The sequence below is a fragment of the Ahaetulla prasina genome, chromosome 2 (assembly GCF_028640845.1).
Source record: "Ahaetulla prasina isolate Xishuangbanna chromosome 2, ASM2864084v1, whole genome shotgun sequence".
Taxonomy (NCBI): Eukaryota; Metazoa; Chordata; class Lepidosauria; order Squamata; family Colubridae; genus Ahaetulla; species Ahaetulla prasina.
This window is the reverse complement of record NC_080540.1, coordinates 65700548-65805726: the sequence shown is the minus strand read 5'-3', so window position 1 is coordinate 65805726 and position 105179 is coordinate 65700548. Positions and strand designations below refer to the sequence as shown.

The window sequence follows — 105179 nt, the reverse complement described above, 5'->3', positions numbered from 1 at the left end:
GCAGAGAAGAGCAACAAAGATGATTAGGGAACTGGAGGTTAAAACATATGAAGAATGGTTGCTGTAATTGGGTATATCTAGTTTAATGAATACGACTCGGGTTAGGGGTTCAACCTATTCTCCGGGGCACCTGAGGGCAGGACAAGAAGCAATGGATGGAAACTAATCAAAGGACAGAAGCAACCTAGAACATTATAAAACTGACAATAACTTGATGGCACATAATCTGTCAATGGCTACATACAATATCAATTATCAGGAGCAGCATGATTGTGACTGCCAGTTCCTAAGAACTGCAACAGAAAAAATGTTGTCCTCAGGTCATGTTTATGAAGATCCCATGAACCTGTGGCTAACCTTTATAGTAAAAGTGTGTTACTCTCTATGTATCCCTACACACATAACCATTATAAGATAGTTCTATAAGGTATAAAGAACCCAACAACTGTGGCTTGAAAACCATACTTCAAAGCTTAGGGTTATGCAGGAAACTGAATCATAGCTTAGTGTGATATGTGGGCCGGACAGAAACAAGATTTAGTCACTTTCAGTAGACTTATTTACATTTCATTGATTTTATTTAATTTACACTAAACACAAACATGGATCCACACCAAGATTCTTATTGAGATAAACTCTCATTAGCATTTCAGCCATGTTTAGAAACAGGAGGGTCAGAATCTCTTTTTAGAACTTACCTGTTTTGTAAGAACCAATCCTAAAATACAAATATATACTTTAAAAATGGGGACACCAAGAAAAGAGTTGTAAAAGGTTCTGCTGTGTTATCTATCCATCTATCCTTACAGATGATATTCCAGAGGATGGAGCTTCTGTGATGTAGCCTGTTTTCTGTTTGTGTTGAATGTATGAAATTTTTAGATCTTTTCCCCTTGGGGGCCAAACTTATATGATACTCAGTTTATGATTTTATTAAATTTTGTTGATCTCCCAGTATTATGCATTTAATATGTCCATATAAAATATTATCATAGTTGTTCAGAGAGCAGACAAACGTACATAGAAATGTTGTAATTGCTTTATATGTTAGTCTTATTTCTCTTATTTAAAAACCAAGTAAATATAGTAATATTTGCTACTGAATTTTGCAGCTCTCAAAATTTACATCAAATTTCTATTTAAGCCAATAAACTGTAGTGGTTAAAATGTCAGACAGCCTTGGGACAAGAGCCCTTATAACTAAAGAAGACTTTGTATCAGTTATTATTAGATTATCACATCTTCCTTATTTTTCTCTTCTTTAGGCTCTATTTAAAAACACAGAATACAAATCTATCTAAAGATAAACAACTTGTAAATTGTTTTTGATTTCAGTAAAAGATTTCTTTTCAGATCTGTCCGTCTGCATCTTTCTTGTAACATATGTAGATTCTTGTAATATATAAAGAATGGAACATACTTTATAAATTAGCATGTTCTTCAACGAAGTGATATAATTAAAAAAAAGAAAATAGCCAGAATTTCTTCCTTCTCCTTTATTGATATTGCCAATGTAACTACCTTTACGCAGATAGATTGCTTTCCTATACAACATGCACTCTTTTTTGGGAATTAACATTGCCCCCTAAACCTCCTAAAATTATCAAAATGACACCAGAGTTGTTGCTTAATTTCCACAGTTTCCTTTTAAGAATTTCCATTAAGTTCTTTGCTGCAGGTCTGTGTAAAGGTTACTTGGCAAGAGTTCATGCATATGACAATAAAATGGAGACCATCCACCACTAAAAGGAAATGCACATAAAAACATAATACAGTACTTTGACATTCAAATAAATACCCACACAGAGATGTAATTTTAAATGTAATCATACCACTTATAAGTCAATACTGTAACCAAAAGGATGAAAACTTAAGTCCCCACCTTCTAGAACATTTTTTTCAGCAAACAGAAAGCTTTTTCCCATGACATGATTATAATTTCAATTCTTTTAAAAATTATTTTATATAAAAAGAAAAACTGATTTCTGCTCCTCGCAAGGTTACCAAATTTAATTATTCAAAGTTAGCCTCAACAAATAGTACTGCAGGGACAACTTGTTGATGCACATCTCAGTTTCTGTTTCCTGAAATCACAAATGAATTAGATAAAACATGCAAGAGAAAAATATTAAATATCTTGCTTTTCTTCTTCACATTTGCAAACAACACTATGGTTAACTGGATCCATCACCACACAAAGCTAGCAGAACTCCCAAAACATCCTCTGTACTGCAATTACAAATGGATTAATACACCTTGCTTTTTTTTGTTCAATAATATTACTTTTGGTTTGCAAAGTATATTTGTGTTTTGTTTACTTTTTTTCTTCTATACCCCTGAATTTGCATGATGAAGTATCATTGACTAACAGAATTTTTTACAATTTGAGCATATGTAGTAGATCTACTCTACAGTAGGCCTACTCATTAATAAATGTGCGAAGGGGTGGTTATATTGCCCTTATTGCTCCACTTGATAACTAGCTTTCAAAACCATGGTTCTTTATTTCTTGGACGGACTAAGCTAGTTTAGGGATCTCCCTTAAAAATTATGAAAGGCACTACTGGCAATAATTAAATGGAAAAAAAAGGCGCTGAAGTTGAACACCCTAGCAGTCACAACTTCAGACGTTATCTTTCTAAAATGTAACACAATTTGGCACAATAAAACAAAGTAGTAACAAAAACAATTCCAATTTGGAATTTAAGTGATATCGTTGTATAAAATTCTGTTAACCAATCATACACCATAAGGTTTTCCTAAAACCCAGACATTCTGGAATTTATAGGTAACACTAATATTTATTTTCAAGTGCCTATAACTGTTTTCACCAGAGCAAAGTCAAGTTTTCTTCTTGTTACATTGAACTATTCCTAAGAATAATAATACAATATGAAAAAACCCCAGAATTTGAATACCCTGGATTTCTTAATTAACATGGCAGTTAAAAATCAGTAATTGAAAACATATAAAGCTTAATATTTTATATTTTTAAAAAAAGATGCTGATATACAGCAAGTAGCAGAAGTCCTAGTTTGTATTGAAGCTCCTTTCTAAATACAGGGTATAACAATACAATATAGTATAAAACTCTGCCACAAATGGATGAGGAAAGATCAAGCAGAAGCTCCAAATAGACAGACTATTAGCATAAGTCACTAGATTTTTTCCCCCATTAATATAAACTCTTCTACAAAAAAAAGAATAAAAAGATATTAAAGTAAATATCAAAATAGTAAAAGTGCACATGTTTAAACAATCAACTGCTTTTTTTAAAAAAAAGTTCTATAATGAAATTAAAAAACACAGTTTGAATATTTCTTATGAGCATAATAAGCTACCATGGCAATTATTACATTATGAAGTATGTTTCTTCAGCATTTGTAAGTTTTCTTCCTGCAGCAGCACTTCAAAGATAAAGCTTTCTTTTTTTTTTGTTTCCAGACATAACATGCCAAAATAAAATAAAACAAAATAAAATAAAATAAAAAAGGCTAAATGAGAACAGAGGTTGCATATTGAAAAGAACATATTTTGAATGGGGATGGGGGGGGGAGTAGAGAATTCATTAAGAGTAGTTTCCATTCTTTGTGCAACAGGCAACCATAACTTCTAAGCATAACGACACAGGCTAAGATATGAAGTTGTATTGTTGTAATGGCCTTCTTCAGGAACTACTCTACAGCTGGAAGGTGGAAAGTAAAAAAAAGAAAGAAAAAAGCAAAAACATTAGAATTTTTTTTTAAAGTTTCACTGTCCAATTTAAAAAAGGAAACATATAAAGATATAGACAAGAATGTGCTGCAGGACATTTATACACATTAATTAGTTGAGATGCATGTGTTAGTCTTTTAAAAGCCAATGTAGCTCATGGGTGCTTTTTCAAACACCGAAGTTAATATTTTAATGTGTCACCTGTTAGCCAAAGCTGTGCAGGAAGAAAAGTTTCTTACAACTCCTGAAGCCAAGTTGCTCAAGCGTAAATAAAAATGGCAAATTCACAAGAGAATTGATCAGTGAAGCTGCTGCCTCTTCACAAGCATGCAGGTGAGTCAGTATATCATGCCAGCCAATACAGTGAGCAGTAAAATCACTCAGAAGAGAAGTCCCACTTCCAGAGGTAGGTGATGGCTTAGTAAGTTTTCCACGTTGTATTTCAACCCAATAAAAGCAAAAGGAAACATTGGATGCATCAAGTTAATTTTGAAAAATTTAAACCAAGTAAGTACAAGCCCCTCTCAAAGCTTAGACATAAGAGCAAATCATAGCTGTTTTTCCCCCCAAGTCTGTTTCTAAAAATTGAATGTACAACTAAACAAATATAAGGATGCAGCTGGGCTGCCATTCTCTAAGCAGCGCTTCCCAAACTTGTATAAATTACCCAAAGTTGGGTAAAAGATTTTTTTTTTTGGTAGTGACATACAAACCCATTACCCAATCACAAAAGGGACATTCAAATTAAACTATTACCTACATTAGGTCCAAAGGACTTTTGGATAAGCCCTTTTGAATAATGAAGCTTGAGAAGCACTGCTTTAAGCAGTTACTGTGAGTTCTAAAGACACAGAACGGTTCAAGGGCTCAGAAGATTGAAGATTAACAAAAATAGCAGTGACAACAATGTAAACAATTAGCAAACCTATTGAAAATTATAAATATAATACACCAGATGCACAGTTGCAATCCCAGAACCCTTAAATCTCCCAATTTAATGTCAATTTACCTGAATTTTTACCAATGCAATCAATTTCTTAAAATTTCCTCACCCTAAACCCAAGAAAAGGAGATGTTTGAAAACTGTATTTCATAGATCCCTCTTAACCTGGAAGCAAAAAGTTGCTGCTTCTAATGGAGCAAAATAGCTTAGTATTTATTATCAATGCAGGGGTTTTGCAAGAAGGGGAACAGATCTTAAAAAGGCCTTCTGGATTATTGAGCATTAAAGGAGAAAAGCAGGGTGGACCACTGTTAAAAGGCATTCTAAAAATATCAAAACCTGGCAAATAGCTACATTAAAGCTCAAATTCAGGAGAATAGAGTGTTTCCTGCAAAAGCAATAATAAAGTGAGGCATGTAGGGTCTACCATTTTAACACTGTTCATATGCTTGCCAATCAGTCAATAATTCACAATTAGTTTGAATTCAGCAGAACTAATTTCACCTTCTAATTTCTATATTCTTTATTAAAGATTTTTTCTTTACAACCCATGTTGCAAATATGTTCAGTTTTCTTCCCAATTTCAAGAAAGATGTAAGCAATTATTGGCTTCCTTTTACTAGGAAAGCTCTCTCTTTATTATTTTACAGTAACATTGCTATATCTCCTAACTACTTCATAGGCAGAGCAGTGCTACATAGGAAGGAAGCTGCAGATCATCTAAAAAGAGATAGTAATGTGAGATGAGGCAATACAACACCAAGATTATTATTAGCATGGCTCAAGGGGGGAAGAGGAAGGAAGGAAAGAAATATTTCTACATTAGCAGACACAGCTGCACAGTCCTGCATTACTTCTTTGTAATATTCTAAGCGTACAAAGTTATTTGAAAAGAGTATAGTATGAACAGGGCTTTACATTAAAATAAGGTTTGGGGCTAGGCACTTCTGAATTATTTTGTTTTTGTTTTAAGTGTGCCTTTTTGTGCTCCTTGGATTTACCACAATTTTTTTTTTTAAAAAAACCATATTTTTCCCCTCCTGTGTCATTCCCCCTTCTTTAGGCACCAATTATGAAGTACACTTTTTAAAAAATCTAGTGTATTGAAATTAAGTGGCTAAAAAGGCCCCTTAAAGGTTTGATGAAGTATTTTTAATCAATGAATACATCTATGCTAATCTACCTCACAATTAGGCATAACCAAGAATAAACTAATCATTTAGTTTCCAGTGCCTAGAATGTAGAGCCCTGTGAAGTGTGTGGTTGCATAAGAAATACAATTCTGTATTATTTAAACAAAACTTAGAGCTCATTAATACTATCCTAATAAAGCTCTAATACTGACAGTTAAGGAGAAACTGCATTGCAATTTGACAATACTAGAACATATTCCTATTAATTCTATACACATAGATAATAATGGACATCCTCTAAGCATTATGTAATCTCTTTGATTGCAGCAGAAAACAATTATGCAATTGTCCCACTAAAATCAAGGAAAATTAAATAAGCTTAATATAGATAATGTCCAATGTGTAATTCACCTTTCCTCCTGGCATATTAATTGCCAGAAACCATAATATTTTATCGTTGTAGTATAGTATATTCTTCCTACATCTCATCTGCTCTGATGTAGTGTTCTAGTTTTGCTTTCCTTAACCATTAAATTCTCCACCCAAACAGGCAATATTACATTGCATATTTTTTTAATGTGCAATTTTTTAATAGCTTAAGCCCAAGAAGCCAAGCAGGGCTAGAAAATAAAGGGCTTGAGAAGGTTGCCTTCTTTCCCATAGTTTGCATTCATATTTTAAATTTAGAGAATTTTTTTTTGAATTTTTAGATAATGATAATGACAGCAATTAAGCGCTGCAGCAGATTTAATCATCTTCCCACTGTACTTCTGATTTTAGAAGCTGGATACCATTATTTCTCAAAACTACTAACCAAGGAGACAGTTTTGCTGTCTCCATCCCTGGAAACAAACTTACAACTCTGGGAAAAACATCCCATTTGTGCTAGACAAGCTACAGTTAGTAACAGCATGTAGACTGTACCTGATATGCTCCTTTAGCACTTACCCATAATCCACAAAACCAAAGCCATTCATTGCGGAAATAGCAAATACTATTCCACCATTAACTTCTTCACAGCCTTTCCCCCACCCATGCTTGTGACTCAGTTACAAGTTAAGACCACTATAATACACCTTGTATTACATGGTTTAACAACATACTAATATAAATCCACTCATCACTGCAATATTAATATAGTGGGGGTTAATGCTGACATTCAAAAGCACAAACATCAGACGAGTGTTTACGGCTTCCTAATTTCTTCTTTAATCACAACAGATCTTATACTTATCACTGCAAAAAACTTGGTTATTAAGCACAGGGCCTTCCGACTTGTCTCCACATGATCGAATGTGACTTACACTGGGGTTACTACTCTTGGCTTTGGATGCGGATTTTGTGCGCACCCTTTTGGACTGCTCATGATCCAACTCAAGATGTTCAAGGCGCTGGGTCAGGGCCAGCTTTTGCTGAATTGCCATGCGAAGCAGGGAGTTGAGGGTCTTCTTTTCATCTTCAGCTGCAGCAAGCTGGCGTTGCATTTCATCCAGCTGAGTGACATATTCATCACACCTGCAACGAAAGTGCACTTTTAAGAGCAAACCTACAAGAATTGATTCAGATATGCTTTTTGAATGCATTTATAAGTTGTAGGAATAGTCTATTCACATGTGCGGGGTGTGGAGTGTTATAGAGAGGTGCAATGTTAGTGCTCTCAACCTCCAAAGAACCTCTTGAAAACCAGATTCAATGGCTATGCTGCTTGAAGGGGAATAAACACACAAAGGGTTTACAATAACTAAATGGTGCTACTGTATTGTACTAGTGTGGCAACAATTTGCCATCTAAACAAGGAATCCTGATTTTCCATATAAAAATCAAACTATTCCTTTTAATTATTAAATAAGAAATATATCTTACTTATTACCACACGAAGCCTTTATAAACAGAGGATCACTGACACTGACATCCCCTAAACTCCACTGAAGATGTTACCTAGCTTGGTAATGAAATGTTCAGAAACCAACCCACAAGCTCAGAGAATGAACCTTCACCCTCAAATAGATCTTAGCTAAATTACAACTGCTTTATTTATATATGTATTTGTTTAAAAGCTAGAAGCTAGAAAGAGCCTGTAACATTGTGAGATGGGCATCAGCCCTTGCAATGTTCCAAGGCTCTTTCCACCTTTGGAAACGTCACATTGTCTAGCTTTCTATAGTAGCTGTCTCTCACATAGGTTGGGTGTACTTGTCAGGAGCTGCACAGAAAGTAAGTGGACCCCTGTGTTTGGACAGGCAGAATGCCCAAACTTACTAGGAGTGATGGGGCAGAAGGAAGGTTCATGCTAATGGGTGCTGGGCCTGCCAGGTCTCTCCCAACCCAAGATACTCCAGTGTGGTCACTTAACAATTGCCATTGGAGAGCAGAGCTGGGATTGCAAACACTGAGTGAGGCAATCATGGGAATGACTCACTTAATGACCACAACAATTTATGTATGCTCAATTGTGGTCATAAGTCAAGGACAACCTGTATTTGTTTTAGTATGATGTATAAACACAGATACTATGCCAGCATGAACTAGGTAAATTTGCTTAGCATGGGCGTGAATAACGATTCATATTTAAAGTTTTCTTGAAAAACTTTAAACTTGACAAACCCTTTCATTCAAGGCTATGATTTTTAGTATCCTATTCTCTTCCTTTCTTGAATTACCACTCAGCCTTTTACTCAAATACCACCACATTAATATCTTGATCGAGATCACAAGCTTCAGCCCTGTGAACTATCTCAAGAGAACGCCACTATTTTGTTGAAAAGGTTCCAATAATAGTGATTATTGCTGAATGAACCTAATTCATTCAGCAATTTTTCTCCCATGTGATTATGTGATTTAGACATATATGCTATCAAACTTCAATAACATTCAGTGTTATTCCACTCATCAGTGTTTGTCCAGTCCTTCTTGGCAATAAGTGCCTTCATTATGTCTTCCATCCCAGTGACCATTAATTTCTCATAACAGTTAGCACAAATATTTTTCATGATGATCCTTGTCCTCAGCAATTGTCTACTTTTAAGGTGACTACTGTAAATGTACATAACAATTTTATTTGCGGTAACCATCTTTTGCTAAATTTTACCTGGTAGCAAACATGGCCCTCAGAGAAGAGAAAGTAGCAGCGTCTTCTTTTAAAGCTTTCAGTTCATTGCGCAGCTTCATCATTGTTTCTGTAACCATTGCCTTTTCATTTTCGTATTTGCTCTTCAAGTTTGCAAGGGCAACTTCTGCTGTCTGTTTCCCAAAAGGAGCAAAAGAAAAGATTCACAATTATTGTAAGCCAGTCAGATAAAGAGGATGTTAATGTATTCATACACGCAGACAAAGACTTGATAATGCAGGCAATTAATCCAATGAACAATTAAAATTTAATTCGTTATTTCTGAAGATACTTTTGATATACAAATCTAAGAAAGAAACAAAAATGTTTAGGATAAGAGTTCACTGGGGAATAGCCTTTTAATAGCAACATTTTACTCAAACCCTTCTTCCCAATAAAGTCTGCGATGGGAGTGTCAAAAAAACATGGCACAAACAAAAAGATTTCTGTTGTTATGCTTCTTCCAACTTCCAGCTTTGATTTTCACCAGGGCTACTCCTTCCAACATTGCTGCTTCTACCACCTACACTGATGGGATTAAGGAATAAGGAAAGAGAAATGAATCCTGATACTATGAATCTTTCTTAATTTCCTACTTTATAAACAATAACAACAAAATGTCTTCAAGAAGCATGCAAACCAATATTCTTTACTTCCTTTCTGACAACTTCTATTTAGTGACATACTTTTATTATTGCTATTCAGACTACTTACTGATAAATCCATCCTTTATAAGTCCAATTTTGCCTTAAAACCATCTAAGCAATGATTAAGCTATGCAAGTTGCCAAACTTTTTTGGGGGGGGAGAGGAGAGAATGTTTATTTATAACCACTTTACCCTCATTATACATAAATTTATATATTTTGGTCTTGCCTTCTCCTTGGTAACTTTTTCTTTAATTACTATTTGTCAAAAGAGATTTTCTCTGCATCTTTTCCAGTCTGCTACTTTTAATTTAGATGGATCAATTTAGACTTAGACATAATAATCGAAAAGTAGCTTCATGATAGATTTGTTTATTTCAATCAGACTAGCAAAATACTAGGGAGGGGAATGGGAGGGGGAATGACTATGCAAGCAATCAGAGAGACTGACCCAGAAGTCATAAGAATTAAGAAGAGTGGATTACAGAAGAACATTTCTTCCAAGAGGGAGGATGATGGACCTTCTGGGAATAGGTTTCTATGATACCATATTGAGCCACATTCCGTGTAATGTAATGACAATTATATTAAGAGTTGATGGTTATCTGGGGGATAAAATAGCAATTGATTCTTACAAAAAGAGTAATGAGTGAGCTACTAATATCAGTGTGTGTGTGTGTGTGTGTGTGTGTGTGTGTGTGTGTGTGTTTTGAATCCTTTCTCTGTGTAGTTTACTCTCACCTGTTTGTTGGCCTTTAGTACAGTCCTCAGTGTTGCAATCTGTTCTCTCTTGGTGCTTAGCAAAGACTTCAGCTTCAGAATTTCTTCCATAAGTGCCTCTTTATCTTTGTCCACTACTGGCCCAAGTTCCTGCGTAGTCACCCGCTGCCGTGACAGTTCAGTTGTTCTATCTACTGCTGCTTGCAAATGCTTGATCTGATCACGGATTATGGCAATCAGGTTGTAAACATTCATAGGTTCCTTCCGGGATACTTCAGATACTGGTGAAGGGAGGGATGAAACTGGTGAAGGGCTGCTTTCACCACTCCCGGTTTCTGGTTTTCCTAAATCTATTGACAATAAGCCTTTAGAGAGCAGGATTGGTGATCTATGGCCTTTGACCTCTGGACTGGTATGTCCTCCTTTGCCCTGTTTGTAGTAATCTAGCATCACTCTGTTGGGGGTTTCATTGTTGCACATACATACATGGTGATACAAGTTGGCTAATTCCTCACTGAAGGTGACTAGTTCATCTTGGGCTACACTAAGGCTGCCCTGGGTTTCCCCGGCAACATCAGTGACTTTCCTGAGTTCCTTCTCCAGCCTGATGACCTGCTCCCTATCTTGCCTACTAGATTTGTCCAAAGAACTGATCTTTTCCGTCAGGGCTTGACTTTCTGTCTCGTACCTGCTTTTATCCTCTTCGTATTTAGATTCACATTCCTCATATTTAGCCTTGACAGCTTTAAGTTCCTCTTTCAAGTCACTGATTTCTGCCATAGCTACTTTATACTTGCATTCCAGGATCTCTGGCCCATTGATATCGACCTCATAATAATCTCCGTCTTCATGGCTATCTCGTTCTTTCTCATTGTCAAGAGCAGACTGACGTTCCTTGCTGACTTGGAGTTTTTTCATGGCATTGAGGTTCTCGGTGAGCCTGCCAACTTTCTCATGCTGCTCAGAAAGTGCACCCCGGGTGTTCTCCAATTGTTTTTGTGATTCTTGGAGTGTCGACAACAGATTCATTTTTTCTCTCTCCATCTATAATGAAAAATAACTATTATTTTCTGAACTCATATCTGTTCCTATTTTTCATAAGTGAAAAATTTAAATTTGGCACCAGACCTTCACAGCTAAAGGTAACAAGGAATATTATTATAAGATTTATTGGATCTAAATGTTTTAAGCTATTATTTCCAGAATTTGGAATCATGTTTTACAATGAAATATGTACCAAATTATAGGCATCTATAGTACCGGAATTGAAAATGCATTCAGATGTTAAGGATAAATATATTACATAACATAGTTTTTTGGAGGCTCTAATGATATAACAGTGAAGTTTAGGTAATTATGCTAAATGGAAATAATATGTTATAATACTGAAAATTATAATAATAACTTATAGACCACCCAATGCCCCTCTTTGAAGAGATAGGAAGTTTAGAAACATGAAATATAAACAAACACATAAATATCAATATCTAACAACTTCTTAAATTTGTCTTTATTATAAGAGAATGTAACAGGTAGTCCTCATTTAATGAATTCCCTCTTTAGCAATTGTCTGAAGTTATGACAACACTGAAAATGTAACTTTGTAATTGGTAATTGTAAATTGCATTTATGACCACTGTAATGTCCTTGTAGTCACACGATCATAGCTCAGAGTCAATGAAGACAATAACAATGCAGTCATGTGATGTCTTAATGATCACAGGTGACTTGCTTAACTGCATCAAAAGTGAGAATGCAAGTCCATCATGGTTAAATGATGTCTTGTTTAATGACTGCATCACTTTTCAAAGAAGTTGCTGGTCCCAATTATGGCCATTAAGTGAGGACTACTTGAATATTATATACTGATTATATAAGTAAATCTAGTTCACATCAGTTTAATTGATGATCAAAGATAATTCTACTACCTATTATGGTAAACATATATAGTTGTAATGTTCATTCATACTTTTTCCTGGGACAAAGATATACAAAATGAAAATGCTTTCTCTTCAAACAAAATAATCACTTTGAATTTGCATGAAATATTTTACTCTTTAAAATTATACTTAAATTAAGACAATCTAGAAAAATAGTAAATTGTGAATGGTCATATTTTAGTAAACTGTTTAAAATGCCTCTACATTGTACAATCTATAGCAATGTTTAAAAATGTAGTCAACATTATAAAGTTTTATGTGGTCTCATGGGCATTCATGTTTTGGATTTTTAATTAATTTTTTTCTACCTTTAACTCTTAAAAAATTTCTGTCTTTATTATAAAACTTTAAAAGTTGGGTAATTTCTATGAAAAAAAAAATTGGAATATTTACCCATGTTATGAGATTTTAGCTAATACATATAAATTATTTAAATTAATCTTGTTATCACTGACATAAATTACAAGTATGAAATGTGCTTTCCTGTAATGCAAAAATTTTTAAAAACTAAACATCAGGGCAGTCCAAGTAAAATCTATTATCAGTGGGATTCAAATTTTAACAGATTTCTACTTTATGATAATTGAAAGCATTATTTTCCTAAACACTGTATAAAGGAGTAAGACCTACTGCATTCCGGCCATGGACCTGACCCAATTAATTGATGCCCCCACCCACGTCGGGGGAAGCACACTGGATCTGATTTTTGTCTCTGGACAGTGGTTGAGTGGTCTGGAAGTACGAGAATTAGCCATTGAACCTCTGTCATGGTCAGACCACTCCCTCCTTCGTCTGGACTTTCGGACCGCTGCTCCTCACCGCAGGGAGACGGGACCAATACGTTGGTTCCGTCCCAGGCGACTGATGGACCCGGAGAGGTTCCTGATGGAGCTTGGGCCACTCCCTGGCGATCTGGCCCACGGCTCGGCCGAGGAGCTTGTTGCGGCCTGGGAACAGGCCGCGGTGGGCGCCTTGGACCGTGTCGTGCCTTTGCGGCGTCTGACCCGGCGTAGATCTCAACCAGCTCCTTGGTTCTCCGAGGAGCTGAGGGAGATGAAACGCCGGAGAAGACGCCTAGAGAGCGCGTGGAGGTCCGGCCGTTCCGAAGCTGACCGAATACTAGTTAGGTCTTTTACTCAGACCTATCTAGTGGCATTGAGGGAGGCCAAGCGGGCCTATGTCTCTACCCTCATTGCGTCAGCAGAGAACCGCCCAGCCGCCCTGTTTAGGGTGACTCGCTCCCTCCTTAACCAGGAGGGTTGCGATGACCCCTTACAGGGTTGTGCTGAGGATTTCAGCAGGTATCTGTTTGACAAAATCGCTCAGCTTCGGGACGGTCTGGACCAAAACTGGGTAGTTTCGGGCGAGGTGACGGAGGCTAGTCTTGTTGAGACCATCTGGGAGGAGTTTGACCCTGTGGCTCCCGAGGACATGGACAGGTTGCTGGGGCGGCTGAATGCCACCACATGTTTATTGGACCCGTGTCCCTCCTGGTTGGTGCTGGCCACCGGGAGGTTACGAGGCTGGCTCCAGGGGATTGTTAACGCTTGTCGGAGGGAGGGTGTTGTTCCCACCACCTTGAAAGAGGCGGTGGTGAGACCCCTCCTCAAGAAGCCTTCCCTGGACCCAGCTGTTTTGAGTAACTATCGTCCAGTCTCCAACCTTCGCTTTGTGGCGAAGGTTGTTGAGAGTGTGGTGGCACACCAGTTACCCCAGTACCTGGATGAATCTGTCTATCTAGACCCGTTCCAGTCCGGTTTCCGACCCGGGTACAGCACTGAGACAGCTTTGGTCGCATTGGTGGATGACCTCTGGAGGGCCCGGGATAGAGGTTATTCCTCTGCCCTGGTTCTCCTTGATCTCTCAGCGGCTTTTGATACCATCGACCATGGTATCCTGCTGCGACGGTTGGGGGGATTGGGTGTGGGAGGCACCGTACTTCGGTGGTTCTCATCCTATCTCTCCGACCGATCGCAGACGGTGTTGGCAGGGGGGCAGAGGTCGACCTCGAGGCGCCTCCTTTGTGGGGTGCCACAGGGGTTGGTTCTCTCGCCTCTCCTGTTCAACATCTATATGAAGCCGCTGGGTGAGGTCATCAGTGGTTTTGGGGTGAGTTATCAACTGTACGCGGATGACACCCAGCTGTACATTTCCACCCCTGACCACCCCAATGAAGCTGTTGAAGTGTTGTCTCGGTGTGTGGAGGCCGTACGGGTCTGGATGGGGAGAAACAGGCTCAAGCTCAACCCCTCCAAGACTGAGTGGCTGTGGATGCCGGCATCCCGGTACAGTCAGCTGCAACCGCGGCTGACTGTTGGAGGTGAATCATTGGCCCCAATGGAGAGGGTGCGCAATTTGGGGGTTCTCCTGGATGGACGGTTGTCCTTTGAAGATCATTTGGCGACCGTCTCCAGGAGAGCTTTTTACCAGGTTCGCCTGGTCCGCCAGTTGCGCCCCTTTCTAGACCGGGATGCCTTATGCACGGTCACTCATGCCCTCGTCACTTCTCGCCTGGACTACTGTAACGCTCTCTACATGGGGCTCCCCTTGAGGTGCACCCGGAGACTTCAGTTAGTTCAGAATGCAGCTGCGCGGGTGATAGAGGGAGCCATATAACACCGATCCTGCGCAGGCTGCACTGGCTGCCTGTGGTTTTCCGAGTGCACTTCAAGGTGTTGGTTACCACCTTTAAAGCGCTCCATGGCATAGGACCGGGATATCTTCGGGACCGCCTTCTGTTACCACATGCCTCCCACCGACGATGCGCTCTCATAGAGGGCCTCCTCAGGGTGCCGTCAGGCAGACAATGCAGGCTGGCGACCCCAGGAGAGCCTTCTCTGTGGGGCACCTACCCTCTGGAATGAGCTTCCCCAGGACTTCGACAACTTCCAGACCTCCGGACTTTTCGCCGCGAGCTTAAAACATATCTATTCTTTCGAGCAGGACTGGCTTAATAGGGTTTTAAATATGGATTTTATTGGGGTTTATTTTATATTTTGTATTGTATTTTAAATTTAGGCTATTGGAATAAGTTTTTTATAATATTGTTTTTATTGAATGTATTGTCTTTATTTTATCTGCCTGTTCACCGCCCTGAGTCCTCCGGGAGAAGGGCGGTATACAAATTAAATTATTATTATTATTATTATTATTATTATTATTATTATTATTATTATTATTATTATTATTATTATTATTATTATTATTCCAAAGTTTTTCAAACTTACGCTATTCTATTTGCCATTTCAAATAAAGCCAGTATCAAAGATATATCAAAGTTAAACACCACAGTTCACTTCAGCAACCTCACGCAATGAAATATAATCTCCAACCAGTACATATTTTTGGAAACGCTTAATTTTAAGAAATTGATATGTACATATTTAAGGAATAGGTATGGTACAGACTTACCTGCATTAGTTGTTGTTTCAATTTTTGGATTTCAGATATATTTAGCTCACTCAGAAGATCATTCACCAAACTAGGAGCTGGAGGGAAGCTGTCAGATTTTTTGGGTGTTGATGCTTTATTATTGCCATTGTTGATTTTACTCAGGCAATTTGGTTCAAAGCCATTCACAATCTCGTCATTATTGGGCTCGGTGGTTTCATCGCTAAACTTCAGTCCATCCAAAGAGATGTTCAAATGGCTGGTATACATGGAGTCATTGATATTCATATAATGAGATAATTCTTTCCGAAGATTATTCTTCTGTTCACGTTCTGTCTTCAGGGTTTCTAAGGCTTCTTCAAGCTGGCGTTCAGATATCTCTTTCAATCTTATCGCATCTTCTAATTGACTATTCAGGAATTCTGTAACCTCTTCTAGTCTTTTGATTTCATGCTTCAGCCCTTCAAATTCCACCTGTTACAGAAAAGGTGTCACTAAAATACCTGATAGCAAGCATGAAAGAAGGAATGTTAAAATGTTCCACTTAAAATAGTAAAAGCTCTACAAAAAAACCAAGGAAGAAATAGAAGGATGGCAAAGAGCTTCAAACTCTTTTTGTAATGCTTCCTCACTTTTACCTTCCTAATACCAATAACAGCAAGTTATTATAAATTTGTGTTCTTAATTAAAATTTGTTCCCTCTTACCTATGGGTTTTCATCTGAATTATTTTATATAATATAATTTTATACTATGGTATAAAACATGTCACTTTTGAAAATCAAATAATATGAAATCTCAGGTCAGTTTCTATTCATTTCAATGAATCCTGCAAATTACATAAAGAACAAAACTTACATGAACCTAACACACAATACACTCCCTAGAGATCACTTCCCTTGTAATACATCAGGGAATGGAGGATAGTACTCTGTGTTTAATGAATTGGATACTGGATCATAAACATATGCCGCAACAAAGTTGTAAGTTTCTAGGACACAAAGCTGGGAACTGGGTATGTCTAGTTTGATGAAAGCTCATTGTTAGTTTTACTAAAACAGATTGAAACAATGTCTTTTCCACCCGATATGTTACTGTTACTTGTGTGTTTCTTTTTGTCTCCCTGCGCCTTTAAGAGCAGCCCAACTTTCATCAGGAGGGAATGTTCTAAATTCATTTTAACAAGGAAGTTTTATTTTGGATTTTATGTATGTTTTAGCCATTGTGGGTGGATTTTGTCTGTCTGTAAACCATGAGGTTTGCCTATCTGCAGAGGTCTAATTATTTCTCTCCTCAAGTTTGTTTGTGTATATGCATGCGTGTGTGTACACACTTTCTCCTGCTGGCTCTCTTCTGTATACAAGTGGGGAGTGCCTCTCTTTCCTAACAATATCTTTAAGACTTGGATTTTCCAATCTCCGCCTGCAAGCTATTCATCCTACCCCACTGGCTTCCCTGAAAGGTGTTGATCCTAACCAATTGTGTCCTAAACATTTGGGAGCAGGAGCGAAGGCATTCCTTTTAATGTGTACTTTCTATTGTGGACAACTATTTGTCTGAAATGATACAGGGTCCCTCCAAAGTCCCTTCCAATTCTTTTATTCTATATTCTATATATTGCAAAAAAGCAATCCAAAGAAAAGTGAAAACATATAAAGCTTTATAGTGTGGGGCAACCCTAGTTTGAAGCTGTGACACTTTTGAAAGTTTGAAAGCTTGTGGTGGCCTCACTGATACATGGCTGCCTATTTCCTAAATAATTACAATGCAGGAAAATACAGTGAGATAGCCCCCTAGGATGCCTTCTACTACCTAGAAAGACCTTTGTGATGCAAAAGACAGGAGTCTTGCTTCAAAACTTGCCAGCTGCTGCTTTTCCAGCTTCTTCTTCACTAAAAGGGCCTGGTGGACACCAAGGGAAATATTTGGCAATGCAATAGTATTTGTGCACACCCATTACTTACCACTTTTCTCATAGCACCAAAGCTAGGAAATTTTGAGGACTAAAATCTGAGGTGCTGGGTAAAAGCTACATGCTTCCCTCATACACAACCATGCTGTCAACCCTGAAGCGAACCAGGCCATCTTTGTGGCTTCAGGGTTGCCACAAGGCAGAAGAAGGGACAGGGAGGGGGGAATATTAGCTGGGGTTTTGCTGTCAAAACAAAAAGTTTTCCTGTGGGAACCAAGATCATTCCAATAGGTGGCTGGGAGAGGAGGAGGAGTGGAGTAACCAAGCAACCAGCTAGCACCTCTATTGGAAAATGTGACTGATGACTTGGGGAAAGAGGAAAACTTTCACTTTTAATTAGGTGAAAACCACAGGAACTTTCAGAGTTGGTTTTTACCAGTCGTGCCGATATGATGTATCCAATAAAACTGTTCTTTGAGGAATCTACCTGCCTTGGAGTTCTGTTCTGAATGGGTGCATTACTTGGAACACTGACACATGCCAGATAATAACTTGACAATACTCACTTGATTCTGTTTCAGAATAGACACTTGTTTCTGAAGGCAGATGTTTTCTTCTTCAAGTTCAGTGTAATCTTGCAGCAAGCGAGATTCCCGGAATTTATACTCTTTGATGTCATCCCGTAAGCGGCCTCTCTGGTTCTCAACATTTTGATTTATCTGAAAAACATGCACTAGCATTAAATACTTTTTGCCTTTATATATATCTCCTGCCTTTGAGGGTAACATTCTTCCCATAAGATTATAAATTACAATAAAATAAAATAAAGTGGGAAATGGAAAATAAACATTCAATTGTTATTTAACAATAAAGAATGTTCTAGGAACCGTATAGTATGATGGGAAAATCCAGTTGCCTTTTGGTAACTTCTGCATTCCTCCCTTACTATTCAGAGATATTCGTACCTAAATAATCCTATACCTTCTGGGCAATATATTATTTGCAATGTTAATTTTTTTCATATACCTACTGTATTTTTCAGACTATAAGACACACCTGACTAAATTTAGGAGAGGAAATCAACAAAAAAAGTTTTTGGCCTCTACGGGCCCAATTTTCGGGCCTTTCCAGCATTTTCTCAGGCCATTTTCCAGCCTTTTTTCAGGCCATTTTTAGGCTTTTTTCGGCCCATTTTTGAGACATTTTTTCAGGCCATTTTTGAGGCTTTTTTCAGGCCATTTTTTCTGAAAAAATTGGCTAAAAAGCCTCAAAAACAGGCTGAAAAAAGCATTAAAAATGGGCTGAAAAAGCCCCGAAAACAGGCTTTAAAAAGCCTCAAAAACGGGCCGAAAAAAGCCTAAAAATGGGCTGAAAAAAGCCCCAAAAACAGGCTGCAAAAAGGCCTGAAAAAGGTCCAAAAATGGGATGTGCGGAGGCAAAAAAATGGCTGGCGGTTGTGCAGGGCTTTGGCAATATTCGGTCTATAAGAGGCACAGACTTTTTCACCCCCTTTTGGGAGACAAAAAAGTGTGTTTTATAGTTGAAAAATACGGTATTTACAGAAAAATTGGGAAATGCCTATATGTCAGTCTCCCCAGGTAGATTACACAGGAAATATGACTGGACGAGCTAGTTCTACTTTATTGTAAGGCTACATTAGTAGAATCTTGAAAATCTGAAAGTACAAATCTCAGTAGTCTCTCTTACAGCCTGAGAAGTTAGGGAGGGTCCCTTTTGAGCGTCTTGCTCTGCCCACTCTCCAACTGCAGGCTAGGCTCTAACCATGTCCTAGGCAGCATCTCTTCATCTGTCTCTCAAGCTCTTTCCCATCATACTTTATACTATTTCCTAGCTTAATATTTCTCAGAGTTATTATAGAACTATACGGTTTTGCTGCTAGTACAGGTCTCCCTTCTGCAAAGCAGCTTCCCTACCCAATCAATGCTGCAGCTGCATTGACAGGGGATATTCCCGAGACTGATCATACGGATAGATTTTAATTGCTTCCACTGGGCAGAAGGTGGCTCAGGAATTCATGGCTTTTCTGGCAACCCTGGGCTGCCCCAGTTATTTATGTCCCTAACTCACCAAAAGGGAGAGCTGATTTCTATCTAGGACAATGATGATGTGAACTGGATACTATTAATCTGTTATTGTGGTCAGATAAGTCTTGTTAGCCTTGGAGTTCTCTGCAGATTCTCAGCACCTCAGGAAGAAAGGACCTAATAATTGAGCTAGTTGATTGATTTCAAAGGGAACCTCTGACACGCTGGTGCACAGTTCGATCAAGGCTATATTTGTGATGTGGAATTCAGAAGCAATAATAACCCTGGAAGAGTTTATATTTATTTTGCAATTTATTAGTAAAACAGCCACATAAATTGTATAAATAAAATAGACAGAGAAGAAAGGAAGTGAGATATCAGGAAAAACCCTTGATTCCCAACTCGAGTCTTGGGAATGTTGGTAAGGATCCTGAGCCATAGATTATTCAACAAGTTTTTCAACCTTAAGCAACTTCAAACTGTGTGCATACTAGGCATGCTGGCTGGGAATTCTGGATAGAAGTCCACACAGCTTAAAGTTGCTGAAGTTGAGAAACAATGAAGTAGATAATTTAGATCCATCACTGTGATGAGTCTTCACTATACAAATAAGGGAGGAGTAATAAATAATGATTGACTAAAATAACAATAATTTTCCCTGCCTTTTCAAGGTTGCTTAATCACTTTTATGGTCTCTTTTATTTCAAATAAGAAGCAGAAGCAGCATCATAACTGTAATTAGTTTTGTTTATTCTAAATTAAGCAACCAAATCAGACCTAAATTGGAATTATCCTTTCCACAGGTAATAAACACATCCATTTTTCCAAGCTGAAAAGATTTGTAGACATACATAAAATAATAAATACATTTCAGTACAAAGGTATTTCTCTCACAATTTCATTGTAGAAAAAATACGAGCCCCATTCATAATGCCGTAAAAACATATTTCTATTTATGTCCATTTAAATATTCATTACAATGAAACTTCCCAAATTTCTCACACATGAGATACAAATAATTCAAGCTGATGTATAATTTAGAAATACAAATGTGGAGACAGGATAACCTTGGTGATTGTCAGTCCCTTGATATATTTTCTTCAAGAGATTTCCTTTCTTTCTCAATTAATTAGCATATATGTTCTAATAAAATTTGCCTCTGAAGGAATAAAGATCATGTAGTGTAATCTTGTGAAAATTAGATTCATGAATGCAAAGGAAAGCCTCCTTCCGCCCTCTCCAAATTACAAATATAAAATCATAATTATGGTCATATCTTTCAGCTACTTCATTCATTCTTTTTTAATAGAGCATGCATCGGCTACTTCGCCTTGATTCATATCAAAAATACAAAATGGTAACAGCCATGACTCCAAGATATATTATGGATGACTTGTGCAACTCTTTCTACTATATATTAGCATACCAGACTAAAAGATAGAGTAATTTCAGAATAAGAGTTAAGTTCTTGCTTTAAAGTTAGTGTCTCCTATCTATCTTAAAATGTATATATTGTAAGATGGACAGGACACATTAATTTTAAAATAAGAATTTAACTCTTATTCCGCAATTACTCTATCTTTTCCATCCACATTTGACAATGTATGGAGACTTTTTTTTTTTTTATTGAAAAAGTTTTACAATAATTTTTTTTTAACTATTATCTCCCCCCCTCCACCCTCCCTTCCACCCTCCCCCCCCCCAAGACTTCCCAGAGCAAAATACAGGGTATAACATCTAACAAACATACGCTAAAATACTACAAAAACCATAACCCATAATCTCATCTCCCCCATTGCTCCCTTAACTCCCCTTTCCCTTTTAAACAAATACACAAGTACAATACTTTTCCTACAATCACTCATAAGCTATTTGATATTTTTCAGTCTGATACTTGTTTTGAATATAATCAATCCATTTTCTCCATTCTACTATATATCGTTTTTGTGAATAATCTTTCAGATACGCAGAAATTTTTGCCATTTCTGCCAAATTTGAAACTTTGAGTGTCCATTCTTCAATTGTAGGCAATTCTTGTTTCTTCCAATATTGCGCCACCAAAAGTCTCGCTGCTAGATGTGTGGAGACTTCTGATGAACTGTTAATCAGAGTAAGATCCCTCCACCTGGCCTCAGGAGCTACTTGACTACTATACATACACAATGTACAGCACTCAACTGTTAAATTCTTTCATTGCATTTGTACTTGTAGGGACAGTATTTAGGGATTTAGGATTTAGAGAAAAGCCTCGCCCCTTCTTTTTTTAATCACTCGATTTTCTTCTACTGAAAGCAGAATTCTCAGAGTTCTTACATTTCAATGGCCAGAAACTAGAGAAACATATTAATCCTAACATAAACTGAGAATCACTCTGGTATGTGGTGTTTTCCAATTTTCTATTAACAAGAAAAATCTGTTGTAGTAAGAAGCCTGTTTTCAATTAGTGGCTTTCTCATTTAAAAATAGCCGCCCACTCAAGCTTTTGAAAAAATCAAAGTGCTTTGCAGACAATATGTCAAAAGCTAATGGTTAATGATTTATTCATCACTCCAGAGCATTTCTAAGTGCAAAACACAAATTAAAAATCAATAATATAATAAACATTAATTAAAACAAATACTAATGCAACAAACATTAATATAATAATTTTATATAAAAATCAACCACAGTCAGTGTAAATTCCAGTCTCCAATGATCTTCAAAAATAGCCATTCAAATGGGGGTCTGCCCTTGTTTCAGGGACCAACAGATAAATTAATTCCAATAGATAACACTTGCTTCCATGACTCTTCCTCTTGATAGATGTTCTATCAAGATGTTCTTCATAGATGAAAACATTTAGCAGACATTTTCTATAGTTAATGAATCCGGACCATTTTTTTTTTACTTGTTTGTAGATTCTTGCACTAGTTCTAATATGCACAGCAATCAGGCTAAGTATTTTGACTGTTTCCTTTTCATTCAGACAGAAGAGCAAGATACGAAAGTTCTTTCTTTCTTTCTTTCTTTCTTTCTTTCTTTCTTTCTTTCTTTCTTTCTTTCTTTCTTTTTCTTTTCCTTCCTTCTTTTCCTTCCTTCCTTCGTTCCTTCCTTCCTTCCTCCGTTATGAAGAAAGGCTGATAATTGTGCAAGTGATTTTTTTAAAATTCCCTTTTGAGAATGCCAGATTGGGTGGATATTGTTTTTACCTCAGGTTAATCTCCCTGCCCTAAAGAGAGCCTTTGGCCTTCTGTCTTGACATTTATCTGCAGCCATTTTTTTGATATATCTCTTCTTTTCCAGGCAGTGCAGTAGGATGTATCCATGGTTACAGTTACTGAGAAGCATACCCAGTTGCAATAATGCTGGCATGCAGTCCTTTCACCATCTCTGCTAGCAAGGGGATATTTCTATCTCATTATTTATCTCAGAGCTCAAGGTATATGGAAGGATTTTTTCCCAATTTGATCTCCATCACAACCATCTTATATGGATGTTCCACCGAAGTGCAATAGAGGAATAGTGCACCTATATTGCTTCCAGGACCTGCAGTAACCAGTGAGCCACTGCTTAGAGTCACTCGTTTCCATTCTCCTATTAATCAGCTAGAACAGCGGTCACCAACTGGTGGTCCATGGACCACTGGTGGTCCGTGAGAAAATTTTGGTGGTCCGCAGAAAAATTATTTGCATTTTTTATATTGCACTAAATCAGAGGTCCTCAAACTAAGGCTCCTGGGCCAGATACGTGCAATGAACGCTTGTGTTAATGCAGAGTCTCCCCTTTTGGGGTCTTTTTGTGTGGGTCGGAGGGGGGCAGAAATTCTGACTTGGGGTCTGCTTCAGCCTCCTGGTTGGGATTTGGGTGGAGGCTGGAGGAAAGCACCACTGGTGGCAAAGAGACGGAGGGCCTTGTTTGAGTGGGACTGTATCATGGCCTGGAACTGGCTGACCATCTCAGCCTACTGAGCCTCCAGGTTTTGCACTCTGGCTTTGCACTCTCGCAGGTCTTCCTTCTGCTTGGAAAACCTATGCTCATAGTCCTGAGTGAGTTGCTTCAGCTGAGCCTCCTTCTCAGTCAGATCCAATTTGAACTGAGCCAGCTGTTTTGCCAACTGTTTCTTGTGGTAGCTGCTTAGCTCCAACTGCTTCACGTTGGAGCCCTAAGGAGCCTGGGTGGGGAAGCGAGGAGTGGCTGGGAGGGAGGGGCGAGTAGAGGTTGGCAATGCACCCCTCGATGTGAGTGACATCGAGTTGGCCACACCCAACCAGTCATATGACCACCTAGCCATGCCCACCCAGCCGGTCATTAGGTAGATCATATTAGTGGTCCGTGGGATTTAAAATTATGAATTTAGTGGTCCCTGAGATCCAAAAGGTTGGGACCCCCTGAGCTAGAGGGATGGGACAAATTGGTTCCTGGGATTCCCTAATTGTTCATTTCAGTTCAAGACAACGTTAACTGGACTGTGACTAATTGGGAAGTGAAAATGCCCTTTTTGGAGGGGAAAAAAAGAAGAAGAAATGGATCTGATAAAGGAGAATGGATAGAGGTTGGATCTTGTAGACCGAAGAGTCCCTCCCAATGTTATGCATTGAAAAGGATTTTAAAATTATTAATAATAGAATACAACTCCTTAAATCAGCAGCACCTAATTTTTTGGGCACCAGGGACCGGTTCCATGGAAAGAGGATTTTCCATGGACCAAAAAGGCATGATATAGCAGCATTATTATTATTATTATTATTATTATTATTATTATTATTATTATTATTATTATTATTATTATTTATTCGATTTTTATACCGCCCTTCTCCCGAAGGACTCAGGGCGGTGTACAGCCAAAGTAAAAACAAACAATACAATATACAATTTAAAATACAAATTAAAAAACTTATTTTATAATTGGCCTAAAATTTTTTAAAATATATAAAACTAAAAACCCATTAAAATTAATACTAGAAAATTTAAAAATCAATAAAATTTAAGCCAGCCCCGCGTGAATAAAAAGATGTGTCTTCAGTTCGCGGCGGAAGGTCCAAAGGTCAGGTATTTGGCGTAAACCCGGGGGAAGTTCGTTCCAGAGTGTGGGAGCCCCCACAGAGAAGGACTTCCCCTGGGGGCCGGCAGCCGGCATTGCTTGGCGGACGGCACCCTGAGAAGTCCCTCTCTGTGAGAGGGTCGATGGGAGGCATGCGGTAACAGCAGGCGGTCCCGTAAGTACCCAGGCCCTAAGCCATGGAGCGCTTTAAAGGTAGTGACCAGAACCTTAAAGTGCACCCGAAAGGCCACAGGTAGCCAGTGCAGTCTGCGCAGGAGCGGTGTTACGCGGGAGCTACGTGAAGCTCCCTCTATCACCCGCGCAGCTGCATTCTGGACTAACTGAAGCCTCCGAGTGCACCTCAAGGGGAGCCCCATGTAGAGAGCATTACAATAATCCAAGCGAGAGGTAACGAGCGCATGAGTGACTGTGCACAAGGCATCCCGATCAAGGAAGGGGCGCAACTGCCGAACTGCATGATGTCTGCATCCCATGGATGGGGCTTTGCTTGTTTGCGCGGTCTGGTTTCTGGCATGCTGTGGCCCTGTGCCAGTCCATGGACCGGGGGCTGGGGAACCCTCCCTTAAACTCTGGATTTAGAGGGCATGGTTTGAGGGATTTTCCCAAACCCCCACTCCCAGTAAGAGACAGAAGGCCTGCCAGCTAACACTATTGCTGGAAGTAGTCCCACAGCCAAATTATTTGACATTCAAGAGCTGGGATGTGGCTGGATTCACCTCCACAGTATAATTTAAAATCCAATGCAAAAGCTCTACTGACTCATATCACCACAGATGGGTAAGACATCTGAAGCATTACTGGTATGAATTGGTGGGCTGGAAGTAAGGAATCACTTGATGAAAGGGAGTAGAAATGTCAGTCTGATGCATCTAGATTAAAGAAGAGCTTTTAGGTTATGCTAACCGGCAATGGCAACCTGATGCCAACAGGTGGAGAAGAAATATAGCAATTTGTTACTAGGCAGGAAGTCTACAAGTCTACACAAAATGTTAGAGTGCAGAAGTACCAAAGGCACATATTCTGAAGGCCATTGTTTTCCAATTTTATCATATAGCTGCAAAACCTAGAACATCAAAAACGCTGAATAAAGATAAAAACAGATGTCATTGGTTTGGTACTGGAATAAATTATTGAGAATGCCTTGAACTGCAAGTACAATAAATTATTCGACACTAAAGTAAACACATGCTACTCATTGCAAACACTAATACTGAAGCTAAGCCTGAAATATTTTGTATGCATGATAAAAAGGCAAGAATCACTGAAAATAAATAAAATTGTAAAAAGCCCTCAAGTGACAATTAAATAAACTTTAAAAAAATATATAGATAATCCTGGGGAAATAATGGCCACTGAGCTACAAACTTTTAGAAGAAACTAAATAACAAATGAAGTGCAGAAATTTGTGGTACTTATGTTATTAGAAGCAACTGGTCTTCCACAAACTAATATCCCTAATTGGATCCATTAGATGGTGACTCACTTAATGACTGCAATAATTTATGACTGTAATTTCAGGCTCAATTACAAAAGTTGAGAGCTACCTACCTTATACAATATAAACTCTTGATGCCTAAATAATTATCCTGTTTAGAATTTACTGAAGTCTAGTTGCATGTATTAAGAGTTACTTGCATCTGGCACACCCTTTTCCTTATCATGAAGAAGTAGATCTATGATTTCTAAGTATGTTCCCTAGGTATATGATTCATGAATATCATATACTTCAAGAATATATCATATACTTCATGTGTTGCAATTAAGGCAAGCCTGGACTTTTATTCTGAATTGTCGAAGGAAATGAGTCATCTTCTTCATATCCTTTTGGTCATATTTTCCAGATGGGCAATGTTCTATTAATATTGGAGACAAAATCCTACCTATAAAAAAATCTTAGAAAATATTACAAATTACTAGAGTTATTAATGAATCCTCCATTCCACAATATAGTATTTCTTTTTCATTCAGAGCACACAAATTAATTCATCTAAATTATTGCCTGCCACATTCTCTGTATTAGCAACATTGAAAGAAACTTGTTGCTTTGTCTGATCTTTTACAATAACAATTATTTAATTATCCTTAAATGACTGTAACTGTATGCTCTCAGAACGTGCTGCTTTTAGTGTAGGTTTTCCAATTGCAAATTAAGGTTCATATTTTTATCCTGTGTGTGTGTGTACTGTATGTATGTTTGGTTTTTTGTTTTCTGTTGGCTGAAGACTTTCTGAGAGAGAGAGAGAGAGAGAGCACAAACAAGAAATTAATGAAACATTAAAGGACTCTTAAGCATTTTAGTTACACATCCTATTGGAACCCTAAGTGAAACTACAACTTTGGGAATTTTATCTCCTTAATAATAAATAGATAGATAGATAGATAGATAGATAGATAGATAGATAGATAGATAGATAGATAGATAGATAGATAGATAGATAAATAAATAAAAATAAACTTGGAGACCTGGAACAATCAGGCTACTGTGTATATAGAGAAAAGCCCCAGACAGCTAATGTCGGCAGATGGGGGTCTAACAAGAAGCTTAGCTGGCTACCATGGTGACAGCACTGGAACCTAAAAATAAACAATTATGGAAATAATATTGGTTGAATTAGGAGGGCAGGGAATAGAAGCTGTATACAGTCCAACACCATCTTCCTAAACAGAATACACATTTCTCCCATCACTTCCATTCCTAGCTATAGATTTCTTTCGCAATTATTTTTATGTATGAGCCAAATAAATGCAGAGATTGAGAAGAAATCACAGCCTAGAGCCGTGATGGTGAACCTATGGCACGCATCCACAAGTGATATATGGAGCCATATCTGTGGGCATGTGAGTGTTGCCCTAGCTCAACTCCAGCACGCATGTGCGTGCTGGCTAGCTAATTTTCGGCCTTCTGGTCCCACCGGAAGTCGGGAAACGGGCCATTTCTGGTCGGGGCGCATGCGACCCACCCTGCTCCCCCCACTTTTGGCGCACAATGGCAAAAAGGTTAGCCATCACTGACCTAGAGCATTGGTGTCTAACCTTTTGGCTTGCCTGAGTGAAGAGGAATTGTCTTGGACTACGTATAGACTATATATAGTTTTTATAATATAGAACCACATAATAATGGTAAAAGTTTACAATCTTATGGGGCCACATTACTAATTGTACAGGGCCATAGGAGGCTCACGGGCTGCGGGTTGGACACTCTTGGACTTACCAAGAGTCTTACAGGACTTGGTAGGGCAGGGGCAAAAATCTTTTCTTCATTTTATACAAAAACAGAAATTCCTTATATCTATTTAAGAGATTCTGATTATAAACTGAGGGACGAATGGGCAGGGAACAAAGTCTGAAAATTTAATACATGCCCATCTTAATTCCCTCACTCGCTTACATAGTATGAACAAAAGGTAGATGTGCTGCTGGAAATGATGATGATGAACTTACTGCATTTGTATTATAATCTCTTGTTTCTGACATAATAAACATGTGAGAGGGAAGAACACAAATTTATGAATAGAGGAACCAATGAAAGAGTTTATAAGCACTAGCTCAACTATGCCAATATAGGTTGCTGAAAACAAGAGTAATCCCCAAAACTTCCTATGTCTTCAGTTGGCCATATTCTCCTCCAAAAGTCTGACAGCAAACACCTTTTGTGTTCCTAAATGGTATAAAGCATAGAACTATCATATTTTTCAGGGTAATCTAAAATGAAAGAGCTATTCTTTCCAGAACCTAAAATAATACACAAATCTGCTTTATACACAATTGGACCCAGAGATACTGGGGACTGCACCTGGAACTACTTACATGCAAATTATGTACTTTGCTCACTGAACTACAGCCTGCTCTGAATAATGAAACACAAAATGACTTATGCATTTTTTAGAATGATCACATGAGACAGAATTTGTTGAGCCAGCAAATATGAAGAGCTACATTCATATTTAGAAACCACCCTATCAGCATGTCTGAACAGGAACAAATGAAAATGAAACAGCTGTGATTTATAAGTAATCATTTTGTATCATACCTATTTAAAAAATATATTACTCTTGAAAATAGGCCAATTGTTGCACTCATACCTATACACAATACAAGAGCAAACATCTTCAAAGGAGAATTGCAGTTCTATATGTTAAGAAAACATAGGTGTAGCAGAAAAGTAGATGTTTAATTTAACCAGCTGTAGCTTACAATCTTTTTCACAGATGACAACAAATAAGGAGAAAGTTACAGGTAGGGAGATGATCTCAAACCCCCAACTTGCTTTCTTTTTTAAAAAAAGAGTTCATTTCTAAAATAAAATAGCAATGGCAATAGCACTTAAGACTTATAACCGCTTTACAGTGCTTTATTACCCTCTCTAAGTGGTTTACAGAGTCAGCATACTGCCTCCAACAATCTGGGTCTTCAAAGATATAAGATGCTGGGTGCGAATCCCTCTTTGTGAGATGGGGTCATAGGTGTCAGATGGGCTTGCTGGTCGCGTGCCTGGCTCCTTGCTGAGTGACAGCTGCCCTGCCCGAGCTCCTGGAGGTGCTTGCTGGGGTGGCAGTTGAGACCCCCAGACTTTTAGTCATGGGGGACTTTAACTTGCCATCTTCCGGCTCGTCATCGACAGCAGCTCGGGAGTTCACGGCTTCCATGACAGCCTTGGACCTGACCCAAGTAGTCGATGGCCCTACTCACATTGGGGGTGGCACTCTGGACTTGATCTTTGTCTCTGGTCAGTGGTTGAGAGATCTGGACTTGAAGGAAATAGTCATTGAACCTTTGTCATGGTCAGATCACTCTCTCCTTCGCCTGGACTTTCTGACCGCCATTCAACACCGCAGGGAGACGGAGCCGATACGTTGGTTCCGTCCCAGGCGCCTGATGGACCAGGAGAGGTTCCGGACGGAGCTTGGGCCACTTCCTGAGGGGCTGGCTCACGGCACAGTTGAGGAACTTGTTGCGGCCTGGGAACGGGCCGCGGCGGGGGCCTTAGATCGTGTCGTGCCTTTGCGGCCTCTGACCCGGCACAGGTCCCAACCGGCTCCTTGGTTCTCCGAGGAGCTGAGGGGGATGAAGCGCCGGAGAAGATGCCTAGAGAGTTCCTGGAGGTCTAGCCGTTCGGAGGCTGATCGGACACTAGTGAAGTCCTATAATAGGGCTTACCTAGTGGCATTGAGGAAGCGGCGTAGCTCGCCTCCTCCCTCATTGCATCGGCAGATAACCGCCCAGCCGCCCTGTTTCGGGTAACTCGTTCCCTCCTTCACCAGGGGGAGCGGGATGACCCGTTGCAGGGACGTGCTGAGGAGTTTAACGGTTATCTATACGATAAAATCGTTCAGCTTCGGGATGGTCTGGACCAAAATTGCGGTGACTCAGGTGAGGCGGCTGAGGGTGGTCTTGGTGACATTGTATGGGATGAGTTTGACCCTGTGGCTCCCGAGGACATGGACAGGTTGTTGGGTAGGTTGAATGCCACCACGTGTTTACTGGACCCGTGCCCCTCCTGGTTGGTGCTGGCCACTCAGGAGGTGACACGAGGCTGGCTCCAGGCAATTACGAGCGCTTCTTTGGTGGAGGGAGTCTTCCCGGCCGCCTTGAAAGAGGCGGTGGTGAGACCCCTCCTCAAGAAGCCTTCCCTGGACCCGGCTGTTTTAGGTAATTATCGTCCGGTCTCCAACCTTCGCTTCGCGGCGAAGGTTGTAGAGAGTATGGTGGCATATCAGTTTCCCTTACACCTGGATGAAACTGTCTATCTAGACCTGTTCCAGTCCGGTTTCCGGCCCGGTTACAGCACTGAGACGGCTTTGGTCGCATTGGTGGATGATCTCTGGAGGGCCAGGGATAGGGGTTGTTCCTCTGCCCTGGTCCTATTAGATCTCTCAGCGGCTTTCGATACCATCGACCATGGTATCCTGCTGCGCCGGTTGGGGGGATTGGGAGTAGTAGGCACCGTTTATCGGTGGTTCCCCTCCTATCTCTCCGATCGGTCGCAGACGGTGTTGACAGGGGGGCAGAGGTCGGCTCCGAGGCGCCTCACTTGTGGGGTACCGCAGGGGTCGATCCTCTCGCCCCTTCTGTTCAACATCTATATGAAGCCGCTGGGTGAGATCATCAGTGGCTTCGGTGTGAGGTACCAGCTGTACACTGATGACACCCAGCTGTACTTTTCCACACCGGGCCACCCCAACTCAGCTATCGAAGTGCTGTCCCGGTGTTTGGAAGCCGTACGGGTCTGGATGGGGAGAAACAGGCTCAAGCTCAATCCCTCCAAGACAGAGTGGCTGTGGATGCCGGCATCCCGGTACAGTCAGCTGAGTCCACGGCTGACTGTTGGGGGCGAGTCATTGGCCCCGATGGAGAGGGTGCGCAACTTGGGCATCCTCCTGGATGAACGGCTGTCTTTTGAAGATCATTTGACGGCCGTCTCCAGGAGAGCTTTTTACCAGGTTTGCCTGGTGTGCCAGTTGCGCCCCTTTCTAGACCGGGATGCCCTGTGCACGGTCACTCACGCCCTCGTGACGTCTCGCCTGGATTATTGCAATGCGCTCTACATGACACCTATCCTGCGCAGACTGCACTGGCTACCTGTGGCCTTCCGAGTGCGCTTCAAGGTTTTGGTAACCATCTTTAAAGCGCTCCATGGCATAGGGCCGGGTTACTTACGGGACCGCCTACTGCTACCGAATACCTCTCACCGACCCGTGCGCTCTCACAGAGAGGGACTCCTCAGGGTGCCATCAGCTAGGCAGTGTCGTCTGGCGACGCCCAGGGGAAGGGCCTTCTCTGTGGGGGCTCCCACCCTCTGGAACGAACTCCCCCCAGGACTCCGTCAACTTCCGGACCTCCGAACCTTCCGTCGTGAGCTTAAAACACATTTATTCATCTGCGCAGGACTGGACTAGATTTTAAATTTATAGTGGTTTTAATTGGTTTTAATATTTATACTATTTTTTAATAATTTGGCTTTTAGAATAAGTTTTTTAATGGTTATCTTAATTTGTACATATATGTTTTTACTTGCCTGTGAACCGCCCTGAGTCCTCCGGGAGATAGGGCAGTATACAAATACGATTAATAAATAAATAAATAAATAAATAAATAAATAAAACTTTCTAAGTTCTCATTTTCTTGTTATTCTTGAGTTTCTAAACTTTTGTTTTTAAATTATTCCACCAATTCAGGTCAATAATTGTTCCATGCAACCTTGCAAAGAGATGAACAATGATGGGCATCTATAATTACAGTTATAGTTATGCCAGTGCTTCAAAATAAGTCCATGGCAGTGGGGTAGAGAGTGAAGAAATTATGGCAAAAGAGAAGTTCACTTTTGTTATTTAACGTCTTGATGGAGGAGAAGTTTAGGAGAAGTTTAGGAAAGTACAGTAATAGTAGGAAGATTGATTGAACTAAAAATGCAGTTCAGTAAGAATTGGAGTTTTGGGATGCACAGTGCTAAGCAAGGATCCACAATTCATTTCCCCTTCCTTCTGCATGACTTCTCTCCCTCCCCCCATCCCTTTTGGAGTAATTTCATAAATTTCATGCATTGTGACTATAAACAAATCTTTTGTGTATTACGTAAATACTTTTTGTATTACCTAAGGCAGAACTTGCTGCCTTAGAAAAGTGAGGAAAATCCTCACACCTTGGTCAGCACTTCTTTACTCTCCTACCACTTGGTAAGAGATATAGAAGCATAGCCAGTTGTATGAACAGGATGAAGAACAGCTTCCTGAATGCAACATAACATCAATGTTATGAAATGGTGTAGGGTTTCCTACCTGGGCAGGGGGTTGGACCTCCAAGGTCCCTTCCAACTCTGTTATTATATTATATATCATAAGCTTGTAGTATGATAGAGTGGCAGAGCCGGTGTGACATGTCCATATTGGTACAATATATTATAATGCAATGTTACGCACATATATGTATAGAGGATTGTGCGTTGTTAGTATGATTTATTGGATTAGGAATTTTCTCTCTTCCACTGTGAGTTATTGATATGTATTTATGTTAAGGGGGGCACGAAGGGAGGCTCAGACAACCTCATTTTACACGTGTTGTGCATTGACAATGAAGGTTGAACTGAATTTAAAGGGCATGTAGGAAGTTAGCACCCACCCACCCCCTAGAAGAATGAAATATCTTAGGAAATATTAAAAAGGGCAGAATATTATATTTCCCTGGATGAGAAATGGAGAAACATGCTTTTAGGACAAAGCAGCTCCCTGCAACTTCCTGCCACCCCACCACCTTTGTCAATGGGCCATTAAGGCCTCAGCCAAGCTCACTCATTCCCCCCACCATTGTCAGTAGGCCAGAGGCAGAAACTCATTCTCCCCACCTTTGTCAATGGACCATCATCTGCAACACAATAGGACCCATCTAGCAACAGAAACTCACCATATGGCACCTGGGAAGATTACATCAGCCAGCAAGGCTAGCTAAGACCCCCACCCCCTGGGAGTCTGAAAACCAATCAGGATACTCTTCCTGTGCCCCAGGAAGATCAAAGCTCAGAGAAAGCATAAAGCCAGGGCACGCTCAGCAGCTCACCCCCTTTTCTGTTTAGGAACTCAACCCATGTGATCCTGACCACCATTAAACTATCTTTCCAAACAGTCTCCATGTTTCCAGTGTCTTTGTCCCCACTTGGAACTGAAGCCAGATGGATATTTCTTCCAACAGGCAGAAAGCAAAAGTAGGCTTCTAACTAGATCAAGTGGCCATAACTAAGGGAAACATGGAAATTATATCTTACATTTCACTTTTTCATTTGCAAAGGAATTCAGAATAATAAGCAACCCTTTGATCTGTCTTATCTTGGTTAAGCAGCAATTTGTTTTCCTATAGGCTGATCATGCCTAATATCAGACATTATTCTGGGATTTGATTAATTAATTAATTTATTTATTTATTTATTATTCGAATTTATATACCGCCCTATCTCCCGAAGGACTCAGGGCGGTTCACAGGCAGATAAAAAACATGTATATACAAATTAAGAAAACCATTAAGAGACATATTCAAAAAGCCAAATTATTAAAAAATAGTATAAATATTAAAACCAATTAAAACCACTATAAATTTAAAATCTAGTCCAGTCCCGCGCAGATAAATAGGTGTGTTTTAAGCTCGCGACGGAAGGTTCGGAGGTCTGGAAGTTGACGGAGTCCTGGGGGGAGTTCGCTCCAGAGGGTGGGAGCCCCCACAGAGAAGGCCCTTCCCCTGGGCGTCGCCAGACGACACTGCCTAGCTGACGGCACCCTGAGGAGTCCCTCTCTGTGAGAGCGCACGGGCCGGTGAGAGGTATTCGGTAGCAGTAGACGGTCCCGTAAGTAACCCGGCCCTATGCCATGGAGCGCTTTAAAGGTGGTTACCAAAACCTTGAAGCACACCCGGAAGGCCACAGGTAGCCAGTGCAGTCTGCGCAGGATAGGTGTCATACGGGAGCCACGAGGCTCCCTCTATAACCAGCAGCCGCATTCTGAACTAACTGCAGTCTCCGGATGCCCTTCAAGGGAGCCCCATGTAGAGCGCATTGCAATAATCCAGGCGAGGCGTCACGAGGCGTGAGTGACCGTGCACAGGGCATCCCGGTCTAGAAAGGCGCAACTGGCGCACCAGGCGAACCTGGTAAAAGCTCTCCTGGAGACGGCCGTCAAATGATCTTCAAAGACAGCCGTTCATCCAGGAGGCGCCCAAGTTGCGCACCCTCTCCAACGGGCCAGTGACTCGCCCCGACAGTCAGCCGTGGACTCAGCTGACTGTACCGGGATGCCGGCATCCACAGCCACTCTGTCTTGGAGGATTGAGCTTGAGCCTGTTTCTCCCCATCCAGACCCGTCGGCCTCCAAACACCGGGACAGCACTTGATAGCTTCGTTGGGGTGGCCCGGTGTGGCATACAGCTGGGTGTCATCAGCGTACAGCTGGTACCTCACACGAAGCCACTGATGATCTCACCCAGCGGCTTCATAGATGTTGAACAGAAGGCGAGAGGATCGACCCTGCGGCACCCCACAAGTGAGGCGCCTCGGAGCCGACCTCTGCCCCCCTGTCAACACCGTCTGCGACCGATCGGAGAGATAGGAGGGGAACCACCGATAAACGGTGCCTCCCACTCCCAATCCCCCCAACCGGCGCAGCAGGATACCATGGTCGATGGTATCGAAAGCCGCTGAGAGGTCTAATAGGACCAGGGCAGAGGAACAACCCCTATCCCTGGTCCTCCAGAGATCATCCACCAATGCGACCAAAGCCGTCTCAGTGCTGTAACCGGGCCGGAAACCGGACTGGAACGGGTCTAGATAGACAGTTTCCTCCAGGTGTAAGGGAAACTGATATGCCACCATACTCTCTACAACCTTCGCCGCGAAGCGAAGGTTGGAGACCGGACGATAGTTACCTAAAACAGCCGGGTCCAGGGAAGGCTTCTTGAGGAGGGGTCTCACCACCGCCTCTTTTAAGGCGGCCGGGAAGACTCCCTCCACCAAGGAAGCGCTCGTAATTGCCTGGAGCCAGCCTCATGTCACCTCCTGAGTGGCCAGTACCAACCAGGAGGGGCACGGGTCCAGTAAGCACATGGTAGCATTCAGCCTACCCAACAGCCTGTCCATGTCCTCGGGAGCCACAGGGTCAAACTCATCCCACAAAATGTCACCAAGACCACCCTCAGACGCCTCATCTGAGTCACCGCAATTCTGGTCCAGACCGTCCCGAAGCTGAACGATTTTATCGTATAGATAACCGTTAAACTCCTCAGCACGTCCCTGCAACGGGTCATCCCGCTCCCCCTGGTGAAGGAGGCAGGTCACCGAAACAGGGCGGCTGGGCGGTTATCTGCCGATGCAATGAGGAGGCGTAGCTCGCCTCGCTTCCCTCAATGCCACTAGGTAAGCCCTATTATAGGACTTCACTAGTGTCCGATCAGCCTCGAGCGGCTAGACCTCCAGGAACTCTCTAGGCGTCTTCTCCGGCGCTTCATCCTCTCAGCTCCTCGGAGAACCAAGGAGCCGGTTGGGACCTGCGCCGGGTCAGAGGCCGCAAAGGCACGACACGGTCTAGGGCCCCCACGGCCTGTTCCCAGGCCGCAACAAGTTCCTCAGCCGTGCCGTGAGCCAGACTCTCAGGAAGTGGCCCAAGCTCCGTCCGGAACCTCTCCGGGTCCATCAGGCGCCTGGGACAGAACCAACGTATCGGCTCCGTCTCCCTGCGGTGTTGAATGGCGGTCAGAAAGTCCAGGCGAAGGAGAGAGTGATCTGACCATGACAAAGGTTCAATGACTATTTCCTTCAAGTCCAGATCTCTCAACCACTGACCAGAGACAAAAATCAAATCCAAAGTGCCTCCCCCAATGTGAGTAGGGCCATCAACTACTTGGGTCAGGTCCAAGGCCGTCATGGAAGCCATGAACTCCCGAGCTGCTGTCGATGACGAGCCGGAAGATGGCAAGTTAAAGTCCCCCATGACTAAAAGATTAACTTGCTTAAATTTCTGTGCTCAAGGATTTTAGCCAGAGAGATTGTCGTAACAACTGTTAGAAACAGAAAACTTCATTCCTGAGGCCATTAACCATTTTCTAAATTAAAATTAGAAGTTTTCAAACTAACATGGAATTTGAATGAAATCTGTGAGTTTAGCACATAAAAATCATACTGTATGCTGTTTGCTAATGAAAAAGAAAGCTGATTAAAAATATGTGAGTAATTTCTGAACTCTGGCTAGGTATATGTATTTCTCACCATTCTCTTTGCAAAACTCACTTGCGCCAGAAAAACCATGTTCTATATAAAAATGAGAGACATGGATAAATGACAATATCCTGTTTCTGTTCTTGTAGGTGGTCCTTTACTTGATAAATCATCTTTTTTTAAAAATCTATTTTTAAAATCTATTTTTTTTAAAAAAAACCTAAAACATGATGTTATTAAAAATATTGAAACCATGGATAAGAATGTGTTTTTGTTATGGAATGTAAAATTAAGCAAAAAGCCCTAAACACCCAAACAAAAAAAAAACCAAGCACACCCATCTTAAATAAAAAAAACCACATAAAGAAACATATATACACACATAAACACAAAGATGGTGCAGGTTTAAGGATTTTTAAAAGGCAAAATGCTATTATTAACTTTTTTTTTTAGTCCTCTTCCTGCTAAAGTCATCCAAAAATGTGTAAAGGAATAAAAACAGTTTTAAGCAAATGAAACAATCAACCATGACAAGACAATATATTTATAAAAGACCATCTAAAATTTAGGTTGGTTCTGAAGCAGAAATGTCTTTAGTTAGCATTTAAAAGAAGGAAGCAGCTGTATTTCCCTCAGAGATTAGCTCATAATTGGGATGCTATTCTTATTCTCCCCCACTGAATTTGGGGGCGTCTGCCTTGGGGGGAGGGTGGCATTGCTGCATGAAAACAACCAAACTCCGAAAGTTTCAAGGACTTCAAGTTGAACCCTGACCTACAAACATTCTCATCTATTAGTAGTACTGGATAAAATCTGTTCATACACCACATACTTCTGAATGTAGATAATCCTTGTTTAGTGACCGTTCACAGTTATGATGGTGATGCAACCAATGCTGATATTAATGACCTTTGCCAAGTCTGTCAAGCAAAAGAAAGCTGAAATAAGATTGTAAGCACAGGTGCAGTTTCATTTAGTGGCTTGGCTTAATTGCAATTGTGGTTGCTAAACGACATCTGTATAATAATACTTAACATTTAACATACTCATAACATTAGGAAATACACAAGTGTAAAATCTCATTCCCATATGTATGCAGAATGAGGCAAGTGCGCATTTGTCTCATTCACCCACTCACTTGACTCACCAATCCTTTCAATCTTATGTCTCAGAGTCTTTTTTTTCTTTTTGGTTTTGTTTTTTTTTGCACAGAAAAGCAATGAAAAAATATATTGTATTGATCAGCCTTAAGCCCAGAAAGGATACCTATTAACAGTGTTAGGCTTATATTTATATAATAGCTATCTTCAGTGCTGCTACATGTAAGGGTAAATGTAAAGCTCCCCTCGCACATGTGTGCTAGTCGTTTCTGGCTCTAGGGGCGGTGCTCATCTCCGTTTCTAAGCCAAGGAGCCAGCACTGTCTGAAGATGTCTCCATGGTCATGTGGCTGGCATGACTAAACGCTGAAGGTGCATGGAGCGCTGCTACCTTCCCATCAAAATGGTCCCTATTTTTCTACTTGAATTTTTTATGTGCTTTTGAACTGCTAACTGTCAAGTAACGCGAACTCACCCCATTATGCGGCACTACGGATTCGAACCACTGAACTGTCAACCCTCTGATTGACAAGTTCACCGTCTTAGCCACTGAGCCACCGCATCCCTGTTGCTACATGACAGAATGGCAAATCATAAAACTGAGAAATGGTTCCAAATATTTCTAATTTCGGAATAGCCTGCCACATAGCTACCTCTTCCAAGGGAATCCAACTGTTCAGGTTCAAAGGCTTTTCCATTCAAGCATTACTGCTTAAAAATGCTCACCTCTCTCAGTTCCTGGGCAACTGAATTTAGGCGTTCATTTTCAGACTGGGTGTTGGCAAGGACGTTCCTCAGCTGCTTGAGTTCTGTCTGCAGTTCCATAACCTTTTTCATGTAGTATTCTTCTTTTGTGGCAGATTCCTGTATCAAAGTCTCCTCTCTGCTCTCTCCATCTGCTGCTACTTTCTTGTGGTTGGTATGAGCCTGACCAAAAGCCTGGAACAGAAATCAAAGCAGATTGTCATTATCATCATCATCCAAAATTAAATAATATTTTGCAGAATGCATGTTTATTGTACCTCAGGAAAAGATTTAAGCAGGCCAATGTCTTTATCCAAGAAATGTAACAATATATTTTATAAAGGTAGACAGATATACAAATAAAAATGTCCTTTTCAAGAGAGATTATCTAAGAGAAAATGGCATATATAAAAGCAATATCTGAGCTGATGAAAAATAACCCTTTCATTGTCAGATTTGTGGTATCTTAACAAGAAGCAAATCTCATACGTTCTTATGGGCTACTCTCAATAGTTCTATTATAACTTCACAATAGGCGCTCCAATTAAATCAGTTTGATTTTCATTTATGGATATAGTACTGAGATAAGAGTCAAACATTAACAGCAATAAATAGAATTCACAAGATCCCATTTGAAGCACTATATTCACCATTAAGTCACTCCAGAAGCAGTCAAGCCAAAATTTCTCTTTAGATGTATCAAACAGATCAATTTGATGATTTTTGATGACTAACTCAACATTTTTATCGTTTAAATAATCATTATGGCTATATTAGCAAGTTAATGTAACTCTTTTGATAAATATACCTGCCAATATGTACAGTTAATGCAAGGAGGGTTATATGGATAAAACAAATGAATTAAATCTTTCTCCATATAACTCAGAGTAGGAGTTTTTAAAACAGTGGAAGACAGGCACAATTGAAGGTCACAAATTTTGGGCAAACACATTCCCACTTTCCCCGAACAAACAGCAAATAAATGTACACCTTATACCAGAATATCAAAGTTGCTTCAGCCAGATAGGGGACAGATCATCCTGAAAAAGGTCTGAGGGGTCTTTGTGTTATCTGATTTTGGTTATTTTCTTGCAGACATTTGATTAGACAGACTAACATCAACAGTGCTATCCCAAAGGCTTTTTTTTCAGAGGCAACTGGACTTTCTGGTTTTTCTTTGAAGACATTTTGCTTCTCATCCAAGCTTCTTTGAAGTCTTCAAAGAAAAACCAGAAAGTCCAGTTGCCTCTGGAAAAAAAAGCATCTTTGGGACAACCAGGACCTAGATGACATCATCAGTTCTAGCACTAATTATTTTACCCAGTTTGCACAATCAAATGTCTGCAAAAAAACCAACCAAGCTCAGAGAGCACCTCTCATTTCAACCCTGAGCTACAAATATTTTCTTTTATTGAAGGTTTATTTCTGTGGTCACTGAGTCAACACCTCTTGGATATAATTAAATATTCCATCAATCAAAATCCTGTTCTCCCAGTGTTACACATATTACCACTTTGTTTTTGCTGACGAAGTATTCTCTTCCATACTATTTTAGTACTTCTAGGAAAGTCTCTCATTTCCTTTATTTATCTACTACTATTATAGATGGCCTCCTTTATGGATCGTAACCTCCAACTGGCAGCTTGGGCACCAAATTATGCTATGAACTATATCACTGAGAGCTTACCCTCCCAGGAAGGTCACCAAAGACGAGCTGCTCATAGATGAGAGGAAATATTAAATATGGTCCATGGGAGGAGAAGAAAGGTAATAATAAAAATGTATATTACTTAAGGCTGAACCACTGAATTCTTAATGTCTCTGAGTTAGCTTTTCTTTTTGCATCACCATGGCACATAATATTATCAATTCATCAGAACTCAAAAAAGATATGGCAACTAATTTTTATATTCTGCCCTCAAAATTAAATTTACATTCACAAGCAGGACAAGGTCAGCTGATATTGAAAGGTGAGCTACTCTCACCCTCATCAGAACAATACAGCAATTAATAGAATAGAATAGAATAGAATAGAATAGAATAGAATAGAATAGAATAGAATAGAATAGAATAGAATAGAATAGAATAGAATAGAATAGAACAGAACAGAACAGAACAGAATTTATTGGCCAAGTGTGATTGGACACACAAGGAATTTGTTTTGGCGCATATGCTCTCAGTGTACATAAAAGAAAAAGAAAAAAAATACCTTCATCAAAGGTACAACATTTACAACACAAATGATGGCCATAGGTTAATTAATAATTAATAATTAATTAATAATTAATCATCAGTTGGCCAGTTATACCATAGGCATAATTTGAAGAATCAGAACAGTACAGAAAAAAAGAAATAAGTTCCCTTTTATTTATTTATTGTATGCACTTTTATTGTGTTATTATTAAATACAAATCTTAAGGGGCAATCCAATCCTTTTTTGATCCACTGGTGCAGTCACTTCCATGCTATACAAGCATTTTCCATGTATACTTTATTTATTTTGAGAGACACAACTGTGAATTGGAATTGAAAAAGTACTCTCAACCCATTATTTTGTATACAGTCATATACGCATATTTCTCAGGCATATATAATGATTCTTGGTAATTTTGTTAAAAAGGAATGGGTGTTCCACCTTTCACAAGAACTGGAGTAAAAAATTAATTAACTGAATATATTTTTTTGTTATTATAAGGGGCAGGTATGAATATAAAATATATACAGTAATGCAGTTTTAAATATTTTAAATGCCACAAGAAGTTTTCAGGAAGTTAATTGATATAAAAGTGAGTACAACTCTAAGGTTACTTCTTAACCTCCTATTATTAAACAAAGAATCAATCAGTTACATACTTATAATAAGTTTAACAACAGATCAATGAAACATCATTTTAAATCTTTCAATAGGTTTGTGTTGAATGACTGATCTATTAAAAACTGGTTGTTAGTTTCTTACTAGTTTATTTTAATAAGATTTCAAGTGTAGCAATTAACTACTTATTAGGATTACTTTATATATTCTGCTATGATCTTGTAGATCTCAGGTGCAAATCTTAATATGTAAATGTCTTTCTCCTTTATGTTGTTGTGTATGGAAACAACTTATTTACATTCAGTCTTAGCACACTAGGTTGCTGATAAATATTAAATAGTTTAAATATTAAAAATATTTATCAGTCTCTCTCCTGAGCATGCATTTTATACTTCTTTCCATTCTCAACCCTTCTATCTTTTCCCACCCTTCTTTTAAAACCTAGTCGTACCCAAGCATTAAGCATGAACAGAAACTACATTTACACATTAAAAGAAGAGAAATATGCAAGTCTATCACAAGATACTAGGACAGCAATACAAGCATTGTAAAAGACTCACATAAAGAATGAGCACATAAATAAACAGTGGAAACAGATAGCGATACTGAAATAAGCAAACAGAAACAAATATGATTAGGTTCAGAACAGTACTGTTTTGCTGTAATTTTTTTTTTTTTTCAACAACATACAATGTATCTTTTCTGAACAAAATATCAGCCAGGTACATGTTTACATCCAGTTCAGTTTTTTCCAACACTTCTTATATGCTTTTATCCCCCCTTCTTTTATTTCCCTATTTGCATTTCTCTTAAAAATTCTAATCTAACCTCCATCCCCAATTTTAATCTTTAGCCAAATCTATCCCTTTCCCCCCCTTTTTCTTTTCCCATTTACATTGAAACCCTATATTCCCATTTACTAATTTCTCTTTTCAATCTCCATAGCATCAGCATCATTCATCTCTTTACATTTCAATGGCAGTTTTAAAATTATTATTCATAATCTTATAAAGAAAATAAAAAACAAGCAGGCATTTCCATCATTTCAAAGAGTCTAATATTTATATATTCCCATCTCATTAATATTTCAACCTGTATTTCAATTCCCTTTTTTTTTTCTTAAAATTCCTTGTTCTCTTTGCTTGTCCTATATTTCTATCCAATCTCCTTTTTTCCTCTTCCCCCATTTTTTGTTTCTCTCTATTAATCCCTATGTAGTCTTTTGACTTTGTATTTTTCCCTTCCCTTCTTTCTTCCCTTGTTCCTTCCTTCCCACCTTGTTCTTTTCCCCACCCCTTGTTTTCAGTATTTTTTCACTTACTTTCATCAGATTCTTTGTGCTATTTCCCTTTTTATTTTCCCCCTTTCTGGAGATTCTTTTGACTCTCCCCTTAAACTGTTTTAAAGTTACATAATCACTTAATAATTCATCATCAGTATTTTTTTCTTCCTCTTCCAACGTCCTTTCTTGCTTCATGGACTCTTTGCAGCTCGTTTCTTCTGGATCCTGTTTTCCATATGGTCTTGTAATTATTTCTTTTATTTCTTGCTTTAAAGTCATATGCATCTTTTTCATCATTTCAGTTATTCCCTGTGCCATTTTTTCGAGTTGTAGTTCTTATTATCAAAGTCAAACAGTTTATTGACAAAGTCCTCCCTTTTGGTTCTCACCAATCTTATCACTGCCGTAGAAAAGTTTTCCACAATAAATGTTAGTTCATGTAATTTTTTCTTTGGCCTAAGAGTGTCACTTTCCAATCCACAGTTCTAATCCATCCACAATTAGCGAAGGTATCCATTTTGTTTACTTTACTTTTGTTTTGCTTTAACTTTTTATTTTTCCAATTAGTCCCGTTTAAGATTCGTATCCCAATTTACTTAGTTCAAATTCAATGAGGAAAAAGAAAATCAGAGCTATTCCACCACATTGCGGTTTTAAATCCTCCGTTTTTTCCTTTTTGTAGTCTGTAATCAATTTTAAAAGTTTCCAAACTTTCCAGCTTTGATTAGGGGTTCCCTTATTTTTTCTTTTTTGAGGGGTCTCTACTTCCATTTTAAAAGTCAAATTTCTCTCGAGTTTTTGGGTACTGCTTCCATTTCTTTTGTTTTGCAATGTTTACAGTCCTTCTTAATTTAGCCACAGTTCCACTGCCAAAGTTTTTTTTGAAAATGTCAAGTTTAGAGTGCTTTTTTTATGAGTTGGTATTCACTCACCCGGCTTCGATATTTCATCCAATTCACTGCTCCTGATCAATAACTTGGTCCAGTTGCCCCAGCTTAGTGATGGCTGCCATAGCCATCTCCCCTGCCGTTGAGTCGAAGAGATTTCCTCTGACCTCCGAGGAACTTGCCGGTTCCTCTTGGTCGTCCGAGATGTCTCTTCTTCTTCACCGTCCCTACAGGACAGCTCCAGTCTGAAGACCCCTAAATCGGCGGTACATCAGCCCGGGGATTCGCAAAGCTCGGCGGAGCTCACTTTTCCCCGTCCATCAACGCTTCCGGTGTTCTCCTCAGTTTTGATGTATGTGTGTCATCTCTAGTTTAAAGAATGCCTTGTTCCCATTATTCAATATTAACCATAGTTTATTTTGCATTGATTGATGTTGCAAGTTGTGGCAAATTAGGAAAGAAATATTTGTAACCTGCTTCCTGCCTAAGGAGGATATACAAACATAAGAAGAGTCAAAAGTTATTCTCACAGAGCTAAATTATGATATATAATCTGAATTCAGTGTGGACTTTAATGTAATTTTTTTAAGGAAACTACAAAAGAGGCAGCATAATATGAGAAATATAATTCCCACTGTAGCAGAAACATTATTACATTGTTCTCATCTCTTGAGATTTAGATATTAAATTATTCAGTTAGCTTAGCATTGTAATGTCAGTGAAACTCAGCTTTCCATTAACCCAACCCTCTCCAGATGGTTGGGACTAGCAATCATGTTTGTTGGCTGGGAATTTTGAAAGCTACGGAACAACAAATCTAAAGCACACCACTGAGGAAGAGTGAAATATCTCTGTACTGTACTTACAGAAAGACATGGTATAAATGGGAGGAGGAGTAACAACAATAACTGTGATGTGATATCAGCTCTGCATTTATTAGAGAAAAAAAACATTCCCAAAGATAAAAACTAGCCTCTCATTTAGAGAATAGCGTTTAGGTTCAATTACGCTAGGGACTGTAACTGTAGTTCTGCTTTAGCTTAGATTTTGAAATCATTAGGGTGCTTTATCATTCTGTTAATCATAATGCTGCTTAGAGTCACTCTTTCTGAGATGAAGTCTATACAAATTTGATAAATATATAAAAGGCTTAATACAAATAAAAGGATTAATGGGATTAAGTTAGCTAAAACTGAAGTAAACTAGAACAGGAGTTTGCTGTTCATATTTCTGCATAGCTGTAGAACATAATTACAGCTGTTCACACATAATAACATCTAGGATGGGTCCAAATTACCCGAGGAACCATCTCATCCCAATGGGGCGGCCCTGCCCACCCACGCCAGCAGAGGAGGCATACTGAGGACCCCATCGATCAAGGAATTTCAGCTGGCAGAGTCCAGGAGAAGAGCCATCTCTGCCATGGTTCCTCCCCTTTGGAACATCTTGCCTTGGGATGAGACATGCTCCCACCCTCCTGGTCTTCCACAAGAACCTGAAGACCTGGCCCTGCCAGTTGGTTTGGGGTGGGAGTATCACACTGGAGGTGGCTGATGAACCAATATCTCCCACCTCCCGCCCTGCACATCCTGCTCCCTCCCTCCCCATCTTTAATTTTTATTTTTTAATATTATTAGAAATATCTATTTTTATCGTTTTATTGCTTTTAATGTTACAAGCTACCCAGAGTCACCTGTGATAAGATGGGCGACAAATAAATTTGATTAAAAAAAATAAATTTTGGAAATTTTGCACATGGCTCCAGGTTCAAATCAGTACTGCTGTACTTCTTTTTAAAGTACCTTTTAACCATTTCAAAAGAAAAAACCCTGGCTCTTAACAACAAAGCCACACTAAGAGGGAAACTGAATTACACAATTAATTTGGTTTCAGAAAGTGTATTTTGCAGTAAACATGTTGTTTAAATACCAGGTTAAAACAGTCTTATTATTTAACTTAGCACTTTCTAAGTGTAATGAATTGTAATTCACAACCCACAGCCCTTCTGTGAAGGAGATAGGTGGTTAAAAAGTTTGATAAATAAATGAATTCCATCATATTAGCCAGTGTATTGCTTAATATGTTTAGACTGGGAATTAACTGGCGATATCAAAGCTTGAACCTGGATTCTTCTTCTCCATAAAGAATATGTGCTCCAAATACTTCATTTATAGAGGGAAATCAGAGATGAATATAATTTAAAAGCATAATTCTAATTACTTTCTCATAGCAAACATGGGATAAAGTTGGGATAGAGCTGACCTGAAGTGATGAAAGGCAAACTTGATTTTGACATGCTTCTAAGGGATTGACGTTTTTTTTTCTTCTTAAATCCAGATCATCTAATTGTGCAACTTGGAAGAAGCAATATCATTCAGTCACTTGGGCTTCCTGTATTTTTTTGGCTGTGATCCCCAGACCCCAGATGGTCAAAGTGCTGTTAAATTTAATCCCTTGAGTTGTGTCTGGACATCTGTCCATAAGTAACTTCCCTCAAGCCATTTATTTCACTCATATAAGCCACAAATCATCCATCAACTTTTAATTGCTTTGGGTCTCTGCTGGCCAAAATCAAACTGACCTGGATAGAATTCACCAATCCATCTTCCAATTGTGTCCTGTCCTGCTTACTAGTGCAATAATTAAATACTTTTCTATTGCACAAAGATCACAAGCTTAGGTGTTTCTGTTTTTAAAAAGGTTGTATATACTTGTCAAGTTTAGCTACATTTATTGATTAAATGTTAATGACTGAACTCACATATCAGGCTAAACTGCAAACAGTCTACAACAATCTGTGTGAGTCCCAGCTTTGCAGAATAATATTGCTGTATTTCGTTATAAGTAGCAAAAAGTACATCAACATCTCAATGAAGACAGCGAGCTAATTAACATAGGATACCTATATTCAAATAACCGAAGCAAGCGCTATAGCAATTCTTTCTTATTCTGTAATTCTTTTTTTCAAGCATATTTTTCATATTTACATGAAAGTGTGGCATCTGGGTATCATTAATTTTGATACCAAATAACAGTGATGAGATTGACAATTTTGATAGCCTTGATTACATTAATCATACTTATATAATTAAAATAACATTGTACATAATACAACCATCTTTCAACTACTAGTCCTTTCATCTACATACTACTTTTAACAGATTACAGTATATAGAAATATGCATAGTAATATTTTCCTCTTTTCTATTTTCCACTTCTATATCTTGATAGCAATAATAATTGATAATAATTATTCTGTAATTCTGACATATCAGCATCCAGGGAGAAACAGACTTACTTGCATGTAAGTCACTTCTCGCCTGGACTACTGCAATGCTCTTTACATGGGGCTCCCCTTGAAGAGCACCTGGAGGCTTCAGTTGGTTCAGAATGCGGCTGCGCGGGTGATAGAGTGGCTCCCATATAACACCTCTCCTGCGCAAGCTGCACTGGCTGCCTGTGGTCTTCCGGGTGCACTTCAAGGTGTTGGTTACCACCTTTAAAGTGCTCCATGGCTTAGGACCGGGTTATCTACGGGATCGCCTTCTGCCACCGTTTGCCTCCCACTGACCCGTGCGCTCCCATAGGGAGGGCCTCCTCAGGGTGCCGTCAGCCAAACAATGTTGGCTGGCGACCCCCAGGGGGAGGGCCTTCTCTGTGGGGGCCCCTACCTTCTGGAACGAGCTTCCCCCACGACTTCGTCGACTTCCTGATCTCCGGACCTTCCGCCGCGAGCTGAAGACGTATTTATTCTTCCGCGCAGGACTGGCATAGAATTAGTATTTGTAATTTTAAATGGGGTTTTATGGTTTTATGTATTTTAATTTAGGGGCCAAATTTAATAAGTTTTTTAGCACTGTTTTTATTTGTATTGTATCCATTGATTGTTGATTTTATCTGGCTGTGCACCGCCCTGAGTCCTTCGGGAGAAGGGCGGTATAAAAATTAAATAATAATAATAATAATAATAATAATAATAATAATAATAATAATAATAATAATAATAATAATAATAATAATAATATATGGAGATGATAATAATAATAATAATAATTATTATTATTATTATCATCTCCATATAAGTAAAATTACATCAATCATAGTTTTAATATGATATATATATATATATATATATGTATACATACATATACATATATATGTATATATACGCCCAGAGTTGATCAGAAGATAAGCAGGTTACATAAATATTTTAAATAAATAATAATATGCTGTACTATACCATGAGACTTTACATTTGTGAGTGGTATCTTACAGAATATAACAAGACTCTATTTGAATATACAAGGCACTTTTCTTCTCACTGACCTGCATGGTCTTGAACACTAAGATACTAGTCTTTCCTAACATGTGTAAAACAGAAATATAAAATCAATATAATATATGATAACCTCCCACCCCACCTCCACTCCCCGGTCTACCTCTCACACCCATACCAGAGTTAGGGAATCATTTGGCTTCGGCTTCAAATGGAACTTGAAATTTAAGAACTCACTTTTTTATTTAAAAACTAGCTGATAACCCGGTGTTGCCTGAGTATTTATAGACGTCACAGTGTTTGTCTGAAGGGAGCTATTGCAAGGGGCCTTTCTTCCCCCTACTCCCATGCCAATCATCCCTGCCCTCTCCCTTCCCCCTCCCATGCACTCCTCCTTCATGCCCTGCCTACGATCCTGGCATTTTGGTCTAAATCCATCAGGCACTTCCCCATTGGTCCACTGGAGGGCAAATGTCATGGCTGGCTTTCCAGAGGAAGCTGCGAAGGAACTTACATCACAAACAATTGCCACTCTAGGGGTTGCTTTTCTTAATTGCCCAGGCATTCCAGAGTTATGCTGGAACACACACACACACACAGACACGCCCCCCAAGGGTGCTAGGGGTGTCTTATCCCCACAGTATTTGATTCCAGATGATAAGTATCTGGGTACCAAGTTTGGTTGAAATTGCTCGAGCCGTTCCAGAGGTATGCTGGAACAAATATACATCGATACATACTTTTATAGCTAGCTAGCTAGCTAGCTAGCTAATCACAGTGCATTTCCCCTCAGTATTGCTTTTATATTGTTATTTTTATACCTAAATGGGCAGTTCGGTCTATTGTGAGCCTAGAAACCAAGAGACTGTGAGTTCTAGTCCAGCCTTAGATATGAAATCAAGCTGGGTGACTTTGGGTCATTCATTCTCTCTCAGCCAAATACTTCTCACAGGGTTCTTGTTGTGGACAAAGGAATATTAACTATGTTCGTCACCTTGAATTACTTATAATAGATAATATCGGCAGGATATAAATTAAACCTCAACCTTTGACAGTAGCCTGGGTTTTATTGTGTCTCTGAAAAATGGTAAGTAGCTATTAACTAAGTAGTTTCCTTTGTTTGGTAGTAAAGCTGAAAAAAGAGGAAAAGTTTGGTTGCCGTTATGTCAGCTGATCATAACACAGTATGAAAGCTTTATAAATTTCTTGCTATAAATACTTCCAATATTTTCTTGTTTCTCTTTCTCCTATGGCAACAATGATTTCTTAATGACTAAACAACAGTCATGTACCAAAGTCAAGCAGTGCTCTGAGCAACTCAGAAACTAGAGGTTTGATTTGTCATCACAGACTGAGAGAGAGCATGTGATGTATCCTGCCCTCCAAACGTATCTGCCAACACAGGGCTGGGCTATCATACATAATGCATTATAGCAACCACCTCATGATTTGTGAAGGTGAAACCAGACATTGCGGTGCTTCGCAGCAGAAACTTCCTAATGGTTCAAGTTTAGTAGCCACAGTAAAAAAAAATGGCTTTACCTATATACTACAGCAGGCAGAGTATAGGAAATTATTATTTTGTAAGATTTATATTGCTGTCCATCTTATGTACCATAACTCGGAACAGCCTCCAAAAATAATTAAAAATTAACAATCAATACTTGATGTATAAACAATTTTAAATCTTAATTTTTATTTTCACATGTAACTACTGTGCATCCTTAGTTATCATCTTTTGCAAAACCAGATCAAACTACCATGTTTCCGTGAAAATAAGATCCACCCCTAAAACAAGCCCTAGCCTGATTTTTTGGGGTGGGCTTAATATAAGCCTTACCCCAAAAATAAGCCTGGGGGTAGGCGTGGCCCGCTGGCCTCTTGGCACAGCACAGATACCTGTAAGTCCAAGCACGGAGGCAGAGGCAGGAGGGGAGGCAGGAGATCTTGATGCCCCATGCAGGCACATGCTCGGCGTAGACATGGGCAAGCCGAGCGAAAGTGGGACAGAGTGGGCAGCATGTTGGGATTGCCTGCCTCCCCCCACTCCTGTGCCTTTGCCTCCACCTGGCTCTGCCACACACTTTTCGCCCAGAGGGAGACGAAGCTTCATCTGCTTGCAAATATACTCTGTTTCAAAGCGTCCCATTTGCAAGCAGATAAAGCTTCGAATCTCCTCATTTCTCCATCTAGGCAAAAAGTATTTCGGAATAGAGTGGTTTGGCTGGCTGCATCCCTCGGCCTCCTGCTCTGGTGTTGGAAGAAGTGAACCAGCAGCTACGTGGGCTTTGCTGCACATGGCTGCCGGTGCTGCCAGCATCAGGCAGTTGTCAGGGCATGGAGCTACAGGGGCCCTGAGGTAAGCCAGTGTGTGCATCAGGCAGCTCCATCCCCCCACCTCGCAACAGTGGCACTCAAAAAAATTAAGACACCCCTGAAAATAAGCCCCAGTTCTTATTTCAGGTCCCAAAAGAAAATAAGACTGAGTGTTATTTTCAGAGAAACAAGGTATATTAAATCAAATCAACCCTTTGGGAAAATCTAATAGAGTTTTTATTTTGTTTTACTCAAGGCCAAGATCTTATTGTCTACCACATGAGTAGGTTATTTCCGGAAACTTGGCTCAACAAATTTCAGTCATATGGAGTTTTTCTTTCCATGCAGATTTATTTTATTTTTACTTGGTGTACATTATGGTATGGATTACTGCTTTGGAAAAGTTCAAGATGGTTATCTGTACAGGGGTTACGACTGATCAACCTTTCAATCTTCCCTAGTTCTTCATAACATGGAACATTATAGCATGCTGTCTCACAGAATTATCTAGGCACGCCAGATCAAGTTTCTTCAAGGAAGAAACCTTGAAATAACTTTCAGTGCTCAGAGAACTCCTCATTAAAAAAAGCCTACTTTTACAGTTCAATGTTCTTTAGCACGATCAGGAAACTGAGCTGCAACATATCAAAATTCCCACAACTGCATGTGCTAGCAATTCGCAGCATGTGATTTTTTTTAAAAAAAAAATGATCATTAAAAAATGATCTGCCCCCTTCCTCAATTATGGCCTCTCATGAAACCCAAAAAGAAGGATGCTCCAGATCCTTGGAACAATTTCCAAAAAGGAAGGTACACTAGCTTATTGTATTTTAATAAATTTCAATTTATTAAATGCTAATATGGCATAAACCAAAAATAGGAACCTGTGGCACTCTAGGTTAGGATTTTTCAACTTATGATTCATGGAAACCTAGGGTTTGCTGAGAACTTGATGGGGTTTGGTAAGGTACTAAAAGCAAACAAACAAAAATCAATTTGAAGGGTCTTGCTCAAAGTTGCAGAACTGCAACTGCCAGCCGCCCCACCTAGCACATGCAATGATAAAAAATGTTACAGTTGTTGTTCACCTGAATGCAATATCTACAAGACCTCACTTTCCTTTATACTTCAGATCAAATATTATTCTGGAATGTATACTTTGATTAAGTATGGAAGGAATCAGAACAGCATATTCAGAGATAGTAAAATACAAAAAGATATAATTATGCTTCTTGAAGGTGGCCACTCTTGTTAAAAGAGAAGCAGCTTACTAAAAGTTTATATCTACAGATAATGGAGGGTAAATGGCCAACCGGTTCCAATATCATTACATGAACAAATAGTAACATTGTATTTTCTTGTTCTCTTCTTCCAAGTGCTTCTCAGAAGTTAAACGACTCAGAGGTTTATCTTATGAAAATAGGCTAGGTTGCAAGCCATCTCTTTTCCCTACACATGTATAAAAATAAAATATTCAAACCATGTCACTCACACATGCAGGTACAATGGCAAACAAAAGATCATTTAGATTATGACTTATCAAAAGTCTGCAAAAAAAGCCATGCAAAATACTATAAATGTTCAACAATATGTGAGTGTTACAAGAAGTGTGAAGAAACGAACAGGCAAGGGTTCAGGATCAACTAATGTAAAAAGCAATAGGATACCTGCTGTGTTATTACCTGCAGCAACCCAGAATATTTTGTAAAATCACCTGAAGTCAGAACTTAAAATCTCTTGAGGAAGACATGCCTACATTGCAAAAATATAAAATAATAGAGAGAACAGGCTTTAGTCAGAACTAATGATTACCAACTGGTATTGGTTAGGTAATATGATGTAGGTTTAAGTGTTTTTTAAGTTCTTTAATTAGTTAATATTCAACGTTTTGATCTGCTCATAAGAAAAAAGCACAGTAGATGTGCTGACTTGACAAGGTCAGGATATCTGTATCTGCAGAATCACAGCAAGCAATTGAGAATCCAGATGCAAATTTTCTTTCCTTTCCCCATAATGCAGATCCAAAATTACTTTGAGTTTTGTTTCAGATGCTCAATTGTAGCAATATGCATCATCCATAAAAGAAGCAGAGTAAGGATCTTCCATCTCTTTCCCTGGCAGGATGAAACAGTTATGGAAATGGTCATCAGCAAAATGACATGCATCTATATAAAGTAGAGACTATTTTAATTAATACCTCTAATTATTAATTTCAAAATATATTTTTAGATTTAGACAGTCTTTAGAAAGACTGTCAGAATTGATTAATATTTTAAGGCTATTTCAAATTTCATCTGTTGTATGAAAATGAATGAATGCATAAAGCAGTTAATGATAGAATCCCGGACACAGCCCTGCTGTGTCCAGTAAGATTTTTTTTCTTTTTAGGAAAATATATGGTTACACAAAATCGGCATGAAAAAAATTTGAAATGGTAAAACAAACTTTGACCAACTGCTGCTACAGGTCTTATAAAAATTAAAAAATAAAATAAAGAAGTTTGAGTAAATAATATATTCAGAAGTTTTATATACTACTTTTCCACTAAGAGCTCAAGATGGCACACACAGCACTCCCTTATCTAATGTTATATGGAATAAAATAATTGCTGGACTGAAGACATTCAGTGATCTTCTACCAATAAAAGTGAGCGTGTACCTCATTTGGACTCCCTTTATTACAGTACCGAGTGTTATACTCAGGTTACTACTCTGCTATGAAATCTTGATCAATCTGACTAATTGCTTATTGTTCATGTTTCCTGTCTTTGGCAGAAATAAGAACGATAGAAAAGAGCCTAGGGGGATAAAAAAAATATTAAAAAATAAATTGCATGTACATATAAGGAAACTATCTATTCCAAAGCATTCACCAGAACCTCTACAGATTATAAAATCATTACTATTTGAAGAAAAAATAATTATCTAGATATTTTTCTTTCATCCTTATTCCATTCAGAATTCAACAGCAATGTTCATTAAATTGGGTTTAACTTTTTCAAGAACTGTAAACGTTCTTTTGTTCTATCTCTAAAACAAGAATAACAAAGTAATTAGAAAAAACAAATACAACACAAGTTTAAAATTTCTTTTTAAGAGCCTCTTTAAAAGGAGGTATGATCAAGCTGCTTTTGAAGAAAATTAACTGTAACGCTGGAGTAGAAATTAAGTTTGATTATTAGCATCATTTCCTGGACAAAGTATTCAAACCAATGAAGAATCTATGTATTCCTACATTAAACTGATTCTCCCTTTAGCATAGAAGAACACAAGCATTACAGGTAATCCTCAACTTACGACCACAATTCAGCCCAAAATTTCTGTTGCCAAATGAGACATTTGTTAAGTGAGCTTTGCTACATTTTACGACTTTTCCTGCCACAGTTATTAAGTGAATCACTGAAGGTGTGAGCAACACGGTTGTTAAGTGAATCTGGCTCCCTATTGACTTTGCTTGTCCAAAGGTCACAAAAGGTGATCACATGACCCCGGGACACTGCAATTGTCATAAATATGAATCAGTTGCCAAGTGTTTGAATTTTGATCACCTGACCATGGGGATGTGGAAACGGTCATAAGTGTGAAAAATGGTGATAAGTCACTTTTTTCAGTGCTGCTGTAACTATGAATGGTTACTAAATGAACTGTTGTAAGTTGAGGACTACCTGTACATCCGACACTCAGTCATTTTGCTGTCAAATTTTAATGGTGCAATGTCAGATGCTAAAAGCCACAAATTCCATTAGCCAGACTAGACTACTATTTGCAAGAAAGTACTGGTTTATTTACAAATTATAAAGCTCTTTGATTTAATGCTGCTATTGCACACATAATCAGGAACAAGTAAGTGTGCAATTAGCTGATCTTGCTAATTGGGAACAACTATATAAACCAGGATGAATCTATTTATGATTGGTGTAACAAACCAAAATTCCTTGCTTATTTCCTCTAACAAGCCAGAATCATAAACAACCCCAATCATTATGATTTGACATGAACTGAATTGCCTAGATTGTACGTATATCTACTTCCAGTAGCAAAAGGAATCAAATGGAAGCAATGGAGTAGTGGCATCAGTACACTTACTAATTCTAGCTACTGTATCCAAATATAGTCCAAATAACAAGATTATTGACAGGAAAGGCTAGCAAACCCCAGCATCACTTAGGCTGTTATTACACAGAAAAGCCACACAATTATAGTATATCCTCCTTCCTTGTGTGCTTAGGGAGAGGGCTTCACTGACCATTTTAAGCAAGGTGTTATTTTTTTAAGGGCTATGTAATATGCACATTTTCCAAAAATTGTTATAAAAACATAAGAGCTCCCCATGTGAACAGAAACCATAAGAGAAGTGACGCAACCCTGACACTCAGTGTGTGTCTTGGACTCAGAGCTCCCCTCCCAGCAGGCACCAATTAAACTGTTCTGATGGAGGTATGAGACGAGGAGACCTCGATGAATGCTGGCACTCAGCCCAGAGGCCAAGAAGGAGGGGAGGAGAATCTGCCTGGCAAATTATTCCTAGAAAGAGCTCTGTGCGTGACAAATGGTGGACTAGGGAACAGAATAATTCATTTTTGCTGTCCCAGCCTCCCAGCCTCTATTAGTCATCCTCTCTAAAGCAAAACTACATTTGTTTCTACATCTCTGCAACATCATCAGCGTTAATCCAGCCCACAAGTGCCATAGCATCACGCCATTCCACTGACCCAGGCACCCAGTGACAAGGGCCTCTGAAATGTCAGGCAAAACAAGGCAGCCTTTAATAAACGCCACACTGTCTTTTTCTCTGAACTGAAAGGCTGATAGATGGAAGCTAATTGTACTCAACAGATGAGCCAACTTGAGGCATTAACTGTTGCTTTCACTCATTCAGAGATTGGGGACAAGCCAGTCCCTTCAACTGTCCCATTTACATTAGCATGTATAGCATCTCAGTTCACAATAAGACTGTCTTTGGAAGCTAACAGATGTGTACATGTGATTCTTTCCCCGCCCCCACCCTCACTAAAATGAAAAGTTTTGTCATTGGGTTGAAAGCACTGCTCTAGCAAGTATGGGGAGGTTGGTCAGAAAGTAAGAAAAATAAAATATATTCCTAATGAGTCATTAAAATAATTTATTCTATAACGCAAAACAAGATGTTTGATGGTTAAATTGCATTTTTTAAATGAAGTGTTTTGTCAGCAGGAATACTTGTACAATCATAAAAACAACAACAACAACAAAAACCCCAGGCCTTTAACTTTCCCCCTCTGAATACATGTTCATATGCACAGCATTTTTACTGCTGTTTGTACATTCCATTGGATGACAAAATACGAACCAAGCACTTAAGAAGTTACAGAAAGCATTAAGAAATCAGCCATCAATGTTATAACAATCAGTTTTTCTTAAGTTTAAAAATAAACAAACATACATTTGATGCTTCTGGAAAAAAGATTACGGTAATAGCCGATTTAAATGTTAACAGCCCAAAAGAAGCATTAAATTGTACCACATGGGCATTGATGCCATCGAACTGATTCATGTACAAAGCCTCAGTGCATGGCTGTACAATTTCCTCTTCCTCAAAGCAGAAATCATCCAAGCTGCAAAGATGTAAAGCAGGTGTAGGTAATACAATATCCACAAGAATTGTGGGCCGCTATCACACTGGCATCTACCCAGGCTCCCTGTTACACCAGATTTTAATTCATTAAGGGACTTTAAATTTAAGCAACTCAACAGAAAACTGGCATGCTGCAAAACAAGATGCCAGGCTTTAGCCTAATCTTGATTTATAAGAAGATCTCTGGGTTCAAAACAGCCCTAAGTAATTCTTTTAAGTGCAAAAATAGAGAATGATTGCAGACTAGAGCCTTATTTTAAATGTGCCCAGAAAGAAGTCTAGGACAAGGTGGTAAAGAACATTTTTAAAGGGACACTAGAAGGAGAAACTTCATCCATTTTAATTTTGGTAAATATAATTTGCGACTGCCCATGCTAGCTCAGCTTCCAAACTTCTCTTCCAAACCCACAAACTGCTCTCTCAAAATTCCAAATCCTTGGCACAGAGAAAACCACCTCAATCCCATGAGCTTTGCAGACGACAAATGACAAGTCACCCTGTAACTGCCATCATATGAAATCATTCATAGTAGTTTCCATATAGTCATGCCTGTAATTCAGAGGCCAGTCTTGAGTTCCATCATAAAATCATTTAGAACGCAAATCCCATCCTCTTGCTTCTATGACTGGATTTATTAAATACATTTCTGTATTTTGATGGGAATAAAATAAATAAATGTCAAGAGCATCCAAATATGCTCTGTTGAAAGCTCCTCCACTACTACCACATCACAGACAAAGATAAATAGTATTTCTTAGTGATGGCACCTGGTGGTGAACTCCAGGACAGCAAAGTTTTCCAGTCATCCTTTGTGCTTCCTGGTTTCTAGCAGGTGTTTTTTGCTATTTATTTTCCAATTTACAAAAATTAAAATTCAACATTATGTTCTGGAAAAAAAAACTGTAAAAAATATCCATCAAACCATGATTTAAAAATACAACTAAATATTTTAAACATTTTAAACAGAAAAATGAATAGAAGGAATCCAAGTTAAGTTTAAATAATTCCACTGTGTTTGAGGAAACAAGTATTCGAGACATATTTACAACTGTCTCAACTTTCTTTATATTGAATAATGCATTTTTAATACTTGCATGCCAGCATTGACATATATATTCCATAGATATTCCACATTGAGTTGAGAAATTTCCTCCTGTATGAATGGGAACGCGCGCACACACACACACACACACACAGAGAGAGAGGTTTATAACTTTGAACTGGCACAGAAAAACATTTTTACTTAAACATTTTTTAGATAAAAACAGTGGAATTTTATTTCAGTATCATTTACTTTTACCCTATAAATGCTTTTGGATGCTAATATAATTCGAATGCCTTTGCTGCTATTTTGAACAAGTCCTAGGACTGTGTCTGAAAAAGCCATATAAAAAATATATCAGGAAATTCTGATTGGAAGAAAGGATTTCCCCTCACGAGGATGTGCATCAATGGACTCTTATATTCATTGCTAAGAATAGAGAAACTATTGAAAACAAAGCAAAAAGCAATCCATGTATGGTGTAAATCAGAGTTTCTCCACTGTAACAATTTTAAGATGCGTGGACTGATTCAGATATACAAAGCTAACTGGGTTATTATGAAGATAAAATGAGGGTACAGCCCATATGTTATATAAGCTCCTCAGAGAAGGCAAAAATAATCAATTAACCATGATTGCAAAAATCAGACCAAATGATATAGAGCAGGGGTGTCAAACTCAAGGCCTGCAGGCCTCGTCAGGCCTGCAGAGTGCTTAGATCTGTCCCCCTGAGGCCATCCTGAAAATAGCAAAGAACCGGCCCGTTTTTGGCCTGTACGGCCTCCTGTAGCACTCTGCTGGTGAAAACAGGCCATGGGGACCTCCAGAGACCTCTCCTGGCCCACTGCTGGCCGAAATGGAGCATCCATGGGCCGCATCTGGCCCTCCAAGGCCCCATTCGGGCCTCCGGAGGCCTCTCTAGGCCTGTTACAGGCCAAAATGGAGCCTCTGGAGGCCTACCCGGGCCTGTTAAAGCGAAATGGAGCCTCCATGCGCCGGATTCGGCCCTCCCCACCCCATTTTCAATGGCTTTATTGTACTTACTTTTCTAAGAGCTCCAGAAGAGGCTCGCCCATGTGACAGAGAAGCCAAAGTCTTCTATTCAGAAGCCCAGGAAGCTGTAAGAAGGTGAGATGTAAGGAAAACAGCTTTCCCCATCTAAATAAAAGACTTCATGGCTCCTCTGCCATGAGGGCCTGCAGGCTTTGTTTGGGCCCAGTCTGGCCAGTGACGAACAGCCTCCTGCTTGCTGCTGACTGGTTAGTTTTGTTGGAAGAAATATCCATCTGGGTTCAGTTCCAAGTGGGGACAAAGACACTGGAAACATGGAGGCTGCTTGGAAAGATGGTTTAATGGTGGTCAGGATCACATGGCTTGAGATCCTGAACAGAAAAGGCTGAGATCCTGTGTGCTCCCTGGCTTTATGCTTTTTCTGAGCTTTGAACTTTCTGGGGCACAGGAAGAGTACCCTGATTGGTTGTCATACTCCCAGGGGGTGGGAGTCTTAGCTAGCCTTGTAGGTTGTCCCTCAAGTTTGCCTGAGCCTTGCCATGTGGTGAGTTTCTGTTCTATTGTGTTGCAAAAGATGGTCCATTAACAAAGGTGGGGGGGATTGAGTTTCTACCTCTGACCCATTGACAAAGGTGGGGGGAAATGAGTGAGCTTGGTTGAGGCTTTAATGGCCCATTGACAAAGGTGGGGGGTGACAGGAAGTTGCTTTGACTTTAAAACATGTTTCTCCATTTCTCATCCAGGGAAATATATTCTGCCTTTTAAATATTTTCTAAAATATTTCATTCTTCTAGGAGGGGGGTGGGTGCTAAATTCCTACAGTTTGAATGAGCAGCTTCAGGGATTAAGGCGTGGCAGCCAATCAACAAGGGGCTTGCAGTTCAGCCCGATGAGACAAAGGAAGCAACCTCTTCATTGATTGGCGGCTGCTGCTGCTTCAATCCCTGAAGCAAGAGGCTGCTGTGGCAAAGTCCAGGCCCCAGCCTAAATCTTTTACTCAGAAGCTGGCAAAAATATTTCCTTAAATTTCATGTTCTTACAGCCATCTGCCATCCTCTGAATAAAACACTTTGGCTTCTCTGCCAGTGGGTCAGCCTCTTCTGGAGCCCTGGAGCAGGGATCTCCAACCTTGACAACTTTAAGCCTGGTGGACTTCAACTCCCAGAATCCCCCAGCCAGCAAAGCTGGCTGGGGAATTCTGGGAGTTGAAGTTCACCAGGCTTAAAGTTGCCAAGGTTGGAGACCCCTGCTCTGGAGATCTTCAAAAAGTAAGTAATCCATGGGAAATGGGGTGGGAAGGAGTAAGTGGAATCTTGGATGCTAGCAAAGCAGGCCAAGTCTGTGAAGACCCAATGGGACAGGATGGGGGGGGAAGCAATTGTGGGGACCCCAGAGGAGCATGAGGTATCTCAGTGGATTGGGGAAGACGTTGGATGGCCTGCTGCAGCACTAGGCCCACATGCTCTTCCCCACTATGAGATACCTCATGCAAATTCGATTAACAAATGCATTGGGGAAAGCAGGGAGTTATCACGTTCATTTAATGTGATTCAATCAAACAAATCCTTGGGTTACAAATGTAATTGGCAGGTTCTATTACATACATAACTCGAGGATTACCTGTTTAATGAGAATGAGAGAGGGCCTCAAGGAAGTTCTGCCTTAGTACTTGGCTACCACAGGTGACCCCCACAAGTCCTGTGCAACGCCCACCATGGTTACGCCCACCATGGCATGCTACGCCCCTGGCCCTCCAAGGTCAAACACAACCCTGATGCGACTCTCAATGAAATTGAGTTTGACACCCCTGATATAGAGTAAAAGAGAGAGCATTTGTGCAAAACTAAATTCAACTGAAATCAAAGCAAATTCTATTCCATTCCATTCCATTCCAAAAACTGAGTTGAAGAAACAAAAGCATGATCCACGTAAGGGCTTGCAAACATCTTAATATGCTCAGATGGGTTGCATAGAATTGGAAACAAAGTCCCCGGAAATCAGTGAAAAGGTAGAAGCTGGCAGCCCTCCTATGTTCAATATTTTTGATAACTGCAATATTAATCACATTCTCTAAGGAAACAGATGGATTGTATGATTGTAAGCATCAACAGCCAACAGTCACTGAGGGCCTCTCACTGTCAGCCTTTTCTTTTCTTCCAACTTTAAATAAATACGAATTTTTAGACACAAAGCAGAAAATTAAGACACCTTTGTCCAATTCATAGGTGCTGTGGCTTTGCTTCCACAGTAAAAAGGCTGCAATTGTTATTAATGGCTTTGGGGGGGGGGAAATGCCCTTGACACGAGTGCTAGGTGAATTCTTCATGCCCCAATACATTTGAAAATTAAACAAGAAATATCAACTCCTCCTTTTAGGTGGAAAAGATGCCTCCTCATGCCCCATATTTTGGGAAAGGAAACAGAACTGAAGGGGTGGGGGGAGGGAGAAGCAATCTAATTGAAGGTCCTATGACAAAATGTGACTCCCTTCCCGCAATCACATTCATTATGGAGGGAAAAAAGCTATCCTGCTGAGCACAAAGATTGCCTGGGAGCAAACTGGTAGACAACAGCTGGTTGAGATGTATTTAAGTGGCTTAAACCTGGCAGCCATCCAGAGATCTTCAGAGAAAATAGGAAATGAGATGCAGAAAAAAAAAATTAGAGGCTCCTCAAATAATTTTGCTGAGTATAATTACAGTATTTGTATGCATTTAAAAAAGAATGAAAAAGCAGAGAAAGAAGAAAAACCCACTAAGTAGTAATTCTGAAGGCTTCTGAATTGTTTCAAGGTTAAAAAAGAAAAAACTTCCCTCCCATAACCCAGTGTTTTGAATCATCATCATGTGTTGGGTAGGGCTACCAGATTTAGGCTGCAAAATATTGATGACACTAGATAGCAGCAATACTTACATCTTTTGGATATATTATTTTGCTGCTATCTAGGGTTATCTGGAGTTTCGCAGTCTAAATTTAACAACCGTAGCCAGTATATTCATACTTTCAGCCTGCCAAAAACAGGCATTTCTTATTAGGCCCTTCATGGTTCTAGGGAAATAATCAGGAAACTCTAGTAATGAAAGTCAAGGAGCAAAGGAAAAATGGGACTAACATTAAACATAAAGGAAACCAAACTAATGACAACAGATACAATAATAAGCCTTAAAACAGACAACTAAGTGTAGGAAGTTAGCACCCACCCCACTCCTAGAAGAATGAAATATTCTAGGAAATATACCTCCCTGGATGAAAAAAAGGAGAAACGTGCTCTTGGAAAGCAGCCCCCACCTTTGCTAATAGCCCCAGAAAGGCTAGGCCAGCTTACCTACAACACAAAAGACATGGCCCTCAGGACATGATAGGATTAGCCATCACTCAAGATCCAAACCAGGACAAAGCCATTAAGCCATAATAGGAATTGCCCAAAGCCCCTTCATTACATCATTACCCAGCAAAATTCAACCAGGCCTGGGACACAGACAGCTACAAAGTTAGCTAAGACCCCCGCCCCCTGGGAATCTGACAGCCAATGGGATACATTTCTTGTACAGGAACAGGAAACTCTAAGGCAGGGCCCAAAAGAGTGTATAAATATATCCCTCTCTCCACTCCATGTGTTTTTTTTGCCTAGGACCCAAAAAACCCCATGTTTTCCTGTCCACCTTTAAACCATCTTTCCAAGCAGTCTCCATGTTTCCAGTGTCTTTTTCCCACTTGGAACTGAACCCAGATGGACATTTCTTCCAATATAAGATACTGAAGAAGTAGGCAGGCAGCCATTTAGTATAAACAGTAAAGCAATTGTACTATGCCACAGAGTAGCACTTTGAAGGGTAGCTAGAGAGATCTTGGAAAAGATTCTTAAATGCTGTGATATATTTACCATGATTAAAATCATGCAAGCAGGTAAATAGAAACCAATGTAAATATAAGCATGTAGAGGAACGAGTAAATAAGAACAGAGAATATATATCATTGCCAATACGGCAAGCTGTAAAATATGAAATGTTATGTCTGTTATGTGTTTTTAATGTGTTTTTGTTTTTTGTCGTATTTTTCTTTATTTTGTTTTTAAAAGTTAAAAGTTTAATAAAAATTATTAAAAAAAAGAAGAATCATGCAAGCAAAATTGGGGTTTGAAGAGGCAGAACACAGAAAGAACATAGATGTTTTTGAATTTTGATATTGGAGAAGACTTCCAGGAGTATCATGTATAGTTAAGGGCTCAAACAGATCTAAGAGTGGCTATATTTTTTACAAACAAATCCACATGTTGAAGCTGATAAGTAAATAGTGGGCGCTATAAGTTCTTCAGCCCTGTCTTAAACTATTAGTAAAAAGTTCTACTCCAAATGTTTATACCTTGCAAAATAAATAGTCACCAGAAAGTCTTTCATGTACTGGTTTCTCAGTTATAGAACATTCTTTTCAGAGAGGTTCCGGTGTTTTTTTTAACCTCTTATTCATTCTACTTTTTGCTTTTTTTCTCCAATCTCCAAACCGCAGATAGACACTTAGTACATTCCCATCCCCTTTTTACTGTTTTTCTGGATTTGTCATTTCTCTTTACTTTCTGATTCTATTATTAAAAAACCCAGACTATTCCAGCCTATCCATCTCTTTTGGAGAGCCTTCAAGGTAACTCTCACAGCAACCCGGGTCGGGATAGCTCAGGCAATAGAGAAGCCTGTTATTAGAACACAAAGCCTGCAATTACTGCAGGTTCGAGCCCGGCCCAAGGTTGACTCAGCCTTCCACCCTTTATAAGGTAGGTAAAATGAGGACCCAGATTGTTGGGGGGGCAATAAGTTGACTTTGTAAAAAATATACAAATAGAATGAGACTATTGCCTTATACATTGTAAGCCGCCCTGAGTCTTTGGAGAAGGGTGGGGTATAAATGTAAACAAAAAAAAAAAAAACCAGCAGCCACTGCTGATCTCAGATATAGTCTCTAAAATCCATGGATATTTCATCCTTATATTGACACAATTAGAAAAAATATAACGTTAAAAAGTCCAAATGAATATTAATGTGATATAACTGTATGAGACAACATGTAGCTTCTTGTACACATGGCTTGTTGGTGATATCATTGGTCAGCAATGACTCAAGCCCATTCTGAACAAAGAAGCCAACTATGCTAAATGGAAAATTCTCTCTACAGATATATTTGGACAAAGGTCTCAAAGGAATAAACATTGCCAACAATTACTTACAATGAAAAACAGGAAGGAATTGCTTTCTTTATGTCATCCTTATTTTATCAAATAGCAATTTAGAAATAAAACACATGCAACCAAAAGGAAATGGCAGGGTTATAAGACTTTACTTAATATGATACTGCTATTGTTGACTTTGAAAGTCAGAAATGGTTATGTGGTGAGGAAGAATAGAAAAAAATAGAATCAGCAGTAAAAACACTGTTCAGTGCCAATCTGTATTCTCTGTTTATTACAGTAATTTGGGTACCTAACTCAATTTTTACACAGTATTTATTCTCTTCGTGCTCATTTTCATAGATGGCTTCACTATAAACAGAAGGAAGCTCCTACCTAAAGTAACAATTAAGATTTAATTGGACATTTTATCAGCTTTGTTTCTATTCTACAACTACAACAAATTCACTTTCCCAAAGTGTGGAACATCCCTTTCAAAGGTGTGGAAATAAACATTTGAGGGTGATAAATATGGGGAAACTGAAGCATAATATAAACTAAGATAAGAAAGAAGAAGACATTTGCAACCAGCTAACAAGGTATTGTAGTCCAATGAACTTACTGTAATTCATGTTTGGGAAGACAACTCTATCTTAACACTCTTTACTATAGCATAACATCATACATACTGTCTTTCCCTGAAAATAAGACAGGGTCTTATTTTCTTTTGATCCCTGAAATATGGTCTTGGCCTTATTATCAGGGTCTTATTATTTTTTGAGGTGCAGGACCACAGAACCTCAGCCCCCAGCAGGAAAAATGGTGACAGAGCGCCGACCAGCTGCTCTGCTGGTGCCGCTCAAGCTGCTCCTCTAGCAATCATGGCAGCTTTCCAATGGAAACTTTTTCTTCCACCACCCCCCACTCCCGTAAAGTTGGCAGGGCTCAGCTGGGTAGAAGGACACCCTGGAGGAGAGTCCCAACTCCGACTCCCGAGTCAAGGCGATGCTCGATGTGGAGCAAGTCAAAAGGGAAGTGAGCTGGGCTCACCTGGCGTGGGGCACAAAGGCCAACAATACGTGTCTTCTCAGGCTTGGGCGCAGCTGACATTGGCTGGCGCTTCTCTGGCCAGCTCCACCGGGCTCCGCGGAATCCTGTACGAGAAAGACTCCAGAGCACGAAGGAGGTGGAGTTTCTTGCAAGCCTGTACGCAAGCAAGCTCCGTGCGATTGGCTTTGTGTGTAAAAGGAGGGTGAGGGGATAGGAGAAGCACAGCAGGGCAACCCAGGGGTCTTCTTGGACCTTCTTTCCCCCCACCCCACTTCCCTGGCTGCCAACCAAGGAGGCTGGCTGGACTGGACTGGGTTGGGTTGGGCTTGCACGGCCGCTCTCAAAGCGGCCAAGGGGGCCAGGGTGGGGGGTCTCTGCCCCGAGGGTCACCCAGTCAGCCTTGCTGAAGTTCTCCCAAGCCCCCCCTCCCAGCCAGGGATGGGGTGGGATGGGGGTTGGTTGCAGCTCTTGGAGCCGAAGCAGAGAAAAAAAGGATGGCTGGGAAGAGTTTAAAAGAGAGAATCCAAGTTCCCATGTTACACACCGCTCAGGGGGAGGAAAGAGGCGCATGAGAATAAGTGCTGGCTTGGATTGCAAAAGCTACAAACTGGCTCGATTACCTTCCTCTTGAAGAGTCTGCAGGGCAAACAGAAGATCTGGGGTTTGGGCGTGCGGCAGAATTCTTGCTTCTCCGCCACCCCACCCCTCCCCACCTGCCGCTCCCCCTCGCTGGCTGAGATAGGCAAGCCAGATTCAGGGAGCTAAACACGCTGCTGCCGCTCGGGAAGAGAAGAACATGAGAAATGGGTGGTCTCGCAGTGCCTCCTCTCTCTTCTTCTCCTGAGAAGCAGTGGTGCATCTGGCTCACTGAATCTGTCCTGCTGATCTCGGGCAGCAGTGGCTCTGATGTTCCCCCTCCCTTCCCCCCCCCCCCCTGTGCATGCATCTAAGTATTTGGAGGGGGGTTATTTTTTTGCGGGGTGGTGGTGGTATTTTAGCGCATGCACTCAAAAGTCCAATTGGGCTTATTATCCGGACAAGTCTTAGTTTCAGGGAAACACAGTATAATACTTCCATATCATTGGAAACTTCAGCTGTCTCAGTCTATCAGTGTTATCATTTGAGAACCTTTATACTGTATACTGATATCTGTCCAAAACCAGAATTTAGCCTGCACCATGATCATAGCAGATCCTGATTTGCAGCAAAATGCCACCACACCCCATGACTTAAATAGAAGGAGGAAGATTTTGAATAAGGATCAAATTAAAGTTTAAAAACAAAGAAAAAGCACAGTTATCAAAAGCAATGCTAATTATATTTAAATCAGCATACACTGTCCAAAAGTTTTCTCATTATTCTACTAGTAATTCAGGTCAGAAACCTGGCATGCAATTTTAAAATTATCACAGTTCAAAATTATGTGTTTACCTGCTTGGGAAACTCACACAGTTCTGATTGTTTGAGAACTGGAGTCTTAGCACAAGGATATTTTTAACATACAGCATAATATAAAAATATACCACAATATTTTATCTTTACAAAATCCAATGTTTATATCAAATGGTTTCTTTATATAGAAAGGCGTTTTATTCTAAAATCAGTGTTTTGAGTTCTTACTTATGTCATTTATTTATTCATCTAATTTATAGAACTGCCCACCACACAAGCAAGTGATACCAGGCAACATACAACAAAATAAAAACAATAAATATTTACAATCATTATCATTTTTAAATATTAAAAAATAATTAAAAAGATTTAACAGGAATAATCCAATAATGTTCCTTCAGATTTATTTCATGATATTAGTTTCAATTTAATGCTTTTAGAGCAGGGGTCCCCAACCCCCAGTCCATGGACCAGCACCAGTTTACGGCATGGCAGCAACTGGGCCACACAAACAAGCAAAGCCCCATCTGCAGGATGCAGGCAGCACATAAAACCACACCCCCTCCAGTCCACAGAAAAACCTTTTTCCACGGAACTGGTCCAAAAGATTGGGGACCACTGCTTTAGAGGACATCAGACTGAAGAAGGCTACTCTATATGAATACTGAAACCACTGAGAATTGCGGAATGGGGAGCATGTAAAATCATCAACTTATTTTCAAACTAGTGTTTCCTATTAAAATGATATCCTGGTGTTGCTCTAAAAAAACTCGTTACAAAGACCACACATGTAATCATCCAACGCTACATAATTCTTTAGCTATACTGAAATGCTATCCATGCTTGGTGATTCAATACTATCTTTGCTAACCAGCATACTTAAAGTACAATTATGTATTTTTTTTTTACAAAATAAACACTTGTTCTAGCCAAGATAAGATAAAAATGGTGAACATGAGACTGTTTAGACATGGTCATCCTGTCAGATATTGTCTACAAGAAAGATTTACAGTAACAGGTAGTCCTCAACTTATGACCAGAATGGAGTCCAAAGTTTCCATTGCTAAACCAGGCGGTTGTTAGGTGAGTTTTGCCCCATTTTTGCTGTTTTTGTTAAGCAAATCACTGCAGTTATTAAGTGAATCATGCAGTCATTAAGCAAATCTGGCTTTCCCCACTGATTTTTCTTATTAGTAGCCAGCTGGGAAGGTTACAAATAATGATCACATGCCCCCTGGGATAGTGCAACGGTCATAAATACATGCCAGTTGCCAAGTGCCCAAATTTTGATCACATGACTATGGGGATGCTACAATGGTCATAAGTGTGAAAACCAATCATAAATCACTTTTTTCAATGCTGTTTAACTTTGAACAGTCACTAAACGAATGGTTGTAAGTCAAGGACTAGCTGTATTTATGTACTATGTTGTTTTATTATGGGTACATTTGCTGATTGGGAGCTGGCCGGAGTTTGATGGGCAGCTATATAAATATTTGAAATATTTAAATATTTAAATAAATACATCACTGCTGTGCTATGCCTTTTCTGACTGCAAACCAAACTAGCTGATTGCCAGATTTACCTGAGCATTTGTCATTTAAGACCTGCAAAAAACCATCTTGCAGTTATTCATCAGCAAGCTTCCTCATTCATTCTAAAATGCCATCGAGGCCTCCTGCAACAAGGGCAACTGATCAAATCATTCAACAGGTGTGGAAAAATACTGATTTTTTTTTCCACCCAAGCCTCCCCTTATATACGAGTTTTTCTTTTGGTTTCTTTTCAGTATCTTTTATTTTTTTAAATTGAATATAACCACTTATATTGTACTGTTCAATTTTACAGAATTGTGATTGACAACAAAAATGCTTTAAGGTTTATGAGAAAGGGAAAGAGTCCATAACTACATTAAATAAATAATAAAAAGTTTGCTGCTCTATTACCACTATAAGCTTCATTTGATGTATAGCTTTCCTTTAGACTTCTGAAAGATTGTTGATGTATGAATTCAAGATACAAGTTTCACCAATTCCTTGTTTTTTCCACAGGCAGCAGATACCAATTGAAAACTGCCGATAATTAGATTTAACTCCCAACACTCAGCTCAAGACCTCATTGCTTGATAGAGTACACAACTAATAAAAAGTCCAGAACAATTTTAATTAGCCATGGGCATTCTGGAGAGATTAAAATGGTACAGACAGCCTGAGGTTTATTGATTCAAGCCTCCCTGACAATATGCCAGAGCAAAATGATGCTATTTTCCAAGTAGAACAGTAACTCTAATTGTTTGTGGCAAAGACTAGATTGTTATTTTATCATATCTGACGTTCCATTTTTATTCATAATCTAGATTTTAAAAAATGAGTCATAATTAAATTTAGTACCGTTATTTTATTTATAAATGGATCAGTCGTTCCGTAACCAATACATTTATACATTAATATGCAATTAGAAAAGCAAATCCCTAACTCATATAAAAGCACCAGAAAAATTGAAGATAAAACAAACAATACTGTCAATATAAAAATTGCACAGAAATAAAAATGCAATTAAGTTTCAGGAATGAAACGATCTAAGAAAATAAAACGGGCTTTACTTCGTACCAAGGGAAAATAATTCTCAACTGGACGTTCAGCATACAAGGGTACTCCAACTAAATTTAGTTTTTGGGTACAATTATATAACAAGAAGGAGGCTTTGAGTACTTTAAAAACATCTGGAAGAAGTGCTTCAAATCTCTCCGAAGTGGAGCCCTTCGGTACATTTCATTATGTAGCTGCCACAACACACTAAACAGGAAAAAAAATGCCCCTGACTTAGAAAATCCACATATTAATAATAGATCTAGCTCTAAAACTAATGGTACCCCTTTTTAAAGATTTGAAAAAAGTTAGGCTACTATAATCACTAACAGATATTTGATACGCTTGTTTGAGCTCCAAAGCTCTCCTTCTAAATCATTTCTGTAGGTTGTACACAGGGTTATATGAAGGCTCCTTCCTGCTTTCATCATTTGGATGAAATTTATATTGTCCAGTTATCCCACAAGCTCCATTCCTTTTGGACAGATGGCTAATGTCACGATGCAGATACAAAAGGGGAGGAGTTTTCAGCATTACAGCACAACATTGCTTTTGTACAATTTTAACCCATCTGATCCACAGCACTTAAAAGAAAAGATACATCTTTAAAGCACCAATCTCTATAAAATGAAAACATCCTTCAAGTCAAGTTTGACTGTTGGTGAAATTTTGACACAACCGTGTAGGTTTTTGGCAACCATATGAACGCTGATATCCAATGCCTCCTTCTGGATGATTTTTCAACTCTCAGTCTAAGTAACTAACACCCCAGCAACTGATATCCTTACTGCTAAAGCAATGTAAGGCTAACTCTTTTTAAAGCTTGATTTGCAACTCACCCAAGCGTCTACCGTGTTTCTCCAAAAATAAGACTCTGTTTTGTTTTTTCCCCCACCAAAAAAGGCACCAGGTCTTATTTTTGGGGGAGGGGGGAATGTTGTCCACTGACTCAACTCACTTGCATTTGTCGCCCCAGCCTCCTTTTCTCTGTCAGAGGCCTTCAGGAACTTCTTTTTCCAGCAAAACCAGCAAGGGTTTCCTGAAGGCCTCTCTAGCTGATAACAGAGCTCCGGATCGATCCGGAGCTCTGTTATTAGCGGCAGAGGCCTTTAAGAAAGCCTTGCCGGTTGCAGAAGAAATGAGCAGAGGTGTGCGAGGCCTGGCTGCAACTGTCCAAAGGTAAGTAGTAGGGCAGTTCCACTACCCTCCATCCCCACCCTAGCTTAATTTTTACCTGTGCACCCTGGAGTGGGTGGGATCTCAATTAGGGCTTATTTTGGGGGTAGGGTTATATTGAGCGCACGTGTAAAAATCAAGCTAGGACTTACTTTCTGAATAGGTTGTATTTTCGGTACCTTGGTCATGTATCTTCTTGTCATCTTTCTAGATCGGGGTGTCCAAACTTGGCCCCTTTAAGAGTGGTGGACTTCAACTCCCAGAATTCCCCAGCCAGCATGAGCTATAAATATGAGCAAGTTGCTGGCTGGGGAATTCTGGGAGTTGAAGTCCACCACTCAAGGGGCCAAGTTTGGACATCCCTGTTCTAGGTATTTTCAAAAAACTGCTTCTCTGCCCTGCCCACCATTAATCATTGTCCCTTTGCATTGGGAACTCGCTACCTCAGAATTACAGGGTCACAAAATCAAAAGGGGCTTGGCATGCAATTGCATCTCATTTGCTCCAAATTCACAAGTTCTTCTTGACAAAACAATTGCAATTTCTTCAATAATCATGCAGTATCAGAATGACAGTACCACAATCAGATTGTTTGCATGGCCATGCCACAAAGCAAATCTGGAGAAAAAGCTGATTCCTTGATTAGCAAAACTGCTGACACTTTTATTACTATTATATTGTGCTCCTCCTTTTTTTATACATTTTTTTTCTCAATTGTTAGAAAGTTTCTTTAAAAGTATGCTTCTACCCCATTATCACAGTAATTTCATTTGAACATTCTTATCACACTTAATAAATGACCACTTTAATTGGATTAATTTTCCTATTCAGTAACACAATTTTAGAGACATGTTAAGTGTTTAATAGTTTAAGTTAAGTGTTTAATAGTTAAGTGTTTTATTCTGTTAAAATATGGTGTCCTTTTCTTAATCTGAAATTATATTTTATTGTTTAATCATTCTGATTGTATCACTGCATGTACACATTTAAAAATACTATCAACAATACATACAATACAAGCAAACCTTTCATAATTACTTAATTCTTGTTTGTCAGTTATTAATGGAATAAGTGCACCAATAGCATGGTGTAATCACATAGCAGAGAAGAATGTTCAGATCAGTGAAATGCCCAGGAGGAGTTCATGGGTATTATTGAGCAGATCTGTTAAAAATTTCATAATAAGTGAGAGCTGTGCTCACACAACACCTAAAGCATTTCTTCCAAATAGTTTTTACATTGTGCAAAAGTTTTATTATCTAATCCCATCCACCAGTGTCCTTTGAAGAATGTGTACCATGATGGCCAAGAATTCTGGATGGTAAGTGGAACAAACATGCCATTCAAAAGCAAAAGGCTGCTTTCAGTTGTGTGGGTTTTTCAGGAAATTGAAGTATTTGACTTGCTCAGCACATATAGGAGATGACCAGGCTGAGCCCGAGGGAAGGGTCAAGCGCATCATCAGTTTGGAGTCCCTTTGCACCCACAAGAGTTCTAAATCCAGCCCTCCTTTAATTCCGTTGTTTCTAATCTATTGCCAATTTGCCTTGACCATTAGTAGTTCAGGTTCTCATAGAGAACTAAAATGGAATAAACTTTTACTTATTTGTTCCTGTATTTTTGCACCTGACAGCAATAGCAATATCACTTAAACTTATATACCATTTCACAGTGCTTTACAGCCCTCTCTAAGTGGTTTAGAGTCAGCGTACTATCCCCAACAATCTGGGTCCTCATTTTACCCACCTCAGAAGGATGGGTCAACCTTGAGCCAGTGAGACTCGAACCGGCAAACTGCTGGCAGCCAGCAGTCAGCAGAAGTAGCCTGCAGTACTGCATTTTAACCACTGTGTCACCACAGCTCCAGGAGTTTATGTGAAGTAATGTTTAATTTTATTGAAACTGCAACATCAGTTTTGATCAGTTTATATCAGGAAAAATTGCATAATCAGCAATGTGGGGTAAAAATGTCATATCGCACACCACTATCCCTACTCTCAGTCCTCAATGTTGATCACTCTGCTCTAGCATAAATAAATTTCCAAAAATATGTCATAAAACAAGGAGAACAAATCCTCCTTTTCAACATGAGTGCCAGCCTACCAGCCAGCCTTCCTAGTCCTGTATTTCCTAGCTAGTTAAAGGAAGATGAGGGGAAAAAGTATATATAAAAGTATAAATATATATATTATATATATATATCTCCCTCCCCTAATTTTATTGCCCTAAAGGTGGCAATACCTACCTTTCTGTACGGAATTCCCTTTTAGTTACAGCTATCCTGGCATTCAAATGCAGCATATCCAATTGCCACCCATTCTCCAAATATTCTCAGCACCTTTCCTTCCCAGTCTCCTCATTTTTCTTGCTCTCTCTCCTCCAAAACACTTCTGCATGGATGAAGCACATATTTTGGATCCATGCTTAGACACAGCATGCATTCTGAGCCCATACCCAGGCAAGACATGAATGTTATGATGGAGACATAGACCATCTAATATTGCTTGTTCCATACAGACAGCAGCAGTTCATGCACAGAGGTCTGCACTTCTCTATTTAAAATAACCCTCCCTTGTAGGGGAGATGGGTGGCATAAAAATCAATTAATTAATAAATGCTATTGTTGTGCAAATCTTTCTTCCTCTAAGCTTGCAAAAACACAAATTTGTCAAAAATCCCAGTGAAAAATCTAGTAAGGACACAGGTTTTTGCTTGCACTAAAAGAGTCTTTAGATAGTATTACCGTATATACTCAAATATAAGCCGATCCGAGTATAAGCCGAGGTCCCCAATTTTACCCCAAAAACTGGGGTAAACTGGGGACTCGAGTATAAGCCGAGGGTGGGAAATGAGGCACCTACCGGTTGGGGAAACCCTCCCTCCCTCAGCTGAGAAGGCTGGCTCCCCGCCCGCCCTCTCACTGCACCGCAGGGCTTCCCGCTACCGTCCGGTAAAATGTGAAAAAAACAAAAAAAAAACAAAACTCGAGTATAAGCCGTATATACTCGAGTATAAGCCGAGGGGCTTAAAAAAAAAAAAAAACTCGAGTATAAGCCGTATAGACCCGAGTATAAGCCGAGGGGACGTTTTTCAGCACAAAAAACGTGCTGAAAAACTCGGCTTATACTCGAGTATATACGGTACTTAGAAAAGGAATCTACTCATATAGTAATTTGCTGAAGACCACCCTTGTACTACTGGATTAGTCAGTTTACAGCAAAAAGCTCTTTTTAGAAAACTAGGCATTCATGGTCCCTATGTAGCATGAGGAATTTAAGCTTATAATTTAGCACTATTTTTTAAAAAAGAATACTTAATTTGATCAGAAATTGCAGGCCAGACAAGAATGCAGAGTATATTTCTGAGTTATCAAATATTACAGTTGAAAGACAAATCAAGTGGACTACTTAAAAAAAAACCAGCTACAGTATCAGCATGAGACTCTTCTCCCTCTCCTATCCTCTGCAAGGCAAAGGACCCACACATCAAAAGGAGAAAAATAAACCTGCATTCTTTAGGAACAGCCGCTGGCTGTTTTGCATATACATCACCATCTCACTTCAGGCACAAACTCTTCATTCATCAGCATGCAAATCAAGTGAAGGCAAGACAAGAGAAGTTGTCAAACCCCATCGGGAACAATTCTGGATTCCTGAAGCCATGAGACGGAAAGGGAAGGGGTTTTTTTAACAAGAGAGAAGGTAAAAACAATGAAGTGTTTTATGCAACTAAAAACTGAAAGGTTTTGTTCCTACACAAAACAAGCAACATATAGCAAGAGTTTTCCATAGGCTTCACAGGAAAGGGTGTTATACGACCTAACTACAGTATATAAATACTTGCTTTAAACCAAATCAATTAATAAATCCTCAATAGTAGCTGTCTTTTGAGTTGTACAGAGGAAGACATTATTTCTGGGATGTTTGGGGCAATGTTTTGGTCTCAGTAGCAAAAGACCACTTCCAAAAGAGCAAAATGTTCACCGCAAAGTAAGTGAAAGGCATTCTTAAGATGAATTGTATGAGCTTCTAGAGCCATGATGGCAAACCTATGGCATGCGTTCTGGAAGTGGCACACAGAGCCATCTCTCTGGGCACACAGGCCGTTGCCTGTTGCTCGTCCCAAGTTTCAGCACCCTGGCCAGCTGACCTTCACATGCGTGGGAGCACCAAAAAACAGAAGAGTAGCTACCCGGTGTGCATGTGCGTGATCTTCTGATTTTTGGCGTACGCATGCGCACCAGCCAGCTGCTCTTCCAGTTTCTGGCGTGCATGTGTGCATGAAGACCAGCTGTTCAATGTGCATGCACGTGCTGGAAAACAGAAGATCTTCATCCCGGTGGCTGCTCTTCTGATTTCCAGCGCTCCCGCGCCCGTGAAGTCCAGTTGGCCAGTATGCTGGAACCTGAAAGAGCAATGGGCAACGGCTTGCGTGCCCAAAGATGCGGCGAGGGGATCCTGGTGGTCACTTCCTAGGGGAGCAGAGCTGTTGGCCAGGACAGGTGGGCCGGGGCTTCCTTCCCTCCCTGCCTGAGCAGGCTTCTTGTGTGGCCCCAGCCCTCCAGCCTGTGGCACCGACCTGTGTCCGTGGTCCGGAGCACCTGGCTAGCTCGGGCGCTTAGGGCAGCATTTGCTGGCTAGGTGGCTGGTCATCCCGTTCCCTGCTCCTGCTGCCGCCAGGATGCTGGAGCAGCCAGGAAGAGGAGCTGCCATCAGGGAGGCGAGCTGCCCCAAGAGGGCCAGAGGAGAGTGCAGCTCCTCACACATGGAGACACCGCTGGGAGCCCGGCTCACCTGTGTGGGAGCGGCTGCAGGGATGCCAGGGTAAGAGGCGTGCTGGCCCGGAAGTGCTGCACTCCCTTGGCAGATGTGGGATGGGTAGGGAGCGGCTGCGGGGGCTGCCCAGTCGCTCCTGCCCCTCACCCTGTGGCTGCTGCTGCTACTCTTCTGGGGCTGCTGGTATAAAGAAGAGAAGAAGTAAAAAACTCAAATGGGCAGGATTATAACTTATAGTACATTAAAGCACAGAAAGTCTAGAATTTCCATTCAAGCAATTCTTTCAGCAAGTCTGACAAAGCCATTTTGCCTGTGAAAATAGAGAGGAATGAATTCTCCAGATATAGAAAGTTACAACTCCTGTCATGGCCAGATTGGCTGACACAATGCAAGTTGCAGCTGAACACATGCAGTGTGCAATAAGGTAAGGTAGGTCAGCACCGACCTTTTCTAGAAGAGGCAATATAGGTAATCCTTGACTTACAACAGTTCATTTAGTGACTGTTCAAAGTTATAACAGCACAAGTAAAGTCAATGGGAAAACCAGATTCACTTAATATTGGTGTTACTAATTTAACAACTGCAGTGATTCGCTTTAAAATGTGGCAAGAAAAGTCCTAAAATGGGGTAAAACTCACTTAACAAATTTTTCACCTGTATTAAGAAAGTTTAGGGTGGTTGGTACATAATATATACTCATTGGAATGTGCAATAAAAAAAAACCCCTCAAAATTATCATCATAAAATTCAGTTTGAAATTGTTTTGCAAACCCAACAAATACATATTAACACATTTCATTTCAATATCAACACACCTTCTTAGTCAGTGTGACATCTGGGTGAAATAAGGGAGGGGAAATCTTGTTCAAAACTATCCCAAGGTTTCTGAAGATCAACATTCTAACTCACATATTTTTCTTAGGTATCAGGAGGAGCAAATCACGTACCGCCGTTTTCTGTTCAAAAGCAGTTTTGTAAACAAATGTATACTCATTCACTCTGCTAAGGTTGAAGGTACTAAGTCACAAAAAAGAACAAAACACAACTGTTAGAAATACAAGAGCAGGATTGGAAAAAGAATGTGTTATGTGGAAAGACCGGTCTGTGCACATGCATTGAGAAATGAAATCTGATAAAGCCCTGAAAGTCTTTCAAGAAGTTATCGCTGCAATCACAGAAAGAATGAGAGTCAGGCTTTCTGCACACCACACAAGACAAGACACCTCATTAAAGGAAGGTGGCAGGAAAAGGGAAACTTCCCATTCACCACACTCAAGAATCTATCTCACCTCGCAGGCAGAACTATTTTCCGGTGTAGGTTTTGCCACAGGCTTTCCAAATAGTTCACCACCATGAAGAATACAGAAGTACATTGATGGTGTATTTCTATTGATTGATTGATTTAAAACATCCGTATAGCCTCCCATCTTCCAACCAACTCCGAGTGCTCCCAATTAAAAGTTAAAAAAAATGAAATAAAATCACATTAAAACTAGAAAATTAAACAGATTAAAACACTGTACAGGTACAATGTACTTTACAGTATATAGGCAATCATCAACTTATGACCACAATTGGGAACATAATTTCTGTTGCTAAGCAAGAAAGTTGTTAATTAAATCATGGCTGATTTTATGACTTTTTCTGCCACAGCTGTTCAGCAAATCACTGCAGGTGCAGGGCTGGGCTTCAAAAACTTTAGCAAGGGGTTCTCTGCCTGGTTGCTGGGTGGGCGTGGCCATGGTGGGCGTGGCCTAGTTGGCCTCCTACACCACGGCAGTGAGGGGGCATTTTTGTCCTCCCAGGGTTCTGAAGGCTTTCCTCGAGCCTCCAGGAGGGTGAAAACGATCTCCCCAGGCTCCAGAGGCTGGAAATGGACCCGTTTTCAGCCTTCCTGAACTTCTGGTAGGCCCAGAAGTTTCGCCCTCCCTGAGCCTCCACGCACGCCCTGCACTTACTACATCCAAAACAGGTCGCGTGGGGACTCCTGGGAGGGGTGGGGCCAGACAGGAGTGGGATTTGGGGGTTCTCCAAACAGCACAGAATCTTAGCTAGAAGTTCTCCCGAACCCCTGCGAACCCCCAGCAGCCCACCCCTGTGTAGGTGTTAAGTGAATTATGTGGTCGTCAAGCAATTAATTAGCTGACAATTACTATCTCCAATATTTTTCAAGACATCTCATACTGATACAGATGGACAAAATGATAATAAAACACCGAGGAACTTTCAGAATTCTGACTAACCCAAATTCCTTAATTTCAGCAGTGAAAAAGATGAGCTGTCAAGAGATGCTAGTCCAGGCAAGCATCAACAGCCAAGAATTCTTTTTCAACTGTCCAATAAAAGGGAAAAAAATAGGTATACACACTAGATGTTTCCAGGAGCCCTAAAGAATGGATCATTTCAGCATTTATTGAAGTGCAAGGCACATACTTAGGAAACAAAAGCTGACATTATGTACTGAGCCACAAAACTATGACAAAACGAAGACAGCATGGCTCCACTCAGTGAGTCTTGAAGCCTTAAGGCCAAAAGGATGAGAAAAGAGCCCCTCCATGGGCTGTCTGCAGTAGAAAACAAAAGGTACCCGAAAAAGGACATTGTTTAAGTGGGTGCCCTTAAAATGCAATGTGAATTTTAACTGTAACTCACGCTTTCCTGGGAAAGAAAATTAGTATGACTGGGATAATGAGACACAAGAGCCTTGTGCAAAATAAGCAGACTGGATTATATGGTTTAGTAAATGCCCTCTGTCCCCCGCACTGCCAGTAAGTCTGAGTTCAATTAAAGTACAGCGATGAAATTGCTTTGTGAGACGCATTGGGACCATGAGATTGCAAGATGCAAACGCTAACTGCAGCTCAGCAAGCTGATAGGAGGGAAAAAAAGGAAAACCTTATGATGCTCCTTGCAAATTACAACCAAAGGAACATCAGAAGCAACATTTAACCAGTTTTTATACTGACTGACTCATCAGAATGAGCAAGAGAAAAAAACCCACATTGACTCAGATCCACCATAATCCACTGATATTCATACAATATACATCATTCATCAATAGAAGAGAATATTTGTAGAGTTGAATTGTGGTCCTTGATGCTCTCTGAACTTGGTTGTTTTCTTGCAAACATTTCAGTACCCAAGTAGGTAGCACTATCAATGCTACAAGGGAGTGGGATTTGGTCTCATTTATATATGAGTTGTCAATGTTGGTGGGAATATATGTTTTTTTCTTGATAGGCTGTTGTTTCCTTCTTGATGGTTTGTCTGGTGTTACTCCTGGTGTTAATTCCTACTTTTCTGAGTGTTGATTGTGGGCAAATAGGATTTCTTATCTTTCTTTCCTTTACAGCTTTTTATTGTCTGTTTTGAATAGACAAAATATGCATACAAAGTACAATGTGTGCAAACATGGTTTATTTCTATCAGCCTGTTGATGGTTGATCTATCTGAATGCCAAGCTTCTAGGAATTCCCTAGTGTTTTTTTATTTAACTTGGTCTAGGATGCTTAGTTTCCCATTTGAAACTATAGTTTGTCCATGTGTTGTGCAATTACCGTATTTTTGGGAGTATAAGATGCACCGAAGTATAAGACGCACCTTAGTTTTTGGGGTGGAAAATAAGAAAAAAGCTGATTGGCAGGTGGATCGGCTCCCAGAATACTCCCAATCAGCTGTTACCAGAGGTGAATTTTATCAACAGGTTCCTTGGTTGTGAGCTCTGAGCCTTGCTTTTTTTTTCTGCCTCTGAAACTTCTGAAACTCTGTTTCACAAAAAACATTTTTCTGCCTCTGAAAGCCTCCGAAACAGAGCTTCCAAAAAAAAAGCCTCTGAAGCTCTGTTTGGGGGCTTCTTTTCTGAAGCTCTGGGGACTTCTTCTCTGAAGCTTCGTTTCTGATGCTTTTTTCAATCTCTGAAACCTCCATTTGAGAAGCTGGGCAGGGCTACATTTGGAGTATAAAATGCACCCAAATTTTCATCTCTTTTTTGGGGGAAAAAGGTGTGTCTTATAGTCCAAAAAATACAGTAATGAGTTTTTCTTGTGTCTTCTAAAAACTAGTTGCTATTCATGGATGTGTTCTATTAGTCTTCTGCCTCTGTCTATTCTACATAGTGATTGCTACAGTCTTACACTATAGGTTGCAAAACAGGGGTCCCCAACTCCTGGTCCATGGACCGGCACTGGGTAAAAGCTCCATCCATGGGATGCAGGCAGCATGCGAAACCACACCCCCTTTAGTGTGCAGAAAAACCTCTATCCTAGGAACCAAAAGGTTCCTGGTGCCCAAAAGGTTGGGTGCTGCTGTTGTAGAAAACTCCTGTTTTTTTCTTCTTGGGCTACTGGGTCTTTTGGTTTACTTCAGATGTTTGGGGAAACTTTAGTTGGTTTGTGGGTTAGAGTGATGGCATATGGTTGCAATAGCGTGTTGGTTGTTTCTGAGATGTTTTTGATGTATGGTAGTATTATCTTTTCATAACTTGATTTGGTTGTGCTATTGTGGGGTTGAATGATCGGACATCTATTAATAACTTTTTGTTGGAAGATACTATATATGTGGACTGTTTCCTTTTTCTGGTGTTCTGGATTGCTAGCATGCATTTGTGCTCATCTGATACAACTCCTCCCATGGAGGCTGAGTTATTGGTAGGGGAACACTTAGTGTGTGGGCTTTTCAATAAGGTGTGTTTCTAATTTGCTGCTATTTCCTTTGGTCATTACTATGTCCTTATAAGGATGTCCAGGAACAGTTGTATATTGTTTTCTTTTTCCCTTGTTAATTTTATTCCTTTGAAGATGTTTTTGATTCACATGTCTTCTCTAGTTGTTCCTTTTTTTATTATGACAAAGATGTTGTCTGCATACTGGATCCCTACTTTTAGTTCTATGCACGAGAATGCTGTATTTTTTTCTAGACGGTGCATTACAACCTCTGCTATGAGTCTTGAGAATGGTGATCCTCTCGTTGTTGGTATGTTTGCTCATTGAACAGTGAGTCAGGTTGATGTGGTCCATGATTCTGGATATTTCATTAACTTTTTGCTTTTGTGAGGAAATTTGACATATAAATACAGTTTATGCCTTATAATTTTTACTATTGTATGTTTTTAGTCTTGACATACATTTTGTCTACTTCCTATGTTATATATGATAGCAATATTATCAGATTATTTGCTTGCATTTTAATAAGTTTTCCCCCAGCAATTTGGATAAAATTGTCAAAATATAGAAACAGTTATTGCCACTGTTTTATACCTTCCCAAAAGAAAGTTTATCCATTTGTGTGCCACCAAAAATGAATTTATAGACCTATTAAAAATTCAATTTTGTCCGGGTATATGTGAGATTATTTTTAAATTTAAAAACAAAAATCTTAAATACAAATATATGATTTGCATTATAACTCCTATTAAAATGCAGGTTACATAAAAAGACAAAAGAAAATTCAATCTGAATCTGTATCCAAAATGAAAGTTCACAGCAGGAATGTTGCCAAAACATGAAAAACAAACTCCCCAGAAATAAGTTAAATCCTTAGTTGCAATATTTCCAACAGTTTATATAATCCAATATCCAACAGATTTTAAAATGACACTTTTTTCCATTTGTGTGTTATAAGGATGGATGCTTTTAAAATGATTAGTTGTCATATTATGTTCAAAGAGAATGCTTAATATAGTTCACTTCAAGGTCATATTAAATTAGCTAAGCTTACTCATCCAGTTAATTGCCTTCATTCTGTAGCAGATGTTGGGGGTGGTGACTCCCCACATATATAAAACAGAGCTGATTTAATAGAATTTGGTTTAGGGAGTCACTTCACACAAGTTTTGTTCTAAAATGTCGGGTTTTATAACTGGCAATGCAGTTGCATATCTCTGAGTGTACTCAATTTAAATATTATAATCTCTCAATTCTGGTACAAGGATGAGCTTCACACCCCAACACTGCACCCATAAGCATAAAAATCTACATTCCACAATTTATACAATTAGAAATATGAAGGTTTTTTTGCAGACACTGAAATATGTATATGGTATTCAACTATATAATATAAAGAGCTTTGTTTGACCATGTGGAAAATAAGAATCTAGTCCTCTGTGGTCAGTACTCAGGCCACATGTTTTTATTCACTTAAAAGTCCATTTGCTAGTACAATAATTTTAAGGAAGGCACAGTATTGATCCAATTTGGTGACACAGTTTTGACTAGAAGTGTTCCGGAATAAAGGATACTCACCCATATGCAATCAAGATTATAATTCAGTTTGAGCCATTGATAGAGTTGAATACAGTGTCTGAGAATGTGAGATCTGAAATAGGCAGGTAACCATTCACATTTAATTCCATGGGAACATCATCAGTAAATGCACAGCAACATTCTTACAAAATATATGGCTGTTTGAATATAATTACATGATACAAATCCAAGAACCACCATGGTAAGCTGCTCTGATGCCAATTCATATAGTTGAATTGGAAGAGATCTTAAAAACCATCTAGTCCAACATTTATAAACTCTTACAAATGACCATCCAACTTTTGTGAGAAGCAAAAGGAAAAATCAACTAGTCATGTGGCAATTTGTTCTACTTCACACCCAGTCGGGAAGTTTCTCTTGACATCTAGCTTGAACCTGCCTCCTCATAGTTTTACCCACTACTCTTTTACGGCAATGAAGATTAAACCTATTCTCTCTATCACAGAGGCCTTTGCATATCTGAAGACAGCTATCATATTGTCTTTTATTTCCATCAACTTTTTAATAGGTTAAATGTATAGATTCCTTCTAGGGGGCTTGTTATCCAGTCTCCTCACCACCTTGGTAGCCCTCTTCTGACCTTGCTCCAATTTGTCACTGTCACTTTTGAACAGTGCTCTCCAGAACAGTCTATTCAAACAGCTACCCTTTGCTTAAGCTTCTCTCTCTATTTTTGAATCCTCTCTAAATTATTAGCCACCTTGCCCAAATGAGTGTCATCTGCAAAAATTTAAGTTTCCCCTCTACTCCCTCATCCAAGTCATTTATAGAAATATAGAACAAGTCAGAGCCTAGAATAAATCTTAAAACTATTCATCTTCAGAGTATTAAGAAACATATTTTAATGCAATCATTCAGCCAACATTATGAATCCATTAAACAATAGTATCATCAGTCCTACATTTAACCATTTAACAGAGAGGTACTCAGGCTCAAGTCTTGCTAATATAAGTAAAATACCCCATTTCCAGTATCCAAAGAAGAAAAGGCCATTTCTGCTTCAAGATCTCACTTAGATTCCACAGCAGATACATCAGGGAGGCAGTAGATTCATTTTTGTTGGAAATGGACAATTGAGTCCAAAGTTTCCAGTGCTCAGCAAGGCACTTGTTAAGTGAGTTTTGCTAAATTTACAATCTTTTTTGCCACAGCTGTTAAGCAAATCACTGCAGTTGTTAAATGAATCATGCGGTCATTAAGCAAATCTGGCTTCCCCCATTTACTTGGTTTGTCAGAAGATGGCTGGGATGGCTGCAAATGGTGATCACATGACCCATAAATACTTGCCAGTTGCCAAGTGCCTAAATTTGGATGTGACTGTGGGGATGCTGCAACACCCATAAGTGTGAAAACCAGTTATGTGAAAAACATAAATCACTTTTTTCAGGGCCTTTGTAACTTCAAATGGTCATTAAACGGATGGTTGTAAGTCAAGGACTACCTGTATCTGTTCAGGGAGCTTGTGTAGTGGATCCCTACATTGAGTAGTGTATTGGGCAAGATGGTTTCTAAGGTCCCTTCCAACACTGGGATTCTATGATGAAAGTAATGCATTGGAGTAAAAAAAAAAGTCTGGAAAACTCTTAAGTAGTTCTTCACCATCCTATAATATCAAAATACAGCTGCTTGGAGGAATTTCTCTTCTGTATAAATGAACATAAGGTAGTATTTATGAACATGTTTTGTTTGTTTGTTTGTTTGTTTCCTGCCTTTATTATTTTACAAATTGCTCAAGGCAGTGAAAATATCCAACACACCTTCCTCTTCTTATTTTCCTCACAACTTGTGAGGTGGGTTGGGCTGAGAGAGTGACTGGGCCAAGATCACCAGCTGGCTTTCATGGCTAAGGTGGACTAGAACTCATAGTCTCCCACTTTCTAACCTGGTACTTTAACCACTATATATCTCTCTTTCCTCCCCCTCCTTCCCTCCCTTTCTTTCTCTTTCCCTCCTCTCTCTCTCTCTACCCCCTCTTTCTGTCTCTCTTCCTCTAACATAACATAACAACAGAGTTGGAAGGGACCTTGGAGGCCTTCTAGTCCAACCCCCTGCCTAGGCAGGAACCCTACACCATCTCAGTCAGATGGTTATCCAACATTTTCTTAAAAATTTCCAGTATTAGAGCATTCACAACTTCTGCAGGCAAGTCGTTCCACTTATTAATTGTTCTAACTGTCAGGAAATTTCTCCTTAGTTCTAAGTTGCTTCTTTCTTTGATCAGTTTCCACCCATTGCTTGTTGTTCTACCCTCAGGTGCTCTCTCTCTCTCTCTCTCTTTCCCTCTCCCTCCTCTTTTTGCAATTTAGAGTTGCAAATAAAAACAAAAACCCTACCTTCAGAACCTTTTTGCCTAAATACGTAAACAAAGTACTGAGAACAAAATCCTCTGAATTTTACTTTGACATATTGCCTTTTACCAACTTGATTTTTCCCCTCCACTAGTACCTCTTAAAATAGTGATAGCAAATGATCCAATAATAATTTTAAAACATATGCATCTGCTGGAAACAAGCTCCTCATGCACATTTAGCATGAGAAAAACAAGAAAATGTACTTCTCTACTTTTCCCAAATCTAATCCTGGAGTGAACTTATATTGTTATATTTTCTCAAGAGTCCAATTCCATTGAATAGGACTTTGGGCTAAATCTTTGGTGTGGATGGGAGTTACAATACATACAGTGTGGTTGCACCTCCTGCTGAATTCAAACTGCCTTTGTTTCTTAGGCTTTTCTAAAAAGAATAAAAAAGCATTGTGCTCCAATTACGCACAAAATTAGAAACTTAATGGGAGACCAAGTCTGAAACCTAATGACTTGGAAGGCAGAAGGATCCATTTATCTTAAATTTTGGCAAACAGCCCTGTGCGACACGCCCACCCCCCCACCCACCCCCACCCCGCAGTATGTTGAAACACATCTCTGTATGCAAAAGAGAAGATGAAAAAGTCTGTGCATCGGTTGTTCTCAGCAAATCACTATTTTTCAAGTTTAGATTTAAGTCTGTTTTTCAAGTTGTTTTGGCACTTTTTTTACTTTGCTTTTCAAATAATTTAGCAACATTTTGTGGCCCTACTCAAACCTAATTTAAATACATTTCCCATCCAGATTATACCTACAAGATTTTGTCCTGCAGTAAATCATTGCACAGGTCCACTGCATCTCTTGTTTAAAAACTAAGATCTTTGCAATAGGTAAAATAACCCTGCTTTCAATTCTTGAATAATTGCAGTTGTTTCCAAATTAAAAACCAAGGTTTAAAGGGGTTAAAATGTATAACATAAAGGAGATTTGGACAGCAAGTGGAATATGTCTTTTGGAATAATTTGTAGTTTCTTAATAATCCTTCTGCCTGGAGTCACATGGCTTAGGCAGCAAGTTTTTTTTTTCTAGATTTCTGTCCCCAGCCCTAAGCCATGTCTGGCAGTCTGGCACGTTTTCAACCTTGATCTTTCTGGCTCCTCCCTAACATTAAATTTGGTCCTCTTCCATTCTGTTTTCAGAGAGGTTTTGTTCCCATGCACAAAATCTCAACCCCTTTAATCTGGAAATAAAAAGCAGCCCTTCAATAAAAACAAAGTGTGGGTATGGGGGAATATTAAAAGGTAGAGAATAGTAGGGAGGATTTTATTAAGCACAGTCTCGAGAGAATACTGAGAAACCCAAGGCGCTTGTGAATTCTGATATTCTGCGTATTCAACTATTCTGAAAATGTTAATTGTATTATGGAACGAAATCTAAGAAAGAAAAGCAATTATAGTGCCAGGGACAAAATAACTTGTTCTATAATATAGTCAAACTAGAAATTCATCAGATTGCATTACCAATTGAAAATATTCATTATCCTTAAAGCTATTGCCAGAAAGAATTTTATTCATTTACTTCATTGTTATACCATCACATTTCCAATGGATTCTGAGTGGTGCTCAGCATTGAAATATATAGTAAAACACAAGAAAAAAACTATACAACAGTATCTGACATTATGGAATTATATCAATACAAGTATCATTACATTAAATCTTATCTGCCAATGATAGGATCTTACTATTAAAAACACTTGAAAATTTGAGTTTCATCATTTTCAAAAATATCAGGAGGGAGGGCACTGTAAATGTCAGAAGGTACGAGCTACCACACAGAAGCATTATACAACAGCACCTTCTGGTGAAATGAGCTGCCCTCTATTTTAGAGAGTAAAATAGAAAATAGTAAAACGTAGAAAGTACAATAATACTTCCTCCAGCCTGAGCACTAATGCATGTTTTGGTATGATGGTTCAGCTAGCACTATGGTAGATTAGTCCACCCCACTTTATCTTATCTTCTGTACTAGAATCTTATGGGACACTTTGTTGAATGAAATCAAAATATCAGGGTGGATTTGTAAAAAGGCTTGATTTAAATCAACTTGATTTAAATCATAATTTTTAAAGAGCAATTGTCATCTCTGTCCCACAGCAGCTCTTCCTCTGACCTGCTGTTGACTCACCAACAGTCCCAATACTGCAGAATACTGCCTCATGCTATATAAGTAAGCTCCGTTTCAGGCTGAATAAACTAAATTATTAATGTAGCTTAAATAGAAAACTATCTTTAGATATATTTTTACTCAAAAAGCATTTTATTAAAATAAATTTGATAAAAATAAAAAAAATCCAATTTAATTTTTAAAAAATCCAATATTTTTTTTAAATCATCGATTTTTATCCACCCTGCAAAATATTCTATATCTACCACATTCTCCTGCTTGAATAAACTGATTAGATTGGTTGACTTATGTCTAATAAACCCATGTAGGTCCTCCTAAGCAATACCTTGTTTTTTAAATTGCTTATAAAGTAACTGCTTAATAATCTTTTGACTTCAAGCTGACTAGTCTGTAGTTACCCATGTAGTCTCCCCCTATTTTTTTTGAAAATGGGTATTTATATATTTAAACTTATGCCCTTGAAAAAAAAATATAACACGCCTATCTCTACTCTCCATGATTTTTTCCAAGATCATGGGAAAAAATATTGTTAAATGTTAAAAGCATTGTTTAAAAAAACACAATAACACCACTTTGGGGAATTGTTCTGCTGATGTCCCTATGAACCCATTTCCCCTTTGGGAGAAGACCAAAATAAAGTAGCAGTTGAGGAGCTCTGCCCTCCCCATACCGCCTGTTATTATCCTACCATCTTCCTTTAATGATGCCCCCTCCACTCACCCTGGTCTTCTTTTTCTTCATTATACTATTGACACAGTGGGTGAAAAAGTCCTTTTGGCTATTACTAGATTACTTTGCAAGTCAAAGTTCCTTTTGTGCTTTAATCTAACTCAAACCCTTTCAAACTTTCTTTAAGCCAATATCAACTAATACTGATCTTTCCACTTCCTAGACATGATCTTTACTACATTAAGTCCAGTTTCTCTAGCCTCCAAAAATGGTTTCCTAAGTGCTCCCTATTTTTCTCCTCATTCAAGTGGTCCATAATGTATTTCTTAGTTCTCAACTCTTCTTCGGTCTCTTTAATCTGAAAATATCTGCCCGCTATCTCTTGCCTAATATTTCTTAGTGTATTGAAACTAGTTTTCCAGAAACCCATTCTGTAATATTGTGCTCTTATTTATCTTTCTGAAGTATCTTGATCCCTAAAATGAAATAGTCCCCTCTTCTCATGGTTCCCACTCAGTGGTGGGATTCAGCCAGTTCGCACCACCTCGGGAGAACCGGTTGTTAACTTTCTGAGCAATTTGGCAAACTGATTGTTGGAAGAAATCGTTAGGGCAGAGAACCGGTTGTTAAATTACTTGAATCCCATCACTGTTCCCACTGCTTCCATTTCTTCAGCCAGCATTTCCCTTTTGGTGCTTGATCTCTTTGACTCTTCTTCAACCTTCTAGAAAATGATTAATAACACCAGTGTGGAATTCTGGGCACCCTGCAGTTTAGTTGATTTAATTTTCCAACAGATGCCCAAGCATTTAAGAGTCTTGCACTGTTACTACATCTCACTCCCTTTAGTAAGCCTCTTACTTTTCTACATCCCAAGTCTATAATCTTATTTACACATCATGCCAAGCTATGGTTTACTGAATAAATTACAGCTGGATGGGTTTACACTGAGCCAAACCAAACTAATTTATTTTAGTGTAATGCAAAGTATGATTTCAGCTAATGTCTAATACTGGAATCAGTAATACTAATAACATTCTGTAGATAGCCAGGCAGGCAGACAGATAATATACAGTAATTCTAGAAAGTGATTCATTTATTATTTGTCAACAGCCATTTGTTGCTTTGCTTAAGTACAGGGTTTTTACCCTAACCCAAACCCAAAGGACTCCAGGCAGCACACAACAGCAACAAAAAGAAAGCAAAAATCATAATAATAAGTAAATCAGAACCATGTCAAAAACAAAAAGTAAGAAAAAGTGAAGTTGTATCTCACAAGATCGATTTTACTACAGCCTTTTGCTAGCATATTAAAAAAAAACCCCATCCAATGTGATTCATCTGAAACCCAATTATGGAACCCCTGACAGAGTCTTGGTGCTGGATAACAAAGTTTGCAACACTATAGGTTGCACCAAAACCTTATCTGTGAACAGAAAAAGTTAAAAAGTGTTAGGGGGAGAAAAATCCACAAATACAGAAATGTCACAAAGCGTTTGAAAAATCTGTTTAGATACTAAACTTTAAGAATTGTATGTATCACTACTTTGATCGTCAAGGTTTCCATAAATTATATTTCAGAACCAATTATATTTGTCTATAGTTCAGTTGCCAACACTGAAGAAAAGCATCTCTAGATTCCACCAAAAGCAGAGAGAGAAAGCAGAGATGAATACTTGGAGAATGACTCATTCCTTGGAAGTAGCCTGCTGCCCCCTCAATGTCACTGATTAGTCAATGCCTCACATATGGTAGAATGGAAAAGAAGAAGAATGAAGCTACTCACTTGAGGCCACCCACTTTATTTTTCCTCATCCCAATTGTTAGAAGGCCATTTTCAAATAAGTTAAGATTTACTAACTTATGTGGTTCTTTAAAGACAATGTATCAGAATATAATGTGGCAAAATTATGTTATCACGATTCAGAACCCTATCCTAAAGCCTTAGGCATTTTGTACTTTTTCTGCTGTCCATCTTTAGCTATCCCTGGGCCATTTAACAATAAAATGATGAAGACAAGTTATATAAATATCACTAGGAAGATATACAGATAGTCCTTGACTAACCACAGTTTGTTTAGTGACCATTACAGCGGCACTGAAAAAATGACTTATGACCCATTTTTCACATGGCTATTGTAGCATCCCCATGGTCATGTGATCAAAATGCAGATGCTTGGATTTATATTTATGACGGTTGCAATGTCCTGGCGTCATGATTTGTGACCTTCTGACAAGCAAAGTCAATGGGGAAGCCAGATTCATTTAACAAACGTTAACAAATACTAACTGTTAACTTAACATCTGCAATGATTCACTTAACAGCTGTGGCAAGCAAGATCATAAAATGGGGCAAAACTCACTTAACAAATGACTCACTTAGCAACAGAAATTTTGGGCTCAACTGTTGTCGTAAGTCAAAGACTACCTGTATGCAGGGATGGCTAAGGTGTTTTAAAATAAAAATAAAAACTTCAGTCTTAAGCTTCAGTCTCAGTGAAATGGGTGCATTCTAAGATACAGTTATCCACACATAAACAAAATAATAATTTTATAATATGTAGCAAAAACTATTTCAATTTTCATTTACCTATAATGAGGACACTGTGGTTTCATATTAATTATTGATTTGTTTGATAAAGTGTATTGTATTTTAAGTACTTTCGATGTGGCTTACATTTAACATTAGATAGCAATCAACAGAGTTAAAATATACAACTTAAACTAAAATCCCAGGAAATAAAATGCTTTTTTAAAAAACTCAATCAGCAGCCACATCATATAAGATCAAAGTTTACAGCATCAATGTAACTGCCTATTGCATTGGAACACATATTTTTTCCCCCTAGCTTTAACACTCCAAGAGCAGAATGCTTCCAGAGCTAGCCTTGGAAAAGTTGCTTCCACCAGCTGATCCAGAATGTTCTGTGGGAAACAAAGTTCTCTATCCAAGTGATCAAAAACACACAATACATTATCCTAACACCTAAAACTCAAAGATGATTGTAGGCAAATGAAGCTTTTGGACAGTAATCCAAGACTGCTACTACTGTTTTCTCCAGATCCCATCCCCCTCATATCTGACAGTGGAGATAACCCAAACTAGAATTTCAACCGAAGTTCTGGTTCCCAGAGCCACCATTTAGCCAGAGACTTGTGTCTTTTTTTAAAAAAAAGCATATTCAAACAACAGTCCAGTCCAAGAAAGATTCCTGTTACATGAACTGATAGTTTTGAATCAATTAAACAGTTAATTTAAATAATTAATAGCAAGCAAAGGATTTTTCTTCTCACGGTCGACGTAATCCATGTAGGTAGAAAAGATCAATTATAAATATAATTTAAACAGATAGAGTTTTCAGTACTTGAAACATTAAACATTAACAGTTTCTGAAACTGGGGCCCAATACAATAGTTTATTTTGCACATTATTTAAAAAAAAACAATCCAGAATATCACCAATTCTGTATCATCTAAAGAATTTAATCATAAAAATTGCACCCATTTGCCTCCGAGCCAATCTAAAAGGAACTCAAGATAGCAGATAGTCTTATTTCAAGTTTGCGGGGAGCTGTACTGACATCACAATACACATCAAAGAACCATGCAAAACAGATAACCTCTTTTGAAGTAGAGATTTTAAGGCCTGATCCCCTCCCCATGACAGAAAGTAATTAACTTCTGCAAACCACCACTGTCTTCAAATTAAAGTTGACTTTGCAAAACCTCAACTATCCCTGATTTACAATAGTACTGCTAACTTAAACAGCACTATTTATGGAAGACTAAAGGCAGGGTTATGCATATTTTTCTAAAGACTACTTTCCTGAACATCCATATTTCCAAGTCCATTCTAAAATACTTTCTATGTCATCCATGAAACTTTTTCATTTTCACTAATGACTGATTAGGATAGGCAAAGGATTCCAGATACTATGGAGGAAAGCTTTGAAGCTAACCAAACCAGATAGCACCTCAAATATGGCCCTTCCTAAAATGTGGAAGGACAGACATGGATAGACTAGAACAGGCCCAAGGGAAAGCAATCAAGATAATAAAAGATCTACAAGGAAAAAAGGACAAACACTGAAGATTCATGATGTGTTCAGCCTGGAGGAAAAAAAATATCACAGGGAAACTTAATAGTTGTCTCCTTGTATCTTAAAGACTCTATAATTAAGAAGATAGTTTTAAATTGTTAGAGTTGTTTCAATCAGTTTAAATTACAAGGAAGTAGGTTTTGGTTAGACATCAAAATATACTTGTGAACAGTAAGAGATATTCAACAATAACAATGATTTTCTTGGGAGGCAGGGAACTCTTATTTGCTAAAGGTGTCAGGCAGAAGGAACCAGAATGGCAGCCTAGGGGGAACAGAGTTACTTCTTTATTGTTGCTAGCCTATTTACAAGAATCTCACCAGACTGACTGCATTCTCTTGGGAACAGCTAGATAAGGGCCCTAAGGAGTTGGGGGCAGAGGCCAGGTCCTCATTGCTTCCTGCCTCCCAAGGACTCTAAGCTTGCCTGCCTCTTCACTCCTCCCACAGCTATAGAGATTCTACAACCGGATGCTACAGGAGATTCCTACTTGGGCAAGTAATTGAACTAGATGATCTCCAAGGGAACCTTGAACCCTTACAAGGAAGAAAACGGCATACTGTACTACGTAAGATGCAGGGAACTTTGCACACATGGGAGGGAAATTAAATTTAATTTTTTTTCTAATGTAAAGACTAAAGCTTCCTGAAATTGCAGAGAACTACAAAATGCCAACAAACTCTCAGATACCTTCAGAAGAATCATCTTCAGATTCCCTGCAAAGGAGACATTGGCAGATCTGGATGTCATTCAGTTATCCTTGTTTCAGTGGCTAACTTATACCGACGTAAAGGTAAAACAGACATCTAATATTTGTCTGTCTGCTTCAGCTAAGAATGTTGACAAGGAACAACAATGTTAAAGAAGGCAAATCTGATAAACATGCAAGCTGCAGCTATATTGTTATTAGAGGAAATAACTTACACATTTTCTCAGTGTTGCCTGATAAGCCATTGAAAAGAATTTTGTTTCACAGATTCAACTTCCACTACTAATTGAGCAAATAATCCCAAAATTAAAGCAAAGAGAAAACCAATAGAAAGCCATAAATGTTGCTAATTTCAAAGCCGAATAACCTGCAAAGACTACAAATAGATCAGTAGGAAAATTGATAAGAACTATTTTACTTTTAATCTGCTTGCCTAGACTAGAGCAATAGAACAAAGAGCATGCTTGCACAATCAATACATTGGTTTCCTTTGTCAATCCAGCCTCCCAATGGCACCCAACACATCATGTTCTCCAGTCAATCCAGACTTCAATTCCAACTCTTCCCAGCCATGGGCCACCAACTGGGGAAGCCTGCTCTCAACAGAACTGCTTAGATGTAGTAGCATGCAATAGCTGGGTTCCTACAGTTCTAATTCATTCTGTTGGGAGCAATTTTTCACCGACTGAAACAAGGAAAATTATGCTATTTAAGAAAATAGCATAATTCTTCAGTACATCAGTCATTAAAAATGAGCTGGAGCAGTAAGATCAGTAACAAGTCACATTGCCTCTGCTTTATCTCCTGCACTGGATTACCTTTGATTTGGGAACATGGTGATCACTTTCGGGAAGAGAGTGATCTCTTCAACTTGGGGAATGTTTCAAATGTACATCTAACTAGGTAGTGTGGCCTTTTCACTGCGTGAGTTGGGAACGATGAAATGCATGAATCAAAAGTCTTTGGCCTTGGTGGCCTGATTTATCATTCATTTTCTGATCGGCATGACTAAGTTCATTTTCTTCTCTCGACTTTGGCCTCTTTTTAAAATACATCCACCCAATCTTCTGGTGACCATGTTGCAAGTCAAATTGCAATTCTGTGAGGCTGCTTGGACTATGATTCTCAGTCTAATTTAATATCTACTGTCTATGTTAACAGCCACAGTTCCCCTTTTTATCCATTATTATCAGTTTCTTCTCTGCATTTTACATTAATGGATTTACCAATGGAGATACATTGCATCTGCAGTTTTTCATAGGGTTATAGGTTCTTGTGATGAAGGTTTAGATCCAGAGATGCTTTCGGTGGGCTAACAGCTAATCTTGACATCTCATTTTTTCCCCAGTCTCATTCCATTCTACTTGAATTTTATTAATTATGGCCATGAGGCTATATTCTATAGTTCAAAGGGTAGTTGTATATTTTTTTCAATAGCACCTTTTCTTCGTTTATTATTGATTTATTGATTGATTGATTGATTGATTGATTGATTGATTGATTGAATTTATATACCGCCCTTCTCCCGAAGGACTCAGGGCAGTTTACAGCCAGATAAAAACACAATTGCACAAAAATTAAAACAATTTTAAAAATCTGATTCAATTAGGCCGAAACAAAATTTTAAAACTATAATAAAACCATAATAAGCCCCTATTAAAATTACTTTAAGCCAGCCCTGCGTGGGAAAACAAAAAAGTCTTCAGCTCGCGGCGGAAGGTCCGGAGGTCAGGGAGTTGTCGTATCCCTGGAGGCAGCTCATTCCAGAGGGCAGGTGCCCCCACAGAGAAGGCCCTCCCCCTGGGGGTTGCCAGTCGACATTGTTTGACTGACGGCACCCTGAGGAGGCCCTCCCTATGGGAGTGCACAGGTCGATGGAAGGCTATTGATGGCAGCAGGTGGTCCCGTAAATAACCCGGTCCTATGCCATGGAGCGCTTTAAAGGTGATAACCAACACCTTGAATTATACTCGGAAGACCACCGGAAGCCAGTGCAGCTTGCGCATGAGAGGTGTTATATGGGAGCCTCAAGTTGCTCCCTCTATTACCCGCGCAGCCGCATTCTGGACCAGCTGGAGCCTCCGGGTGCTCTTCAAGGGGAGCCCCATGTAGAGAGCGTTACAGTAGTCCAGGCGGGAAGTGACGAGGGTGTGAGTGACCGTGCATAAGGAATCCCGGTCTAGGAAGGGACGCAACTGACGTATCAGGCGAACCTGATAAAAAGCTCCCCTGGCGACGGTCATCATATGCTCTTCTAAGGACAACCGTACATCCAGGAGGACTCCTAAGTTGCGGACCCTCTCCATAGGGGCCAATGACTCGCCCCCAACAGTCAGTGATGGAATCAGCTGGCTGTACTGGGATGCCGGCATCCACAGCCACTCAGTCTTGGAAGGGTTGAGTCGAAGCCTGTTCTTCCCCATCCAGACCCACACGGCCTCCAGACACCGGGACATCACTTCAACAACTTCGTTGGGGTGGTTAGGGGTGGAAATGTACAGCTGAGTATCATCAGCATACAGATGGCATTGCACCCCAAAACCACGAATGATCTCACTCAGCGGCTTCATATAAATGTTGAACAGAAGAGGCGAGAGAACCGACCCCTGTGGCACCCCACACATGAGGAGCCTCGCGGGCGATCTCTGCCCTCCTGCCAACACCATCTGCGACCGGTCAGAAAGATAGGAGGAGAACCACCGAAGAACAGTGCCCCCCACTCCTAAACCCCACAGCCGTTGCAGCAAGATACCATGGTCGATGGTATCAAAAGCAGCTGAGAGATCTAATAGGACCAGGGCAGAGGAACAACCCTGTCCCGAAACCTCCAGAGATCATCCACCAACGCGACCAAAGTCGTCTCCGTGCTGTACCCAGGCCTGAAGCCGGACTGGAACGGGTCAAGATAGACAGTTTCATCCAGGTACTGGGGGAGCTGACACGCCACCACACTCTCAACAACCTTTGCCACAAAATGAAGGTTGGAGACAGGACGATAGTTCACTAAAACAGCTGGGTCCAGGGAGGGCTTCTTGAGGAGGGGCCTCACCACTGCCTCTTTCAAGGCGGTAGGGAAGACACCCTCCATCAAAGCATTGACAATTCCCTGTAGCCAGCCTCGTGTAACCTCCTGTGTGGCCAGTACCAACCAGGAGGGACATGGGTCCAATAAACATGTGGTCGCATTCAGCCTCCCCAGTATCCTGTCCATGTCCTTGGGAGCCACAGTATCGAACTCTTCCCAAATAATATCCTCAAGACCTACCTCCGTCATCCCGTTCTAATCTACCCAGTCTGAGTCCAGACCATCCCGGATCTGAGCGATTTTATCGTGCAGATATTGTCCAAAATCCTCAGCACGCCCTTGCAAGGGGTCATCTCACGCCTCCTGATGAAAGAGGGAGCTGGTCACCCTAAACAAGGCAGCTATCTGCCAATGCAATAAGAGTGGAAAAATACTCATGTTTTGCCGCTCTTATCGCCACTAGATAGGTCTGAATATAAGACCTTACTAGTGTTCAATCGGATTCAGAACGGCTGGCCCTCCATCCACTCTCTAGGCATCTTTTCCGGCGCTTCATCTCTCTCAGCTCCTCAGAATACCAAGGAGCCAGTCGAGATCGGCGTCAGGTCAGAGGCCGCAAAGGCACGACGCGGTCCAAAGCCCCCACCGCCGCCTTTTCCCAGGCGATGACTAGTTCTTCAGCCGAGCCGTGAGCTAGATCCTCAGGAGATGGCCCAAGCTCCGTCAGAAACCTCTCCAGGTCCATCAGGCACCTGGGACGGAACCAACGAATCAGCCCCGTCTCCCTGCAGTGTTGGATGGCGGTTCGGAAGTCGAGTCGAAGGAACGAATGATCAGACCATGACAGGGGTTTGATAACTAAGTCCCCTAATTCTAGATCATTCAACCACTGTCCAGAGACAAAAATCAAATCCAGAGTGTTTCCCCCGATGTGAGTGGGACCATTAACTAACTGGGTCAGGTCCAAGGCCGTCATGGAAGACATGAACTCCCGGGCCGCCGCTGATGCTTCACCGACCGACGGCAGGTTGAAATCCCCCATAACCATAAGTCTGAGGGTATCAACTGCCATCCCGGCTATCACATCCAACAGCTTGGGCAGGGCTGCTGTCACGCAGCAAGGAGCCAGGTACGTAATCAGCAAGCCCACCTGCATCCCCTGACCCCACTTCACAGAGAGATTCACAGCCGGTTATCTGTGGTACAGTGACCTCCCTCGGATCCAGACCTTTGTTAATAATAACCGCCACCCCGCCACCCCTACCTTGGGCCCTCGGCTGATGAAATGCTCAGAAGCCCAGTGGGCACATTTCCAGAAGGGGCACCCCCCCTTCCGTGCCCAACCAGGTCTCCGAAATGCCAATCAGGTCCGCACCCCCCTCTTGTATAAGATCGAAAATAAGGGGGGCTTTAATTGTTAATTTTGCTAACTTCTAGAATTTGCTTTATATTTTTTTAAAATATTCTTGTGCATCTGTTGTTGTTTTTTCTTCCAGTAAAATCCATAATTACCCATGTGGGAAGCATAAGCTGACCTTCGGACATTCCGTCGCGAACTAAAGACACATCTTTTTATTCGCGCGGGGCTGGCTTGAACCAAATTTTAACTTTAAATTAAATTATTAATTTTAAATTTTAAAATTTTAAATGGGGTTTTAGTTATGGTAAATTTTTAACTTTTCAGGCTAATTTAAATAGGTTTTTAAAATGGTATTTTAAATTGTACATTGTTGTTGGTTTTACTTTGCCTGTACACCGCCCTGAGTCCTTCGGGAGAAGGGCGGTATAAAATCAAATAAATAAATAAATAAATAAATAAATAAAAGCTTCTAATAACCTCTTTGGTCCACAACTCTGGTTCATTTGAAACAAGAATCACCTTTCTTGTGGATGTACAATGCTAAGCACACTTATTATCACAACTAAAATGGATCATAGCCACTGCCATAGAAAGGTATTGGATTAGGAGTTGAAACTAGGAATGTAGAGTCTATCTTCACCATGGAAGCACAACTAGGCCAGTCAGACTCTCTTAGTCCAGGCTATCACACATTTTGGGTAGGCTAATGTTTGAGTCCCTGTTAGGGTTCTCGCTCAATTAAAGGACCCTGACTAGATGAGTCATGCCGATTTATGGTTATTTTTGTCTATTACTATTTATAAGAAGAGAACATAAATATAATCTTGCGGAGAGCATAAAACCTTGACATAAGTTTTGCTATAGTTTTTAACCAGTATAGTATTAATGATGTGACATGTTCATTTGTGTTTATGTATATCTTGTTGGGTGCATTAATGTTCAACATTTATATGCAGCATTTAACATGTGATATTTAATTCCTAATCTGACATTTCTAGCCAAAATCATCTGATAAACAACTGGGAAAACTTACTTAGATTAGTTCATACAGAAGTCGATACATCCAAGGAACATCAAACTGAGGAAACCATATTATAAAACAGGATATGGATAAAAGCAAATTGGAACTCTTGTTGTCTGCTTTTCATTGTAATGTACTGAGCTATCAAGAAAATGTTGTCAGTTATGTCCATTTTGAATTTGTTTTAATACCCTTATTTCAATGTTAAAATAAGTTGAAATCTTCACTTCTTCAAGATTAGCTACGTCTACAGAAGATGCAAATTTGTTATTCTACTGTCCTATTCAAATTTAAATTTCAATGTGGACAGATGCCACAAAAATATCCAATTCCATAGGTACCCATTTTCAATTCAATTCATTACTGTACACAGAGCTCAACTCTTACCGTATAACCTCATGAGACCTAGTGAATTATTATTTGCTCTTTGTATCACGTAACAGTATATGCCATGTTATGAAGAATCTAAACACTAATTCCAAGACAACTCAAATAATAAAACTGTAAATAAAACATTTTTACACTATGACCTAAATAACTCTAGTTGTAGAATATCAGTTTATAATGTTCACATTCTTTTAGTACAAACTGAAAATACAGCACAAAGTTACAAGCCGCAGCTCACATGGTTTCAAGATGTCTTACATTACTGTATAAGCATACACTATATAAATAAAATCAGATGAACTACTTCTAACTAAACATGCACAGAGGAGGACAGAAAATGTTCCCAGCAAGTTTACAAAACAAAGTCTGTATTTATTTTTTTAAAAGCTACCACATCATAAATCCATTTTTTTTCTGCTGATTGCTCAGTATACATCTGTTAAAGATTAGGCCAAGCCTCCACAACTTCATAAAAGTCCCAGAACTATAATTTTCCATAGCCTATCCTTAGCCACTCCTTTCAATGAATATCAACTTAAAACGAACAGAATTTTGTTACTTATACAAACTGAGAAAAAAATATAGATTTTATTTAGGCTTTATATCCTACATAAAGAGATTTATAAGAGGACAACACAATAAAAGCTAACTTAAATCACCTTACAATAAAAAAAACAGCAAAATGTTTACACCAGTGGTTCCCAACCAGTGTGCCGCGGCACTAAGGGGTGCCGTGAGATCTTTTGAGGGTGCCGGGAACTTTTGAGCTACGGAGATTTTAAATATCTATTTCCTTATAAGGGTGCCGGGAACTTTTGAAAGGCTTTCCAAGGGTGCCTCAAACAAGAAAAGGTTGTGCCTCAAACAAGAAAAGGTTGGGAACCACTGGTTTACACATTACACAGAAAAATTTAAATGTTTATTTAAAAAGGAATAGAAAAGCAAAGTAACTGGCAATCTAAAATACAGGTTGACCCTACTATCATACAAATTGCTGGTGAACACCCATATCGCTTAACAACTGTTGTCTCCAAGAAACAAACAAGGGATCAGCCAAGCACACTTTAGCAGAAAATTTTGTAAATGGGAAGTTGCCACTAAGATGCTTTGCCAAGCCACACTACTCTATGAGTTGAATCTTTCCAGCTGATCTTAAAGCAAAGGCTAGATTTACTAGGAGAGTTCTGAAATCTGCTCGAAATAAAATTCCCTACACCACCAGGCTTGAAATCTTAGGTCAGAGGTAGTCAACCTTTTTATACCTACTGCCCACTTTTGTATCTCTGTTAGTAGTAACATTTTCTAACCACCCACCGGTTCCACAGTAATGGTGATTTATAAAGTGTATCATCGTCTGCGCATGCCTCTTGCGCATTGTGGATTGGGTTTGGGGGGTGGCGCAATATGAACCAATTGCCATCTCTGCTTGTCTGTTACAGCTGGGTGGTGTGGGGGGAGATGCGCGAGCTATTCTGGGACGAGGTTCTTTTGTTTGCGGTCGCACTATAGCGCCATTTAGTTTCACTTACGTAACGTGAATTAAACTTATATGCGGGCGATACAAATAGTATATTTTTAGAAATTTAAATTGTCATGGGGAATTTTATGAAAACCCAATGAAAATGTTTTTAAATAATGCTATGAATTTTTTTAAAAATTAATTTTTTTTTAAATTAAATTAAAAAAAAGGAAAGTGCTTCAGTATTGGACAAAACCCCTACCGCCCACCATGAAAGCTGGAACGCCCATTAGTGGGCAGTAGAGACCAGGTTGATTACCACTGTCTTAGGTTTAGAAAGCCTCAAACTACGTCATCTACATTTTGACCTATGCTTAGTTCATAAGATTATTTACCAAAATGTTCTACCTATAAATGAATACTCTAATTCCAACCATAATAATACAAGGGCCATCAATAGATTTAAACTCAATATAATTCGCTCTAATCTTACCTGTAGGAAATATGACTTTTGCAATAGAGTAGTAAATGTCTGAAACAATCTACCTGATCCTGTTGTTAGTCTCTCTAATACCCATACCTTTTACCGTAAACTGTCCACTGTGGACCTTTCATGTTTCTTAAGAAGTCCCTAAGGGGGCATGCATAAGTGTACCAGCGTGCCTACCGTCCCTGTCCTACTGTTCCCAATTATATGTAATCATTCTATGTATTTATGGCTATGTTTTGCCTATTTATATCCTTTTGTTTGTGCCAAAAAAATTTATCTGTCCATGTCTGTGTCTACTCTGTTACTTGTTTTCTTGTATTTGTTGACAAATAAAATAAAATAAAATAAAATAAATAAATAGATGATAGTGAGAGAAACACCATTTTAAGCAAAAGAATGTATCCTAAGCTGCTTAGGGCTCTATAAACTAAATACCTTAAACTGGTTCTGGCAGTTCACAAGCAAACTGTGTTATATGGTTCTTTTTAGTCACCTTACTTAAAGATCAAAAAGCTGAGTCTTATGCTACAACGGTTGCAGCTTCTGAAGTCTTCAAGGTATAACCCCACATAAAGAATGCAATCAAGAGATTATTAAGAAGTAGATCCATTCAGCTGAAATCCTACTTGTCACAATAGCCAAAGCTTCTTGCTTCTGGAATAACCGATGCTTCTGGGAAATAATTAGAATCCCAAACCACTGTACACAGCTGTTATTTCAGAGGAAATACTCCTTATCCAATATAAGCCAGTTTCCTAAATCCCAGCCTTGAGAAACATTTATCTGAATATTGTACCAACTTTTATAGAGTCCATTTCAATTTATTGATCTTCAGTCCATCATTACTTTTCAGGAAGTATTAGACAGTGTCAATATACTAATGATATCAGTCGTAGGTATGAATGAAACAATTTCATTGATCTGCCAATACCCCATCTTAATAAGCTATTCTCTCTAGTACAGGTAATCCTCGACTTACAACCATAATTGAGTCCAAAATTTATGTTGTTCAATGAGACATTTGTTAAGTGAGTTATGCCACACTTTACGACCATTCTTATCTCAGTTGTTAAGTGAACCACTGCAGTTGATAAGTTAGTAACTTGGTTGTTAAGTGAATCTGGCTTCCCCATTGACTTTGCTTGTCAGAAAGTCACAAAAGGAAATCACATGACCTTGGGAAATAGCAATGGTCATAAATATGAACCAATTGCCAAGCATCTGAATTTTGATCACGTGATCATGGAGATGCTGCAAAGGTCATAACTGTGAAAAACAATGCAGTCACTTTTTTCAGTGGTTTGTAACTTCGAACAGTCACTAAATGAACTGTTGTAAATTGAGGGCTACCTGTACCTAGTTTAAGAAAAAATATTTACCATTGGAAAGTAGTTATCCAGAATGTCAGGGTTTAAGAAAGGGTTATTCAAAGTAGACCAAATCATCACCTTCTTTAAGGCAGCGAGCATCTCAAGATTTATTAATTTTATTAATTATTGCCTAAATCCAACTAATAAGATCTTTCTTACTAAATTCAACAATTACAAAGGACAAACATCTAGAAGTCCAGCTAGGCAGATCACTGAGAAAACCAGGCAGTGAAGATGCCCTCTTTCATTGTCATGTGCTCCTTTGTTACTCCCTTTACAGGAATTTATTCTCGAATAACCTTCACCTTCCCCACCCTGAGGAAATTTCCAGGCACAACTTCTATTTGTTGCTCCTCTTGTCTGATAAGAACCCAATTAATCCTCTCAAATTGCCTAGTAACCCTCTATTTGGTTTATTTACCTTACTTATAGCTAAAGACTTAGACATCTTGTCTATTTATTTGTATTTTATGTTATTATGGCACTCTTTCTCTTGTATTATTATATTAAACATACTTTACTTCTTGAGTACATAGTTTCATTTTGTGGATGTTATCTTGCTATTCTCTAGTCTTCTGGCTGCGATAAATGATTTGATCTGATGCTCCATTGATAACCTGTAATATACCAGGCACAACTGGGCCCTTTGACTTATGCTCAGTCATAGGAGTAGTGAGATTTGCACTACTTGGACTTTAGCAGTTTACAGTTTGGCTTCCTTGCTTAGAGCAGCTCAGAAAACCAAGGGGATTTCTGGGCCCGTCCTAAATGGAGATGGGTCTCTGCAGCAATATTTGTTAATTCCCTCACCCATTATGATATTACAGCCTCAAAAGGAAATTACCAGCAATTATATCTTGAGGCCGCTCACCAAGCATTTAAGAATCTATTAAAGTCTGTTCTCTGAGGAAGGTTTCTCTGGTTTCCCATCTGGGGAGACATGCTTACTCACACCCAGCTCAAATCCTATTGCATGTCTGCTCACACTGTTTTTCCTCTCAATAACATATTTCAATTCTGATAGACATTACAGGAAGGGGCCACAAGTTCTGGGAGGGAAATTAAATCCTCACCTTCTCCACTGACTGTGATAATACCAGCTCCTTCTCAGAAAGGCCACACATTTGCACTTCTGCTGACAGTGCAGATGTTAACGTTAAAACATGGCGTAGATATGAGGGAGAGGAAGAAAAAGCCATTAGTGATACGTATCTGGCAACCATATGCCCTCCAGGAATTTTTCCCATTACTTCACAACAGTATTTCTGGACATACCAATGCACACATACATTTAATAAGAACTCAGGGAAAAACCACTTTGCTTTAGTTAATGGTGCCCTGCTGAAAAAAATGTTTAAAAGTGAGTAATATTAAATACTTTATTCTAAAAAAAGAAGTCATTATTAAACTGTGCCAGTACAGAGTCTTTTGCTCTTTAATTACATTAAATTAACTTTTACTGTTCCCTTTTAATTTGGGCCTATGCTAATGCCCCTGTTGCTGGCAAATTATTAGTTGTTCTGCAACAATAGAGGTAGGATTGCTCTTCACCTCCCTCCAATGTTCCCTCTAAGCATTTGTGATAATTACCATTTTTCAAGCCAAAACAACGCTCTCCATTTCTAATCCATAATTCACTACAACTGATATACAAAGGAAGGAGCCAGCATTGATGCAACTTGCTAGGTTACACTCTCACTGCCTTCTGTTACAGCTCTTTTCCTTCTCCTATCTACCTGAGGGCTGGACAAGGCAGAACCACACAAAGAAATGTTTATTCTTTCCCCCCATTTAACTATACTGTCCCCAAAAGGCATGGGGGAAACTACATGTCAGGGCCCCAAAGTCAAAACTGATGTTCTAGGATAGAAAATCCAAAAAAAACAGAAATAAATCAAATATATAGAAAATTACCTAAACGAAGAATGACAAGTGTAAATTTCTGTTCTATCATTTCTGTAAGGTTATGAAAATATAGAAGAATTCAAGAAAACTGAAAAAGGATTTTCACCATTCCACAAATGGTGAAACCAAAGGATATTTTGCACATGTGAATTCAAACCTTTGTTAACATTTTAACAAAAATTGAATTCTTTGGAAACACCCTTGCACAGGGCTGAATTGTACATATTAAAGTCAAGGTTTGAACCATCAAGGAAGTAAAATTTCTAAGAGGTGAAGAATTTTCAGATCAATGGCTTTTGTTTTTTCACTATCCAATTATCAATTCTGAACAGAGAACATTTCTCTAATGAACCCTTAAAAATGATCTGTTTCAAAATTGATATATATATGTATGTATGTATGTATGTATGTATGTATGTATGTATGTATGTATGTATGTATTTGCGTGCACTTAAGTGGCGGGAAATGCTGGCCAGAAAATCTAAGTTCCCCAAATTGTCCAGTCAAGAACATGTCAAACATCAAAACAAACAGAAGGCCCATGAACCCCTGGCAGTTCTAGAGAGCCAGATCGAGAAAGAAATCTTGTGCTCCTTAAATAGCAACGGAAATGCCAATAGGCCTGAGCACTCTACAGCGGAGGGAAGAAAGAGAAGGACCTTTGCTGGTGAGCTCAAGCTCAGGCTTCAAGGATCCTTTAGCAGCCCATTTCCCAGTTCTGCAAGGAGATCGCGCACATGTCACGGGAAGGGGACATTAAGGGGACGTTCAGCTGCCCCTTTAAGGGGACTACACGGCATGACGCCAGAGGAAAGGAGCTGGAGGAAGATCAAGAATCCAGCTCCTAGTGGCTCCTGTGACACTGCATGGAGGGGGGGGAGGGAATATGCCTGGGGTCTGCCGGATATACCAAACGACAACGAAGCCAGCAGCTGCTTTCCGGTGAGGGCTATCTAAAGGGACATCTTAAGCAAAGGGGGGAGGATTTGCAAACCTCACTATATGTACCCACCCCGCTATCCAGACACTCAGCTCATCTGGCCACAGTCCCCATCCCCAGGGCTTTCCCTTGCAAAGGGTCAAACTCAAGAAATCCCTGCGCGAAACCAAAGTCTGACCGCCCCAAGCGTGCGATTTCGCCGAGATTGGCCGCCGAAATTCTCCAAGCGCTCGTCCAGCCTTCCTGCCTGTCCCCCCCCCGCCCCCCACACACGCACCGCCGCTCCCCAACAGCGGGCAACCGGCCTTCCTATGCCTGCCGCCCCTGCTGCAGAAGGAGCCGCTTCTGCCGCCCCCGCGCTCCGCAGACACGAGCCCAGCTGCTGCTGGTGCCGCAAATCCATGCCCGAGGAGTCGCCCTCACCTCCTTCAGCTGCTCCATCTCGGTGCGGATGGTCTCGTACTCCAGCTCCAGCTCCTCGTACTGCTGCTTGAGCTGCTGCTTCTCTTCCAAGACCACCAGCCCATACTCCGCAGCCTGGATCTTCTCCCGGGTGGTTTCGCCCAGCTCCTGGAAGAGCCGCTTGATCTCGGCGCGCAGCCACTCGGGCTCCGACTCCATCACCAGCTTGGCGTATTCTTCCTCTTCCATGGCTAGAGACATCTTTTTGCAGCAGGCGGAGGCGGCCAAGAGGGGGGTTTCCAGACCGGCAAAAAGGAAGGAAATGCGGCAGGCAAAGCAAGCAGAAGGACGGACCCCGCAGCACCCTCCGCCCCTTCAGCACCTTCAGCACCCCGCCAGTCCCTCGGCCACCATGGTCCTCTCCTCTCCAGCGCCACTTGCCCGGCGTGCCATGAACCGGGAAGGCTCCTTGGCTCCTCGATCGCCCGCCGCTTACACCATGATTCCTGCCTCCCCCCCAGTCTCTTACTGCGGCTGCGAAACTCCCTGGGAATGTAAACCGCAGTGAAATCATTCAAAAGGAACGGCCAACCGATTAACCCGCGGCATTATAGGACTTGTAGTCTTGGCTCCTTTGCAGTCAAGCCCGGCTGGGGCCTTTGAAGACTACGATTCCCATAATGCACAGGGAGGCAAGCACAGATGGATTGCAAGCTCCGGCCTCTTTAAGGAATTTTTTGCACAGGAAGAATCAATCTGGCAGCCGGCGCTGTTGTTATCCTCAGTGCAAGTGCGGTTGTGTCAAAGCGCCGTCCGTTTGAATCCTGACCCCTAGCGGCTCTTCCTAGTAGAGTCCGCGTATAGAGACGTGGGGACGAGGAATCGGGTTTACTGCAGGATACCTATGAATTGTCCATTCTTGCACTGGGGGCTGGCACAGCCTGTGATAAGTTTTAAGCTAAGATTCTGCAGATGCTTAAATGGCTGCACGTTTGTTTTTAGTGGCTGGGGATATGGCCGGGGGGGGGGGCGGCGCGAGGGGAGGGAGGGAGAAAAACTCTAAAAATCAATGAAGTCTTTGTTTATATCTAATTGAAAAGATGTTGCTAGTAAAACCAGTCTTAAGTTGCCTTTAAACATTCAGATCAGAGGTGAAACCCAGCAAGTTCTGATAGGTTCTGGAGAACCAGTAGCGGAAATTTTGAGCAGAACCAGAACCAGAAAATACTAGCCCCAGAGTGGGGTGGAAATGGAGATTTTGTAATATCCTTCCCTGAGGAGTGAGGAGGGAATGGGGATTTTGAAGTATCCTTCCCCTGGAATGGGGAAGGAATGGAGATTTTGCAGTATCCTTCCCCTGCCACACCCACAAGTCACACCATGGCCACCAAGCCACGCCCACGGAACCAGTAGTAAAAAAAAATTGGATTTCACCACTGTTTCAGATGTAATTCAACATGCTTGCAGCACTGAGTTCTCCACTATGAAGGTAACAAGGTAACAGTAACAGAGTTGGAAGGGATCTTGGAGGTCATCTAGTCCAACCCCCTGCTCACGCAGGAGACCTAGGGATTCGAACCACCGAACTGCCGGACCTTTCAGTAAAGCACCAGGGTGACTGCAGCTGCCAATCTCAAAATGCTTCTGAAATTACCAATGACTTTGCTTAACCAAATCATTATTTACTATATCCAATTTTCTAGGATCACATGACATACCGGATGATAAAGTAATCACACAACATACAAAGCCATATCAGCCATATGTTAGCCAAGCTGAAACAAACATTTGATAGTTTGTTGATGGTGCAGCCCTTGTGAAAAATCAACATCTGGCATTTTTTAGTTAGAAAAAGAAAATGATCAATCAGAATAGAGCTGGAAGGGACCTTGGAAGTCTTCTAGTCCAGCCTCCTACTCAAGCAGGAGACCTTACACCATTTCAGACAAGTGACTGTCCAGTTTCTTCTTAAAAACCTCCAGTGATAAAGCACCCACAACTTCTGAAGGCAAGCTGTTCCACTGGTTACATCAAATTACGGTATGTATGGCATGGAAAAAATTAAGAAGTTTTTGTCTTATTTCATGAAAACAGTAAAATCTAGAGACACTCAACAAAAGTAAACAGTGGGAGATGTCACGACCAATAAAAGGAATGTCTTCCTCACCTAGTACAAAGTTCAGCAAAGAGTTTGCTTCAGCAGAAGTTTGTAAATATGACAGTTTTAAAGGAATATAAATACTTTGCCAAAGAGAACACCATAAATTTGTCCTGCTGATTGCTTGAAATAGGATATCAACGCCATTGCATATGGGTAGAAAAAAAGGCTAAGCATAATATTGCATTGATGTCCTACTTGTGGACTTCCCAGGAAAGTTTCTTCAGAGGTATTCTTAGGAGGCAGAAACCTGAATATTGCTTTATGTACATTTCCTGGTAAAATATATGAAAAAATCCCATTGGGAGGAAATCCCACTCAGAGTTAGGGTTAGGTCTCCATGAATTCATGGAGCAAAATGGATGTTGCCAAAGGATTTGCAGATGAGAGAAATGCTTAGGAGGACAATGACCTCTTGAAGCTGCCTTATCTACATTTACTGATAAAATACATGGGTAAATCCCATTCGGGGAAAACACCACTTCGGGTTAGCTCTCCATGAATTCAGAGAGCAAAATGGACATCGCTAATGGATTCATAGCTCAGAAAAATGCTTAGGAGGGCAAAGACTTTTCAAGCCTGCCTTATGTCTATTTCCTGACAAAATGCATGGAAAAATCCCATTGGGAGAAAAACCCACTTACGGTTAGGGCTAGGTCTCCATGAATTCAGGAAGCAAAAAGGTCATCGCCAATAGGGCATTGGTATGTATAGAAGGGGGATGACCTTTTGAGCCTACTTTATCTACGTTTCCTGGTAAAATACATGGGAAAATCCAGGGGTGAAATCTAAATTTTTTTGCCACCGGTCCGGTGGGCGTGGCTTGGTGGGCGTGGCTTGGTGTGGGTGTCTGGGTGGGTGGGACCAATATGACGTCAGTCACGTCACTCTTTCTTTCTTCTCTTTCTCTCTCCCTTTCTTTTCTTTCTTCTCTCTCTC

The 105179-nt window shown here is 39.8% G+C and overlaps 1 protein-coding gene across 2 annotated transcripts; it reads right to left on the bottom strand.

The window, feature by feature from the left end:
- Positions 1–1481: 1481 nt before the first annotated feature.
- On the bottom strand, positions 1482–102760 carry BICD2 (BICD cargo adaptor 2). 2 transcript variants are annotated; one of them, XR_009153843.1, is made up of 8 exons: positions 102104–102760; positions 38101–38313; positions 18070–18222; positions 15614–16066; positions 10284–11306; positions 8879–9030; positions 3916–7305; positions 1482–3685 (listed from the first exon to the last, which is right to left on the bottom strand). XR_009153843.1 is itself a non-coding variant. In XM_058172880.1 (8 exons), the coding sequence occupies exons 1-8, from the start codon at positions 102341–102343 to the stop codon at positions 3680–3682; spliced, it is 2451 nt and encodes an 816-aa protein (XP_058028863.1). In that variant the 5' UTR covers positions 102344–102754; the 3' UTR covers positions 1482–3679. The 2 variants fall into 2 exon arrangements, 1 of the variants encoding a protein (XP_058028863.1); XM_058172880.1 differs by having other exon boundaries at positions 7095–7305; positions 102104–102754.
- Positions 102761–105179: the final 2419 nt, after the last annotated feature.

Excerpts from the sequence above, each read along its gene's own strand:
- BICD2 (XM_058172880.1), bottom strand. The coding sequence starts at position 102,343 with ATGTCTCTAGCCATGGAAGAGGAAGAATACGCCAAGCTGGTGATGGAG. Across the intron at positions 18,223-38,100 it reads TTGCCCAGGAACTGAGAGAG|ATAAATCAAAATGTTGAGAA; the intron begins GTGAGCATTTTT and ends CATGTTTTTCAG. Across the intron at positions 7,306-8,878 it reads AGGGCCATGTTTGCTACCAG|GTGTGATGAATATGTCACTC; the intron begins GTAAAATTTAGC and ends CTTTCGTTGCAG.